The 110,422-nt window shown below is 41.4% G+C and overlaps 2 protein-coding genes and 1 long non-coding RNA gene across 12 annotated transcripts; 1 reads left to right on the top strand and 2 right to left on the bottom strand.

Annotated features, from left to right (window-relative positions):
* Positions 1 to 1,633: 1,633 nt before the first annotated feature.
* On the bottom strand, positions 1,634 to 11,492 carry LOC134481698 (uncharacterized). The gene is made up of 2 exons (XR_015636842.1): positions 11,368 to 11,492; positions 1,634 to 2,719 (listed from the first exon to the last, which is right to left on the bottom strand). It is a non-coding gene; the product is annotated as an uncharacterized LOC134481698 (long non-coding RNA).
* Positions 11,493 to 13,456: 1,964 nt separating this feature from the next.
* Zfp658l1 (zinc finger protein 658-like 1) lies at positions 13,457 to 84,394 on the top strand. 6 transcript variants are annotated; one of them, XM_087582105.1, is made up of 5 exons: positions 13,457 to 13,586; positions 21,349 to 21,475; positions 21,715 to 21,775; positions 22,331 to 22,378; positions 62,547 to 62,788. In XM_087582105.1, exons 1-4 carry the CDS (start codon positions 13,557 to 13,559, stop codon positions 22,341 to 22,343), a joined length of 231 nt encoding a protein of 76 aa, XP_087438231.1. In that variant the 5' UTR covers positions 13,457 to 13,556; the 3' UTR covers positions 22,344 to 22,378; positions 62,547 to 62,788.
* On the bottom strand, positions 53,673 to 107,841 carry Abcg3l3 (ATP-binding cassette, subfamily G (WHITE), member 3-like 3). Of its 5 annotated transcripts, XM_087582819.1 has the most exons (17): positions 107,791 to 107,841; positions 94,168 to 94,389; positions 90,071 to 90,130; positions 88,956 to 89,070; positions 88,315 to 88,467; positions 87,528 to 87,664; positions 82,535 to 82,686; positions 81,187 to 81,279; positions 80,013 to 80,260; positions 77,490 to 77,572; positions 74,489 to 74,578; positions 72,434 to 72,558; positions 69,498 to 69,652; positions 64,529 to 64,618; positions 63,621 to 63,706; positions 56,377 to 56,461; positions 53,673 to 54,602 (listed from the first exon to the last, which is right to left on the bottom strand). In XM_087582819.1, the coding sequence occupies exons 2-16, from the start codon at positions 94,368 to 94,370 to the stop codon at positions 56,377 to 56,379; spliced, it is 1,875 nt and encodes a 624-aa protein (XP_087438945.1). In that variant the 5' UTR covers positions 94,371 to 94,389; positions 107,791 to 107,841; the 3' UTR covers positions 53,673 to 54,602.
* Between the last annotated feature and the right edge of the window lie 2,581 nt (positions 107,842 to 110,422).

Below are 110,422 nucleotides of genomic sequence, written 5' to 3'. Positions count from 1 at the left end.
GAATCGACAAATGGGACCTCATAAAACTGCAAAGCTTCTCTAAGGCAAAGGACACTGTTGTTAGGACAAAACGGCAACCAACATATTGGGAAAAGATCTTTACCAATCCCACAACTGATAGAGGGCTTATATCCAAAATATACAAAGAACTCATGAAGTTAGACTGCAGGGAGACAAATAACCCTATTAAAAATGGGGTTCAGAGCTAAACAAAGAATTCACAGCTGAGCAATGCAGAATGGCTGAGAAGCAGCTAAAGAAATGTTCAACATCTTTAGTCATAAGGGAAATGCAAATCAAAACAACCTTGAGATTTCACCTCACACCAGTGAGAATGGCTAAGATCAAAAACTCTGGCGACAGCATATGCTGGTGGGGATGTGGAGAAAGAGGAACATTCCTCCATTGCTGGTGGGATTGCAGAGTGGTACAGCCATTCTGGAAATCAGTCTGGAGGTTCCTCAGAAAATTGGACATTGCACTACCTGAGGACCCAGCTATACCTCTGTTGGGCATATACCCACAAGATGCCCCAACATATAACAAAACACATGCTCCACTATGTTCATAGCAGCCTTATTTATAATAGCCAGAAGCTGGAAAGAACTCAAATGTCCTTCAACAGAGGAATGGATACAGAAAATGTGGTACATCTACACAATGGAATATTACTCCACTATCATAAACAATGACTTCATAAAATTCACAGGCAAATGGATGGAACTGGAAAATATCGTCCTGAGTGAGGTAACCCAATCACAGATAAACACACATGGTATGCACTCATTGATAAGTGGGTATTAGCCCAAATGGTGAAATTAACCAAGATGCACAGAACACATGAAACTCAAGAAGGATGATCAAAATGCGAATGCTTCACTCCTTCTTTAAAAGGGGAACAAGAATACCCTTAGGAGGAGATAGGGAGGCAAAGTTAAGAACAGAGACTGAAGGAACAGCTATTCAGGGTCTGCCCCACATGTGGCCCATACATATACAGCCACCAAACGAGATAAGATGAAGCAAAGAAGTGCAGACTGACAGGAACCGAATGTAGATCTCTCCTGAGAGACACAGCCAGAATACAGCAAATACAGAGGCGAATGCCAGCAGCAAACCACTGAACTGAGAACAGGACCCCTGTTGAAGCAATCAGAGAAAGGACTGAAAGAGCTGAAGGGGCTTGAGACCCCATATGAACAACAAGCCAACCAACCAGAGCTTCCAGGGACTAAGCCACTACCCAAAGACTATACATGGACTAACCCTGGACTCTGACCTCATAGGTAGCAATGAATATCCTAGTAAGAGCACCAGTGGAAGGGGAAGCCCTTGGCCCTGCCAAGGCTGGACCCCCAGTGAACGGGATTGTGGTGGGGAGGGTGGTAATGGGGGATGGGAACAAACATATAGAAGGGGAGGGGGAGGGTTAAGGGGATGTTGGCCTGGAAATCAGGAAAGGGAATAACATTTGAAATGTAAATAAGAAATACCCAAGTTAATAAAGATGGAAAAAAAAAGAGACTGCTGTGTAAAAATCTTAAATGATTATACACATTCTCTGCAAAGGAAAGGAAAGTGTTACCGTCTACCTCTGGTTATTTGCTAAAAAGAAAAGAGATGAGTCACTGTGTAAAGCTATTACAATTCTGCTCAACGATCATTTATTGTCATTTAAATTCAAAGAAAAAAATTCACTCTGTTCCTTATCTTCATTTTTAATTTTTCATGCACTGTGCCTCATGGACAGAAAGTTCTTTTTCCTTGGGTATGTTCTTTTCATTGTGTCCTGGATTTCCTTGATGTTTTGGGTTAGGAGCTTTTTGCATATTACATTTATCTTTGATGGTTGTGTTGATGTTTTCTATGGTTTCTTCTGCCCTTGAGATTCTTTCTTCTATCTCTTGTATTCTGTTGGTGTTGCTTGATTCTACGATTCCTGATCTCTTTCCTACATTTTCTATCTCCAGGGTTTCTATCTCCCTTTGTGTTTTCTTTATTGCTTCTATTTCCATTTTTAAATCCTGGATGGTTTTGTTCAATTTCTTCACCTATTTGATTTTGTTTTCTTGAAATTCTTTAAGGGCTTTCACTTGTTTATCCATGTTGTCTTGTGCTTCTTCTTCTTCTTCTTTTTTTTTTTTTAAAGATTTATTTATTTATTTTATGTACAGCATTCTGCCTCACATGTGACTGCAGGCCAGAAGAGGGCACCATATCTCATTACGGATGACTGTGAGCCACTATGTGGTTGCTGGGAATTGAACTCATGACCTCTGGAAGAGCAGTCAGTGCTCTTAACCGCTGAGCCCTCTCCAGCCCCCATGTCTTGTGCTTCTTTAAGGGAGTTATTTATGTCCTTCTTAAAGTTCTCCACCATCATCATGAGATGTGATTTGAAATCCAAATCTTGCTTCTCCGGTGTGTTTGAATAGCCAGTATTTGCTTTGGTGAGAGAACTGGGCTCTGATGATGCCAAGTAGTCTTGATTTTTCTTGCTTGGGTTCTTATGCTTGCCCCTGCCCATCTGGTTACCTCTGGTGTTAGTTGGTCTTGCTGTCTCTGACAGTGGCTTAACCTCCTGTAAGCCTGTGTGTCAGCACTTCTGTAAACCTGTTGTTGTCTTTCAGCCAGATCTGGGTAGGGAGAGCTATGGAAAAGGTTCATCTGTGGGCACAACAGAAACCTGATGTCACGTCCATAAATTTTTTTCTTAACACTGCAAAAGAAAAAATAAAATAAATATATATATCTCAGAAATCCACCTGCCTTTGTTAGGAATATGAAAGAATACAAAAATGCAGCTAAGAAGTCAGAAGTTTAAAAAGCCCTAAATACCTCAAATTCCAGACCCTGCCCTCTACCTGTACTAGCTGACCATAAAGTTAGATTAAAATCTTAGAGAATAATCTTGAGAAGCAGGAAGCTTCTCCCAGGAACTGGTGGACCATAAAGTAAACAATCTTGAGAAACAGGAAGCTCCTCCTTGTGATTCACTGGTATTCTCGACATTTTCCAATGACGCCCTCCCTACCCGCTTGGGTTGAGGTTTCTTCCTTTAAATTCCCCTTGTCTTAGCTGCCCCTGCGTGGGATATGAGTCTCAACCCCAGTGCACTGATTCCTATCAATAAACCTCATGTTTATTACAGCAAGGACGGTCTCACGTGAGTTCTTGGGGGGTCGCATCATCCCGAGACTTGAGCGAGGTCTTTCAAATACATGATAGGCTAGTTGGATGGGACCCTGTCCTGCAATTACAATTTTTACAACTCAAGGACTTGGACTTGCTGCGTCCCAGGCTGACCTTGAACTCAGGAATGTGCCTGCCTTTTTATCTCCCTGCCTTTGTATCTTTCTGAAAATTTGGCCCCTTACCTTTTTTCATTTGGATTGGGGAAGAAGCCCCTCATTTAATTTATATTGCCTCATTATTTTTTACACAGTTAGGAAATTATATATTTTCAATCTCGTGCCTTTAGAACTCTTTCCCATAACCTTAGGTGTGTCTTGAAGACCCTAGCATTTACCACATTGCCGGGATATAGCCACACCCTCAACTCCTGGAAACCGGCTGTTTCTCACCACCACAGAGTCAATGACAGTCACAGAGAGGACATTTCTCTGAAGAAAAGAGTCTGTCTCTGCTGGTGGTCCAGAAAATTTGTACACTGTTACACAAACAAGCCTTACTTATTCCCCACAGTGGACAACACTCCAGGAGGCTCATACCAGAGGTTCTTCCAGGGGGAGGAACCATGGCAACTTGCTCCCACCAGGGTGACACTTGGCTTGGCAAAGGGGTGCTTGTTAAACTGTAGTTATCCAAGGAAAACACTACAAATAGATTTACATTCTTCACCCTGTATAAAATGCATGTTCAAATGCATTAAAGACTTAAACTAAAAACAGATACAGTGAGCTTGTCATTACTGTAAGGGGTGAAGATCCCTCAGTGCACTGTCAGAAGACAGCCTTATGAACAGAACACTAATCATTCAGGAACTAAGATCAACAATTCATGAACTGGACCTCATGAAAGAGTGATGATTCTGGGGGTTGGGGATTTGGCTCAGTGGTAGAGCGCTTGCCTAGCAAGCGCAAGGCCCTGGGTTCGGTCCCCAGCTCCGAAAAAAAGAAAAAAAAAAAAAGAGTGATGATTCTGTAAGGGAAAAGTGCAGTCAACTGGACAAAGAGGCAGCCTGAGGAATGAGAAAAGTAGTTTTGCCATATCCACATCTGGAAAAGTCATAATATACAAAAATATAGGCAGACCTCATGAAACTAGCTGTTCTAAAATCAAAAATTCCAGTTGAAAAATAGCATACAGATTTAAACAGAGAATTCTCAACAGACAATGCAAATAGCTGAGAAACACTTAAGAAAGGTTCACCACCCTTAGCCATTATGGAAATGTAAATGAAAACTATTTTGTGATTCCATGTGACACAGGTCAGAATGCTTATGGTCAATAACACGAGTGACTTTTTACATTACTGAGAATAGAGAGCGGGGTTGGGGATTTGGCTCAGTGGTAGAGCGCTTACCTAGGAAGCGCAAGGCCCTGGGTTCGGTCCCCAGGAAAGAAAAAAAAAAGAAAAAAAAAAAAGAAAAAAGAGAATAGAGAGCAAGTGTGCCACCCTTTACTGCTTGTAAGAGTGCAAACTAATATGGCCCTATGGACATCAATATCACGACACCTAGGAAACTGGGAATCTGTCTACCTTAAGACCCAGCTATGTTAGCCTTGAGCATATATGCAAAATGTACATCATCAAGCAAACGAGAAAGACACATCCTCAACCATGTTCATTGCAGCTTTCTTTACACTAGCCAGAAGATTAAAAAAAAAAAAGAAAGAAAGAAAAAAGAAAAAAAAAAGGGCTGGAGAGATGGCTCAGTGGTTAAGAGCACTGACTGCTCTTCCAGAGGTCATGAGTTCAAATCCCAGCAACCACATGGTGGCTCACAACCATCTATAATGATATCTGATGCCCTCTTCTGGTGAATCTGAAGATAGCTTCATTGTATTCATATATAATAAATAAATCTTTTTTTTTTTTGGTTCTTTTTTTTTTTTTGGAGCTGGGGACCGAACCCAGGGCCTTGCGCTTCCTAGGCAAGCGCTCTACCACTGAGCTAAATCCCCAACCCCAATAAATAAATCTTAAAAAAAAAAAGATTCATTTATAAGAAAAAAAAAAAACACCTGAAGAGTGGATAAAAAAAAATTGTGATACATTTATACAATGGAGTATCACTCAGCTGCTAAAAATGACAACATGAAATTAATGGATGACAACAGGCTGATGATGGCAACTAGGGATAAGCCATCATAAATGAGGTAACCCAGACCTAGAATGAAAGAAATGTTATACATTCCCTAATAAGTGAATATTAGCTCTTCGGTAAGTTTAATCAAGCTATCCTGCACAGACCCAGGCAGGTTATGAAAGAGAAAGCATAGAGAAGAGACAAATGTGTCTTTCTGGAAAGGGCAAATAGCATAAACTCGCCAGGTAGAAAGAGGTAAATGAAATTGAAAAAGTGGTAGGGATCATTTGGAGGGATGATGTAGAGAAAGAGTACAGTGCAGGGAGAAAGAGCTGGAGTTAGGGAGTATTGGGAGGTTAATATAAGAATTTATTGCACTTTCAACATTCAGGGAATTTGGAGGGTGACCCTAGTCAACACTCCTACTAATGGTCAACAGACTCTGAACTGGTCATTCCTCATAGCCAGAAACCATTCAATACTGGGAACAGGTAACGTTTCCTTGAGGTGTTTGCTAAGGCAGTCCCTAAACAACCCATTTCAGTTCCAGGAAAAACCACATTGCTCTCTGCAATCTGACCTCAAGGCCACCTTGTTTTGGATAACTTCCACACAGCATGCTAAATGTGAAAATCAAGTTCCTGCAGGCTTGGAGCCTTTACCCTATGTTCTAGATTCTATATGGAGAAAAGGGACTTCGCAGGCCACAGAGTGACAATCCTGGGCACACTCGAAGCTATGCCATCCTCCACCTACTCCCTCCTGCCTGTAGAACTTGCTGAGCTAAGGTGATAATGAAATTTTGAGTGGGGCCAACCAATACTTGGTTCAACTTGAGGAGCTGAACACCAGAGGGAGCTCAATCCTTACACTGCCTGGGTTTTCAGGAACCTCCCAGAGACTTAAATGGGGAAAAGGGGGGCTTGAACGGTTCTTGCCCAGACCCTTTGCTTATGTGCTATGGAGAGTAGCTTGGTGATTTCTGGTAACTCGAACACTGGGAGGAAGTATGGCTTTGATTGCATTGCTTGATCTTGACGCTCTTTTTTTTCCCCTATTGGCTTGCCATGCTATTCTCAAAATGAGGACTTCCAACATGCCTTTGCTATTTCCTTTGTTCTGTTGGCTCTCCTCTCAATGAAACATGCTCTCTTCTAAAGAGAAAACAGAGCGTAGAGGATCTTGGGGAGAGGAAGATAGGAGACATGGAAGAGAAACTGGAAGGACTAGAGGGAGGAGAAACAGTGGTCCTGATACACTGCATGAGAGAAGAATCTAGTTTCAATGAAAAAATTAATTCAAGATTTCTTGAAAAAATGCAAAGAAGGGAAGCAATAATGAAAAAGAAAAGAAAAGCAAAATTGGGAAGACAAGGAAAGTGTGGTTTTGACAGATACAGTTCTTCTGTTTCTGAAGAGGATGACCATCCCAAGTCCATTCCTAGGCCCTGTCTGCATCTGTAAAATCAGAAGTGTTACTCTTAGCAATGTAGAATATGTGTATATGATACAGGAAACAAACTCAGGTCATTTTCTTGTATTATTTTTCACTGATTTGGATTAGGAATTAGAGAAGTAACTGCACATTTGATTCTAAAAAAACAAAACAAACAAAAACTCTTAGTTTTCATTAAGAAAAACAAATGTTTGAATAACTATTCAAATAATATAAATACAATTATAATGTTATAGTCTATAGATACTGTTTGCATAAAACATTAAGCATAAAGAAACTTCTGTGTAATTTATATACCTTCTCTACAACAAAAAGGAAGGTGTTACCGTCTACCTCTGGTTATTTGCTAAGAAGAAAAGAAAGAGATGAGTCAATGTGTAAAGTTTTTATATTTTTGCTCAATGATCATTTATTGCCATTATTTAAATTAAAACGGAAACAATCCATTCTGTTTCTTAACCTCATTTTTAATTTCTCACACACTGCAACTCATGGATAGAATATTCTCTTTCCATCTAAACAAAACAGCTTTCTGAATTATTACAGTATACTATACTAGCTATTTGCCTCTCACTGATCGAACAACTTTGGCTGTAAGATGCTTAATATTTACTTTTTATCCTCCACATATGAAGTACAAAAATACTATAAAAAACCCTTTGATAGTGAATTCAATCATCTAGATTTTGTGCTGTCTTTCCTCTCATTTTCTATTTCAACCTTTCATGTACATGAGTTGACGAAGCTCTCACATCTACGTAAGAATGACATTGTTGCTACAGATTTAAGTCATATGGGAGAAAGAGTCAGCATGACACTGCTTAAGCTGTCATAGTGTGCTGTTTCATGATGAATAGGGCATTGACTGTAGGGATCTTTTATAAGCGTGATCCCTTTAAACATGAACTTGACAAATGTTACCTATGAGTACATGTGCACAGGAAAAAAAAAAGAAGAACAAGAAGGGGAGGAGAAGGAGGAGGAGGAGGAAGAGGAGGAGGAGAAGAAGAAGAAAACACTCCCGGGTATAAACAAATGGCTCAGTGGTTAAGAGCACTGACTGCTCTTCCAGGGGTCCTGAGTTCAATTCCCAGCAACCACATGGTGGCTCACAACCGTCTGTAATGGGATCTTATGCCCTCTTCTGGTGTGTCTGAAGACAGCTACAGTGTACCCATATAAACAAAAACAAAACAAAACAAAAAAACAAACAAAAAAAAAACAAAAAACCAAACCCTCCCATAAAATAAAACAAAATGACTTTTAAGTGTTAAACTGTTGTATTTCTCACTGTCGATCGAATACTGGTCTTCCTTTCAAATAGAGAGGCCCCCATCTCTAAAGATCTCTGTGAATGCCTTGAGGTGATCAGAATGGTGGCTATGGCTCTGCAGTACCTCAGGCCTCTTTGAGATTTCAGGAAGACCCTCTGAAGCTCACACACAAAACAATGTTGAAGAACATTGAAGGAAATGTGATGTTTGCTTCCTGCCCAGCACCATGAACACCTGAAAAACCTCTGAACCTAAAAACACCTTTTGAACCCTGAAATTTAGTGTGCATATGGCTGGCAATTTTGGAAATGTAAAGGAATTCTAATCAACTATTGCCTATTGCTTAAGGGCCATCCCCATCACATTGTTTTCTAACGCATTCCAAATGTTTAGTAAATTTTATCATAAAAAACTGAACATGGAATGTGATATTAGGAACTACTAGAAACCAGATGTTCAATTTTCAAAACTTTCTTCCCACTGCACACCAAAAGTAATGCCTGTTCCGCACAATGCACAGTGACATTATAAGCAGCACAGCGTCCTGTGCCCAGAGTTGTAGAGTCTCTTCTTCCCCATAGAATCCAAATTGAGTGAGGCTCAAAGGCAAAGGGCCTCTGCCCAGGCTATCATAAGTATCAACACTTCCACAGTCTGCGTCAGTCCACCCGCGTCCCAGCAGCTTGGATTCTAACAGCTTAGCCATCCAGGTTTATCTGTTGCCCCACCCTCAACACGGCACAGCTTAAGGCATCCCTCACGGCTCCGTACGACTGCATCAAAGATACTGAAAAAACCATGCAAGTTTCCTCCCACTGGAGCTCCTCTTTTCTAAAGCTGCCCCACCCTCATCAGCTTGTACAAAAGACAGTATCAACTCCCTAGTGGAGAACTGGAGCTCCCATGAGTCAGACGGAACAGGCCTTCCTAGATCTGCCCTTTCACATGAGAAGGAAATACAGTCCCTACTCTCATAATTTTTGTTTTCATAAAATCATCTACTTTGCATGGGCAACTGCTCATCACTCAAGGCACAGGGTCCTGTGTACCTACATCCCTTACATATTCCATGCCCAGCTCAGCATCTTTACCTCAGACCTTCAGCCAAATTAAAAAAGTAGGAACAATTGTAGCAAGAAGTGACCGGGAATGTAAAAGCAATGAGTAGGTGTTAATGGGAGGCGAGTGGAAAAGGAAATAAAAAGGAAGGACCGTGGCTACTCCTAAATGTGGTGTAAAGTTTATGGTGGCAAAAAGGGAGAGTAGATTTACAGCCAGGGACATCTGAAGGTCCGGAGTGAAGAGAGGATAGAAAAGACTGTAAAACAGAATAAGAAATGATGTGGATAAATGACAGAAGGAAAAGACCAGGTAACAAATTTGGGTGGGTGCATAAGGTAGAGCACTGTAGGTCAACCCCTGGGCTCAAGGATGGTTTTTACAGTCTTAGACTGTACAGACTGAGGGATTCTGGGAGAAGCTGAAAACCTGGCTTCCTATGATTTGTTAAGTATGGACACCAGCCGCTTGGGCCAGGGTTTGATACATAACAATAGGGAGAAAGCAAAAGTTCAAATGACTTAATTATAATCTCAAAAATTACTTTAAGAAGTTGACATAGGCCTTATGGTGGAACATTATCCAATATTAGACATAGGTACCAAGGCAGACCAGGTATCATTCAGGTATTAGTTTCTAAAAATCAATTCATTTCCTTATGTAGATTGATTGCCTTGTTTTGTGAACACCAATGTGTCCCAGTTTGAACACTGATTGATCATCTGGCATTGCTAACATCAGAACCGACTGATAAAGGTAACTATTGTCAAAGCAAGAAAGCTCCCCCACCCCACCCCGGTCCTTTCTTTGCTGTGACTACACCAGCGTCAAAGTTAGTCAGTGAACTCAATTCTTACTGAAGTCCCTCTTTATTTATATTCCCACCTTCACCCCCACCCCTGGAAAGTCAGGGAGGTGGGAGGACATTCATTCAATTGTCTGTTTTGTTTGTCACTGACTAGTCAGGGCTCAGAATGGAAGGATTTGCAAGACTCTCTTCAGGGACTGCACAGGAAAGGCAGGATTAGGTATTCAAATAAATCGAACAGTAAGAGGCAAACCTGAGCTAAAGAAGCAATTCCTCTGAAGAGAAACAAATAATCGAGAACTTGAGAAAAAGGAATAACACTCCTAATTTTCCAGAGACATTGGAGAATAGAAACAAACAGGTGATCTCTGCAGTAACACCCTAAGAAAATGAAACTTGAAACCTGATACCAACAATTGACTTATTAAAAACATAGATAAAATTGGAGCAATGCATAACTCTAGTGACTTTCAAGAAGAGCAGGCCATGACCCTGCTGGAGCAATGGCATCAATGAGATAAAATATGATCTTGTCATGTGCAATATTAGCTGCTGAGATCTGTAACCTGACACATACAGCTATCCCAACAGTCCCTGATACAAATATCTGAGCTGACTTTACTGGGTCAACAAACTTTTCTTCGGAGCTGGGGACCGAACCCAGGGCCTTGCGCTTGCTAGGCAAGCGCTCTACCACTGAGCTAAATCCCCAACCCCTCTCCGTAAGTTTTATATCCACCAATCTGGGCAATTTCTATTCACATGCATGAATGAATAAAAGCTGGAGAATTACATCACTCACTTTGCAGAATCAGGTCCTTCTTCCTAATGGACCCCTGCCAATGAGTTCCTTAAAGTTCAGTTTCTGAGCTAGCTCTTGTCTACATAGTTTCACCCTGCAGGGTACACAGTAAACTGTTCCTCCTGTTCGGGTCTGAGGGCAGAAGCCATGCTCCCCATGCAAGCACTTTTCCTTTCACTGCCAAGGACACTTCGTTAGATGACTGAGAGGAGTAATTTTAAAATACCCACTTTTAATTGTCGAATTTAGGAAGGTTAATAAAAAGCAAAGCAGAGTCATTGCCCTTGGGAGCATGAGACTGGAATCCAGGTAAAAACATAGCTTGCCTCAAACAATTTTTTAAAGGCTAAATGCAGCTGTTCAAAAGTTGTTGTACAGGTTTTCTGTTTCTTTCTTCCTTTCTTTAAAAACAAAGAGAAATATTGAAAGAAAGTGGTTTCAGTCACCCAACACATGAGATAACTTTTACAATCTAGACAAAATTACCTCCAAATGAATCACAACCAAAATGTTAAACGGAAAAGAAGAGCTTGCAGACTGTCCTAGAGAAATTAAACCTGTCTGCCATTGGCAAACTCCCAATGGTGTTGCTGTACACAAGCTCTTGCTCCAAGTGCTTTGGGCAGGTTCAGCACAGAGAATGAAGTCACTCAGGGACCGCCGCTTGCCGCAAGGATTGTTAATACCAAGACGGACCTCACATAGGCTGCAGGGAGAATATTCTGGCCATGTTGCAACTTCAGAGTTTGCTCAAGTTCTCTCAGTAAACAGCAGTGAGGTTAAAGCGCAACACAGCAGATCACTTAAAAAGCCGCGAGTGCGCAGACACTGCAAGGGGATTCCCGGAAGCACCCTCCTCCTCTTCTGACTGAAGGGCTTCTTGGAGGTCCTGATTGGCCAGTGAATCTGTCAGTTTGTGTCTGCCCTTCCCCTGGGCACAGCTTCTTGGGACAGTGAAACCGGGAATTTCTCTGTGTTTTAGCAATGCTTCGCCTGGCTGGTACTGGGCTTCAGGGGACTGCCAAGACAGAGCTCTGGGATGGGAAAAGCAGTCTGGGATGAGAGGTGAAGCCAGAGCTGGTTCAGGGATTCCTTGGCTTGGTATTGGGTCGGGCCTCATGGGGATCTCTGACACTTGTACACCAGGAGGTGGAGTGGAAGAGGCTTGAACTCAGTAGGAGGCTCCTCCCCCAGGTCTGGGGGAGGAACAGGGAGCTATGGCTTAGATCTAAGTCTATGTAGGAAGTGTGTTCATTCACTGCCTCAGGATCCTTGTCGCTCTCTTCGTAGTCAGAGCAAAGCTTCACATGCTGACTCGTGTGGAGCAGCCCTCTCAGTTCTTCTCGTCTCTCATGAGCTGGATACCTGCACCAACTTTTCTCAGACATCTTCTGTTTTTGTTTTCTAACCACCATTTAAATTTTCAATAACAGAACACAGTGTCTGTGCTCAGTCTACTGCTCTAGCCTTGGATCTGAAAACATCATTTCTCATGATGTTGGCGTGCTTTCTGCATGAAAACAAAAGAGAACAAAACAAAAGAACAAACAGAATTTGCTGGTCTGGGAGTGAGGCTCAATGATACAGGCAAGGTGTAATGTCCACCACTCATTCCTTGTGATGTACTTATGTATAACACAAAGTTTACCATCTTCCCCATTTTATCTTTTGCATGTTCATGTGTGTGTAGTCTGATGTGTGTGTGCAGTCTGATGTGTGTGTGCTGTACATACCGTTCATATGCACGTGTGCCTGTGTGCGTACAGGTGTGTATACATACGGTAGTCAGGTGTCAACATTGGGTTATTTTCCCCTGTAGAGAAACCATAGTTCTATGGCATACTCAATTGTGGTTGTGGACAGGTGTGTCCTGGTTCTGCTAAAATGGATTAATTTGGGAATCTATAAGAAAGGAAAGACTAGTGAACGAACGGACGATACAATGTGGTGTCGATGAACAATGGATATATTTCACCATAAAAGGACAAGGAATATCTTACATATGTGTTATGATAAGAACTTAGACATCATACCAGTGAATGAGGATGATATGAAGGGACAGATAGTGTGACTTTACCGACACATTCAGAGACACGATTCCTGGATAAAGTGGAGTCGAGTACCAGAGGTTCCTGGAGGCCCTGAGGGCTTAGTCCATAAACTTCCCTTCCCAGACATTCTTCCCTGCAAAAAGTATTTAATCTCAGGTCAGACCCCGAGAAAAGATATGTATCTCTTTTCTGCCACAGTCAATAAACAGATTAGAACCAAGGACGGTCTCTCATTTACCACCACCATGGGTAACGCACAGAACATCTTCCCCCCTCCAATAGAAGGCCCATCTGTGCTTCCAGCCTGCCTCTGCCAAGCTAAGGCCCATCCCTGCTGAACTAAGCCATAGCTCCCGTTTTCCCAAGGCCTGGGGGAGGGTCCTCCAACTGAGTTCTTGGCTCTTCCACTGCACCTCCTGGTGCCTAGGTGTACAAGTGTCAGAGATTCCCTGAGGCCCGACCTAATATCAAGCCAAGGTATCCCCGAACCAGCTCTGGCTTCTCCTCTCATCCCAGACTGCTTTTCCCATCCCAGAGCGCTGTCTTGGCAGTCCCCTGAAGCCCAGTACCAGCCAGGCGAAGCACTGCTAAAACACAGAGAATTTCCCAGCTTCAGAGTCCCAAGAGGCTGTGCCTAGTGGAGACAGGGACTGACAGATTCACTGGCCAATCAGGACCTCCATGAAACCCTCCAGTCAGAGGAGGAGGAGGGTGCTTCCGGGAATCCCCTTTTCAGTGTCCGTGTACTTTAGCCCCTTTTAGAGGTCTGGTGTGTTGTGCTTTGACTTAGCTGCTGCGTACTGAGGGAACGTAGGCAAGCTCGGAAGTTGCAACATGGCCAGGATATTCTCCCTGCTCACAAAGGTGAGGAGCGGAATCTGTTGTGGTGGGCCCTACACAAAGGTGGGAGGAAACAAACAGCTTGATGCAGCCATGTGTGGGGTCCCTCTTGTTATTAGTCATTCCTGGAGTTAGCAGTGGCATCTGAATGACTTCATTGGCTGGGCCGAAGCTGCACAAAGCGTTTGGCGCAGGGGCTTGTGTATAGAGACACCATGGGGAGGGTGCCAATGTCAGACAACCTTAATTTCTCCAGTACAGTCGGCAAGTTCTTCTATTTAACATTTGGTTGGCATTCATTTGGAGTTAATTTTGCTAGGTTGTAAAATAAAGCTCATGTGTTGGGTGTCTGAAAGCATATTGTTTCAATATTTTAGGTTTTTTAAAAAACAAACAAACAAACAAACAACCTTTGAACAGCTGCCTGTTTAGCCGTTTAGAAAATTGTTTCTGAGACAACCTATATTGTCACCTGGATTCAAGTCTCATGCTCCCCCAGGGCAATGACCCTACTTTCCTTTTTATGAAACTTCCTAAATTCTTTAGACAAAGGGCCTTATCACAAGAGCATTTTAAAATTATTCATCTCAGTCATGTAAGGAATGGTCCTCTGAAGTAAAATACTTGCAAGGGAGCATGGCTTCTGCCTTCAGACCAGAAAGAGGAAACAGTTTACTGTGTACACTGCAGTGTTAAACAATGCAGACAAGAGCCAGCGCACAGACATAAGTTTAAGAGAGCCATCTGCAGGGGCCACCTTTAGGAAGGAGGTACTGTATGGGGCGGAGTGAGTGATTATTTTTAAATTCCCCAGCATTTATTAATTCATGCGTGGGAAAATAGTCTACATTGGTGGACATAAAGGTTGGGAAGTTTATGTTGAACCAAACTTTGTTGATCCAATTATGTCAGCTCAGAAATTTGTATCAGGGGCTATGGGGATAGCGGTGTGTGTCAGGTTACAGATCTCAGCAGCTAATGTTGCACATAGCAACAAGATCGTACGTCATCTCACTGATGCCATTTCCTTTAGCAGGGAACGGCCTGCTCTTCTTGAAAGTCACTAAAGCTGTGGATTTTTCCAATTTTACCTTTCTTTTCTAAGAAGTGGGTTGTTAGTAACACTTGTAAAATTTCATTTTCTCAGAGCGTCATGGCTCGGATCGACTATTTGTTCTTATTTGTCTCTTGGAACTTAAGAGTGTTATTCCTTTTTCTCAAGTCTTTACTTACTTGATTCACTATAGTGTAATTTTTTTTCTTGGATTTTTTTCTTTTACTTACATTTCTTTTTTTTTATTTACATTTCGGATGTTATCTCCATTCCCAGTTTCCCATCCATAAAACCTCTACCCCATCCCCCTCCCCCTTCTTCTATGAGGGTGCCCCCCACCTATTCACCCACCCTTTCCTGCCTCCCTGCCCTAACATTCCCTTACACTGGGGGGTTCCAGCCTTGGAAGGACGAAGGGTTTTTCCTCCTATTTGTGCCCAACAAGGCCATCCTCTGCTACATATGCAGCTGGAGCCATGGGTCTGTTCATTTATAGTCTTTGGGTGGTGGTTTAGTCCCTGGGAGCTCTGGTTGATTAGTATTGTTGTTCTTATGGGGTTGCAAACCCCTTCAGCTCCTTCAATCCTTACTCTAATTCCTGCAATGGGGACGCCATTCTCAGTTCAATGTTTTACTTCTAGCATTCGCCTCTGTATTTGTCACTCTGTGGCTGAGCCTGTCAGGAGACAGCTATATCAGGCTCCTGTCAGCATGCACTTCTTGGCTTTATCAATATTGTCTAGGTTTGGTGGCTGTGTATATATGGGTGGAGCAGGGTCTGAATAACCGTGCCTTCAGTGTCTGTTCCAAACCTTGTCTCCATATCCCCTCCTATGGATATTTTTGTTCCCCTTTTAGAAGGACTGAAGCATCCCCACTTTGTTTATCCTTCTTGAGCTTCATGTGGTCTGTGGATTGTATCTTGGGTAATTCGAGCTTTTGGGCTAATATCCACTTATCAGTGAGTGCATACCATGTGTGTTCTTTTGTGATTGATTACCTCACTCAGGATGATATTTTCTAGTTCCATTCCATTTGCCTATGAATTTCATGAAGTCTTTTTTTTTTAAATACCTGAATAGTACTCCATTTTCTGTTTCTGTTCCTCTATCGAGGGACATCTGGGTTCTTTCCAGCTTCTAGCTATTATAAATAAGGCTACTATGAACATAGTGGAGCACATGTCCTTGTTATATGTTGGAGCATCTTTTGGGTATATGCCCAGGAGTGATATAACTGGGTCTTTAGGTAGTACTATGTCCAATTTTCTGAGGAATCACCAGACTGATTTCCAGAGCGGTTGTACCAGCTTGCAGTCCCACCAATGGAGAAGTATTCCTCTTTCTTCACATCCTCAGAAGCATCTGTTGTCACCTGAGTTTTTGATCTTAGCCATTCTGACTGATGTGAGGTGGAATCTCAGGATTGTTTTGATTTGCATTTCCCTGATGACTAAGGATGTTGAACATTTCTTTAAGTGATTCTTGGCCATTCAATATTTTTCAGTAGAGAATAATTTGTTTAACTCTGTCCCTCATTTTTCAATTTAATTTTAATTTAATTCAATTTAATTTAACTTGATTTGATTCTCTGGAGCCTAACTTCTAGAGTTCTTTGTATATATTGTGTACATCTATCAGATGTGTGATTGGTAAAGATCTTTTTTTAATCTGTTGGTTGCCATTTTGTTCTAATGACAGTGTCCTTTGCCTTACAGAAGGTTTGAAATTTTATGAAGTCCTATTTGTTGATCCTTGATCTTACAGCATAAGCCATTGACATTCTGTTCAGGAACTTTTCCCCAGTGCCCACATGTTTGAGGCTCTTCCCACTATTTCTTCTATTAGTTTGAGTATATCTGGTTTAATGTGGAAGTCCTTGATCCACTTGGACTTAAGCTTTGTACAGGGTGATAAGAATGGATCAATTTGCATTCTTCTACATGCTGACCTCTAGTTGAACCAGCACCATTTGTTGAAAATGCTATCTTTTTTCCACTGGATGGTTTTAGCTCCTTTGTCAAAGATCAAGTGACCATAGGTGTGTAGGTTCATTTCTGGATCTTCAATTCTGTTCCACTGGTCTATCTGCCTGTCTGTGTACCAACACCATACAGTTTTTATCACTATTGCTCTGTAATACTGCTTGAGGTCAGGGATGATGATTCCCCCAAAATTTCTTTTATTTTTAAGAATACTTTTTGCTATCTGGGGTTTTTTGTTATTCCAAATGAATTTGCAAATTGCTCTTTCTAACTCTTATGAAGAATTGAGTTGGAATTTTGATGGGGATGGCATTGAATCTATAGATCGCTTTTGGCAAGGTGGCCATTTTTACTATATTAATCCTGCCAATCCATGAGCATGGGAGATCTTACCATCTTCTGAGATCCTCAGTTTCTTTCTTCAGAGACTTGAAGTTCTTGTCATACAGATTTTTCACTTGTTTGGTTAAAGTCACACCAAGATATTTTATATTATTTGGGACTATTGTGAAGGGTGTCATTTCCTTAATTTCTTTCTTAGCCTGTGCATCCTTTGAGTAGAGGAAGGCTACTGATTTGTTTGAGTTAATCTAATATCTGGCCAGTTTGCTGAAGTTGTTTATCAGGTTGAGTAGTTCTCTGGTGGAATTTTTAGGGTCACTTAAGTATAATATGATATCATCTGCAAATAGTGATATTTTCACCTATTTCTTTCCCATTTTCAGTTTCCCATCCCTAAAACCCCTATCCCGCCCCTCCCCCGCTTCTTCTATGTGAGTGTTCCCCCACCTATCCACCCACCCTTTCCTGTCTCCCTGCCCTAACATTCCCTTACATTGGGGGGTCCAGCCTTGGCAGGGCAAAGGGAATGAACCCTTTCCTCTCCAACTTACTTCTTGGTCATGATGTTTGTGCAGGAATAGAGGACCTGACAGAGACAGCTGATAAGCAGTCTCCATTCTCAGTGTCATTTACTTTATTTTCAGATAACATACTAAGCCACAAGATGAAAATTCCATGGTCATTTTTGCCCATCATTTTTATGATTTAAGTATGTTTCTTTATGACTTTGAGCTAAAATGCCCATAAATATGTCTGCTTCTACACTGTGACCATGTTCAGACAAGGACCAGTAGCAAGCAACCCTTTATGTGAACACAACCAGAATCCGTATTCAAAATCTCAGGGCTTCCTTTATTTAATAAAATCATTGTTTGGAAATGAGTCCCAAGCTCTCCTTGCCTGCCAACATAAAAAAGAGATCTTCCTCAGCTCTCCTTTCTTGCCTGTTGTGATTGTTTTTCTTGAGAGTCAAGTTGTCTGCGTATGGCATTAACTGTGTACTGTGGGGGTTTCGGTTTCAGTATAGCTTATGAAGTGGGAAACCCTTCTATATTCTGAAGCTTTTGAGGGTTTAAAATCCACCTCAGTGAGATACTTTTCCTTGTCTACATGGTGCTGGGATCAAGTCCATGGCCAATCTAACCAACTCACTCTTCCTTTTTTTTTTTTTTTTTTTTAATTTACCTTTACTTGAAAAAAAAAATTGTTCACTTTTCATTCTGCTTACGCCCTCTACCCGTCACCCTCTCCCACAATCTTTCCCCTATTCCCTCCTATCCCCTTCTCCTCTGAGTGGGTAGCCCACTCAGGTATTTTCCCAACCGTGGCACATCAGTTCTATTTTAGGGTAGGCACTTCCTCTGGCACTGAGGCCAGATAAGGCCGTGGAGCTGGGGAAAAACAATAACAGCAAACCCATATCCCATGTATAGACAAGAGCTTTTGGCGTAGCCCCTGTTGCAGTTGTTTGGGATCCGAGGAAGGCCCAGCTGCACATCTACTCCATGTGAGCAGGGAGGCATGGGTCTGTAGGTTGATGTCTATATGCAGGTGAGGGCTAGCACAAGTGAGGTCAAGGCCAGAATGAGACAGTAAAAAAAATAAGGCGGGGACAAAGTTTTTGTAAGGCAGGAGAGAAGGAGAAGGGAGGAGAATCAAGATGGAGACAGCAACGATGACCCCAGGTGGTCTTGAATTGCCAAGGTAGCTGGGATGGATTTCTGTAGGCAAATTTATCTTATCTAGGTGGGTGGTTTATATCCTTATTAATTGGTTGTAAGTTTATTGTGTGGATGTATTGTGAATTGAGAATTTAACATATAAATCTGATTGTTGGGTTACAGTTTGTTGAGTGTTGATTTTAAAGGGTTTTTGGGAGTTTCTGCCATAACTTATTAGGTGCTGGATGTTAGAAATGTAAACAGAGCAGAGGCAGAGAGTTACGAGAGGGTAGCTGCTGCTGGGACAGCGAGGGGGTGGATGCTGGAAATGTGAGCAGAGTCCGCAGTAAGAGAGCCTCGAGGTAGGCGGTCTCTGTATGAAACTGGCATGGCAGAGACCCACCTGGATCACAGACTACTGTGGGGGACATCGGGGAGCTGCTAAGATAAATTAGTACTAGTTCCAGTTGCCTGCTGGAGCCGGAACTAGTGAGAGCACAACCGCCAGCGTACATGAGGGAACCGGTCGCACACTTTTTATTTTTTACTGCAACATATGTTCAGCCCACGTATATTCCTTGGTTGTTGGTTAAAACTATGAGAACCCCAAAGGCCTAGGTTGGTTGATTCTTTTGGTTTTCTGGTGGAGTTCCTCTCTCCTGAGAGGTTCACAATGCTTCTTCTTATTCTTTAACTGTTTGGCTAGGGGTATCTATAACTGTCTGATTCTAGTGCGGAGTGAAACTTCTTGGAGGACAACATGCTCCTGTCTGCAAGTATAACATTAACAGTGTTAGGGGTTGGTGCTTGCCCATGGAATGGGTCTCACATCGGGCTGGTTATTGGTTGGCCATTCCCTCAGTCCTCCATTCCCTATGCGTGCATTTGTTGTAGACAGGATACATTTTGGGTTGACATTATTGGGAGTGGGTTGGTCTCTCTATTGCACTACTGGGATCCCTGCTTGGTGACAAAAGGTATCCTCTTCAGGCTTGATATCCCCAGTGTAGTGAATTACAGCTAAGGTCACCCACATTGGTTCTTGATTGCTTCAGTTATCCTAGGTTTCTGTCTCTCCCTGGTGATGTTCCCCACTTCCTCACCTCTGTCCGGTGCAATTATAGTCATTTTCTGGCCATCTTGCCATTTCTCCTGTCCTTTTCCACACCTGATCCTTCCTGAACCCCCATTCTCCTTCCCATTCCCTCTCCATTCCAGGTCCTCACCTCCACATTCCTCTCATGACCGTTTTATTCCTTCCTCTGTGTGGGATTTAGGCATCCTTGCTTGGACCTACTTTCTTGTTTAGCTTCCTTGTGTCTGAGGAGTGTAGCATGGTCCCTGTATGATCCAGCGAGTGTTTACTGATAAGTGAGTACCATCCATGTCCTATGGGGACTGTGTTACCACACTCAGGATTATATCATCAAGTTCCTTCCATTTGCATGCAAATTTATGATGTCTTTGTTTTTTTTTTTTTTTAAAGATTTATTCATTTATTATATATAAGTACACTGTAGCTGTCTTCAGATACACCAGAAGAGGGCATCAGATCTCTTTACAGATGGTTGTGAGCCACCATGTGGTTGCTGGGAATTGAACTCAGGACCTCTGGAAGAGCAGTCGGTGCTCTTAACCACTGAGCCATCTCCCCAGCCCGATGTCTTTGTTTTTAATAGGTGAATAGTAATCCATTGTGTAGACGTACCACATTTTCTTTATTCATTCTTCACTCAAGGAACAGCTAGGTTGTTTCCAGTTTCCAGCATCTAGGATAAAGCTCTAGGAATATAGCACAGCAAACATTTGATAAAATCCAAGATCCCTTCATGTTCTAGAGAATTCTGAGGTAAACATATTCAAAACTATTTAAAGCAAGCCAGTAGCCAACATCAATATAAATGGAGAGAACCTTAAAGCAATTCCAATGTAATCAAGGCAAAACAAGGTGGCCTTCTCTGTTCCTATCTATTCAATATAGTACTTGAATTTCTAGATTTAGAAATCAAAAAAACTAAATGAGATGAAGGAGATACAAACTGGAAAGGAAGAAGTCAAAGTAGAGCTGTTTACTGATGATCTGATAGTATAAGTGAGTGACTCCAAAATTCTATCAGCGTTTCTGCAGCTGATACCCAGCAATGTGACTGAACACAAAATTAACTAAAACAGAACCGTACCCCTCCTTTATACAAACGATAACTGGGCAGAGGACGTAACAAGAGAAACAATACCTTTTATAATAGCCACCAATGATATAAAGTATCTTTTTGTAACTCTAACAGGCAAGTGAGAGAGCTGTATGACAAGAACTTCAAATCTCTGAAGGAAGAAATTGAAGAAGATTTCAAAAGATGGAAAGATCTTCCATGATCATGAATAGACAGAATTCATAGTAAAAATGGCCATCTTACCAAAGGCTCGGTGCTTTTGTAGTTAGTAATTATTTATACAGCATCTATGATGTGTGCTTAGCATTGTTATTCTATTTACTGCTCTCTTTATGTCTCTTGATTGGCATTTCCCTTGCAAGGGTCTATCTTATTCAAAAAGTGAAGAAGTGAGAGTTTTGAACCTCATTATTCAGTTTCCTTCTACAATGAATTAGTGATAACGTTATAACTTTTCTATCATTAAATAAGTGGGGAAAACACCAGAATAATGTGAATATATTGTCAATGAACTATCCATGTTCAATATGTGAACAACATGCTTTTTTTTGTGCACATGAATATGATATTGCAGAAGGCAGTTACCTATGAGGATGTGCATATCAACTTTACTCGGGAAGAATGGGCTTTGCTGGATCCTTCCCAGAAGAGTCTCTACAAAGATGTGATGCTGGAGACCTACGGGAACCTCACTGCTGTAGGTAAGGCTGTTATTGTTCTTTCCTTTTTTAAGATAGGGGGACAACTTTTTTGTTTGCTTGCTTTTTTCATTGCTTTTGTTGTTGTTATTGATCCTCTTCTATAATTTCAATTGAGAAGGAGCGAGAGTAAGATGAATGAATCAGGCATGGTTCTAATGTTCCCTTAAGATAGATAGTACCATAAAATTTCCCTAAATTCTAATAATGTGTCATACATTTTTTCTGTTACTATCTTTCAGGCTATTACCGGGAAGACCACGGTATTGAAGAATATTGTCAAAATTTTAGAAGAAATGGAAGGTAATTTTTACATACGTTCTGATCCAAATATGCCCCTCAAGAAATCTTAATGTTTTCTTGAAGTTTTAGTTAAGAGCATCACTCTAAATCAGCAAAGCTTTAAGGATATTGGTTATTAAATTCTTACAAATGCATGTGCTTCTGTGTCGATTTGTGTTTGCAAGGCATTCCTTTAAGATAGAATACATGGAAACAATGCCTTAACAAGTAGTAGCATTTCAATTACAGCTCCCTTAGAGCTACTCTGTCGAAATGCCAGTTTGCTTAGTTTTATAACACTAGGACATAGTAGTAGTGTACACGTTGAACATGTGATGCTTATATATCTGAAAGCTATGAGTAAGCAAATAGTGCATAGTAAAGCAGATGTTACTTATTTGTAGATTGTTGTTACTTGTAATAAGCTGCTTAACTTTAGTGAGAGGGGCATTTCAAGAAGGTTAAAGAAGATGTAGAGAAAACTTAATCAAAATACCACATGACTATGAAGAGCAAAAAGTCTCAAAGTGTGTGAATGCAATGTGAATACATTTTGTTTGTTATTCTTCCTTTCAGAGGCAGATTATAGGGGACAGATATATAATTATATCTATCTTTATCAAGGTAAATCTATCTCTATCTCTCATCTATCCATCTATCTGTATATCTCTCTAGCTATTTGTATACATATCTTCTCATCTCTCTTACTGGCTGCCTGCCTGGCTGCCTGGCTGCCTGCCTATCTGTCTGTCAGTCTTTCTGTCTGTCTATCTATCTATCATTCTATTCTATTCTATTCTATTCTATTCTGTTCTGGTCTGGTCTGGTCTGGTCTGGTCTGGTCTGGTCTGGTCTGTTCTGTTCTGTTCTATTCTATGTAAAGGATCAACAACTCTATGCCTAAAGGACATTGACAGACAAAAACATTTTTCCTATCTCTGTCACAGTACAATTAGAAGATAATGTTCCCCACTTAGTGTAGATTTGTTGAACATGATACCATTTAACAGTTAATTGATTTTTCCAAATTCATTTTGCATACATCAAAAGACTCACACTGCAGAAATTACCTATGAGTATTAGTAACAGAGAAATTTTCTGTGCATCCTGGTTGAAGTTGCAAATGTTGAATGGCCCACACTGAAAGACCCTCAGAGAGAATCTTCCCTCAGGAGGGAGATCTTCGAGCCCAATGACCAGTCCGAGTCCACAGGCTGCAATCAGCAAGAGGATTTTTATTGATCAAGATACACAGATATCTGTGGGTGTCTCAGTCAATTTGGAAGACTGGCGCGCCTAGCAGAACCAGGGATGGGCTTTTTATAGGGTTCTGGGAAGCAGAAGCAAGCATACATAAGCAGATGCATGGTTACAGGGGTCAGCCCGGGGGCAAGTTCTCTATAGTGTCTTCTTGGAACATAATGGCTGACTTGGCCTCCCACCAGGGTGTGGGACCTCTCCCGGGGCTTTCCACATTTCTTTTTCATTGTCAGGCGCTCAACCGCAATCATCCTGTCGCCAGGCTCTCCACACATATCCTGCGCTGTATACTCAGTGTTCTGACCTTTCCCTGAACCAGTCTTCCTAAATACAGCCTTGTAAAATGGCATTATTACTGCTAGGCTGGGGTCTTTCTGTTACTGCTATTAGGCTGGGATCTTTCAACACTATAGGAAAGTTTATGAATGCCATCTTGAGGTAAAGCTGTAGGTTCCTGTAGTTTTGTCAAATATGTGTGTGGCGGCTTTTCCTGGTTGTCAACTTTACTATATCTTGAATGAACTACAATCCAGAATTGGAAGGCTCACCTTTGATTCTGATCTTGAGGCTAGGAGATACAAGTTTCTGACCTGGATCTTGGAGATCTTGAGGCAAAGTGGCTATGAATCCAAGGAGACTAAGGCCAGGAATTCAAGGTCATCTGTGACAAAGCAAGTCCCAGACCCAGGCGTGGTGTTGCACAGCTTTAATCTGGGACACACCTTCTCCTGGAAACCTACATAAGGACATTGGAAGAAGGAAGAGTCTCCCTTTTTCCCCCAACTACCTTGTGGGACTGAGCCTCTGCTAGATTCTTGGGCTTCCATTCACAGCTACTGCTGACCATTGTTGGGGAGTTGGACTACAGACTATATGTAAGTCATCAGCCAATTCTTTTACTATATAGAAACTACCCATAAGTTCTGTGACTGTACAGAACCCTGACTAAGCCAAGTTGGTACCAGGAGTGGTTCTAGAGGAGCAGAAGTATAAGGATGAATCTTTTAATACTTTGGAGTTGGCTTAATAATTCACCAGTACCTTCAACTACTGAAACCAGATACTCTCATTCCTGGGAGCTTGGAAAATATTGAAGATTTGTGGTTGAAACTATGTTTCAAACTTAAAGAAACTAGTGCCTTTGATTATCTTCATGAATTAGGTGATACGGTGAACAAAACTTTCCACAAGTTTCCCCAACTTGTAGAAAATTGGAAAATGATTTTGCTGGCTTGTTGCTCTTAATATCTCCAGAAAAATTGATGAAAAAAAAGAATGAGCTACATGATAAAATCGAATGGCTCCAGATGCAAGTAAACAATCAAGGTTTCTAAGTGTATCCTTGAAGACAATCTTCTCTCCAGCGGCCATAGAGGATAGGCCTATAGTTGCAGAAAATCAAACTGAAGACCTCATTGTAAGGTTGGCTGAATTACAGCAAAAATTCAAGTCTTAGCCTCAGAGGGTGTCAGCAGTTTAAGAGCATTAATTGGTAAAGAATGGGATCTTCTTACAACTTGGGATGGGGATGTGAGGGAGGAACCTATTTAAGCTGAGAATTTTGAATCTTCAGATTCTCATTGGTTCACCCCACCTGAGGAAGTAGTGCCCTCAGCCCCACCCCTTGAAATAATGCCTCTTCCACATGAGGAAATTAATCCCTCAGAGTCTGATAAACCAGCAGTGACTTTTGATGAAGAAAATGCCAGACAAGACAATGTTCATGTTTCTCAAGGCCCACCAATAGTTTTCTTCTAGACCCATAACCAGACTCAAGGCAAAACAGGCCCCTAGAGGGGAGATAGGAAGTGTAGTCCATGAGGAAATGCGCTACACTACTAAGGAGCTTAATGAGTTTGCTAATGCATTCAAGCAGAAGTCTGGGGAATATGTGTGGGAATGGATTTTAAGGGTCTGGGGTAATGGTAGAAGGAACATAAAACTAGATCAGGCTGAGTTTATTGACATGGGCCCTCTGAGTGGAGATTCTGGGTTTAATATGGAAGCTTGCACAGTTAAAAGAAAGGGTGTCAGAAGTTTGTTTGAATGTTTCGTTGAAGCCTTTATCAACCAATGGCCTACTGAAAAGGAGTTGGAGATGCCTGCTGTCCCTTCGCTTAGTGTTGATGAATGGATTTTAAGGTTCAGGGAAAATGCTAGAGTAGAAATGTTTAAAACCTAATCCTCCACAATGGGAAGGCCCAGAAATATGCCCTTCACAAATCCTATAAGACTCAAAACTAGTGAGAGGCACCAGCATATTTGAAGGGTTTTGTTCTTGCCCTTTTCCTTGTGTGTGACCTTAGGGTTGGAGATGCTGCTGCTCAATTAGATGAATTAAATGCAATGGGTTTAATTGGGCCCTGAGGTAACAAGGGCCAGGTGGCAGCATTGAATCGCCAGGGACAAGGTGATCGTAGTTATTATAATGGACAGCATAGCCAAAATGTTTATAATGACATAGCCCATAATGGCCAGCACAGGAGAGGTGAAATTTATAATGGTCTCATTCAGACCATTGGTACTGGCTAATTAGGCATGGTGTTTCCAGGCATGAAATGGATAGGAAGCCCAATGCGATCTGTGTAAGCAAAAAAGAATTTCAAAGCAATTGACAGAAAGGCTACATTGGATTGTGGGAAAAGGCAATCTTGGCCAGTGAATCAGTTTCCAGACTTGAACCAGTTTGCAGATGTAGAACCCCTTGAATGACGGGGTGGCCAGGTTTCCCTAAGGAAGGATCTTGATAAGACACCTAAAAGTTTTGCTGTTAGCCTTTCTCCAGTTCTAACCCAGAGGGACCTACAGCTTTTTACAAGGGTAACTGTACACTGGGGGAAAGGAAATAATCAGTCTGTCTGTGGTCTATTGGATACTAGTTCTGAATTGACACTGATTCCAGGAGACCCCAAGATACATTGTGACCCTCCAGTTAAAGTAGGAGCTTATGAAGGACAGGTGATGAATGGAGTTTTGACTGATGTCCGACTCACAGTAGGTCCAGTAAGTCCCTGAACACATCCTGTGGTCATTTCCCCAGTTCCAGAATGTATAATTGGGATAGATTTACTTAGAAATTGGCAGAATTCTCACATTGGTTCCCTGACCTGTGGAGTGGGGGCTATTTTGGTTGGAAAGGCTAAATGGAAGTCTTTAGAGTTGCCTTTGCCAAAGAAAATAGTGAATCAAAAACAGTATCGTATTCCTGGAGGAATTGCAGAAATTACCGCCACTATCAAGGACTTAAAAGATTCAGGGGTGGTGGTTCCCACCACATCTCCCTTTAACTCTCCTATCTGGTCAGTGCAGAAGACAGATGAGTCATGGAGAATGACAGTTGACTATTGACTGCAGCTGCTGTACCAGATGTAGTTTCATTACTTGAGCAAATTAACACATCTCCAGGAACCTGGTGTGCAGCTATTGATCCAGCAAATGCTTTCTTCTTAGTACCTGTCCATAAGGACCACCAGAAGGATATATTAACTCTCCTGCCCTGTGTCATAACTTATTTAGAAGGGATCTTGATTGTTTTTCTCTTCCACAAAATATCACATTGGTGCACTATATTGATGACATTATGCTGATTGGACCAAGTACGCAGGAAGTAGCAACCGCTTTGGATTCATTGGTAACACATATGCAGATCAGAGGATGGGAAATACAACCAAAATTCAAGGACCATCTACATTAGTGAAATTCTTATCAGTCCAGTGGTATGGGGCATGCATATATGTTCCTTCTAAGGTGAAAGATAAGTTATTATACCTGGCCCCTCCCACCACCAAGAAAGAAGCACAACATTTAGTGGTTTTATTTGGATTCTGGAGACAGCACGTTCCTCACGTGTGTGTGTTACTCAGGCCCATTTACCAAGTGACTTGGAGAGCTGCTGGCTTTGTGTGGGGCCTGGAACAGGAGAAGGCTCTTCACCAAGTCCAGGCTGCTATTCAGGCTGCTCTGCCACTTGGACCACATGATCCAGCTGACCCAATCATACTTGAGGTGTCAGTGGGAGATAGAGATGCTGTTTGGAACCTCTGGCAGACCTCTAGTTGAATCACAGAAGAGACCTTTGTGGTTTTGGAGCAAAGCTCTACCATCATTTGCAGACAATTATTCTCCCTTGGAAAAACAGTTCTTGTCCTTCTATTGAGCCTTGGTGGAAACTGAATGTTTGACAATAAGATACCAAATTACCATGTGACCTGAAGTGCCCAATATGAGCTGGGTGTTATCAGACCCTCCAAGTCATAAAGTAGGAGGTGCACAGTAGCAGTCTATTATCAAATGAATGTGGTATATATGTGGTCTGGCCTGGGTAGGCCTTGAAGGCACAAGCAAGTTACAGGAAGAAGTTGTTCAAATGCCTATGACTTCTACTCCTGTTACAATGCCATCTGCTGGCAAGCATGCATCTATAGCCTCATGGGGTGTTCCCTATGATCAGCTGACTGAAGAAGAGAAGACCAGGACCTGGTTTACTGATGGCTCTGTATGTTATGCCGGCACCACCCAGAAGTGGACAGCTGCAGCATTATAACCCCTTTCTGGGACAACCCTCAAAGATACAGGTGAAGGAAAATCTTCATAATGGGCAAAACTTCGGGCAGTACACATGGTATTACAGTTTATTTGGACGAAGAAATGGCCAGATGTATGATTGTTCACTGACTCATATAGCTGCTGCTGAATGCCAGATCTGCCAACAGCAGAGACCAACACTGAGTCCCAGATATGGCACCATTACTCGAGCTGACCAGCCAACAACCTGAGGGCAGGTTGACTACATTGGACCACTTCCTCTGTAGGATGTTTTGTTCTTACTGGAGTAGATCCTTATTCTGATGATGGGTTTGCCCTTCCTGCACGTAATGCTTCTGCCAAAACCACCATCCATGGACTTATAGAATGCCTTATCCATCATCATGGTATTCCACACAGTATTGCTTCTTATCCAGTAACTCATTTCACAGCCAGAGAAGTGCAACAGCGGGCCCATGATCATGGAATCCACTAGTCTTACCATGTTCCTCATGATCCTAAAGCAGCTGGTCTGATAGAAAGATGGAATGGCCCTTTGAAGAGGCAATTACAGCGCCAGTTAGGTGGCAGCAGCCTGGAGGGCTGGGGCAAAGATCTTCAGAAGACAGTATATGCTTTAAATCAGCATCTGATATATGGTACAGTTTCTCCCATAGCCAGAATCCATGGGTCCAGGAATCAAGGGCTTTTGGATAGTTCCTCTTACTATCACTCATAGTGACCCTCTAGGAAAATTTTTGCTTCCTGTCCCCACAACTCTAGGTTCTGCTGGCCTAGAAGTTTTGGTTCCAGAGTGGGGAGTGTTCCTACCAGGAGTCACAGCAAACAATCCACTGAACTGGAAGCTCAGACTCCCCCCTGGTCATTTTGGGCTTCTAATGCCTTTAATCCAACAGGCTAAGAAAGGAATAGCAGTGATAGGAGAGGTGATAGGTCCAGGTTACCATGGATCTACAATGGAGGTAAGAAGGATTATGTCTGGAGTGCAGGAGATCCCTTAAGATCGTGTGATTAAAGTCAATGGGAAACTACAATAGCCTAATCCAAGCAGGTAGCAAAGGACGTAGACCCATCAGGAATGAAGGTATGGGTGACTCCTCGAGGAAAAGAGGTAAGACCTGCTGAGGTACTTGCAGAGGGTGGAGGAAATACAGAATGGGTAGTAGAGGAAAGTAGGTATAAATACTAGCTAAGGCCATGTAACCAGTTTCAGAAACGAGGTTTATAAAGAAGTATGAAGCTTCTTCTGTTTTATTTTGTTAAGAACTTATTTTTCTTTCTTCCAATTACTTTAACATCAATTGGTATTCAAGTTTCAATACTAAAAGAATGTTCCCAAGGGACATTGTGCAATTGTAAATTTACAAGTTCATTTGTGATTGTATAAGGAATAGTTATATCATGTTAGGCGTATTCATGACCTTGTTATTGTTTCATGTGGACATGAGATATTTGTGTCAAGTTGACAAAGGGTGAATTGTAGTGGCTATTCCTGGTTGTTAACTTCCAGAGGAAGGCTCCCCTTTGATCCTGATCTTGAAGCTGGGAGATACAAGTTTCTGACCTGGATCTTGGTATAGAGATCATGAGGAAAAGTGGCTATGAGTCCCAGGAGCCTAAGGCAAGGAGATCTCTGAGTTCAAGGTCATTTGGGACAAAGCAAGTCCCAGATCCAGGCGTGGTGGTACACACCTTTAATCTGGAACACACCTGCTGTGGATCTACATAAGGACATTGGAAGAAGGAAGAGTCTCTCTTTTTCCCCCACCTACCTTGTGGGACTGAGCCACTGCTAGATCCTTGGACTTTGATTCACAGCTGCTGCTGACCATTGTTGGGGAGTTGAACTACAGAGTGTAAGTCATCAACCAATTCTCTTACTATATAGAGACTACCCATAAGTTCTGTGAATGTAGAGAACCCTAAAACAATGTGAAAATCCTACAAAGGAAAAGAATGCTATAAGTGTGAAATCAATGCTCTTACTATCACAGGTAAGATATAAAACAAACCTTGATGAGAGAAAACACCATGGATATAATGAAAATGAGAAACATTTATCTGATTCCTCTTAACATTTAGTAAATAGTGTAAAATCAATTCATACAGATAAAAAAAATATTGACTAGTATACTAAATGGAATAAACTGTCCATATGTGCCTGTTATATACACAAGCATGAAGGAATTCATATTGTAGAGAAACTCTGAATATATGCAAAGTGATGAAGATTTTGTATATTACAGGCATCTTCACTGGAATGAAAGAATTCAGACTGGAGAGAAATCCTATGAAGGTGTACAATACAAAAAAGTGTTTGCAAGTCACAATGATCTTCATACACATAAAAGAACACTTACTGAAGACTTTGTATACTACAGTAGTGTTCAAATAAATAGAGGAACAGAAATAGGAGGGAAACCTAATGTTTTTAATCCGTGTGGTAATGCCTCTGTATGCCACAGTCATCTGCAATGCCATAAAAGAAGACATAGTGAAGAGAAACCCTATGAGTGTAACCAATGTTGTAAAGTCTTTGCATGTTACAGCACTCTGCGAAGCCATAAAAGAACTCATACTGGAGAGAAGCCCTATGAATGTAACCAGTGTGGTAAAGCTTTTTCTAGACACAGCTATCTTCAAAACCATAGAAGAAAGCATACTGGAGAGAAACCCTATGCATGTAACCAATGTAATAAAGTCTTTGCATGGTACAGCGCTCTGAAAAGACATAAAAGAGCACATACTGGAGAGAAGCCCTATGAATGTAACCAGTGTGGCAAAGCTTTTTCTAGACATAGCTATCTTCAAAACCATAGAAGAAAGCATACTGGAGAGAAGCCCTATGCATGTAACCAATGTAATAAAGAGTTTGCATGGTACAGCGCTCTGAAAAGACATAAAAGAATACATACTGGAGAGAAGCCCTATGAATGTAACCAATGTAATAAAGTCTTTGCATGTTACAGCACTCTGTGAAGCCATAAAAGAACACATACTGGAGAGAAGCCCTATGAATGTAACCAATGTGGTAAAGCTTTCTCTAATCACAGCCATCTTCAAAGCCATAGAAGAAGGCATACTGGAGAGAAACCCTATGAATGTAACCAATGTGGTAAAGCCTTTGCATGTTACAGCACTCTGCAAATCCATAATAGAACACATATGGGAGAGAAGCCCTATGTATGTAACCATTGTGGTAAAGTCTTTGCATACCACAGAACTCTGCAGATCCATAAAAGAACACATACTGGAGAGAAGCCCTATGCGTGTAACCATTGTGGTAAAGTCTTTTCATTTCACTCTAACCTGCGACGCCATCAAAGAACACACACTGGAGAGAAGCCATACTCATGTAACTTGTGTGGTAAAGTCTATGCCCATCACGGTGCTCTTCAAAGGCATAAAAGATTACATACTTAAGAGAAGCCCTATTCATGTAACCAATGTGGCAAAGCCTTTGCTAATCATGGCTATCTTCAAAGCCATAATAGAACACATACTGGAGAGAAGCACTATAAATGTAACCAATGTGGTAAAGCCTTTGCTCATAACCAACATCTTCAAAGCCATGAAAGGACACATACTGGGGAGAATCCTTATGAATGTAACCAATGTGGTAAAGCCTTTGCTCAATGCAGCCATCTTCAAAGACATAAAAGAACACATACTAGAGAGAAGCCCTAGGAATGTAACAATTGTGGTATTTCATGTGGCTTTTCATGGCATACCAATCTGCAAGTCTATAAAAGAGCATATACTGGAGTGAAGCCCTATGCATGTAAGCAATGTGGTAAAACCTTTGCCCATCACAATGATCTTCAAAGTCATAAAAACATACTGGAGAGAAGACCTATGAATGTAACCACTACTGTAAACCCTATGCATGTCATAGCAGTCTGCAAAGCCATAAAAGAGCTCTAATACTAGAGGTGATAAGCCCTATACATGTGACTAACATACTAAAACCTTTTCATTTCATAGCAGTCTGCAATCAAAAGAACTCATACTGGAGAGAAGCCCTGTGTATGTAACCAATGTGGTAAAACCTTTGTTCATCACAGTCTTCAAAGTCATAGAAAAATGCATACTCGAGAGAAGCCCTATGCACCTCCAATGTGGCAAATTCTATGCAAAAATTGAAATGTTCAAAGTCCTAAAACAAACATGTACTGCTGAGAATTCCTGGGAATGTAAGCAATGTGATAAAGCCTTTACATTTCATAGCTGTCTGCAAAGCCATAAAAGAACTCATACTGGTAAGAAGCCCTATGCATGCAACCAATGTGGGAAAGCCTTTGCACAAAACCCAGATTTTCAAAGGAATAAAAATCACATACTACTGAAAATTCCTGTCAATGTAACCAATGTGATAAAGCCTTTGCAAGTTACAGTGATCTTCCAAAGCATAAAAGAATACATACTAAAGAAAGGCTCAATTAATTGTAACAATATTCTAACTATCCTTTCCCTGTCATGATCAAAGACATAAATGAACACATACAAGAGAAAAACCCTGTGAATGTAACCAATATCCTAAATCTTTTGGACAGATTAGTAATCTTTAGAGTCATTAAAAAACAAACAAACAGGGCTGGAGAGATGGCTCAGCGGTTAAGAGCACCCGACTGCTCTTCCAGAGGTCATGAGTTCAATTCCCAGCAACCACATGGTGGCTCACAACCATCTGTAAAGAGATCCGATGCCCTCTTCTGGTGTGTCTGAAGACAGCTACAGTGTACTTATATATAATAAATAAATAAATCTAAAAAAACAAACAAACAAACAAACAAACAAACAAACAAAAAAGACATTCTAGAGGGACTTGGGAAGCCCTGCCCAGGCAGCCACATGGGTCCCTTCCGGTCTGATCTTGTGCCCTGGGCAGACCTTGGGTGCTGGTTCCACACCCATTCACACAACACCCAGAGGAAGCCCGTCACCCAGGGGCTCTAACTCGCCCAGGATCAAAGGAACACAGGATCATATGTGCACTAACAGGCCAAGGATCACAAACACAGCCTTATAGAGGAAGCTTGACTCCCAGGAGATCAGACACACCCAGAAGCACTGGAGTTCTGACACACTCAAAGACACAGTTGAGGCCACAGCATCTGCCCCAACACCAAGCATAACTGGGAACTACATAGGAACCAGGGAAATACAAACACACACACCCAGAGATATGGGTTCCTTCCAGGTTGTATCTGCCCAGAACAAACTCAAGGATCTGGCCTCCCCCCACCCACTCCTGAAACACCCAATGAAAGATTGGCTCCCAGGAGTGCTGACACAACAGGACCTCAGGAGCTTGGTCATACCAGGACATCAGTATCCCAGAGGCAGCTTGTCTCCCAGGAGCTCTGACGCACTCAGGATCACAGGATCCCAGAATCACAGGATCATAAAGATACCTGGAATCTGAGGAGTTCTGACACAAGGATCACAAGAAGGGCAGGCTCCAATCAGAAACAGCTAGTGCAGGCACTAGATATAACCAGGTGCTGAGAGGTAAGCAAAAGAACATAAGCAACAGAAACCAAGTCTACATGGCATCATCAAAACCCAGTTCTCCCACTACAGCAAGTTGTGGATACCCCATAAAACCTGTAAAGTAAGATTCGGAGTTAAAATCATATCTCATGGTGATGATAGAGGACTTTAAGAAGGACATGAATAACTCCCTTAAAGAAATACAAGAGAACACAACCAAATAGGTAGAGGAATTGAGGAAAAACTATCTAGAATCTAAAAATGGAAATAGAAACAATAAAAAAATCACAAAGGGAGACTACTCTGGAGATAGAAAACCTAGGAAAGAGATCAGGAATCATAGATGTGAGCATCACCAACAGAATACAAGAGATAGAAGCAAGAACCCCAGGTGCAGAAGATACCATAGAAAACACTGACACAACAGTAAAAGGAAATGCAAAATGCGAAAAGGCTCCTAACCCAAAACATCCAAGAAATCCAGAATGCAGTGAGAAGATCGACCTAAGGATAATAGGTATAGAAGAGAGTGAAGAGGTAGTAAATATCTTCAATAAAATTATAGAAGAAAACTTCCATAATATAAAGAAAGAGATGCCCACAAACACATAAGCCTACAGAACTCCAAATAGACTGGACCAGAAAAGAAATTACTCCTGTCACTTAATAGTTAAAACACCAAATGCGCAAAACAAACAAAGAATATTAAAAGCAGTTAGGAGGAAACATCAAGTAACACATAAAGGCAGACCTATCAGAATTGAACCACACTTTTCAACAGAGATCATGAAATGGACAGATGTCATTCAGATCCTAAAGAAACCAAAATATTCCATGACAAAACCAAATTTATACAATATCTTTCCACAAATCCAGCCCTACAAAGGGTGATATATGGAAATCTCCAGCACAAGGAGGGAAACAACACCCTATGAAAAGCAAGAAAGTAATCTACTTGCAACAAACCCAAAAGAAGATAGCCACACAAACATAATTCCACATCTAACCACAATTACTACTCCTTAATATCTTTTAACATCAATTGACTCAATTCCCCAATAAAAGGACATAGACTAACAGACTGGATACATAAACAAGACCCAGCATTTTGTTGCTTACAGGAAACACACTTCAGTGACAAAGACAGACACTACCTCAGAGTAAAAGGCTTGAAAACAAATTTTCCAAGCAAATGGTCCCAAGAAACAGCTAGAGCAGCCATTCTAATATCCAATAAAATTGACTTTCAATGAAAAGTTATCAAAAAGAATAAGGAAGGGTGTAATTCATACTCATCAAAGGAAAACTCCACCAAGATGAACTCTCAATTTTGAATATCTGAGTTCCAAATGCAAGGGCACCTACATTCATAAAAGAAACCTTACTAAAGTTCAAATCACACATTGCACCTCACACAATAATAGTAAGAGATTTCAACAACCCACTCTTATCAATGGACAGATCATGGAAACAGAAACTAAATAGAGACATAGAGAAACTAACAGAAGAACCAAATGGATTTAACAGATATTTATAGAACATTTCATCCTAAAACAAAAGAATATACCTTCTCAGTACCTCATGGTACCTTCACCAAAATTGACCATATAATCGGTCACAAAACCAGCCTCAACAGAAATAAGATCGAAATAATTCCATGCATCCTATCAGATCACCACAAAGGCTGGACTTCAATAACAGAAATGACAGAGAACCCACATACACATGGAACCTGAACAATGTTCTACTCAGTGATAACTTGGTCAAGAAAGAAATAAAGAAATAAAAGACATTTTAGAATTTAAAGAAAATAAAGGCACAACATACCCAAACTTATGGGACACGATGAAAGCAATGCTAAGAGGAAAACTCATAGCTCTGAGTGCCTCCAAATGGAAACTGGAGAAATCGTACATCAGCAGCTTGATTGTACACCTGAAAGCTCTAGAGCAAAAAGAAGCAAAAACATTGAAGAGGAGTAAAAGGCAGAAAATGATCTCAGCCGAAATCAACCAAGTAGAAACAAAAAGAGCTATACAAATAATCAACAAAACCAGGAGCTGGTTTTTTGAAGAAACAAAACAAAACAAAACAAAAACAATAAGGTAGATAAACCCTTAGCCAGACTAGCCAGAGGACACAGAGACAGTATCTAACTTTCAAAATCAGAAATGAAAAGGGAGACATAACAACAGAAGCTGAGGAAATTAAAAAAATCATCAAATCCTACTACAAAAGCCTATACTCAACAAAACTAGAAAATGTGGAGGAAATGTATAATTTTCTAGACAGATACCAGGTACGAAAGTTAAATCAGGATCAGTAAACCATCTTAACAGTCCCTTAATCCTTAAAGAAATAGAAGCAGTCATTAAAAGTCTCCCTACCAAAAAAGCCCAGGACCAGATAAATTTAGTGCAGAATTCTTTCAGACCTTCGAAGAAGAGCTAATATCAATACTCTTCAAACTATTCCGAAAAATAGAAACCGATGGAACATTACCCAATTCAGTCTATGAAGCCACAATTACGCTTATATCTAAATCACACGAAGAACCAACATATGTAGCAGAGGATGGCCCTTTTGTGTACCAATAGGAGGAGAAGCCCTTGGTCCTGCCAACTGTGGTACCCCTAGTGTAGGGGAATGTCAGGGCTGGGAGGCCTGAAGGGGTGGGTGGTTGGGTAGAAGAATACACTCATAGCAGAAGGAGGGAGAATGAGATAGGGGTTTGTTAGATGGGAAACTGGATAACATTTGAAATGTAAATAATATATCCAAATAAAAAATGTAAAAAAAATTGCAAAGGCATTTGTGTAACAACAGCAACAAAAAAGAATGGATCAATTTACATTCTTCTACATGCTGACCTCCAGTTGAACCAGCACCATTTGTTGAAAATGCTATCTTTTTTCCACTGGATAGTTTTACCTCCTTTGTCAAAGATAAAGTGACCATAGGTGTGTGGGTTCATTTCTGGATCTTCAATTCTATATTTATATTTTTATATTTTATTTACCATTTATTCATTTATTTTTATGCTCCAGATTTTATTCTCCTGGTCCAGCCCTTCCCAAAAGTTCCATATCCTCTACTTCCTCCCCACCCCCACCTGCACTCTCCCTACCCTTTCACCCTGTCTCCACAAGGATGCCCCTGCCCTACCAACCCCACCAGACCTCTAAAGTTCCTGGGGCCTCCAGTCTCTTGAGGTGCATCTTCCCTGACTGAACCCAAACCCAGGAGTACTCTGTTGTATATGCGTTGAAGGCCTCATCTCAGCTGGTGTATGTTGCCTGGGTGGTGATCCAGTGTCAGAGATCTCAGGGGTCCAGGTTAATTGATCTACAGTGTTGCCCTCCTTACCTTCCTCCTGCTTCTCCCTAATTTAACTCAAGGGGTCAGTAGCTTCTGTTCCTTTGTTAGGTACACATATCTGCATCTGACTCTTTCAGCTGCTTGTTGGGTCTTTGGAGAGCAGTCATAGTAGGTTCTTTTTTGTGAATGCCCCATAACTTCAGTAATGGTGTCAGGTCTTGGGGCCTCCTCTTGAGCTGGATCCCATTTCGGGCCTGTCACTGGACCTTCTTTTCTTTAGGCTCTTCTCCCTTTCCATCCCTGCATTTCTTTCAGTCAGGAAGAATGATGGGTCAGATCTTTAGCTGTGGGATAGCAACCCCACCCCTCACTTGATGCCCTGTCTTTCTGCTGGAGGTAGAGTCAATAAGTTCCCCCTCCCCACTGTAGGACCTTTCATATAGGATCCCCACTTTGAGTCCTCAGAGTCTTTCATTTCCCAGGTCTCTGGTACATTCTAAAGGGTCCTCCCAACCTCCTTCCTCCTGAGGTTACTTGTTTCCATTATTTCTGTTGGGCTTCAGTCCTTTTCCCCCACCCAGTACTAGATCATGTTCCCCTCTCCCCCTACCCATATCCCCTTTCCCTCCTCTGACCCTCCCTCCCACCCTAGTGGTTGTTTTCTTCTCCCTCCCAGGTGGAACTGAAGCGACCTCACTTGGGCCCTCCAGCTGTTGACCTTTTTGTGTTCTGTGGACTGTATCTTGGGTATTCTGTACTTTTTCCCCTGAATAATATCCACTTTTAGTGAGAACATACCATGCATGTCCTTTTGAGTGTGAGTTACCTCACTCAGGATGACATTTTCTAGTTCCATCCATTTGCCTGTAAAACAGGATATCCTAGTTCTTAATAGCTGAGTAGCATTCCACTATGTAAATGAGCCACATTTTCTGTATCCATTCTTCTGTCTGGGTTGTTTTCAGCTTCTGCCTTTCACAAACAAGGCCCCAATAAACATAGTGGAACACGTGCTCCCGTGGTCTGGACGGGCATACTTTGGGTATATTCCTAAGAGTGGTATTGTGGGATCTTTAGGTAGGTCTATTTCCAATTTTCTGAGGAACCTCCAAATTGATTTCCAGAATGGTTGTAACCAGTTTGCAATCCCACCAGCAATGGAGGAGTACCAACATGTTGTTGACTGAGGTTTTGATCTTAACCATTCTGACTGGTGTATGGCGGAATCTCAGGGTTGTTTTGATTTGTATTTATCTGATCACTAAGAACTTTGAATATTTCTTTAGGTGCTTCTCAGAGATTCCTCTATTGTGAATTCACAGTTCAGTTCTATACCCCATTTTTTGATTGGATTGTTTGGTTTCATGGTGACAAGCTTCTCGGGTTCTTTGTATATTTTGGATATTAGCCCTCTATCAGATATGGGTTAGTGAAGTTTTTTTCCCAATCTGTAGGATGCCGATTCATCTTATTGACTATGTTCTTTGCCTTACAGAAGCTTTCCAGTTTCATGAGGTCCCATTTATCAATTCTTGATCTTAGAGCATGGAATTCTGTTTAGGGTAGTTCTGCCTGTGCCAATGAGTTCAAGGCTCTTTCCCTTCTATTAGATTCAGTGTATCTGGTTTTATGTTGAGGTCCTTGATCCGCTTGGACTTCAGCTTTGTGCTTGTACATGGTGACAAATAGGAGTCCACTTTCATTTTTCTATATATAGAAAATCTATAACAGACATCCTGTTAGACCAGCACCATTTATTGAAGATGCTTTCTTTTTTCCATTGTATATTTTTTATTTCTTTGTCAAAGATCAATTGTATGTAAGTGTGTGGTTTTATTTCTGGGTCTTCAATTCTATTCCATTGATCTACCTGCCTGTCTCTGTACCAATACCACACAGTTTTTATCATTATTGCTCTGTAATACAGATTTAGGTCAGGGATGATGACTTGCCCAGAATCTATTTTATTGTTGAGGATAGTTTTGCTATCCTGGGGTTTGGTTAATCCAAATGAATATGCAAATTGCTCTTTCTAGTTCTATGAAAGATTGATTTGGAATTTTGATGTGGATTACATTGAATCTGTAGATTGCTTAAAGCAAGTTGGGCATTTTTTTACTATATTAAATCTGCCAATTACTGACAATGGGAGATTTTTCCATCTTCTGAGATCTTCAATTTCTTTCTTCAGACACTTGAAGGTCTTGTCATACAGATTTTTCACTTGCTTGGTTAGAGTCACACCAAGGTATTTTATTTTATTTGTGACAATTGTGAAGGGTACCATTTTTCTCATTTCTATCTCAGCCTCTTTATCCTGTGAGGATAGAGAAAGGTTATTGATTTGAGTTAATTTTATATCCAGCCACTTTGCTGAAGTTGTTCATCAGGTTTAGGAGTCCTCTGATGGAATTTTGGGGGTCCCTACGTATACTATCATATCATCTGTAAATAGTGATATTTTGACTTCTTTCCAATTTGTATCCCTTTGACCTCCTTTTGTTGTCTAATTGTTCTGGCTAGGACTTCAACTACTATATTGAATAAGTAGGGAGAGAATGGGCAGCCTTGTCTAGTCCCTGATTTTACTTGAATTGCTTCAAGTTTATCTCATTTAGTTTGATGTTGGCTACTGGTTTGCTGTATATTGCTTTTACTATGTTTAGGTATGACCTTGAATACCTGATTTTCCCAGGATTTTTACCATGAAGGCATGTTAAATTTTATCAAATGCTTTCTCAGCATCTAATGAGAAGATCATGTGGTTCTTTCTTTGAGTTTGTTTCTATGGTGGATTACATTGATGGATTTCCATATATTGAACCATCCCTGCATCCCTGTGATGAAGCCTACTTGATCATGATGGATGATCATCTTGATGTGTTCTTGGATTTGGTTTGTGAGAATTTTATTGAGTATTTTTGCATCTATAGTGGAAATTGGTCTGAAGTACTTCTTTGTTGGGTCTTCGTGTGGTTTAGGTATGAGCATAATTGTGACTTTGTAGAACAAATTAGATAGTGTTCCTTCTGTTTCTATTTTATGGAATGGTTTGAAGAGTGTTGCGGTAAAAAATAAAAAAAATTTTGGCAGCTACCGGCACGTGAGCCACACATTCAGGCTTTTTCTCTGCCAGACGCTTTCTCACACTGTCCCCTTGGCAGGTTGTTACCATGCCTGACACACACACATCAGTTGCAATGGCCATTCTAGCATGGCACCATGCCATGCTAGCTCCAGGTATTCTATAGCTGCCCTCTCTAGGCTGTCTCTCTGCCTACTGGGAACTTTGTTCACATCCCCTGTAGCCTGGTAAAATCAAAGTTCTAGAATCTTGTAATTTATCAGTCTTATTTAAATGTTACATTTTCTTTTTTTTTTTTTTTTTTTTTTTGGTTTTTTTTTTTTTTTTTTTCGGAGCTGGGGACCGAACCCAGGGCCTTGCGCTTCCTAGGTAAGCGCTCTACCACTGAGCTAAATCCCCAGCCCCTAAATGTTACATTTTCAATCCACAATACATGCACACAATAGTTTCACTGCTAATTCATAAAGATGTAAACCACCCATGTAGACAAGATAAAAATTGACTTAGTCCACCTGGATCTGAATCATCCTGCTCCATGCATCTCTGGGATGAAGCGTACTTGATCGTGATGGACGATGGTTTTAATGTGTCCCTGGATTCAGTTTGCAAGAATTTTATTGAGTATTTTTGCATCAATATTCGTAAAGGAAATTGGTCTGAAGTTCTCTTTCTTTGTTGGATCTTTGCGTGGTTTAGATATAAGCATAATTATGGCTTCATGGAAGGAATTTGGTAGTGCTCTGTCTGTTTCTATTTGTGAAATAGTTTGGGCAGTATTGCTATGAGGTCTTCTATGAAGGTCTGATAGAATTCTGCACTGAACCCATCTGGTCCTGGGCTTTTTTTTGGTTGGGAGATTTTTAATAACTGCTTCTATTTCTTTAAGAGTTATAGGGTTGTTTAGATGGTTTATCTGTTCCTGATTTAACTTTGGTACCTGGTATTTGTCTAGAAAATCGTCCATTTCCTCCAGATTTTCCAGTTTGGTTGAATATAGGCTTTCGTAGTAGTATTTGGATCTCGGCCCACAGCTCCCTGCTCCCAAACCCCATGGGAGAGAGAGCTCACTGCCCGGACAGGTGGGCACTCCTGAGATTGCAGAGCGGGAGAGACCGCCAATACTGCCCACCCCTGCCCAGAGGAAACTGTATAGGGCCTCTGGGAACCGGAAGATAGGGGCACTTGAACGACAGATCCCCCGCAGTCCAGACACCGCCCAGACCTGAAGGGAAAGGGTTAACAGTTCTCTGCACCCAAATCCCATGGGAGGGAGAGCTAAACCTTCAGAGGGGCAGACACACCTAGGAAGCCAGAAGAGACTACACTCTGCCCACAATTCTGACTCCAGAAGAAAACACCTAACGCCATCTGGGACCCTGGTGCACGGGGGCCCCTGGAAAAGGCAGCGCAGGCCCTCCTGGTTGCCTCCCTCACAGAGAGCTCAAAAGCAGACTCCCAGGACCAAGTTTAGCAGCGGGACCACAGGTAACACCAATAAAATCATAGAAGAAAACTCTGTTTAGTATACTAATGAACAGTTTTATGGATATCTATTTATTTTACAGTATTTTCCACATGTAAAGGGGAATCAGATATAATAACAGTTTATTACTTTCTTTGTATCCATAGTGTTCTCCCTCCTTATGGTTCACTTTACATCTTATCTGGGATGGCAACAGCATTGATTACATGGCTCAGACTTATAGCATTCTTTTCCTATGTGGGGTTTTTCATGTGTTTCACAAGACTAAAAGAACTCAGAGCTTTACCACAGGATTGCAGTACCTTTTCCCATAGTTTCGACAGTTCAACATTTGTAACATGAACCAGTCGCACAGAAAATTTCTGCATCACTAATACTCACAGTTATTTTCTGCAGTGTGAGTCTGTGAATTGGAAAATCAATTAACTGAAAAATGGTATTATGTTCAACAAATCTACATGATGTAGGGAAAGCATATCTTCTAATTGTACAGGGACAGAGAGAGGTGCAGTGTTTCTGTCAATATTCCTTAGGCATAGAATTTTGTATCCTTCATATAGAATAGATAGATAGAGTAGATAAATACATAGATAGATACATAGATAGATACATAGATATGTATATCGATGATAAATGATATATAGATGGATATATACACATAAATAGTAGATAGATACATAGATTGTTGACAGATGAGTTAACGAGATCGATTTACCTTGACAAAAATAGATATAGAGATATCAATCCCTTATAATACACCTGTGAAAGGAAGAACAAAAAGTAAAATATATCCACATTGCATTCCCATAGTTTGACATTTTGTTCATCATAGACATGTGGTATATTGATTAACTTTTATCTACAACTTTCTTTCTTAACTCTCTTGAACTAAGGTTAACCAACTTATTACAAGTCTATGAGTGCTTTACTATGCACTGTTTGCTTATTAGATGGTTTTGGATATATACACTTCACATGTTCCAAATATACGTGTGTGTGTGTGTGTGTTATAAGAAAAAAGACTGGCAGTTCTACCAAGTGGTGCTACTTTGGCTTTAGTACTTCAGTACTCTGAAATAGTACTACCTGTTAAGGCATTGTTTCCATCTGAAAGGAATGCCTTGCAAACACTAATCAAATACCTGGCACAGAAGCACATGCGTTTGTAAGAATTTAATACCCAATATCCTTATAGCTCTTCTGATTCATGCTGATGCTTTTAACTAAACTTCAAGAAAACATTAAGATTTCTAGAGAGGGATATTTAGATCAACATGCACATAAAAATTACCTTCCATGTCTTTTAGAATTTTGACAATTTTCTGCAATACTTCGTCTTCCAGGTAATAGCCTAAAACATAGTACTAGAAAAATGAATGGTATTACTGGAATTTATGAAAATTTTAAGGTACTGTCTTAAGTGAACCTGAGAAACATGCCTGATTAATTCACCTCATTCTCCCTCCTTCTCAATTGAAATTATAAAAGAGCATCCATATCAACAACAACAACAAAAAAGCAATGAAGCAAGCAACCAACAAAATCAGTTGCCCCGTATTTAAAAATGGAAACAACAGTAACAGCCTTACCTATAGCAGTGAGGTTCCAGCATCACATCTTTGTAGAGACTCTTCTGGGAAGGATCCAGCAAAGCCCATTCATCCCGAGTGAAGTTCAAATGTACATCATCATATGTAACTGCCTTCTCCAATATCACATTCATGTGTACAAAGGAAATCATGGTGCTCATATATTAAACATGTATTTGACAATACATACACATTATTCTGGTGTTTCCCACACTTATTTACTGACACAGAAGTTGTAATCACAAAGTCATTGTAAAAGAAAACTGAATAATACTGTTCAAATCTCTCATTTCTTCACCTTTTGAATTATATATACCCTTGCAAGAAAAATGTCAATCAACAGACATAAAGAGACAAGGAAATAGATCAACAATACAAAGGGTACATCATAGATGTTGTATAAATAATTGGTAGCTACAAAAGCAATGAGCTTTTGTAATATGGCCAATTTTAGTATGAAATCTATCTATTCATGATCATGGAAGACCTTTCCATCTTTTGAAATCTTATTTAATTTCTGTCTTCAGGGATATAATGTACTTGTCCTACAGGTCTTTCAGTTGAGTGGTTAGTTACAGCAAGATATTTTATATTATTAGTGGCTATTGTAAAGGCTATTGTTGTTTCCATTGTTACTTCCTCAGCCCAGTTATCATTTCTATAAAGAGGGCAACTGTTTTGTTATTTTTTGTATTTAATTTTGCATTCAGCCACATTGCTGACACTGTGTATCAGCTGCAGGAATTCTCTGATAGAATTTTTGGTGTCACTCTCATATACTATCACACCCTTGGCAAACAGTTATACTTCGACTTCTTCCTGTTTAATTTGTCACCCCTTGATCTCCTTTAGCTTTTTTATTGCTCTGGCTAGAAATTTGAGTCCTATACTGAATAGATAGAGAAAGAGAAAGCCACCTGGTTTTGTCCAGGTTACAGTGAACATGTGTTACAGTTCTCTCCATTTAGCTTGATCTTGTCTATTGGATTGCTTCATCCTTCTTTGGTTATGTTTAGGAATATGCCCTTTATCTCAAAATTGTCAAATACCTTGAACATGACGGGGTGTTGGATTTTATCACAGATTTGCTGAACTATGTTCCTAGCAGCTTTATTCCTAAAACCTAGCAACTGGGAAAAACCTAGATGTCCCTTGACTAGAGAATAGATAAAGAAAATGTGGTCCATCTACACAATGGAATACTATTCAGCTATTAAAAACAAAGACATCATGAATATTCCAGGCCAATGATGGAACTTGAGAATATAATCCTAAGTGAGGTAACCCAATCCCCATAGGACATGCATGGTATGTACTCGCTTATCAGGAAATACTAGCTATGTAATTCAGGTAGCATGTTATACTCCAGAAACCCAAAGAAGCTAACCAAGCCAGGATGCCTGGATCTCACTGAAAGGAGGGAATAGAACAGTCATAACAGGCGGGTGGAGGTGAGGACTTAGAATGGAGAGGAGACGGGAAGGAGAATGGGTGATTCAGGAAGGATCAAGTGTGGAGAAGAACAGGAGAAATGGCTAGATGGCCAGAAAATGACTAGAAATCTACAACAGAGAGGGGTGAGGAGATGGGGAACATCTCCAGAAAGAGACAGAAGCCTAGGGCAATCGAGGTTATCAAGAACCAATATGGGTGAACTTAGCTGTGACTCACTACACTGGGGATATTGAACCCGAATAAGATATCTTCTGTAGCCAGGCGGGAACCCTAGTGGTGCAATAGAGAGACCAACCCACCACCAATAATGTCAACCCCAGATATATCCTGTCTACAACAAATGCATGCATGGGGCATGGAGGTGAGACTCAGGGAATGGCCAACCAATAACCAGCCCAATTTGAGAAGCATCCCATGGGCAAGCACCAATCCCTAATATTATTAATGATCATCTGTTATGCTTGCAGACAGGACCATGTCGTGCTCTGAGAGGTTCCATGCAACACCTGATTCAGATCCAGACACACACAGCCAAACAGTTGATAGAGCTTGAGGACTTTTATGAAAGAATAGAAGGAAGCATCGTGGGCCTCTCAGGGGAAGACCAAGAGAATCAACCAACCTGGACACTTGGGGTTCTCAGAGTTTTAAACAAAACCAAGGAATATCCATGGGCTGGACCTATGACTCCCTGCTCATATGTAGTAGATATGCAGCTGGGCCTTCGTTGGGTCCCAAATAACTGAAACAGGGGCTATGCCAAAAGCTGTTGCCTATATATAGCTTGTCTGCCTTGTCTGGCCTTAGTGCCAGAGGAATTGCTTACCCTAGCATAGAATTGATGTGCCAGGATTGGGGTAATACCCAGGAAGTGGCTTCCTACTCAGAGGAGAAGGGGACAGGAGGGAATGGGGGAAAGATTGTGGGAGAGGGTGGTGGGTGGGGGTGTAAGCGGAATGAAAAGTGAATAATTTTTTTTTTAAAAGTAAAGGTAAATTAAAAAAAAAAAGCAAGAGCGAGCTGGTTAGATTGACCATGGACTTGATCCCAGCACTACATAGACAGAGGAAAAGTATCTAACTGAGGTGGATCTTAAACTGTCAAAAGCTTCAGAATATAGAAGGGTTTCCCACTTCATAAGCTATACTGAAACTAAAACCCCCTCAGTACTCAACTCTCTGGCTTTTGTTAATGCCATAGGTAGTCAACTTGGCTCTCAAGAATAACAATTACAACAGGCAAGAAAGAAGAGCTGAGGAAGATTTCTTTTTTATGTTGGCAGGCAAGACTGCTTCAGACTCATTTCCAAACAATGATTTTATTAAATTAAGGAAGCCCTGAGATTTTGAATACGGATTCTGGTTGTGTTCACATAAAGGGTTGCTTGCTACTGGTCCTTGTCTGAACATGGTCACAGTGTAGAAGCAGACATATTTAAGGGCATTTTAACTCAATATCATACAGAAACATGCTTAAATGATAAGAATGGTGGGCAAAAATGACTATGTTATTTTCATCCTGTAGCATAGTATGTTAACTGAAAATGAAGTAAACGACACCAAGAATGCAGACTGCTTTCCACTTGTCTCAGTCAGGGTCTCTACTCCTGCACAGACATCATGACCAAGAAGCAAGTTGAGGAGGAAAGAGTTTATTCAGCTTACACTTCCACATGGTTGTTCATCACCAAAAGAAGTCAGGACTGGAACTTGGAGGCAGGAGCTGATGCAGAGGCCATGGAGGGGTGTTACTTACTGGCTTGTTTTGCCTGGCTTGCTCAGCATGCTTTCTTATAGAACCAGAGTCTACCAGCCCAGGGACGGCATATTCTAGCCTCAGAATATGGAGGCTTTTGCCTCTGAGCAGGCTGGCTAGGTTCACTGCATCTTTCTTTGTACTAGCGAGAAGCTAAGAAAAACTTAAATGTCCCATACCTGCAAAAAAATGAATAAACAAAATGTGGTTCATTTACCCAATGGAGTATCAGTTAGCTGCTAAAAATATGACAACATGAAATGAATACATGACAACAGTCTGATGATTGTGACTAGAGTAAAATTATTCTAAATGAAGTAACTCAGACAGAAAATGATGGAAATGTTATATATTCCCTAATAAGTGGATATTAGCTCTTAAGTAAACTTTAATCAAGCTATCATTCACAGACCCAGAGAGGTTATGTAAGGAGAAGGCATATAGTGAGGACACATCCATCTTTATGAAAAGAGCAAATAGAATAGAGTCTAAGGGTAGACTGAGCTAAATGGAAAGTGTTAGGGATCATTTGGAGAGGGTGATTTAAGATGAGAAGAAGATACAGGGATTAGGGATGGAATTAGAAGGCATTTGCAGATTAGTAAAAAAAAAAACTTAAGGCACTGGCAACTCTCATGGAATTCTGAGTGTGACTCTAGGGAGCACTGATATTAATGGAGGATAGAGTCTGAAATGGCCATCCTTATAAATAGCAAGTTTTCAGTGTTGGGAACAGGTGTATAGTTCACTGTGGTGTGAGCCAAGGAGGTCTCTAAACTACCCATCCTGATTCTAGGAAAATAGTTTGCTCTCTGAAACCTGACCACAGGATGACATTGTTTTGAAGAACTTCCACACAGCTCACTAAATGTGAAAATCAAGGGGGTGCAGGCTTGGAGCCTTCACCCCTATGTTCTAGTCTCTATGTGGAGAGAAGGTAGTTCATGGGCCACAGAAAGATTATCATGGACACACTACAACTATAACGTCCTCCACCTACTCTCTGCCTATAAAATGTGCTGAGCCAAGGCGATAAGGAAATTTTTGAATGGCCAGCTAATATTTGGTGTAACCTGAGGAGCTAGACATTTGTGGGAAACCAATCCTTACACTGCCTTGGTCTTTCAGGAACCTCCCAGAGACTTAGATGGCAAAAAGGGGTTTGCATGGGTCTCAGCCATGATTTCAACTTATGTGCTATGGTGATTAGCTTGGTGTTTTGTGGTAACCCTAACACTGGGAGGAAGTATGGCTCTGATTCCTTTGCTTGATCAGATCTTGATGCTCTTTTCTTCCTATTGGCTTGCCCTGTACAGCTTCATATTGGGGACTTTCAACATGTCTTTTCTATTTGCTTTGCTCTACTTGGCTATCGTCTCTGAAATCTGCTGTCTTCTAAAGATAAAACAGATGGGGTGGGGACCTTTGGGAAAGGAAGATATGAGAGGAGGAGAGTTAACAAGAAGGAATGGAAGGAGGAGTGGTCCTGATATATTATATAAGACAAGAATCTAGTTTCAATGGAAATTTAACTTAATATGTCTTGAATGAAAGTGCAAAGAAAGGGGGAAAATAATGAAGAAAGAAAAGCAAAATGGTGAAGACAAGCAAAGCATGATTTTGACAGAGACAGTTCTCATGCTGTTTCTGAAGAGGATGACCATCACAGGAGAGTTCATGCCAAGTCTGTTCCTAAGCTCTGTGTAGATCTCTGAAATCAGATGTTTTACTCTCAGCAAGGTGTATAGAAACATATATAAATATGAAAGTGTTGCAATTTGGGTATGATTTTTTTACTAGAAGAAGAGAAAGAAATGAATCCCTTGTGTAAAGCTATCACATTTTTGCTCAATGATCATTCACTGTAATTATTTAAATCCAAACAAAAACAATTCAGTATGTTTCTTAACCCCATTTCAATTTTTCATGCACTCTGAATCATGGGCAGAAAGTTCTATTTGCATCCTAATAAAACAACCTTCTGAAATTTGCAGCATACTGTAATGGCTATTTGATCCTCATCAACCTGACAACTCTGGGTCGAAAAAGTTTTATATTTATGTTGTCTTCTCCATACACCAACAAATGACCATTATAACAACCCTTTGAAAGTTAATGCTTTAGTTACACTTTGTACCCTTCTCCGCTCATTTTCTATGTCAACCTGTAATGGAGACAAATGGCTGAAACTCTTACATCCCTGCGACAAGTGGCAGTGCTGTTAGAGATTTAAATCAGATGGGAGGGTCAGCCTAACATGTTTAGCTCTTATTGTATGCTGCTTCATGAACAATAGGGCACTGATTGTAGGGATCCTTTAGAAGGGTATAGTCCTTTAAACATTAACTTGAACAATGTTACCTATGAGCCCATGTATATAGAAACTAATAATACCTAATCTTCAGAACTTCTGCGAATAACTCAAAGTGACTTTTAAATGTTATATTTCTCCATGTCAATCTATTCCTGATATTTCTTCCAAATTGAGAGGCCCCAGGCTCTACAGATGTCTCTGCATGGAGGTGATCAGAATGGTGGTTATGGCTCTACACCCCCTCATGCCTCTTTGAGATTTTAGGAAGTCACAACCCGTCAGAAGCCCGAACGCAAAACAGTGTTGAAGAACATTTTAATGTCTGCTTCCTGCCGAGCACCACGAACACTCGAAAAAAGCCTCTGAAACTCAAAACACCCTTTGAGCCCTGAAATTTAATTCCACATGTGATTGTGGCTGGTATCAGTGGAAATGGAAAAGGATTCTAATCAAATGTTGCTGAAGGATGGTCCCCATCACCTTTTTTTTTTTGTCTAACAGTTTCCAAATTCCTAGTAAAATTTATCACACAACCCTGAACATGGAATGCAATATTAGGAGCTACTAGAAACCAGATCTTCAATTTTCAAATCTGTCTTCCCACTGCTCATCAGAAGTAATGCCTGTTCCGCACAATGCACAGGGATATTATAAGCAGCACAGCTTCCTGTGCCCAGAGCTATAGAGTGTCCCCCTCCACACAGTTTCAAAGTGAGTGAGGCTCAAAGACCAAGGGCCTCTGCCCAGGTTATCATATGTACCAACAGAACCCCAGGCTGTTTGTTGAACAGTACACCCCAATTCCAGCAGATTGGACTCTGACGCCTTAGCCATCCTGTCCTTCCTGTTTCTTCACACATCCCTCCACCCACACGCACGGCTTAAGGCCTCCCTCACACCATCCTAGAATTGCATCAGAGGAAAAATCCAAGAGGGAGCCTGCAAGCTACGTCCCACGGGTGCTCCTAACTTCTGGAGGAATACATCTCAAGTGAGGCAGACAGGCCTTCCCTGATCTGCCCTTCCAGACTAGAGGCAAACACAGCCCTTGTCTGGTGAAGTTTTATTTTCACCATCTTCCACTTTCCAACAACTGTCCATCATGCAAGGCACGGGGATTTTTGCATCCACATTTCATTCCGCACTCAATGTGCAGTGCAGCATCTCTACCTCATATCTTGGGATGTCCTATACCCAAACTTCAGTCAAATTCAAAAATTAGCAACAGTTCAAGCAAGAAGTGGCCATAAATGTGAAAGCAAAGAGTGGTTAATGGGAGATGAATGTAAAAAGAAATAAAAAAGGCGGGACATGGGCACTCCTTAAAAAAGGTGGAGTAGAAAGTTTATTGTGGATAAAGGGGACAGGAGTTAGAACCAGGGACATCTGAGAGAGTCCAGAGTACATATGAACTCGAGCCATGTGAAGATGGATTGAAAAGAGTGGAAACCAGAACAAGAAATGATGTGGGTAAATGATAGAGAGAAAAACAAACAAACAAACAGGTGACAAATTTGGGTGGATTACATAAGGAAAAGCAGCCGGAAGAAGTGAAGCCCGACACGTGGAATCCGGGATGGCTTTGCCAGTCATAGACTGTAACAGGTAGGGATTGTGGGAGAACCTGAGAGCCAGGCCTGCTGCGGTCTGTTACATGGGCACTTTAACCATTTATCCCAGGGTTTGAGATTTAGCAAAAGGAAGGAAGCTTAAATGGTTTAATTATAATTTCAAGAATTATTTTAAAATGGTGAAATAGGCTTTATAGACAAAACTCTACACATTTGACATATGTACTAAAGCAAAACAGGTGTTACTCACGCCTTCTCTCCCTGGCGGTGCTCTCTAAAATTGGAATAACAGCATTCCTATTAGACACAGCCATGCCAACTTGTCAAGACCTCTGTTGGTTGAGCTTGTGTAAATATAGAAATTTGGTTTCTAAAAATTAATTCCTCTCCTTAACTAGATACTTGATTGCTTTGTTCTCTGAACCCCTAAGTTTTCTAGTTTGGACATTTATTGATCATTTAACATTGACAACATTTGTTCCTACTGATAATGGAAACTACAGTCAAAGCAAGACAGCTTTCTACTTGTTTCCTCTCCTCCCCTTCTTTGTTGTGACTACGCCAACCTCAGTGTTGATCAGTCAACTCAATTCTCCTCTCTCTCTCTCTCTCTCTGTCCCTGTCTGCCTTCATTTGTCCTTGACTAGTCAGTGCTCACTCTGAAAGGATTTGCAAGATTCTCTTTAGGCAGTGGACAGCAGAAGCAGGAATAGGTGTTCTAAGAAATTACATAGTAAGTGGTGAGACTAAGCTAGAGAAGAAATCCCTCTAAAGAGAAAAAAAATAATCAAAACACTCGAGAAAAAGGAATAAAATTATTAATTCTTCAGAGACACTGCAGAATAGGAACAAATAGTTGATCAGAACTGTGATGCTCTGAGAAAGTGAAATTTAAAAACTGTTGCTAACAACTCACTTCTTTAAAAGGTAGATAAAATTGGAACAAATCATAGCTATAGTGACTTTCAGGAAGAGCAGGACATTCCCTGCTGGGGAAATGGCATCAAGGAGATAAAACATGATCTTGTCATTATGTGCAACACTAGCTGCTGAGATCTGTAATTTTTATAGATCTGCATATTTCTGTAACAATTGTTCATGTACTCCAAGAATTTACACATTGTCTTCTCAGCCAGCCCTTGGGAAGACCTACCACTCCAGCTCAGCTCTGATTACCTTCCTGCTGCACTCCTTTGTGGGCAGTGACCCAGTGCTCACCAAATCATGACTTCCCTTCTTGTTTGTGCTCCCGTCACAGCACTCAGTAGGCATCCCTCTCATTCCCATCGGGACCCAGGTGGATAAATTTCACGGCATAGTACTAAACCTGAAATGGAGTATAAAATCTATCCCACATGTGGAAGGGTCCCCAGAATATTACCAATTAAATAAAGCCTTTAGGGAACAGGGTTTTTTGTTTGTTTGTTTGTTTGGTTGGTTGGTTTTGTTTTGTTTTTGTGGCTTCATACTGGGATCAGGTAAATTGCAGACAATTTTCACCTGGCCCCTTACTGAGCTCACCCAACCACTCTGACTGGCCTACTGGTCAGATGAGTGTCCCTGTGTCTCCAAGGCTCTCTGGATGCTGGGACCTTGTGTTTTCCCCTGTAGCTCAACTTAGATTATACAGCCCTGCTGGGACAGCTGTGGTGGGAAGGGGCTGAAATGCTGGGACCCATGGGAGGATGGGGGGAGGGGCAGAAACAGGCCATATGCACTGTATTAGAGCAGGCACAGAACCACGGCCCTGTCTTACTGATCACTGGAGAGTCTACATGCCCAGAGCATGAGGCGGAGCCCTAGGACATCCTCAGCAGGATCAGAAAGCCAGCTCCTGTGATTGTCAAGAGTTAACCATCACATTCCTGTGTCAAGTTTCAGAGAAGATTTGTCAACCTAACTGGAAAAACAAGAAAACAGCACATTGGAGTATGTGGCACCATGTTATCTACTTCTAGGCTAGACTATGCCATACCCTGAGAGAGTTATACAGTGTGGGAAATATTAATTAGGGATTACTAGTTAATCTGGGCAATCAGTAATAAAAGTGTAACAATAACTATACAGCCACAAGCAGATTAGCTAAACGTAGGACTTTTTTTTTTTTAAAGATTTATTTATTTTAGGTACATGAGTACACTGTACTATCTTCAGACACACCAGAAGAGGGCATCAGATCTCATTACAGATGGTTGTGAGCCACCATGGGGTTGCTGGGATTTGAACTCAGGACCTTTGGAAGAGCGGTCAGTGCTCTTAACCACTGAGCCATCTCTCCAGCCCAATGTAGGACTTTTTAAAATTCCTTTATCATATACCTTATTGAGATGGAAACCTGCATAGCAGAAACCCAGAAAGCCTCAGTAGACACCTTGATGTGTAGGTGTAATAAGTGCATCCATGTTCTGCCACCCAGAGACTTGAAACTTACTAAATAGACTCTGTAGTGTCCCTCAGGCTCTACCCTACACATTTTCCTGGGCTGTGGGCAGTGATGTGGGAAGCCCTAAATCTCTTCAGTTCTGACACTGAGCCACAGGCCCAGGCTGGGAGGACTTTAACAACTGGATCTCATGAATCCTGCAGTTGATTCTACAGTTTTTCTTACCTGACTCCTGCAGGGCCATTAGGAATGGATGGCTTCTTTGCCAAGTTCTATAAGGCTTCTCAGTCTCCGAGTACTTTGGTTCTATTACATGTGGTACTCTAGAAACTCATCCCTTTGGTTTTACTATTCCCCTTCTTTCTGTGTTCACCTGACTATTTTCACCTTCTTAGTTTTGTTTGTGAAACAGGTAGGAAGTGTGTTCATTCACTGCCACAGAATCTTTGTCTTTCTCTTCATAGAGCAAAGCTTCACATGCTGAATCCTATGGAGCAGACCCCTCAGTTTTTGTCTCTTGTGAGCTGGATACCTGCACCAACTTTTCTCAGACATCTATTTTTGTGTTCTAATGGCCATGTAAAATGTCAATAATAATAGACAGTGCCTTTTCTCTACAGTCTGTTGCTGTAGCATTATCTGTGCGAGCAGCTCTCATCATGATATGGGCATGTTTTCTGCATAAAAAACAAAAAAAAAAAAAGAAAAAGAAAAAATAAAAAAAAATAAAAAAAACGCAGATATTCCTGGTCTGGCAATGGAGCTCAAAGATAAAGGCAAGGTGTAATTCCTACACCTCGTTCCTTGTGATATACTTATATATAACACAAAATTTACCACTTTCCCCATTTTATCTGTTGTATGTGCGCATAGGTATGCAGTGGTGTGTGAGTGTGTGTGTGTGTGTGTGTGTGTGTGTGTGTGTGTGTGCGCGCTATACATACCAGTTCATGTGCATGTGTGCCTGTGTGCATACAGGTCTGGGTTCACATATGGCAGCTAGATGTCAAATGTCAACATTGGGTGATTTTCCCCTGTTGAGAAACCCAAGAGTTCTGTGACACACTGAATTCTTATTGTGAACAGCTATGTCATGATTTTATTAAGATGGATAAATTTGGAAATCTATTAGAAAGGAAAGGATGAATGGACAATACAATGTGGTGTCAACATACAATGGGATATTATTTCACCGTAAAAAGACTTAGAGTATTGTACACGTATGTTATGACAAGACCTTTGACAACATTATACCAGTGAATGAGGTTGATATAAAGGGACAGAAAGTATTATTTTACTTATACATTTAGAGTCATCATTCATGGACGGAGTGGAGTCAAGAATACCAGAGTCTTGGGCAAGGAGAAGAGAGAGAAACTGATTAAGAAAATAAAATTTTCTGTAGGATGTTGTGAATTGATTCTAATCAGGAATCTGCAAGTACAAATGCTAAAGGTCCATGTCCCAAATTGGCTTTTGGAACTGATTTTTTTCCCCAGAGCTGAGGACCAAACCCAGGGCCTTGCGCTTGCTAGGCAAGCGCTCTACCACTGAGCTAAATCCCCAACCCCCCAAATTGGTTTTTGAATGGTCAATTGTAAGCGACGGGGTCCGGGTGTACCTGGAAGAGAATGGGGGACAAGGAATGTGAAGAAGGACACCAAGAGTCTGATCAAGGCGACAATTTTATTTTTCCCCAAGGCTGAATTTATACCATAACATGGGTAACAGAGGGAGGGGGGAAGTAAGAAACATTTATGCAGGCCAAGGACACAGTATACGTGTGGTCAGGGAATTGGCTGATGTTGAGAGGATGTTAGAAAGTTCACAGGTTTGTCATATCTATTAGTCAGCAGGATGTTGGTTTTTCAGAAAGGTTACAGATCATCACATTGGGTATCTTGACGTCAGATGTATTTCTTAGCAAGAGAACTTTATTATATTATTATTCATTTTGACCACCAAATTTGTATTAGTCTTCTGCAGCTGGCTGGGGATTTTCCATGAGCCTAGTCATACTTAATTCTAACCATAATAATAACATCAACGATGGAGGGCTTCAAGGGCATCGCTCCTAATAGTCAATAAAGAGTCAATGGCCAATAGCTGGGCAGGGTGATAGAGGAGGGTGTTGCTGTAAAATTATAAAAAAGGCTGTCTTTTATCCACTACTAGATCCGGCACCACAGTGTTCCAAGATATCTGGTAGTTATCTTGCCAGAAACACACATCCCAATTCCGTGGTGGCTTAGTGTCTCTAGTTGCCACACACTCTCTTAAACTTAAATCACCACATGAAAAAACACACAACACAATAACTTCTGATCCAGTTGATAAGATATAATTGCCCACCTAAACATACAAAGCCCTGTCCACATCCATCCTTTAAGGATATTCATAACAACCTGTAAATACACAGAGCAGAATCTTAACATCAGCCTCCATGTTCTCGCCGTGGCTTCTTCTGTCTCCCATTCCAGTTTCCTCCTCTTCCTTCAAACTTTTTTCCCCCGCCCATCCTTCCTTCTCGTCCAATGACAAGCCTTTTTCTATCTTGTACCTGATTCCATCTGTATGACATCATCCTACAGGAGGGTCTTTTAGTATTTCCAGGCAAGGGAGGAAGACAAGAAGAACAGGCATATTACCATGATGGGAGAATGAGAGATGAGACCTATGGTCCCAGCCAACATATGAGAATAAGAGTAAGTGTCCATAGAAGCCACACCCCTGTTTGTGTCTGGGGTAACAGGGATGAAGTGTGGATATAGAAGTTATTAAGCCAGGAGTACTAAGGGAAATGTATGCTACCCCCAGGGAGGATTAAGAATACCAGCCTTTGACCTAGTCAAGGCTGATCAAAATTAACTGTCGTGTGTGCGTGCGTGCGTGTGTGTGTGTGTGTGTGTGTGTGTGTGTGTGTGTTTCATTCGTGAATCTAGAGCTCCTGGATAGGTGCAACATGAGTGTACCGTGTTGGGAACCAAAGTAGTTTAAATATTCTCAGCCTCATTAGGATTCTGGAAAACTTTAGTTATGCACTAGAGTGATATTGCTGTACAGCTTGGGAACACATTTAATGTCATTGATCTGCACAGTTTAAAATACAAAAAACAGTAGCTGCAAAGACAGCTCAGTTGCCTAACAGCCTACTGCACAGCATGGGGGCTTGAGGCCAGATCCCCAGCATGCACATAAAAACCAGCATGCTGACACATGTCCAAAATGGGGGAGGACAACCAGAGTATTCATGGAGCTCACTGGGCATCCAATCTAGCTGATCAGAAAGCCCCAGGCTTAACGACAGATCCTAACTCAAATAATAAGGTAGAGTGCAACTGAGTTATAATAATACAATGTATGTAATATAGTATATAATTAAATGTTATGTATAATAATATATAATGTTTAGTATTTGTTTACTTGTCATAACCTAAGGTGATGACCTCATACTTTACAAAAATACATTAATAGACTAAAAAGTCAGTACAAAGATGTAACCAGCGATTTCACCATCTCTTCCAGAATTAAAAACTGTGCTGCCTATCTCAAATTCATTTGAAAAAAATTATGTATTTAAAATACAATGAAAATTGGAGGCCTAACTACATTCAAAGAGCTCTTGCTACCACTTGAGTGCTGGGACTACAGGCCTTTTCCCCAGGGATGGTGGTCCTGGGTGCTATAAGATCGCAGGCTGAGCAAGGCATGATAAATAACCCACAAAGAGTAAGCCAGTAAACGGAACTCCATGGCTTCCTTATCAAGTACTACGACCAGGATTCTGACTTGAATCCCTGCCCTGACTTCCCTGGATGACAGACGATAAGCTTGAGGATGAAACAAGTCCTCTCTTCCCCAACATATTTTTGGTCATGATATTTTATCAATATAAAAACCTGAACTAACGTACTTTGATATTCACAAAATACTCAGGACATAGAGTGAGTTGTAATGATAAGGGGAAATATCTCTTCCTTAAAGTTCACAGTTAAGACAGCAGTTTTTTGTTTTTTGTTTTTGTTTTTGTTTTTTGTTTGCTTTTGTTTTTGTTTTGTATTGTTTTGTTTTGTTTTTAATATGAGGACACTATAGTTGTCTTCAACCGTACCAGAAGGGGGCAACTGATCCCATTCATGGGCTGTAGAGATGGCTAGGCAGTTAGGAGCACTGATTGTTCTTCCAGAGGTCCTGAGTTCAATTCCCAGCAACCACATGGTGGCTCACAACCATCTGTAATGAGATCCGATGCCCTCTTCTGGTGTGTCTGAAGACAGTGACAGAGTACTCACATACATAAAATAAATAAATAAATGAATCTTTCTGAAAGAAAAACTGACTAAGAAGTGGATGGAAAACTGGAATACATGCCTATGAACAGTTCAAGACGAAACTTAGCCGTAGCATTGCTCTTCTGTTAGACAGGGAGGCATATACAGTATAATTTCTGTAATACCTGTGGAAACAGAGGAAGTCTTGATGAGAGAGGGGCATGAAGCCTTTCATGTGTTGGTCATAATCTACTCCCTGACCTAGAATGGTGTTTACAATGTATCTTCTTTTAAGGTAATTCACCACACTCTGTTTAAAATTTTGTTTTACTTAAACAAATTTCCATACAATATATTTTGGTCATATTTTTTCTTTTCTGCAAATTCTCCTCTATCCTTCCCACTTATGCACTTACATACCTAACTCAGAGGTATCTCCCCCTTCAAAAAATAAAGAAAAAAAAAAACGAAACAAAAACTGCACAAAAACCACATGACTGGTATGAATCCTGTGCACGGACCTGCCCTGGAATTTTGCTGATGTTCCCACTGACGCTTTACTGGCAAAAACTGATTTTACTTTTCCCAGCGATACAATTACAATTGGTAGGGAGGGATTTTCTGTCCACTCTCCCTGTTCAGTGCTGGGATTTTTCCTGGCTTGACCTGGGCAGGTCTTTTGTGCTACCCCAGCCTCTGTAAGGTCATATACATATTAGTCCTATTGTTCCTGATAGAAGCTGTTTCCTTGGTGTCTTCTACCAACTCTGGTTCTTACTTCCCCTCTGCTCCCTCTTCTACATGGAAACCTGAGCCTCAAGGGGAGGGATTTGATGACGATTTCCCTTGTCAGGCAGGCAGAGTGCTTCAAGCTTCCAATAGTCTCACTCTCTACACATTTTCCAAATTTAGATCCCATTGTAAATTCTCATGTACCACAAGAAGAAGCTTCTCTGACAAGGGTTGAACAATTTCTGGTCTACAGGGGTAACAATATGCCATTAGAAATCATTGTATTGTTGGTTCCTTACCAATTACTAGTAATATGTTTGCCACTAGGCCAAGGACCTACTAGTTTCAGGTTTAACCATATGAGATATATGCTTGATTTCAGGCAGAGAACCTTAAACCTATTCTTATTACAGCAGTTGGTTTTTCTTATAACATTTGTGCCTCTATTGCACCAGTATATCTTGCAGGAATATTTTAGCTGTGGGTCACAGAGTTTGTAGACAGGCAATACTGGTGAAGATTCTTCTGCTCCAGTAGCATGCAAAGTACCTTCCAGCAACCATCAGTGCTTGCAATAGCAGTGAAGCTCTCAGTTGGGTACCAGCTTAATGCATTTGTGTTCAATGACATAAGTCAATGAGGGCTTCAGCAACACGATCCTACTATCAAGTGATGGACAGTGACCGATAACCCTGGCAATAGTCTGTGATGCTTGTGGGAATCCGTAGAATCCCCTTTGACAAATGACTCTACATGATGTCATCCATTCCTAGCACTCAAGGTGACAGACATCTTACTTGGTAACTAACATAAGATGTTTTATTGCATCATTGCCTCCTCCATTACATGGTGCCTCTATTTGAACTCCTTTCACATATGTATAAAATGTAAGGTGATACTATGGTAGTGACTTTGACTATGTCTTTTCAAATGGACTTTTGTGGTTTTTGGTTTTGGATTTTATTTGTTTTTGTGGTTGATTGTTTTACTTTGTTTTTGTTTTTATGTTTTGGTGTGTGTGTGTGTGTGTGTGTGTGTGTGTGTATGTGTGTGTGTGTGTGTATGCATTTAATTATTGCTTCTGGTCTTAGTATTTTACTGCTGCGATCAGACAAAATGACCAAGGCAAGTACAACATTTAATTGGATCTGGATTATAGGTTCAGGGGTTGAGTCCACTGTCATCAGTGCAGGAGCATGGCAACATGGTGCAGGATGAGCTGAGAGTTTGCATTCTTGTTCCAAAGGCAAATAGAAGAAGAATGGCTTCCAGCCAGCTAGGACAAGGGTCTTAAAGTCCATCCCAGGATAACACACTTTCTTTAACATGGCCACACATCCTCCAACAATGCCATACTCCCTAAGAGTGCCACTTTCTGGGACAAGAATTTCCTACTGACCATACATCCTCTACCTTGACTTCTCACTTAATTCTATCTTAGATTTCTATTTATCTCTCTTTTAAAGATTTTATTTATTCATTATATAAAAGTATACAAGTAGTTGTCTTCAGACACACCAGAAGAGGGCATCAGATCTCATTACAGATGGTTGTGAGCCACCATGTGACTGCTGGGATTTGAACTCAGGACCTCTGGAAGAGCAGTCAGTGCTCTTAACCACTGAGCCATCTCTCCAGCTCCATTGAACCATCTCTCCAGCTCCCATTTATCCCTTTGTAAGAGTATGCTCTTTCTTTTCCTTCCTTGAAGATCCTATCATTCTACCTGCTCCTTTACTCGTTGCCTAACCTCTGTTGCTATTCAACTGAAGCACATATGACCAAATTGTTAAAACTAACATCCACATATAAGAGAAAATGTGCAGTCTTTGTCTTTGGGTGTCTAGGTTGACTCATTCACCGTGATTGCTTCTAGAGTATTGATTTATCTGAATATTTCGTGATTCATTTTGTCTTGATAGTTAAATAATGTTCCATTGTGTCAATGTACCACAATTTCAGTATCTCTCTATCAGTTGATGGACACTGAGACTGTTTCCAATTTCTGGGTATAAAGAGCAGTAGGGAACATGAATATGGAAGTGTAATTGTCTCTATATGTCGACTATTTGGATCTATACCCAAGGCTATTAAGATTGAATCTTCCAATAGATAATTTTTCATGTTTTTGATATGTTGCTGAATTCTGGAAGAGGCATATTGTCTCTACTGTTCATATTTTCTGTATTAGGGTCTAAGAATCTAACATTATGCTATTTAATGCATATCTTAATGTATAGTTCTGGTCTTCACTCTGTTATGTGGGGGTTCTTTTTTTGTGGTTTTGTTGTTGTTGTTGTTGCTGCTTGATTGATTGTTTATGTTGTTCGTACTGCCTACTCTCCTTTCGGCCAAGTGTGGCATCTGTTTGATCTTTAAGTTTCAACATAGTGTGAGGGCTGTGAGGACCCTGGTAGAGAGCTGTTCTCCTTAGCTCTACAGATACTCAAAGAGGACTCGATCTTGGCTAGAAGAAACTATTGTAGGTCGTGGGAGTGAGTTAGGAGATCTCTGTATCACTGTCAAAAGCCTGAGTCCCTAGTGGGTGTATGATAGGCTCGGGGTGGGGTGGCTCATACAAGCAGGCAGCAGCAGAGCTAAGGGTAAGCCTAGAGAGACCAGAGTGGAGGGGAGAAAGGAGGATGAAGGTCTCCTAGCTGAGTGCTAGGCTACTGTGGCAGCTGTGGTCCCTGCTAGAGAGAGATTCAGTGGTCAGCAAAGTCACAAAGGACTGGGAATGGGCTAGAAGCAACTACTGAAAGGGGCCAACAGGAAGAACTGGGAGGACACTGAGTCTGTACCAAGAGCCAAAGTGGATATTTTGTTACATTGTACATCAGTGTTTAAGATGTTTAAAAACACTAGTATTACTAATGAGTACTTTCCTTTTATGGAATAAGACTGAATGACAAAGTTATGAAAGTAAATTACAGAAAGAGGAAGGATGAGGAAGTGTGTCTGAAGTAGTTCGTGGCTCTGACTCTTTTACTTATAATTTAGGTTGTTATTATTTTGTGATTTTTTAAAAATATATTCAGTGCTGATTTAGGGTATAATAGAAAACAAATAGAAAATTCTTTATTACTCTATACGCTCTTTATTTTTGCAATTTTTATTGAAAAAATTTACAATTCTATATTTGTGCATCTGTCAAAGCAAATGTTCAATGCAAAACGTTCTTGACACAAAACATCCAGGAAATCTGGTGTTCTGTGAAAACGTGAAATCTAAGAGCAATATGAATAGAAGAGGAAGATTTCCAGCTCAAAGGTCTAAAAATACTTTCAACAATATCATAGAAGAAAATTTCTGTAACTTACACAAAGAAATGCCTATAAATATAAAAAGTCAGAACGTGAAATAAATTCAGCCAGAAAAGAAAATTCTCCCACCAAATAATAATTGAAACACTTAACTATGGTTAACAAAGGGAAAATATTAAATTAAAAGTATTAAAAGCTGCAAGGGGGAAAGGCTGAGTAACATATAAAGGCAGACCTATCCGAATTACACCCAACTTCTCAACAGAGACTCTAAAAGCCAGAAGGATTTGGGCAGATATCTTGCAGTCTCTAAGAGACTATAGATGCCAGCGCAGCTGCACAGAGCTTAATGCTAACACGCTCCTGGGCAATTTGGCTTTTATTTTTGATGATAGCCAGTAATCAAAAGGGGCTGGGCTGTGTACAGGTTGTGTGCTCTCACAGCATAGGCAGCAAAGAAAATATAAATTTAGGAGTTGGAAACTTCCAAGCTCCAACTAACCTCGTATAATATTTGGATAAAAGGAAAAATATAAACGAAGAGGGTGTAAGCCCACCATTGTCAGTGTGCACTTATGTTACGAATGTTACGTGATCAACAAATGCGCAAACTGGGAAACTTAGAAAATTCACTGGACAAGTCAATCAAGAATCTAGATAAGGAAATCAAGGACCCTAGTTTTTTGTTTTTTGTTTTTGTTTTTTAATTTATTTAATGTATGAGTACACTGTTGCTATTTCCAAATAGCACTGGAAGAGGGCATCAGATGTCACTACAGACAGTTGTGAGCCACCATGTGGTTGCTGGGAATTGAACTCAGGACCTCTGGAAGAGCAGTCAGTGCTCTTAACTGCTGAGCCATCTCTCCAGTCCAGGACCCTAGTTCTTACTGAAGTGTAAGATCTATTAAGAAGCTTGGCCACAATATTGCATTTCCATTCCCTCCTCTCATCTTTTGGCTCCTGCACTCTTTGTACTCTTAGTCCACAATGGTCTGAGATGGAGAGGGCATGCTATAGGTGTCCTGTTGGAGATAAGTACTCGAGTGTCCTTTAGCCCTGTACTGTAAGCAGCCATGAGTCTCTGCATTCACCACAGTTCACAGCAGAGAGATCCTCTGTGGGTCATGCTGGATGTAGCATTTGTCCATGAATACACTTACAAACATTCAGAAGGTAGTTTGAAATTACATCTCTTTAAACAACTGTAAAAAGTCCCCACAATAGGACCTAAAACCCTGTCAGCTGCGGGTTTGTTTGTTGGATTTACAGCACAAAGAAAAGTTTCTTTCCAATGTCAGGACACTTGAAAACAAATGGAAATTTAAATATAGAAAATTAAAAAAGGGTAGCTTAACAATGTATCCTTTTCTTAAGAGGTAGCAATCGTACATAAGAAATCATTAAGAGGATAATCATTATACAGGTTAAAGCCAGGTGATTCTCCCAGAAGCCCCAGGATGAGGAATCAATGTCTAGGTTTTGCAAGAATTCTTCACCAGTGCATCTGTAATTCAACACACATGAAAGTAATGTCAAAGTTTATTCTGTTATTCATTGTTTATTAACAGTTATTCACTGTACCTTCCCTGTAAAATTCATAGTTTTTAACACACCATTAATAATGGTCCTTTGTATTTAATGGATGGTAGGCATGATATGCTTGCAACTTTTTATATGGTTCACCAATCAATCGAAAGTACTTGAATCAGGTACTGTAGCTAACATTCATAGTGATGTAGCTGCCACAAATACTTGAAAGCATAGAGGAAGTAGGCCTAATAAGTTTAGGGGCTTTTCAGTCACACTGTGATCCAACTCTGTAGAGTTCATTCATTTGTAAATCTACAATACTGCTCTCTACAATGGGCAAATGCCTGGATCAAGTATTAATCCTCCTGAAGTAGAAAACCCAGCTTTCTAATGACACGGACATTCCAAGGACTTTGCTGACCCAGTAGACAGTCATGCACAAGAACAGAAGCATGGAATTCTAGACCTGGGACCAGAGGAGAACAGAAGTTGCAGGCAGGAGTCAGTGAATTTCTGTCTGTTCCTGTACTGAGACTGAAGTAACAACCACAGATGCTTAGCTATAGGACATCCCTAGCAGCACAGGTGACAGACTGAGCCTGTGGTAGCAGTGGGAGCACAGCAGCATGCAGTGGGCCTGACACAGATTAGCATAGGAGCTGCTGTGAAGAATTCTGCAAAAAGCTACAATTGCTGCCTGTGTCTCTCCATCCCTGTGACTCTGTTCCCTTGTATCTCTTAGGATTTAGAAGACCACAAATCTTCTGAAAGAGCAGATTTCTTCCTCCTGAGAGGATGAACCTATGAGGAGGAAGAATGGGGATGGCCTCCTCTGCTTTCACTTTCCCATCCATGTCCTCCTGACCAGGAACTGGAAAGGAAGTTGTATTAGAAGAGCCCAGGCCACACCAGGAGAGAGAATATGTGAGAAATAAGGTCTCTCTCCAAACAGGTTTTCTCATCAGTAAATCAAAATGCAAAATATTCTCTGCATTTCTTCTTTATTATTTTGAATATTCATGAGAGATTTAACGTATCACAATTTTTCTCTCTTTTATACTATCAAAATCGAATCATGAGAACAATCATACAAAGTGAAGGTATTGTAAGTTTAAAACAGATCAGTTTAACTGTAGTAAAATCTGTTTCTGTTTTAATAACATTAGACAAAAGAGATTTTTTTCAACGACCTAAAATGTGTCTTCCTTTCATTGAAGAACATATTCTCTGATAGGACATTTTACACACAGAGAAACATACACAGAGACACACAGACTCAGACACAGACACAGACACAGACACAGACACAGACACACACACACACACACACACACACACACACACACCCCAAAACAATCACCAGCCTTTGATTTCTTGAAGTCTTCCAGAATGTATCTTGAAGTCTTCTAAAATGTAAGGCAGAGGGAAGATCTGAAGGCAGGCAAAGCTCACTGCATTTCACCCTTGCTGTCCTTATGTTTATCATCAGGGTCAGCTCCTAGGTACCATACCCTATACATTTGGAAACTATGTGGCTTTCCTACCTATCAGAGCAGCCCATGTCAAACTTGAATGTTCCGAAACAAGCAACTCAAATCCATAATCAAAGCACCAAAACTCTTTTCTAAGAGGCCCTAAGAACCCTTTCTGCATATTATCTACACCATGGAGAAGTAGGGTCAAGATACATGTCCTCTGGTGTACAGGGAGTCAGCCAGGCAACAGGCAAAGGACAGAGTGTTAACCCTGGAAAGGCAGGTCCCCTTGAAGTCTACTAGCACTCTATGTCCCATTATGACACTGAACTCAAGCTTACATTACATAGTTCTGACATCTACTGACTTCTTCTGTGTTGTATTCTGGACAGAAGTTTTGTCCAAGGAATTCATTGTGCAGCAAAGCCTGTAACACAAGCAGGAGCAGGGAAAGGAAAACAGCCTTATATTTCCATAAGTTTCCAAAGAACAAACACAACTGTATCTTTAAGGTCAACACTTACTGATATTCAGAAAAAATGAATATTTTTAAACTGAAACCCCCACCAGTCTGCCCAGCTAAGCAGTGTCTCCCACCATCACCCTTACAATCAGGTGGTTTAGCATTGAAATGATGATGCTTCCATTCAACTAATGGGTGGGTTCTCCAACTTCATCACCCCAGGTAGCCTCCTTCCCAATCATATAACCCTGTCAACCCTACAATTAAAACAATAGGACTACCTTAATGAATGTTAATGATTTATAGTAACAATATTTTCTTGCTTGTTTTCATCAAAACTAGGTGTAATTATTGGAGGAAAAGTATAGTAAGACACACTCCTCTGCAGAGACCGTGTGGGAAGTCAGATGGCTGTGGGTATTACATGGTTTCTGTTTCTTTTAATTTCCTGATCTGAACTGTATATCTTAGTCTCTGAATCTGTCACCATTTCCTTAGTGGGTAGAAAACAGTAGTACGTTCTTAATCATACTGTCTACCTTTCTTCTTTGCTCTGAGCTTTCTCTCCCCCTTCAGTTCTCTCAAATAACACATGACAGGGGAAAGGCACAGGCAGCGTACTGGCCTTAGGTTAAGTAACAGAAAATTGTTCCTCTTTTGCTCCTGGAAGGACATTCCTGGGCAGGAGCTGGTTAGAGATTATTGCTGATGAAAGGACGTGGGTGGGACTCATTTCAGTTCCTACAAACGGAGACCCCAAGTAGAGTGACAGAGAGGACAGCTTACCCTAAATCCATAATGAGGGATGCTAAGGTACTGAATCCATGAGAGCTGAGGCAGGAAGTTTATGGAAAATAGTGATAAACCTGAAAAAAACTACAAAGAGCAGAACCACAAGTTAGAACCAGTCCGGTGATTAAGAACTCCAGAGAAGCTCCTCTTTCTTCAAGACCTATACATCCTTCTGACCATTTCTGTTCAGACCAGCTTATTAAAAAAAACGTATTTCAGTTAACTCTAAACAGAAGTTTTATTCTTTAGAAAGTCAAGGCTCTTTGTGGTTTTAAAATGAAGGACCTGTCAACACACTATGTAGAAGCCAAACCCTACAGATACTTACATTATATGTATAGTGTTATGTAAATTATACACATCCTTTAAACTTTAAGCAAACCCATCCTACACATTTAAAACCATCTTTAGATTCCTTATAATACCCAATATATTACCTGTGTAGTTTTTACTGAATAACTCAGAGGATGGAGATATTCGGAACAGTTTTATTTGTTTCATATACTTTCAATATTTGATTGGTTGAATCTTTGACAATATGACAGGCCAACTACAGTGAATATTGTAATAAAACTAGAGCCATCTAGGAATACATACTGGAAAAACACTGTGCCTGCCTTGTGTCATGTCAACTTGACACAAGCAAAATTCACCGAAAGGGAGGGAAAGTCATTTAAGAAAACATCTCTATAGGGTCAGCTGTAGGCAAGTCAGAGGGTCATTTACCTCTTTAGTGATTGATGTGAGAGGGCCCAGCCATTGTGTGTGAGACCACCCACTGGTCTTGTGGGTCCTAGGTTCTATAAGAAATCAGGCTGAGAGACCCATTAGTGCCAGCCAGTTCACTTCTCCATGGCCTCTACATCAGCCCCTGCTTCCAGGATCCTACCTGTTTTAGTTCCCATCCTGTCTCCTCCAGTAGTGAGCAGTTATGTGGAAGCATAAGCCAAGTAATCCTTTTTCTCCCCAACTTGATTTTGGTTATGGTGTTTCATCAAGGCAATAGAAAACTTAACTAGGATAAATTTTTTTACATGATTTACCCACTTCTACTTCCAAGAATCTCTATTTGTGACTTTAGGAGTAATATGAGATTCAATTAAAATACAACCTTAAGATAACTTCAAGCCTAAAACTGATCATCTATGTAATATGTAGATTATCTCCCATTTTAGAAAAGCTACCAATTCACCTGAAAGCATGCCCAACAGGGAAATCTGCACCCAATGCCCTGTGTTTCATTTCACATCCCACAATTCTGCAGGCTTTCCCAGAAACTTGTGACACCGGGAGCAACCAAGTAAGACCCTGCTTGGAGCCTTTGCCCACCATATTCACCTAAAACACACCCATCAGCCTTAAACTTCCTGCTATCCCCTGGACTCCATTTTCTGACCCACAACATTGCCTGCTTTTCTGTATCCCCAGAGGTACTAGGGACCACAGGCCATGACTGGTCCTAGGAACCCCAAAGACAAGATTAACACCCAAAACATTGATGGCTGTGAAGGCTATTCAGGCCACAAAACCCCCAAGACAGACACCCTACTGGACCTGAAGACTAGTTAGTTACCAGAACCCCAAGCAACTTAGACCAGGACACAGAGAGGAAACAGAAACCAAAAGAGTAGGGTGGGAACCATCCACAAACCACCCATCCAAGAAAGATAAACTCATGACTCAGTATCTAAACCTATAAATGCAAAACCCAGATTTCTAAAGGCCAGCATAAAAACACAATCAACAGCCAGGGCAATATGGCACCACCAGAGCCCAGCTATCCACTGCAGCAAGCCCTGGTTATCCTAACACAGCTGAGGCACAAGAAAAATGACCTAAAATCCAAACTTATGATGATAAGAGCCCTTTAAAGAGGAAATTAGTCTCTTCAAGAAATACAGAAAAATACAATCAAGTAGGTGAAGGAAATCTATAAAATGATTCAAGACATGAAAATAGAAATAGAAGCAGTAAAAGAAACAAAACAAAACAAACAAACAAACAAACAAACAACCCCCCCACAAACTGATAGCCAGGGACCTTCCTAGCAGGACCTTCCCCAGCACTGAGAGAAGGGAAGAGTTGGAGGGTCTTGCTAACAGGGCACCCCCTAGAGGAGATGAGGTGTTGTTGAGAGTAGGGGATGAGTTGGGCTGTGGTCAGGTGCTATCAGTCAGGCCCCTTCTGGGACTCTGAGTAGCATTTCTGCTGCTCTGACTGACTAGCAATCAATTGCTGCTTAGTTTCACAGACTAAAGACAGACTAAGGATCATCCAAGTGGTACAGGTGATGTGTTTGATGTTTCATTACATGTCCAGGGTTACGTTCAGTTTCCATTAGGGAATACAGACAGAACAGATTGGTCCTATTATTATGCCTTGTAACTCCAATGTAAAGAATCTAAAGACTGTCTCCTCCAAAGCAAACACATTTATTATGACAGTCCGAGTTCAGGGTGGTAATGTTTGCTGTTTGAAAGCATTCTAGACAACTGGAAAATATCCGAACCAACCTTTTTATGAATAGCAAATACCAAGAGCTAACTTCTTCTGCTTCATGTACTCTGAGAAATAGGAAACGTTGGTTTTAATCAATTTATCACACTTACTGAGTTACCTTTCACTAGTATTGTACCCTGTGTTTCCCCTGTCTTTAAACTACATTTTCAGAGAACTCTAAGTATATATATATATATATATATGTATATATATATACACACATATATATATACATATATATATACACACACACATAATATATATACTTGTGAACATCTGAGTGATTGGTAGCCTAATACTCCCTGAAAAATGCAAGCTTGAGATGATCAAGCTTGAGCAAGCCATGGTGCTGTGCGAGGCTGGACAGGCTCCCAGGTTAGGAGGGAGCTGGAGACAATGAGAGCACAGCCTGGGACTGTGGGCCACGGGCAGCAGTGAGTCTGATACAGCTGGTCCTGGAATGAACCTGTTTCAGCCGGCTGGAGCAGGAGCAAGCCAGAGAGGAAAACCAGTTTATTGCCATGGGGACCCGATGAAAAGCCTGCCTGAGACAACCACCAGCCCAGTGCTGCACTGGTCAGGGGAGGGGGCAGACCATGCCTGAGATGACTTCTGCCTGTTGCCATAGTGCATGAATGGGGCAAAGCACCCCTAAGACCAGTCCTGAGATCACCCCAGACAATCAGGGTCCCTGGGTGCTTACTTGCTCCTCTCAAGTAAGTGGTGGAGAAATGGAAGAGAAGAAAGAAAGGATGCGGGAACAATAAAGAGAGGCAGAATTGGATATTTGAGGGTGGTGAGAAACTCCCTGATGTGAGCAGCCACTGATGCACCCTGGGACCATGGAGGGGTCCTGGCTTCTGCTGCCACCAAGGGCCACATCTGAACCCATGTTCCTGCTGTAGGAGGGGGTCTATTACCAACAAAGCCAGGTGGACATTCCTGGTCTGGACAGTCACCTAGGGACTTGGAGACTCTATAGGACTGGGATCTATAGGCTCTATAGGCTCTATAGGATGCCACCCCTCACCCAGGCATCTTGAGAGAGCTGATCCTGAAGGTAGGAGCACAGGAGAGGTGACATCACCCATATCCAGCTACAGTATTCAGAAGATGCATGTTGTAAGAGTTAGGGGTGAGCTGTCCCCATGGGTATGATTGTGGGAGAGCTGGCTGTGCTATTCATCTCCTATCATGTGTCATAGGTGAGGGATAGACACCCTCCTCCCTAATCACCCCTCACCACCTGAAGCAGGTGGGAAACCTGGCCCTGGAGTCATTGAAGCAGGAAGGCTGACCCCATCCTTCACCTGCTGCAGCAGTCAGAGAAGGCCCTGCAGTTTGCCTGGGCAGCACAATAGAGCTGACCCTCTTGGCAGGGCCAGGGGATAGCCTGCTCCCATGGTGTGAGCACGGAAGACTTGGTTCCGCAGTTGCGTACTATGTGGTTGCACAGATGAGAGCAACATGCCCTCCTTCCCTTCCTGGTCCCTCACTATCTATGACAGGTAGGAGAGGTGGCCCAGGTCATGAGAGTGGGAGAACTCTCCCTGCCCCTCACCAGATGCAACACACAGGAGAGGGGACCCTGTACCTTACCTGGGCAGCAGGTTAGAGCTGACTCTGGTGGTCCTAAGGGCATGAGAGATGGTGTGCTAACCCCAGCTCTGATACCTCTCAGGCCCAGATCCAGGGCTTAGACTCGGTCCACACCAACATCTGCCCCATCAATGAACTACTGGAGTGGATCCAAAACTCCAGGATCTCCACGACACAGGCCAAGAGCAAGATACAAAAGAGGCATCCCAGTAAGATTCTAGTATTGATAGTGTAGTAGACGCCAGAGGCCTTGTACCAGACCTTGTAGCAATCATTGCAGTGATCATTTGCAAGCAAAAGAAATGTCGACAAAAGGGTATGCTATGAGACAGACTACAACACACTGCGCCTTCCACAATGAAAGTTTTTTTCTCTGTTGGGAGGCCCGTTCACAAAGAGGGAGGGAGAGATGAGTGGGGTTGGGGTGCACGATGTGAAATTTATAATGAACCAATAAAAAGTTTTTTGTAGGCTGGAGAAATGGGTCAGTGGTTAAGAGCACCAACTGCTCTTCCAGAGGTCCTGAGTTCAATTCCCAGCAACCACATGGTGGCTCACAACCATCTGTAATGGGATCTGATGCCCTCTTCTGATGTGTCTGAAGACAGCTATGGTGTACTTATATATAATAAATATTTTTGTTTTCGTTTTTTTATATTTTAAAAAGGGCATGTTAACTACATAATAGAACTGACATTAGAGCAAGTCACAAAGCCCAAGAGGAAGCCTACACCTTTTCTACTATAGACCACAGTAAGCTTTATCATGACTTCAATTCCCAAGTACTGATTTATCAAGGAGGTTCCATGTCCAAGAAGAAACACATGGAAAATGTTTCTCTTAGAAAAGCACAGTTGACACTCACCAGCATGAACATAAAGTAGATGGTTATGAGAGTCGTTGGTAGAGCAGCTGTGTTCTCTCCAGCTCCTAACGATAGGGACAGGGAACTGGCGGAAGACGCCAACATCATGACAGTAAATATCATAACGAAGAAACCCTTGACACCTGTTTTCATTCCTTAGAAAGAAAAAAGCAGGTCCGTTTAGCTGCATAAGTCCAGACAATTGTACATTTTGCATCAAACTGTACATTTGAATCCACAGAGAAACTAATCACTGTTTTGCAGCCACGTGGCGACTCTGGGTCTCCAATTTCATTGCTTCCTTCCATGTCCCTACATAAATTTGTTATAGAATTTTTTTATAAAGATTATTCTTTTTTTTTCTTTCTTTTTTTTTTTTCGGAGCTGGGGACCGAACTCAGGGCCTTGCCAGGGCCTTGCTCTTGCTAGGCAAGCGCTCTACCACTGAGCTAAATCCCCAACCCCTATAAAGATTATTCTATTTATGTGTATGTGTGTCTGTGTGTGCCTGTATGAATGTATACCGTGTGTATGCAGTCACTTGTGGAAGTCAGAAGAGAGGATCAGAGCTTCTACAGCTGTAGTTGTGGGCTGTTGAAAGCAAACGAATGATGTGTGCTGGGAACCGAATCTGGGGAGCCTGGAAGAGATACAACTGCTCTTAATCAATGAACCTTCTCTCTAGTGCCATCATTTGGCGTTAGTTTTATACTTGCCAAAAAAAGTATCTTTTCATGTAATAGTTGTCCATATTTATACATCATTAAGAACAATTTATGAGATCCTGACCTGGATGGCTACAGTCAGCACTGCTAGCCAAAATCCTGTTGCCTTTTCTCACAGGAGACTCACCAATAGAAAATGCTCCTGTCCACATGCCTGTGTCATTACAATTGCATTAATAAAGAAAGTGGGATCAGGATTGTGCTGGCTAATTTTTATTAATTTAATGCAAGCTTGGGCCATATGGGAAGAGGGAAACTCATTAATAAAATTCCTAGATTAGATTGGCCTGTGGGAGCATTTACTTGATGAATCACTAATGTGGGAGGTTTCAGACAACCGTGGATGATGACACCTGTGGGCAGGTGGTCATGGGTTCCATAAGAATGCACGCTGAGCAAGCCTTTAGGAGCAAGACAGGAAGCAGCACTCCCCTATGGCCCCTGCTTCAGCTCCTGCCTCCAGGTTCCTGGCTTGAGCTCCTGCCCTGACTTCTCTTTTTGCCATGCATTGAGCTATGAGATAAGATAAATCCTTTCCTCCCCAGTTGGTCCTGGTCATTGTGATCAGCCCAGAAATAGAAACCTTACGAAGGCATGGATTAAACAAGCCTGAAGTTATGTTGATACCTGGATAGTTGGAGGGTACCTCCAACTTTATTTTCTCTAGTAAATCATGCAACAACTATAGAGGAGGGCAATAAGTTTCCTAAGCTGATTCATAAGCTTGATGCAGCTGATGGATGAGTAGTACATAGTCACATGTTTTTATAATAGTCACAAGAAAACAAGTTGTGGTCTGGGATCGCTGAAGGTTATTATTAATATTATTATTGTATGTATAAACATGAGTACGGTTGTTCATGTGTCATGGTTTGCTTGTTTCAATGTGTGCATGTATCATGGTGTGCATGTACGATGGTATGCATGTATCACAGTGTGCATATGTGACAGTATGCATGTATCATGGTGTTCATGTGTGATTGTACGCATGTATCATGGTGTGCATGTGTGATTGTATGCATGTGTCATGGTGAAGGATGACTTTCTAGAGTGATTCTCTCTTCCACTTTGGACTCTGAGGATCAAATTAAGCTTGTCAGACTTTCAGGACAAGAACATTTTCCCATAACCCATCCCATGACCAAAATAACTGATTCTAGATGATAAATCTCTTACTCATAAAACTAAGCCTACGCTTTGTCAGAATCTGTTTTTAAAAGATATGTGTCTATGTTTGTGTCTGTGTATGAGTGTCAGTGTGTGTGTATGTGAGTGCATATGTAAATGTGTGTCACTGTGTGCATGTGGATATTTACCTGTGTGAGTGGATGTGGATGCGAGTGTATATGTATGTGTGTGTCACTGAGTGTATGTGAGTGCGTGTGTGTTTATCTGTGAGTTTGTGTTTGTGTGTGTGTGTGAAAAAAATTCTAAAGAGTATAGGATGAAGCCTAGCCATAATGCACAAATGAATATGGGCACAAATTCTAAAAATCTATTTATATTATGTACTTTCAATGAACCTCAAATTCAATGTTCTCTCTTTGTAAAGTGGGAGAGCGACACAATATATATTTAAAATTTTTATACAAACATATATTATTGTGAGATATTGCTTGCTTTTTTGATTCTTATTTATATTTAGAGACGAATACAGAGCATAGAAAAGTAAGCATCTGGGTTAGAGATGTCTTAGTGCTTCTGGCCATTCTCGCAGAAGCCTTGGATTCAGCTCCGCTCCCAACACCCCCATGACGGTAAACATTCTCCTGTATTTCCAGGTCCAGGGCATCGGACAGCTTGTGGTATTCCATGCACTGCCTTCAACTAGAGGACGCACACACACACACACACACACACACACACACACACACACACACACAAACAGGCAAAAAGTCAAACAAAGCAAGTACTTTACAGTAGATAGTGATAGATATTTAAATAATTTTGCTCTATGGGCAATGCTTCGAATGTGTATGTCATTTCTACATTCTTTATGATTTACAAAATCTCTCCGTAAGGACACAATTTCATATACAGTGTTTGGAGTTCTTTTGTTAAGGAGTCTTGGAAACTGTATTCACACCCACAACCTATTTTAGATAGCACACAGTGGAGACACACTTTTCTATTTTAAGGCTTGTCACAGTTGTATAAACCAAAACATGCTCATCAAAGTCTAAAGACGCATTCTCTGGTCTTGTTGCTCACCTGCTATGAAGTATGTTATAAGAGTAAATATCATACTTGGCAACAGCCTCCTGGGTATTAGCTCAGCCAGCAGTTTTCCAAAGAAATAGGATGACACTCTGTAGTATCCACTGGTGTGCTCATGTCTACAGAAACAAAAGTCTCCATTATACATCCATAGATTGGTCCAGCAAGCACAGGTGAGGTGCTGGCCAGCCTGACTTCTGATACTACAGGGAGACTAGGAAGACAGTGTCCCAGTGCTTCAGGCAACTCCCATATACCTCCCATCCTTTAAACCAGCATCTCAAGGCCCCCATCCTTGTGGCATTTTCACTGTGACTCTAATCAGAGAAATCCTGTTTGGTCCACTAGGCCACAGAACAGCCCCTGCAGGGAAACAGTCTGATGTTCGCACTCTCCTCAGAGACTCTGCTCCTCTGAGGCTGGCTCCCTGAGGTACTTCAGCTCTCAGTACCTCACTTCAGGCAGTAGTCATGGAGACTCCTCTTAGACCTTTTGCATGAAGAAGTTGACACAGTCCCTCTGAGGTCACCCTTCAGCCACTACATCCTTCTCTTCAGCTTCTCTCATTTTAGGATAGACTTTTTCCTTCACTAATCTGTTTACAAAGGTGAATCCTTGCAAGGTACCAAACTTAGTCCTTTCCCCTTCCTGGCACCTATCCCTAAGCCATTCCAAACTCCAGGCTCCTCCCCTGCCAATGTCTTCAATACATCTCTGACTTTATTTTATTCTTGAGAAAGGACCACTATTGTAGGCTGGACTCAAACTCCATATATAACAAAAATGACTGTCTTCCTGCCCCACACTCTGGGATAATAGGAATATCACCATGCTGAGGTTTATATGGTACTGTAAATCTACCCCATGGATTCATACATGCACTCTACCAATTGAGCTATGCCCTCAGCTCCTCTTGATGATTCTTTCCTTGGCACACACTTTTAGCCAAATTTTGCCCATCTTTGAAAGCAGTGAATCCCAAGCATAGAGCATAAGGGACGTCTTCTTCCATGTTTGAAAAGCACAGGAGAGCAGACAGCTGTTCACTTAGAGCATCTCTCTGGCCCTTTCCTGCCCTTCGTCCAAGGGGGCTGCACACCCTCATTCTTGTGAAGCTTTACCTCTCCAGCTCCAATTTCCTGTAAACTACTACACTTAAGCTCTATCAAAAAACTGATATCTTTTTGGGGGGAGGGGGTTATGAGTGAATTGTGATTTTTATCCTTCTATTGTTGCTTTGTCTACAGCACAGAGACCTGGTGATTACACTCCAACCTTACAACTATGAACTGCAGATATCTCTGTGTTGTTGAATATTTTAATCCCACTTTTGGAGTTTCTATTCCATGTATGATTATTTAGCTCCCAGGTAAAAGATGCACAACTTTTATTCTTTAAAATAAGACTTAAACTGCACAAGAACTGAAAGATACCTTCCCTTTATGCTGTTAGAATTTACTTGTCTATCAATAGCCCCATGTTATTATTTACAATGTTCTGTTGTGGCTGCTCTCAACTCCAATTGTCTAGCCTTCAAGGCCATGTTGCTATGACTCACCTAACCCATGGCTGCTCTCTCTTTTCCTTCACCTTCTTCTCCCCCTCACAGTTCTCAGTCATCCAAGCCAGGAACGCTAACTAAACCCCCTCTTATCTCTTGTGCTCAGCTACTGGCTGTGGGCATCTTTATTTACCAGTCAGAAGTAACTTGCAACAAGGTCTCATAGGGTCACTTGAGTCTATGTGAGGATTCTCTCTTCTCTGGAGCAACCATGTCTTAAGAGACCTGTACTTAGCATTACAATACACAGCGAAAGACCAAACCTCGACATCCTCTGCTCTTGGGAAATGATCAACACCATTTCTTCATTTAATGTTAGTCATCTCTACATGCTAAGTATAAGAATCCATTATTTGGATACTTTTCAACTAAACAAATGAAGAAAATAAAATCATATGGCAATTTATGAGATTAAGTTCTAGGCCCAACAACCATGTAATCAACTTTATCACCAGCTGCGGATGTCGGGTACAGCAGGGGCTACTCACAGAAAGTGATTCCTGTCAAGGAGGAAGAGCTCCCCTGCAGACACACTTAAGATACATTCAAAGCCTGTGAGAAAGAAGAGCAGCCCAGCTCTGTGAGGAGAGAATGGAGGCAAAAGAAAAGACAAATTCAACATTAGGAAGGGTTTACTTTCCCCCACAGAGCTCATTCAGAAGAACATGTAATTCCATTTTCACACAGTCTAACTTGTAAAACATCTAAAAGAGGGGAAGTAAAAAAATACAAATTAAGAATATTTCATAATTTCTAAAAGCCCATGAAGAGTCAACTAACACAGCTCTTCTTCATGTCTACATTTTCCAAGAACGTTTCCACTTCTGGTTTTTGGTCTTTATTTCTGAATGCAGTGGTGTTATGTCTCCTCACTACACACCTCCTATGGTAGTCACCACTGTCAGCAACACTGTCTGGGGGTGAATGACTTTACAATCCACAGGTAAGTGAATCACACATTTGTCTTTCTGGGCTTGAATCATATTTTACTTTGCATGCTGAATGTAGAGTCTTTTGTGACTCTATGCTATCACCTTCTCCATAGGCACAAAATAAGTCCCAGCAGGATTTGAAAGTGTTCCGACTGTGGACTTGAGAGAAGAAGAAAGGAGAACAATATGTAAACAGTTGTAACAACTGTCTCTGTTTAGAGTAAAGGCAAATCCTCACAGGAGGAAACTCACAGAAGAATTGGTTTATGCTTCTTTCTTTCAAAACTAATTTATTTCCACACATCAAACAGATTTGTGGGCCTGTTCAGCAGTGGCTGCCATGCAACCATGAGGACCTGAGTTCAGAGGTAGAACTCATGTAAAAGCCAGGCACATACTTCATACCTGTAGCATTGTCAGGCTAGCTCAACTAATCAATGAGCTCTAGGTTCAGTGAGAGACCTGTCTTGAAAGAGAGAGTGAACAGTCATCAAGGAAAACCTAGCCTCAACATCCAGCCTTAACATGCAGACACATGCATTTCGACACACCCACATAAACATAGATGAATCTCCATCCAATGTGTACATATAATGCACAACACTATACACTTACATACAAACACACTCTTCCTGACACACGTACAATCACTGACTCATATTGACACATACTCACATTCACACACACACACACACACACACACTCATACACACAGTCATAAAACCACTCAAACACACACACACACACTCAGACACACTCATATACACACTTACATTCACAAAACAGTCACAGTCAACAGAATAAAAAGGCAACACTCAGAAATGGATAAAATGTATATACATTGTGTATCTAGTGAGGGGTTCATATTTCAGAAACAAAAATAACTATAACTCAATAGTAAGGAAAAATCCAAGGCCAGTGTCATGGTTTGGCAGGTAAGATGACTATGCCAAGCTTGATGACCTGCAAGCAATCCCTGAAACCCATGTGGTGGAGGGAATCAGCTCTTGTAAATTGTCCTCTGTCTTCCACATGCAAGCTATAGGCTACAGATGCCCACCTACATTGTGATGGATTGAATATTCTTGGCCCATGGAGTAGCACTATGAGGAGGTGTGGTCTTATTGGAAGAAGTGTGTCACTGTATGTATGGGCTTTGAGATCCTCTTCCTAGCTGCCTGAAAGTCTTCTGTTTGCCTTCAGAACAAAATGTAGGCCTCTCAGCTCCTCCAGCCCTATGTCTGCCTAGATACTGTCATGCTTCCAGCCATGATGAGAATGGACTGGACCTTAGAACCTATAAGCCGGCCTGAATTAAATGTTGTCCTTTGTAAGAGTTGCTTTGGTCATAGTATCTCTTTAAAGCATTAGAAATACTAACTGAGACACACATACACTCTCTAAGTAAATAAATAATTTTGTAATGAAAAGAAAATATTCCAATTTAAAACGGGAAAATGGGTTCTACAAATAATTCATAAAACATCCAAAGGATTCTTATTTATTTCCTTCTTAGGTACCTTGTTCAAAACAAGAAAGAATATGTTTGGGTGAGAATATGAACAAACTTGAGCCTTTGTGTTCTGCTGGTAAGAATGCAAAACTGTACAGTGGAGGTGGAGACAGGATAGCAGCATCTTAAATAACACTGTGGCCTTGTGGTATGTCAACTCTAGCCCTCTATCTTAAGGACCAAATAACAGGGCTCAAACATATGAATTGCACACTCAGCAGCACTGGTCATAGTAGGCAAAGGTGAGAGCGAACTGCACTTCCAGACTCAAATGAATAAGAAAGACACGTGCACACAATGGACAATCATTCCGCTTTACAGAACCCGAGAAGTCCCCACACCCACCACGATTTGATGAGCCCTGAAGACATTACACTATCAAGTCAGCCAAAACAAAGAAGAAACTAATCCAACCAACAACAAGCTACAAATACTTTATGACTACAATTCAGGGTTCTACATTAGTCAGATTCAAAGGCAGAGAATAGAACGGTGGTCGCCAGGTATTGGGAGTGATTCACATGGGGATGCCTTGTGTTCCCCAGAGCTATAGGACTCCACATAGGAAGGTGAAAATTGCCCTACGTTTAGAATATGGCGATAGTCTCCATCAAATGAAGCAGCTTCACACACACAAACCCATTAAAATGTGAGCCGAGTGGTGTATACTTTCATTCTACCCTTACGCAACCGTGTGAAAGAGTGAGCCCTTCTGTTCAGCTTTCTGTACATCGCACTCCACCATGTTTACTTTGTTCTTGTCATGAGTTCCCATTCCTTCTCTCTCTCTTTTTTAAAAGATTTATTTATTCATTTATTATATATAAGTACAGTGTAGCTGGCTTCAGATACACCAGAAGAGGGCATCGGATCTCTTTACAGATGGTTGTGAACCACCATGTGGTTGCTGGGAATTGAACTCAGGACCTCTGGAAGAGCAGTCGGGTGCTCTTAACCGCTGAGCCATCTCTCCAGCCCGAGTTCCCGTTCCTAATGGACTGATATATGCTCCAACAAAATGACAGCATTTTCTCATTTGCTTACCTTGCCTTGACTTCGGTACAAACATTTTGTAGGAGACGGAAAATGGTACCCACAAACACCGCCAGTATGACTGCAATAATTGCCTTCCAAAAGAAACGAATGTGGAGAAAGTGAAAATTACCATTAGAATAGGCAGCATTTTCTACAGGCAGCATTTTCTACAGCATTTCATTATTTTAAGATAGGTGGTTTTCCAAACCATCTCTACTGTGAGACAAACACTATATTTTGGGGAGAGGCCATGGAAGAAGATAAAACACACATTTTAATATAGTGTTAGTATGTTAAATTGAAAATTGAGGGCCCTGCAATCTGAGGCCTTAACAGTACAAATCCTGGAAAAGCTAAGATTTCTTTCCCCTGTACCCCAGGAGGAATGGCCAGTGAAGGATAAATAATAAAATTAAGTCCACTAACAACACAGTTTCTAACAGTGGATTTGTGTGCTGAGAGCGGGTGAGCTTGTCCTCATGTCTGCATCCTCAGGGAAGTCAGAGACTGTGCAACAGAGAGCATTACAGCTGCCAGCCTGTATTCCCACAGCTAGCTCTGCAGCACCCAGTGCTTCTGCTGTCCATCATCTCTGTCAGTGCTGCTCCATCACGTCAGCAGAGGGAGCCTGTGCTCAACGAATCTCACCCAACTCCTCCAAACCCTCAGCTGTCCCATCTATTCTGTGAAGACTGCTCACAGAAGGCTGCACAGCTTCTGGTCTGAGGGTCAAATGATTTTAAAGCAGGCTTCACTTAGCTAAGGAGAAAGGTGATATGAGGCTGTGACTTATTTAAGATATTCTATGATTCATCTGGGTACTTTTAAAAACAGGAAATTATAATCCAAGGGAAAATATTCCTTCATGAAACAGGATAACTTAAATTGAAGACCCAAATCCAGGGCTTGGAGATCTGGCCCAGCACTTAAGGACATTTGTTGCTCTTGCAGAGGACTGGAGTTCAGTTCCCAGCACCCGAAAGACCTCTCACAACCACCTGAAACTCAAGTTCCAGAAGATCTGATGCCTACTTCCAACCTCTATTGGCATGCAGATGACACAGTTATACATGTAGACAAAACGCCACCATGCATTAAAAATGAGTAAATACAAATTTAAAAATTTATTCCTCAATTCCCACCATTGTGTACACACACACACACACACACACACACACACACACACACACACACACACACCTTTCCTCATTATACTGCCTGACAAAATAGTGAGGTAACACAATTGGAGTTGAAGAATGAGTAACACAATTTGATGAGTGTAATGTGTTCCCAAGTCAAACCAAATATTATTTTCCAAAGAAATCAGGAAAATGCTCCTTTTATGACATAAATATCCAAGTACAAAGATCGAAGTGTTTGGAGTAACTGACAGTATAACCCAAATGTGAAGAAGACTCACAGAGAAGGCAGTTATCTTTAAATATGAAAATGGTTGAACACATGTTAGGAAGTAAGGGTGGTTTCATTACATTCAAGATCATACTATCTTTCAGTATTGCACAGAAATTGAATTCACAATAATAAACTAACAACCCCATAATAGCTAAACTGACTATAAAAGTTGTGCATGAATGGAAATGTAAATCCACAGCAGAGTACTTAACCGGTAAGAGCTAAGACCTGCAATCAATAGATACACAGCAAAACCATCATCATCGTCAAATAAAAAATAAATGAGTAAGTTTTGGTCCAGTGAGCTCGAGGAACTACATTATCATGTGACATTCATGTTAAAATAACAGAAAACTTAAGGCAGGATGACCACTGTTACAGAGACTGTTTAATGAAAAGTAGAGAGTGCCCTCCACCCAGTTCCCAGTTAGGTGACAGGGCGGAGCCTGGTTAAGTCTGGGTGCACTGTGTATGAACTGCTCTCTTTGAGTAACTACTGCTCTCAAACACCAGCCCCTAAAGAAGAGAACAGCCCTCCACAACAGGCCCATCTCTGAGTTTCCTCACAACCTGATTTCAGCCACAGAACTTCCCTTCTTTCAGTCCATTTCTCCAGATATCTCCACCCCTTCCCCACTTACACTTTCTCCAAAGTTCATTCTTTCACCTGACATGCTACCAATTTTATCTGTTTGTGCAGTCACCATCCATTTCCGCACATGGAATGTTGCGCCTCGAAAAATCCTTTGTGCTCACTTTACTCACGCCTGTACTTGAACTTGAGGGTGCGCTGGTGAATTAAAGAATACAGCTGAGAGGAACTCCCAAGTGTGCCTCTCATTACTTTACCCAACTGTTGAATTAAATTTCCTACTTGGATAAGCCATTATAGTTTCTCTAATTGAAAAACAACCACCAAAAATGCTTCTGTAAGTATATGAAGTTAATCATGTTCTGCTTGCTGTCATGAACATTTCTACATGGCAAGTACAGAGGAACAACAGACACATGGACAGAAGGCAAGTGTGACTTGGAAGTGAGTGACTCAGACAGAACTTGTTCCCACTTGAGTTTTTCACAGTACATAGTAACTCATATTAAAATAATTCACCAGATTACCTGAATCACAGTGACCCATGGAAAACCCTTGAAATTTTTGAATGATCGAAGGGTAATCCACCCGAACTGATGCCAGAAAGGGGTGACAAATGTGGTCTCCATAGCTGATCTCCTGTCCTGCTTCTGTTCCCCCAAGAGTTGATCCAGTTTGGCTCTTGTGTCACTGTGTAAGGGTGACTGGGCATACATATTGGCCAATTTTTCTGTGACTTGATGTAGTCTCTCATAAAGGTCTTCATGTTCGTCAGCTTTGGGATAAAAATGGATAAAGACACAAAGCAGCTTACAATAATTTGACTGATTTTCTGAGACACCTTTCAGAAATAATGCAAAATTATATATTGGATTTTCTTTGATGTAGTCCCATGGAACCTACACTGGCCTCAAAAATTGCTCTGTAGACAAGGGTGACCACAAACTTTTCCTGGTCTTCCTGATTCTATATCTCAAGTGCTGTGGTTACTGGCGTGCACCATTATACCATACCCAGTTATGCAGGGCTGGGAACCAAACTCCGTGCTTAGTGCTTGCTAGGCGACCACCTTCCTGGCTGACCTATGACCTCAGCCCACAGAAATATAAGAATGAAACAATTGCTATGGTAATTCCTTTACATATTAGAAGAGCATCCCTAACTGACCTGTCTACTGTGATGTTTCCATAGATACATCAAACTGACGGCCTTTTCCCTTCTGAATTCTAATTCTTAACAAAGGCTTCTTTCCCATATGGTCTGTGCTCCAGAATATGACGACCTGATTCTTGCTTTCTGCCACATTAAAATATATGAACTGTCAAAGTTTTTATTTTTGAAATGTTATAAACAAAACCAGGCATAGTGACTTAGCCCTATAATTCTTGTACTTGGGAGGTGAGGCAGAAAGAGCACAGATGCAAGGCCGGCCTGGCCACCTAAGTAAACCTAATCTAAGGCAGTACAAGAATAATATGCAAAGCAATGAGTGTATTCACTTTCTAACAGATGTCATTACTACTGACGATGTCACAGAAATGTTCCTTCATAAATAATATCAAACGCACCCAGCACTGACCAACAGCAAAGTCTATCAGCTAATTTTCGGACACTTAATTAAAGCTATATTCCAGTGAACCCTTGTTGTGTTTAAATGAAATCAGTTAGGCAAAATTGTGTGACTCTAGGAGATTCACATACCTTCATGGCCATCTTCCTCTGTGTCACACAAACCTCCATTAATGACGTCCAGGAAGAAGTCTGCAGGGTTGTTGTGGGACTCGTATTGGTAACCTACAAAGAATGCAGTCAAAGAACACAGCCTGAGGACACTCTCTCAGAGAGTGGGAGAATGGAGGGAGGACACAGTCTAACGTCTTCCTCCTCTTCCTGTTCCTCTTCACTAATTTACCATTTCTTCTTATATCCACTCACAATATTTCGGCGATCTCTGTTTCCCAGCCCAATGTGTGTGATGTGTGTGTGTTGGTGTGTCAGTGTGTGTGTTGGTGTTTGTATATGTGTGTGCACGTGTGCTGTTACTATACAATAAATAGACATAGACTAGCTCTAGATAATAGAATAGAAGTAAACCAGACATGGACATGTGAACTCTTCTTGTGAAAAAAATTTGAACTCAACCTAAATTTTTATGGTATTCCATAGACTCACCAAGCTTGCACATTTCAAGTGACAATGCTTAATCACTAGCACATAAAAGGTGCTGAAAAGCAAAGAGTTAAGCCTATCTTTGCAGTTAGAGAATGTTCCATAACAGTGTCCATATTTCTAAAAGATGAAGTTGACTACATGAACCTTTAGTAATCTCCCACAATACAATCTGATGCTTAAAAGAAAACAGGCAGACCAAAAATATAAAGTTAAACGTAAGTCTCTATAGTCCATAAGCAAGGCCTGAACCTGAGATTCAAACACACTCATAAGTCAAGTAACATCTCCCCAACAGGTTAGAGTCAGATCCTAGGGGAAAACTGAACATCACCACTGGTATGTGGGCTTTTGCCAATGATCCATCCAAATGATGGATAAGTGGTTCTGAGGCCACCATGTTAACTAAGAGGGTCACCACAACTAGGAAGCAAAACAAAGGGATCGGAGCTGGAGATATGGCTCAGCAGTTAAGAACACTGACTGCTCTTCCAGAGGTCCTGAGTTCAATCCCCAGCAACCATATGGTGGCTCACAACCATCTGTAATGGGATCTGATGCTCTCTTCTGGTGTGTCTGAAGACAGTGACACTGTACTCATATACATGAAATAAATCTTTAAAAAAGAAAAAGAACAAGGGGTTCAGTAAAAATACTAGAACATAAGCATGCATGCAGGACAAGAGAAAGAAGAAAGCATGAATATCAAGCCAGTACTGTTTAACAAAAATCCTGTCACCAAATGAACCAATGGTATTTAAAGTGGAGAAACCCACACACAGTAAGTCTGAACAAGAGTCAAACAGAACACGTGATATCCTCTGTTCTCCTTTGCAGATCCAGTGAATGGAGGATCTCTCACAGCAACAAGCGACCATACCTGCAGATGTGAAGTACTCCAGAGCATCCTGTGCAGGTCCATGAAACATGAGTTTTCCTGAAGCCACTAAGGTGAGGCTATCAAAGAATCTGAAGATGGAGTACTGAGGCTGATTGATGGAGAAGATGACTGTCCTTCCCTTCTTCGACATCCTGAGTTCAGAGAGGAAACATGCTAAGTCTCTGGACACCAGAACCTTGAATTCTGGACAGAATATTTCATTCCTGAAGTTATACTCTTTGTTCCCACTTCAGGCTGAAATTTCTTTTAAACACCTTATCTCACTTCTGCTATACACCTGAGAAACCAAGCTCATTGCTTCTATTTAAAAGTCTACAACTTGCTTCCAGTTTTTATCTGCAGCCCTAAGTGAACCATGTGCTATATAGCTCTCCACCCCCCAATCCCACCCAGAAATAGCTTGACTGCAAGGAGGGCTGACACACCGAGGCTCACAGGTGAGACAACCACTACTTCCCCAAAACCTGACCTAACTGGGACCACCCAGGGCCCAATGGATGCAGGAACTGTCATGCAGTCAGGGACATGATCCTTCAGGTTTCCATCTGTGCCCAGGATCAGACCCTGTGCTACAGCCCTATAGAGCCCAATCCCACCCAGAGAAAACTTGACCCCCAGAAGTGTTGACACACCCAAATGCACAGTCTCACAAAGACAGCTTGACCTATAGGAGTTTAGACACTCCCAGGATCACAGGCTCATAGGAGGGATAGGCTCCAATCAAACACAGCAAGGTCAGCTAACACCAGAGATAACCAAATGGTAAGAGGCAATCACAAGAACACAAGCAACAGGAACCAAAGCTGCTTGGCATCATCAGAACCAACTTTTCCCACTACAGTAAGCCCTGGATATCCCAAACCTGAAAAGCAAGATTCAGGTCTAAAATCCCATCTCATGATGATGATAGAAAACGTTAAGAAGGACATAAATAATACTCTTAAATAAATACAGGAAAACACAACCAAATAGGTGAAGGAATTGGACAAAATCACCCAGGATCTTAAAAATAGAAACAATAAAGAAATCACAAAGGAAACAACCCTGGAGATGGAAAACCTAGAAAAGAGAATCAACAGAATACAAGAGATAGAAGAGAGAATCTTAGGTGTAGAAGATAACATAAAAACATTGACACAACATTCAAAGAAAATGCAAAGTGCAAAAAGCTCCTAACCCAAAGAAATCCAGGACACAACGAAAAGACCAAATCTAAGAATAATATGTATAGAAGAGATAAAAGACTCCCAACCCTAAGGGCCAGTAAACAACTTCAAAAAAATTATTAAAGAAAACTTCCCTAACCTAAAGAAATAGATGCCCATAATCATAAAAAAAAAAAAGCCTACCGAATTCTAAATAGATTGGACCCGAATCAAACCACCAAATGGACAGAACAAAGACACAATATTAAAAGTGGTAAGGGATAAAGGTCAAATAACTTATAAAGGCAGACCTATCAGAATTGTACCAGACATCTCAACAGAGATTCTAAAAGCCAGAAGATCTTGAAAAGATGTCACACAGATGCTAAGAAAAAAACAATGCCAGCCCGGGCTGCTATACCCAGCAAAACTCTCAATTGCCATAGATGGAGAAACCAAGATGTTCCATGACAAACCAAATTTACACAATATCTTTCCACCAATCCAGCCCTACAAAGGATAATGGAAAACTCCAGCACAAGGAGGGAAACTACACCCAAGAAAAAGGAAGAAATTAATCTTCCCACAACAAACCAAAAAGAAGAGAACCACACATAATTCTACCTCTAACAACAAAAATAACAGGAAACAACAATCACGGGTTCTTAATATCTCTTAAAATAAATGGACTCAATTCTCCAATAAAAAACATGACTAACAGACGGGATATGTAAACAGGACCCAGCATTTTGCTGCATAGCAGAAATACACCTCAGTGACAAAGACAGACACTACCTCAGAGGAAAAGCCTGGAAAAAGTTTGCAAGCAAATGGTCCCAGGAAACAAGCTGGAATAGCCATTCTAATAGTGAATAAAATGGACTTTCAACCAAAAGTTATCAAAAAAGACAAGGAAGGACAGTTCACACTCATCAAAGGAAAATCCACCAAGATGAACTCTCAATTCTGAACATCTATGCTCCAAATGCAAAGGTACCCACAATTGAAAAAAAGTTACTCCAAATATACACTGAACCTCAAACAATAATATTGAGAGACTTTACCACCCTCTCTCACCAATGGACAGATCATGGAAACAGAAAATAAACAGAGACACAGTTAAACTAACAGAAGTTATGAACCAAGTGGATTTAAGAGATAGAGCATTTAACAGATAGAACATTTCACCCTAAAACAGAAGAATATACCTTCTTCTCAGCACCTCATGATACCTTCTCCAAAGTTGACCACATACTTGGACCCAAAACAAGCCTTGTATCAATGGGAGAGGGAGGCCCTTGATCCGGTGGAGTTTCTATGCTCGAGCATAGGTGGATGTTAAGACAGTGAGGGGGGAGTAGGTGGGTGGGTGAGGGAGCACCCTTATAGAATCAGGGGGAGGGGTTTGGGATAGGGGATTTGGAGGGGAAACCGGGAAGAGGGACAATATTTAAATTATAAATAATAACCAATTAAAATGAAAAAGAAAAAAAAACAAAATATAATTTAAAAGAAGTCTAGAACTTGTTAACATGTGGAACATCAGTTGTCCACAGTACACCAGAGTTTTATCAACAATGTAGATCCCTAGGCAGTGTAGACCTCAGAGTGAACTGATCACTAACAGGCATGCTGGCTAATCTTGAGGTTCACACAAGATTGAGAACCAATGACAGAGCAGGTATTAAGAGTATGATTGTATCGCACAATTCCTTTTGACAGTTTCTGCCTCTTCAGGAATTGGTTTTGTTTGTTCTGATAATGTGATTCCCATTACTAACCACTTGATATCACTGTTAAATGCTTCAGCGATGACCTCATTTCAATTTTAATAATATTGACATAAGGAAGTCGTAATATAATCTCCCCTTTTCTGAAGATGATCATTAAAAGGTCAATCAACAGGTGAAGGGGTCAAGTTAGTAAGGGGCGAAGCCAAGACTGTGGGTTTAATTGCATGACTACCATTTTAGAGAGTCAGCTGGAAACCAGTAGCCAAAAACAGTGTTTCAAACTGCCACCAAAGGTGGGTGGTGGTGACCCACAGTTTTAATCCCATCACCCAGGAGGTACAGGCAGGCAGACCTCTGTGAGCTTGAGGCCGGCTTGGTCTATAGAACTAATTCCAGGATAGCCAGGGCTGTTAAACCAACAAACCCTGTTTTGAAAAACAAACACACAAATGAAAAACTGCCATTAAAATATTTTTATAAAAGCTGGGTCTGGTGTCATGTCTGTATAATGTAACACTTTAAAGGATTAGGAGATCTAAGATGACCTAGATTGCATAAGACTGTGTTTTAAAAAGACAAAAACAGAACAAGATATAAGGAAGGAAGGAAGGAAGGAAGGGAAGGAAGGAAGAAAAGAAAGAAAGAAAGAAAGAAAGGAAGGAAGGAAGGAAGGAAGGAAGGAAGAAAGGCAGGCTAGTAGAGAAGAAGGGAAGGTTGGAGGGAGGGAAAGAAAAGACGAGAGGGAGAGAGCTGGGCATTTTAGTGTCCACCTTGAATTCCAGCAGGAAAACTGGACAGTAGAGACAAGACAAAGAGTAGACTGATGCCATAAGTGACTTTATCCCTGATAGACTATTAATCACAGAAGAAACAAAACCCTGTAATTCCATAGAACCCAGCAACTAAAAGCATGATTAGATGATCAAGATTCTTATAAGCAAGAGAGATGGCTCAATGGATAAAGGTGCTCACTGATGAGAATAAAGACCCTGGATCAGTTTCTGGAAGCCACTTGGTAAAAGCACAAAACCAACCTCTTCAGTTGTCCTTTCTACATTCATGTTGCACAAAGACATACATACATACATACATACATACATACATACATACATACATACGCATGCACACACACAAATTAAATAACTAAATAAATATAAAAAAATTCTACCAGTAGGATGCAGTTCTAGGAGTGTTGGAAACCAGGAAGGACACAGCATGTCAGGGCCTGAGTCTGCTCCCAGAACACTGGGATAAACCACACTTAGGATGGCCCCAGACAATGAACTAAGACTACAAACGGCATGAGAAATGCACAGAGGGAAATGTTCCATACTGGAAACAAGATCTTGATCTGGAAGCAAGAACCTGATCTTAGAGAGTATCCTGAAGCAGACAGTAAAGGGGACACACAGGCAGGGGGACACCCAAGGAGTCCACAGACCAGGAAGTGGTGAGGCCCTGCTTGTTGACCCCCTCACACGGACAGCACAATGGGGAGTGCTCTCGGTTCATGGAGTTACACGCTGGGGTGTTAGGATGATGGAGGATGATGACAGAACAGGGGGAAGAAAGGAAAGACAGAGAGTAGTAAGGGGCAACAGGGAGTAGCCTGGTCAGCAGAGTGGATGGTCCTTATATGGATCGTGGAGGTATTCAGTCAATTTGAAGCTCTTCATGATTTTTACCATGGACAAAACCTAACTCTTAGACTTTTTCCTACAAATTCTTCAGCCACAGACCTCTTTCCTGAGAGCAGGAAATGTCATTTCTTTTACTTCTTTCTTCTCTGGGTTCAGAAACCAGACCTTAGAATCCTGTTTTCTCCGCAGCTGTCACTCTGTTCAGATCTCTCTATGACCCCGGCTCACTTGTCACACGCTTGAGGGTTTAGGGACATGCTATTTAAAGCAGTGCTCCAGCTTCTCCACAGCCACCCGCCATATGCTCTAGACTGTGTTCTTGATGCCTCTTTCTGTTCTTTGAAGTTTCCCTCTAATAAACAAGAGTTCTGTTGCCTACTTCTGAATCTCCTGCACTGAAAATGCCCACAAGCAACCAGGCATTATAAAACCTTAATGCCCCTTTAGCACGTACCTTCTCAGGACTGCAATGATATCAGTTGTAGTTCTCAAGTCTAAGCCAGTGGTGGGATCATCCAAGAACAAAATGGGATGCTCAGTGACCAGCTCCACTGCTATACTGGTCCTTTTCCTGAGTTCCTTGGATCTAGGCTAAAGCACCAATGACATCATTATCATCAAGATCATAGTCTCTTCTCATTTGGTAAACTAACTTATTCCAACAATGAAAGATTATGTTATATTATTATCCAAAGAGCCAAAATATGGGCACCTGGGAGAAAAAGGAGGCTTCTCTCTGAACAGGAGAATAGAATGAGGCTCAGGTCAGACTTTATATGAAAGCATGTTAATGACTGTTCATTATCAAGTCCCGTATTCTAGGGGATGGATTAACACACTTACAGACTAGCACAGTGAAAACACTCTCTAAAGAAACGAGGAAGAAGGGAAAGGAGAAAACTAAATGGCCATGTGAAGAACACTTTTCCCTGCTGGATCACTCTCCATTCCCAGGGTTAATCATTGTTTAATAGCTTTACAGCTTAATTCCACCTTAACATCATAGAGCTAATCACTGACTCATTAACACAGAATGTAGCCACTTTTTGACCACACAAACTGCAGAAAATAGGAGGGTCACATCATCTTCTCTCTCTGTCTCTGCCTGTCTCTGTCTCTGTCTCTGTCTCTCTGTCTCTCTGTCTCTCTGTCTCTCTGTCTCTCTGTCTCTCTGTCTCTCTCTCTCTCTCTCTCTCTGTCTCCCTCTCTCTCTGAATCTTTCAAAATTTTCCTCACGTTACCTTGGTATTTTGTTCTTTTTCCAGATGCAGAAGTTCAAGCACCTCATTAATCCTCCTTCTTTTTTCATTTCTTGTTATAGTCATTGGAAGACGGAGAGCTGCTGAGAACTCTAAATTGTCTCTCACGGTCACCGTGTGCATGATCACATCATTCTTAAGAGCAAATGGAATTCTAATTAGATATAGTTACCACTAAGACTCTAACAAATGTAACCTAGGCCACACAAACAACACACCCAGTGTAATGCTGCACTTAAACTTTCAATTTCACTAATCCCAAGCTCAGAGCCTGGTCCAAATGTTTTCTTCCCCCTCCCATTTGCCTCCCAAGAAGAGGACAGGAATTTTGGTGTCTCCTGCCTGCAGTTATTTGCAGAAGACATCTTCTAGGAGTGTAGAAAGCTGGAGGAAGAACACAGGTAGACAACAGTGGTCCTCTAGACTAAGTCACAGCTGTTCTTACTAACACTGAGCCACAGATGTCAGACTCAGGGTAATGACTCCCTACAAAGTGCTAGCATGGAAAAAGTGGGGCCTATGAGTATGTCATACACTTAACTGGAAAGACACAAGTCTATAAGCTGAGCACCTGCCTATGGCCAAGCAGAAGAGGTCTAAAATTGCAACCCACCAACACTTACTTGTGGTACATAACCAGATGTACATTTGAAATTAGCAGGTTGAGGTTTACCGTTTACCAAAATATCTCCTGATAATCCACACGGGTCTCTCCTTGCAGCTAAGACATCTAATAACCTACAAAGGGTTATTTATATTATGTTGTTTATTTTCTCCCTTCAATGAAAACTATCATCCTTTATCTTCTCAAAAAAATCTGCATATTAAATAAAAATAGAAATGTAATGTAATGAACAAGTCAACAGTTTAACTAAAATCACACACACTCATATATATATATATATATATATATATACAAAAGAACACACATGACAGTACACACATGCACACACACAAATACACCCACAACTGCACACACACACACACACAGAGAGAGAGAGAGAGAGAGAGAGAGAGAGAGAGAGAGAGAGAGAGAGAGAGAGAGAAACACACACATACACACAGAGAGACACATTTTTTTATGGTTGTTATGTGCTATAAGACAGCCCAGAATTTTGAATATAAGACATGATCCACATGATTACCTTTCCCTTCTATCTAACCATGGGGACCCAATCCAGTTAATGTACTTGCTGTATTTTGAGAATTAGGCCTGCTGATCGTCCTCAGAAAGCAACTTCTCCTCCTCCTCCTCCTCCTCCTCTTCCTCCTCCTCTTCCTCTTCCTTCTCCTCCTCCTCTTCTCCCTCTCCCTCTCCCTCCCCCTACTCCTCCCCTTACCCCTACCCCTCCCTTCCCTTCTCCTTCTCTTTCTTCCTCCTTCTCCTTCTTCTTTCTCCTCCTCCTCCTTCTTTCCTTCTCTTTCTCCTACCCCTTCCCCTTCCCTTCCCCCTCCTTTTCCTATTCGTCTTATTACAATATTATCTCTCTACTTCATTAAATAATAATAACAGGTATTAACACCATGATCCAATCACTGTATAATTTCCTATCCAAAAAGTGAACCTAGAAAGACTTTCTGTTCATTGTGGAAAATTAGACACATCCCTCCTGAACATCACAGCACATAGGACCAGACTAGCTGCAATGACAACACTTAAATAACACCCATGACGGTGACTGGTTTAGAGCATGTGAACTGCATACAGAGGGCTTGCTATGCTTTCAGTTATACTCACAGAGATCTGCTCCCATCCTGAGGTCCCATAATGGCATTGAGGCCAGGTCCCATGATCCCACTGTAAACACAAAGTCATACTGGTTTATTTTTCTGTTTTAAAGAAGTTAATTTAGCTTAGGGTTTACATTGAAAGTGGTCCTTGAAGTTGGATGCCATAGTAGATAGAAAATAAGGACAAAGACACAGGAAAAATATTAATAGAGATCTACTATTTATGAAAGTTGTCAACTGCTAGTAAGGACTCATCAGAAAATGCCTCAGATTTTGCAGAATCCCTTTTGCTTATTATTTAAAACATTCGTTCTTTTCGAAAAGTGATGCTTCTAAGTTTAGTGTTCCTTGGAGTAACCAGTTCTCATGAAGACTTCGTTGCACACACACCGTTTATATGTCACATCTGTGACAGCTTCTTGCTAATGTGTGATGATCGGGGTCTTCATAACCCTGCTTGCAACTTAGTGAACCTCTATACAAGAAACCAACTATTCATAGGGTATCAGAAGCTCTGTCATTGCTATTAAAATGGAGAACCAAAATCGATACGCCTTCAGTAGAAATCCAAAGACTAAACAGAAGCACTGCAGAGGATAGGAAAGCTTTGCCAGGATCAACACTCAAGAAAACACCTGAATCAAAATAGAATATCAAAATACACATCCCACAGACATAATGGTTTTCTTCCCTGACATTTAGATCAGAATATGGTCACTTTAGGGTTAAAATACACCCCTTAATGAGAGGACATTCTTTATTGATGTATGGATACTATGCACATGTGAAGCCGTCTCAGAACACTGATTGATTGCTTCAGCGTAGTGAAGACTCAGACTGAGAAGGGCACATTCTTACAGAAGCCCAGTTCCCTACCCACTCGTCCTTTCACATTCAGATAATGTGTCAACCCTTTGCTCTGTCCATGTCCTTCTCAGTAAGAAATGGTGGTAGTTGTAGGCAGAGGAGCAGGAATGACCAGAGCCCAAGTACAGAGCGTAGGGTTGGGTGTGGGAGAGACAGGGTGTGCAGACTGAGCTGGGGGACCTTGGTACGCATGCTCTCCTTAGGAATTGTTACGGGCTGCTCTCTCTACTTTGTGGAACACTGTGTTTCCACATTGCTTGTCTTCTTTCTAGCTCTCCATGAACTTTGAGCAGATACATCAGGCCCTGACTGTCTGCTGTTGGACTTTCCTCATTGCTCCCATCTCATCACCTGTGATTGACCCAGTCAGCCTACTGGAAACTCTTCATTCAGTTTTGGGAGGGCTGTGTGCATAGAAATGTACACAATTCTTTCAAACTTTCAAATTTTTTAATTTAAGTTTTAAACATTCCTTTATCATCTCTTGATCAGTGTATCTCTGATATTATTTTTCATCTCTAATTTTATTCAATAAAAATGTTTCCCTTTGATCTCCTTTTGTAGCCTAATTGCTCTGGCTAGGACTTAGAGTACTATATTGAATAGATAGGGGGAGTGTGGGCATCCTTGTCTTGTCCTTGGTTTTACTGTGATTGCTTAAAGTTTCTCTCCATTTAGTTTAATGTTGACTACTGGTTTGTTGTATATCGCTTTTACTATGCTTTGGTATGGTCCTTGAGATCCAATTCTCATCAAGACTTTTGGCATGAAGGGGTATTGTATTTTGTCAAAGCCTTTTTCAACATCTAATGAGATGATCACGTGTTTTTCCTTTGAGTTTGTTTATATAGTGGATTACATTGATGGATTTCCAAATATTGAACCATCACTGCATCCCTGGGATGAACCCTACTTGATCATGTTGAATAATCATTTTGATGTGCTCTTTGATTCAATTTGTGAGAATTTTATTGAGAATTTTTGCATCAATATTCATGAGGGAATCTGTTCTGAAGTTTTCTTTCTTTGTCATGACTTTGTGTGGTTTAGGTATTAGTGTAACTGTGGCTTCATAGAAAGTATTGGGTAGTTTTCCTTCTGTTTCTATTTTATGAAAGAGTTTGAGAAGTATTGGTATTAGGTCTTTGAAGGTCTGATAGAATTCTGCACTAAATCCATTTGGTCCCGGGCTTTTTGTGGAGGGGGGGATTGGGAGACTTTAAATGACTGCTTCTATTTCTTTAGGAGTTATGGGACTGTTTCGATGGTTTATGTGATCCTGATGTAATTTTGGTAGCGGGTACCTGTCTAGAAAATTGTCCATTTCACTCAGATTTTTCAGTTTTGTTGAGTATAGGCTTTTGTAGTAGAATCGGATAATTTCTTCACTTTCTGTTTTTATGTCTCCATTTTCATTTCTGATTTGTTAATTTGGATACTGTCTGTGTGTCCTCGGTTTAGTCTGTCTAAGGGTTTATCTAATCCATCTGTAGACACCAAACCCAGACACTATTGCTGATGCCAAGAAGCACTTACTGAAAGGAGCCTGGCACAGCTGCTCCCTGAGAGGCTCTGCTAGAGCCTAACCAATACAGATCCAGACGATCGCAGCCAACCATTGACTGAGTGAGGGGACCCCAATGGACAAGTTAGGATAAGGACTGAAGGAGTCGAAGGGAATTTCAATCTAATATAAAGGAACAATATCAACCAGACCCCCCAAAACTCCCAGGGACTAAACCACCAACCAAAGGGCACACATGCGGGGACCCATGGCTCCACCTGAATATGTACCAGAGGAGTGTATTATCAAACATTACTGGGAGGGGAGCCTCTTGGTCCTGTGGAGGCTCAGTGACCCAGGGTAGGGGAATGCCAAGTGCTGAGGTAGGACTGGGTGGGCAGATGGGGGAATCACCATCATGGAGGCAGGGGGCAGGGGGAGAGGGGATAGGGGGTTTTCAGAAGGGAACCTGGGGAGTGGGACAACATTTGAAATGTAAATAAATAAAATAACCCCCCCAAAAAAAATCAAACACGAGACTACACTGATTAGGGTGTTAGGACATTCTTCTTAGTTCTAAGGCCAGAGGCAGAGTCCACTAACCTCCCTGGCTCAACCTGTCATGGAGTCACTGGATATGGTATGTCTATGAAGGTAAATTGCTGCTATTAGAAGATAAATTCACTATCAGAGCCTCATCCCCATTCTCATAATCTAGACAATCAACTTCTGAAGTAGAGGATGGGGCAAGATATAAAGAAGCTTGTCCAACTGGGCAGCAATCAAGCTCGGTTTGGGATAAACATGATTAGGAGTCAGGGTTACTCTCTGCAAAGCTGGGAACTTAGAAATTGGTCTTCAGCTGCCATTCCTTCATCCCGCAGCTGAACGATGCCCCTGTGTGTTAGGTTTTTCCACAGTGGTGCCTGAAATGTCAAGTTTCCACTTCATCACATTTCATTGTGTCTTTTGCCCAAGCTTTCCTGGTTCCTGTGTTTTATTCTCGACTGTTGGTGATGATAAAATATTTAAATGTATGTCCATGTTTACTCCTCTACAGCTAATAAAACTTAGGAAAGTTTTATTAATTTATTGATTTATGTTTAAAATTTTTTATCAGTTTTTTTTTGGGACTATAAATAAGAGTTTGCTAGGCTTCTTTGTATTTCCAAAGAGCAAATGTTTTGTGTTTTTAATTCAGTATGTTGTTCATTCAGTCTCCACTACATTAATTTCACTGTCATCATGAATGTCTTTATGTAGAACAAGGTACAACTTATTCAGTGTGGGAAGCAGTTGGTGTGCAAGGGAGAAGACCTAAGTTAAACCCCCAGAACCAACAAAGTTGGGTGCAGTGGTGGGCATCTCTAAATACAGTGCTCTGTGGAGAGAGGAGACAGAGACAGGAGAATCCCCAGAAGCTTACTGGATGCTAATCTGCCATACACAGCAGTGAACGACCAGAGACTCTGTCTCCGACAAAGTAGAGGTGAAGGCCAATGCTCAAGGTTGTCCTCTCAGAGACTTATGTCAAGTGTGTGTGACAGCATCTACACATTTGCACATGTGTGCATGTACACATATACACTTAAAGCATACATATGCATACATACACATACATACACACACCTTTATACACATAAATACACACACACAGCTTATTTATAGAGAGATAGTCTGTGTTTCTTAAGAACATTATTCAATACAGTCTTGTCTTTAGCTCATGGACATACCTGATGCTCGACAGTCTTTCCATCACATGTGTCTGCTGACGAAGTGGAAATCCGCTCTGCACTGTTTCTCTGTAGCTGATGTTGTGAAAACTCAACACAGCCTCTTCAGTCAGTGTCTCCGGGTCACTGGTGTTTGTTTCGGGAAGGTCACCATAACGTCTTTCTGCCATTGGTATTACAGTGGGGTCATTACTGGAAGACATCTTGAGAGGTTCTTCCTTCCTGTGGAAGGAAAAACAATAGCAAGTTGAAGGTCCAGACAAACACAGTCATAACACAGATCCTCACACTCATTGATGGTTTTCAATTGTGCTGCCATAGGTAGACTCTTTCCTCATGAACAGTACATAGCTCTGTGATTACCTGAGGACCCAGACGAGAAGCAGACATGACAGAGTACATAGACCCCCCCCCTTAGACACCGTGTTCCTAAGAAATAAATTAGCAAATTGAGCTAAAGATAAAAGTTATCTGTAATTAATACAGAAAGGGACAGATGAGGGGGCAGATTTGTGTTATGTCAAGAGCATGTTATGTTTAAAGGAAGAATAAGTTTAGAGAAGACTAATGACCATGATTACCACATTTCCTGTTTCTGTCTGTCTGTCTGTCTGTCTGTCTGTCTGTCTATGTGTGCATGAGTATTTGTGCACATGCATGTGAGTGTGACGGTGTGTGTGTGCGTGTGTGTGTATGTTTGTGCATATGTGTTTAATTTGGGGACATGGCATAGTCAGTTGAACTGAACAGTTACCAGAAAAAGTCTTGCACGATTCAGCTTCCATAATTCTGATCATTAGGCTTCTCCAGCCAGCCATGGGGATAAACTTCAAAGCTGCAGACAGTGACTAGTGAAGGTATGAAACAGTTGAAAACTCCATCTTTATTAAAGCTAGATTTTGTTCTAAAAGCTGACACTGTGGGTGCTGAACTGTCTGTCCAGGATGGACCAGCCTCTCAGGTAAGCCTCCTCCGAGAGCAGCCTCAGAGCAGACAGGGTGGGAAGCAGCGGCATGAAGAGCTCTGACTGCAATAACCAAAGCAGCCAGGGCGTGAGGAGCAGCAGAGAGGCCAACCACGCCCCCTCCGCCTTCCTCTCCTGCTACAGTCACACAGAACCACCTAGGCCCAGGGCAAACTCCAGAAACGGCAAGAAAACAGAACCAGCTAAGCACATCTGTCAGAAACTTGGTTATTTCCCAGAAAAACTATGAGCAGTCTGTCACCAGGCAAAAGTGGAGCCTCATAGCTGTAGCTCTGAAAACCCCGAGCCATCCACAGTTTCGATTATAAATGTCTAGCATGTCAGGAAACATGGTTAAATATTCCAATATTGAGACCATGGAAGTTCATGAGTAATAAAGACTGCGGCTAGCAATCATTAATGATAGGATAGTTGATGGCTTTATGCACAGAAAGAAAATATGGATTTCTTATCACAATAAAAATTTGCTTTGAAAATAATCATGATTAAGATTTCAATAAACGCGGCGTCTGAGACACCGCCGGAACCTGAAGGGACCGACCAGATAAACAGTTGTTTGCACCCAAATCCTGTGGGAGGGAGAGCTAAACCTTTAGAGAGGCAGACACGCCTGGGAAACCAGAAGAGACTGCACTCTGCACACATCTCTGACGCCAGAGGAAAACACCAAACTCCATCTGGAACCCTGGTGCACGGAAGCTCCCGGAAAGGGCGGCGCAGAATTTCCTGGTTGCTACCCCCACGGAGAGCTCGCAGGCAGCACCCCACCAGCAAACTTGAGCCTTGGGACCACAGGTAAGACAAACCTTCCTGCTCCAAGCGACCTGCTTAGTGAACTCAGGACACAGACCCACAGGAACAGCTGAAGACCTGTAGATAGGAAAAACTACACACCCAAAAGCAGAACACTCTGTTCCCATAACTGGCTGAAAGAAAACAGGAAAACAGGTCTACAGCACCCCTGACACACAGGCTTATAGGACAGTCTAGCCACTGTCAGAAATAGAAGAACAAAGTAACACTAGAGATAATCTGATGGCGAGAGGCAAGCGCAGGGATCCAAGGAACAGAAACCAAGACTACATGGCATCATTGGAGCCCAATTCTCCCACCAAACCAAACACTGAATATCCAAACACACCAGAAAAGTTCGATCTAGTTTCAAAATCATATTTGATCATAATGCTGGATGACTTCAAGAAAGACGTGAAGAACTCCCTTAGAGAAACACAGGAAAACATAAATAAAGAAGTAGAAGCCTACAGAGAGGAATCACAAAAATCCCTGAAAGAATTTCAGGAAAACACAATCAAACAGTTGAAGGAATTAAAAATGGAAAGAGAAGCAATCAAAAAAGAACACATGGAAACAACCCTGGACATAGAAAACCAAAAGAAGAGAGAAGGAGCCGTAGATACAAGCATCACCAACAGAATACAAGAGATAGAAGAGAGAATCTCAGGAGCAGAAGATTCCATAGAAATCATCGACTCAACTGTCAAAGATAATGTAAAGCGGATAAAGCTACTGGTCCAAAACATACAGGAAATCCAGGACTCAATGAGGAGATCAAACCTAAGGATAATAGGTATAGAAGAGAGTGAAGACTCCCAGCTCAAAGGACCAGTAAATATCTTCAACAAAATCATAGACGAAAACTTCCCTAACCTAAAGAAAGAGATACCCATAAGCATACAAGAAGCCTACAGAACTCCAAATAGATTGGACTAGAAAAGAAACTCCTCCCATCACATAATAGTCAAAACACCAAACGCACAAAATAAAGAAAGAAAAGCAGTAAGAGAAAAAGGTCAAGTAACATATAAAGGGAGACCTATCAGAATCACACCAGACTTCTCGCCAAAGACTATGAAAGCCAGAAGATCCTGGAGAGATGTCATACAGACCCTAAGAGAACACAAATGCCAGCCCAGGTTACTGTATCCTGCAAAACTCCCAATTAACATAGATGGAGAAACCAAGATATTCCATGGCAAAACCAAATTTACACAATATCTTTCTACAAATCCAGCACTACAAAGGATAATAAATGGTAAAGCCCAACATAAGGAGGCAAGCTACACCCTAGAAGAAACAAGAAACTAATCGTCTTGGCAACAAAACAAAGAGAAGAAAAAGCACACAAACATAACCTCATATCCAAATATGAATATAACAGGAAGCAATAATCACTATTCCTTAATATCTCTCAACATCAATGGCCTCAACTCCCCAATAAAAAGACATAGATTAAGAAACTGGATACACAACGAGGACCCTACATTCTGCTGCCTACAGGAAACACACCTCAGAGACAAAGACAGACACTACCTCAGAGTGAAAGGCTGGAAAACAACTTTCCAAGCAAATGGTCTGAAGAAGCAAGCTGGAGTAGCCATTCTAATATCAAATAAAATCAATTTTCAACTAAAAGTCATCAAAAAAGATAAGGAAGGACACTTCATATTCATCAAAGGGAAAATCCACCAAGATGAACTCTCAGTCCTAAATATTTATGCCCCAAATACAAGGGCACCTACATACGTAAAGGAAACCTTACTAAAGCTCAAAGCACACATTGCACCTCACACAATAATAGTGGGAGATTTCAACACCTCACTCTCATCAATGGACAGATCATGGAATCAGAAATTAAACAGAGACATAGACAGACTAAGAGAAGTCATGCGCCAAATGGACTTAACAGATATTTATAGAACATTCTATCCTAAAGCAAAAGGATATACCTTCTTCTCAGCTCCTCATGGTACTTTCTCCAAAATTGACGATATAATTGGTCAAAAAACGGGCCTCAACAGGTACAGAAAGATAGAAATAATCCCATGCGTGCTGTCAGACCACCACGGCCTAAAGCTGGTCCTCAATAACAATAAGGGGAGAACGCCCACATATACGTGGAAGTTGAACAATGCTCTACTCAACGATAACCTGGTCAAGGAAGAAATAAAGAAAGAAATTAACGACTTCTTAGAATTTAATGAAAATGAAGGTACAACATACCCAAACTTATGGGACACAATGAAAGCTGTGCTAAGAAGAAAACTCATAGCTGAGTGTCCGCAGAAACAGGAAAGAGCATATGTCACCAGCTTGACAGCACACCTAAAAGCTGTAGAACAAAAAGAAGCAAATACACCCAGGAGGAGTATAAGGCAGGAAATAATCAAACTCAGAGCTGAAATCAACAATGTAGAAACAAAAAGGACCATAGAGAGAATCAACAGAACCAAAAGTTGGTTCTTTGAGAAAATCAACATGATAGATAAACCCTTAGCCAGACTAACAAGAGGATACAGAGAGTGTGTCCAAATTAACAAAATCAGAAATGAAAAGGGAGACATAACTACAGATTCAGAGGAAATTCAAAAAATCATCAGATCTTACTATAAAAGCCTATATTCAGCAAAACTTGAAAATCTGCAGGAAATGGACAATTTCCTAGACAGATACCAGGTACCGAAGTTAAATCAGGAACAGATAAACCAGATAAACAACCCCATAACTCCTAAGGAAATAGAAGCAGTCATTAAAGGTCTCCCAACCAAAAAGAGCCCAGGTCCAGATGGGTTTAGTGCAGAATTCTATCAGACCTTCATAGAATACCTCATGCCAATATTATCCAAACTATTCCACAAAATTGAAACAGATGGAGCACTACCGAATTCCTTCTATGAAGCCACAATTACTCTTATACCTAAACCACACAAAGACCCAACAAAGAAAGAGAACTTCAGACCAATTTCCCTTATGAACATCAATGCAAAAATACTCAATAAAATCTGGCTAACCGAATCCAAGAGCACATCAAAACAATCATCCACCATGATCAAGTTGGCTTCATCCCAGGCATGCAGGGATGGTTTAATGTACGGAAAACCATCAACGTGATCCATTATATAAACAAACTGAAAGAACAAAACCACATGATCATTTCATTAGATGCTGAGAAAGCATTTGACAAAATTCAACACCCTTTCATGATAAAAGTTCTGGAAAGAATAGGAATTCAAGGCCCATACCTAAACATAGTAAAAGCCATATACAGCAAACCAGTTGCTAACATTAAACTAAATGGAGAGAAACTTGAAGCAATCCCACTAAAATCAGGGACTAGACAAGGCTGCCCACTCTCTCCCTACTTATTCAATATAGTTCTTGAAGTTCTAGCCAGAACAATCAGACAACAAAATGAGGTCAAGGGGATACAGATCGGAAAAGAAGAAGTCAAAATAACACTATTTGCAGATGATATGATATTATATTTAAGTGATCCCAAAAGTTCCACCAGAGAACTACTAAAGCTGATAGACAACTTCAGCAAAGTGGCTGGGTATAAAATTAATTCAAATAAATCAGTAGCCTTTCTCTACACAAAAGAGAAACAAGCCGAGATAGAAATTAGGGAAACGACACCCTTCATAATAGACCGAAATAATATAAAGTACCTTGGTGTGACTTTAACCAAGCAAGTAAAAGATCTGTACAATAAGAACTTCAAGCCTCTGAAGAAAGAAATTGAAGAAGACCTCAGAAGATGGGAAGGTCTCCCATGCTCATGGATTGGCAGGATTAATATAGTAAAAATGGCCATTTTACCAAAAGCGATCTACAGATTCAATGCAATCCCCATCAAAATACCAATCCATTTCTTCAAAGAGTTAGACAGAACAATTTGCAAATTCATCTGGAATAACAAAAAACCCAGGATAGCTAAAACTATCCTCAACAATAAAAGGACTTCAGGGGGAATCACTATCCCTGAACTCAAGCAGTATTACAGAGCAATAGTGATAAAAACTGCATGGTATTGGTAGAGAGACAGACAGATAGACCAATGGAACAGAATTGAAGACCCAGAAGTGAACCCACACACCTATGGGCACTTGATTTTTGACAAAGGAGCCAAAATTATTGAATGGAAAAAAGATAGCATTTTCAGCAAATGGTGCTGGTTCAACTGGAGGTCAACATGTAGAAGAATGTAGATCGATTCATGCTTATCACCCTGTACAAAGCTTAAGTCCAAGTGGATCAAGGACCTACACATCAAACCAGACACACTCAAACTAATAGAAGAAAAACTAGGGAAGCATCTGGAACACATGGGCACTGGAAAAAATTTCCTGAACAAAACACCAATGGCTTATGCTCTAAGATCAAGAATCGACAAATGGGATCTCATAAAACTGCAAAGCTTCTGTAAGGCAAAGGACACTGTGGTTAGGACAAAACGGCAACCAACAGATTGGGAAAAGATCTTTACCAATCCTACAACAGATAGAGGCCTTATATCCAAAATATACAAAGAACTCAAGAAGTTAGACCACAGGGAGACAAATAACCCTATTAAAAAATGGGGTTCAGAGCTAAACAAAGAATTCACAGCTGAGGAATGCCGAATGGCTGAGAAACACCTAAAGAAATGTTCAACATCTTTAGTCATAAGGGAAATGCAAATCAAAACAACCCTGAGATTTCACCTCACACCAGTGAGATTGGCTAAGATCAAAAACTCAGGTGACAGCAGATGCTGGCGAGGATGTGGAGAAAGAGGAACACTCCTCCATTGTTGGTGGGATTGCAGACTGGTAAAACCATTCTGGAAATCAGTCTGGAGGTTCCTCAGAAAATTGGACATTGAACTGCCTGAGGATCCAGCTATACCTCTCTTGGGCATATACCCAAAAGATGCCCCAACATATAAAAAAGACACGTGCTCCACTATGTTCATAGCAGGCTTATTTATAATAGCCAGAAACTGGAAAGAACCCAGATGCCCTTCAACAGAGGAATGGGTACAGAAAATGTGGTACATCTACACAATGGAATATTACTCAGCTATCAAAAACAATGACTTTATGAAATTCGTAGGCAAATGGTTGGAACTGGAAAATATCATCCTGAGTGAGGTAACCCAATCACAGAAAAACACACATGGTATGCACTCATTGATAAGTGGCTATTAGCCCAAATGCTTGAATTACCCTAGATGCCTAGAACAAATGAAACTCAAGACGGATGATCAAAATGTGAATGCTTCACTCCTTCTTTAAAAGGGGGAACAAGAATACCCTTGGCAGGGAATAGAGAGGTAAAGATTAAAACAGAGACAGAAGGAACACCCATTCAGAGCCTGTCCCACATATGGCCCATACATATACAGCCACCCAATTAGACAAGATGGATGAAGCAAAGAAGTGCAGGCAGACAGGAGCCGGATGTAGATCTCTCCAGAGAGACACAGCCAGAATACAGCAAATACAGAGGCGAATGCCAGCAGCAAACCACTGAACTGAAAACAGGACCCCCGTTGAAGGAATCAGAGAAAGAACTGGAAAGCTTGAAGGGGCTCGAGACACCATATGAACAACAATGTCAAGCAACCAGAGCTTCCAGGGACTAAGCCACTACCTAAAGACTATACATGGACTGACCCTGGACTCTGACCTCATAGGTAGCATTGTATACCCTAGTAAGATCATAAGTGTACTGGGAAGCCCTGGGTCCTGCTAAGACTGAACCCCCAGTGAACGTGATTGTTTGGGGGAGGGCGGCACTGGGGGGAGGATGGGGAGGGGAACACCCATAAAGAAGGGGAGGGGGAGGGATTAGGGGGATGTTGGCCGGTAAACCGGGAAAGGGAGTAACACTCGAAATGTAAATAAATACTCAAATTAAAAAAAAATACAAATGATACAGTAAAATTAAATTTTAAAATAGCAAAAAAAAAAAAAGATTTCAAGAAACGCATTTAGCATTAACCATTTAAACACTGACACATTAACAGGAAGACCTGGAGGAGCACAGGACTGATACCAAAATGAAACCCATTCTGGGTGGGAATTATTGTATGAAAAGGAAGCTCAGGGTTGGAAAGACAGAGTCTTGCGTGGGAGCCTAAGAAGTGTGCAGGGCTTGAGGAAAGACTCTGAAGTCCCTGAACGCCTGTGGACGGGAAATCGCAGAACACAGATTACTCATGAAGAATCTCAGGCCTGGGCCTGAGAGCGCAAGTCAGTGCAGAGGGCACCTTCAGCATCTGTGAGGCCTGGGCTGCAACTCCAGGGTAAAACAGGTTGCCCTGCTGACGTCAGGCTGTCAGGAGACACCGTTAGTCTCGTGAGCCTTCAGTGCAGCCTGGATGTTCAACCTCCCACTGTCCCCTTCTGCAGTCAGAGCAGTACCGAAAATAACTCATTGAATCAATCACTGTCTGTACTCAGATACACGTACTTCAGTCCACAGGTCGGAACTATTGGACAGAAGGACATTCAGATGATGCATCCACTTCTTTAATTTCCCAGCAATTTTCCTTTTCTCTGAGGCCTGTGGCTTTTGACAAGTACAGCAATGTAAAATTTTTATTCCAACCCTAAGTACCAACGTTGTCTCTCAGACCACAGACTGCACTTAACACAGTGGCAAACAGGATCACCAAGAAAGCGTGACAGTGGTGCAAAGTTCAGAGCAGACTGTGGGAGGCAGAGGCAGAGCTGATACACATGCAGAGATCTGATCTGGAGCAAGGGAGCCAATAAATCCACAGGGGTCCAAGCACAGTGTCCGTTCACGGTACAGAGATGGTTCAAGGTGCAGATTGCTTCAAAGCTGACACCCGGCCTAAGGGGTCTGAACGTAAGAGAGCTCTTTTCTAGTGGGGCTGATCACGGTCAGCAGAAGTCCCGAGGATGGACTTGTCTGTTGCCTGTGTATGTGGTGATGCACACGTCAGGGGACCTTGTGGTGACTCAGTGGGGACTCAAGAGAAGGCATTGCAGTGCTCATGGCTCTGGTGTTTTGGACAAGCATTCAAGCTTGGTTTCTCTGACAGGGTCTTCAAACATCCACATGTCTAGGTGTCCTGGGCTCAATGTGTTCATAGGTAGGAATCATATGTCTGTAAATTATTTGACAATCTGTTTTTCTGTGCTAGGTACTTGCACACATATGGTACAAAGTTGTTTTACCTTAACATTTGCTTCTGAAACAAAGCAAACAACTGCTTTATAAAATGGAGTCACTCATGGTAAGGTTTACTCTGATAATTACTAACCTACATAATACAAAGAAACACAGAGATGGGCACAGCCCAAGTTCTACACTATTTCTCAGATGGCCAGTATCAGGAGCTTCTAAGTTCTGAGTGTGACTGTGGTGGGGAACGAAAATCATCCAGCAGAAATCGAGGTGCCCTGGTCAGGTCGGTAGATAGCCATGAGGGACAGTAGCAGAAGTGGGGTGACTGACAGACACCTTCTTGACTCAGGCTGTGGAGGAATGAGGACAGGCAGCCCTGCCTCCTACAACCAGGAACAACATGGCTCCTGTGGATGAGTGCTGGGCCTGAGAGGTCTGAGCAGGCGGCTGGCAGATCCTTGGTTTCTGAAACAGCCTCATCGCAGCAGAAGGGGGCTGAGAGCTCTGACCCCTAGTTGCAAGGATTACTCAATTCCCACAGCTTCCTCCTCACTGCATGGAGTTGGCTGCTGGGTAGGATGTGAAAATCTTAGGCAGTCAGAGAGCTCCGGCCCCAGGACTCCTGCTCCTTATTGCAGAACGCCAAGCTCTGTTTGCCGTCTCCACTTCCCCCAAAGCATCTGTGAGACACAGCTTTGCCTAGACAAACCCCGCAAACAGAAGTGTCCACGTAGACATTGGCCACAGAGACCTCTGGGTAGAAGGAAGAGGTTCATAAATAAAGGAAGTCAGCAATGTGAATGATACTCTGTTATTACACTACCTGAGTACCGAGTGCAGCACCTGAGTACCGAGTGCAGCACCTGGGTACTGTGTGCAGCATTAATGTGTAAGAGGGCAACAGAAAGCACATAAACACACCAGCTAGGATCTTGAAGCCCCCAGTCATGGAAAATTCTTGGAAAGCAACAAGAGAGAGGATCTTCCAGGTCTTTCCCTTCCAGATATTATTTAAATACTTTGCATCATTTTTAATTTTTTAATTAAAATATATTTAATATTTAAAATTCTTGGACGTGTCTCCCTGTAGGGCTCAGACTTCTCTAAAATTTGTGATCCTTCTCCCTCAACTTCTACGTGTCAGGATTACAGGCCTGTGATTTATCTATTTTATTTACACAGTTTAAACTTTTGTAACTATAATGTTCTTAATCTCTTGTTCTCTTCTCTTCCTCTCCTATTCTTTTTTCTAATCTTGCTTTTTATGCATTAAATAGTTCTATTACTGTTGTCTTTACCCTAATCAATTTCTGACTTAATGTTTTATTTTAGATTAGATTTGCCCATTGCTTTGTTGTTAGAATTGTTGTTTGGTAGGTTTCTCTGTGTTGCCCTGGTTGTCTTAGAACTCAGTCTGTAGAGCAGGCTAGCCTGTATCGCAGAGATCCACCTTCCTCTGCCTCAGGAAGGCTGGGATTAAAGTCATGTCCACCATTGCCTGTCCATAAAATTCCTTATGCCCATCATGCCCGTTGTTGGGAAGTAGGCTCCAGTATTGTTGCTGTGGTCTATTTTCTCTACCCTGAGCAGTGCTGGGAATTCAGCCCACAGTAGGACGCTTGCTTTACAAATCCATATATCAGTATGTAAAACATATTCACTCCCACAATTGCGTACAAAACATCACAAAGAAACAAACAACAGGTGGAAACAAAGTAACACAACTTCCTGGAAAGATCCTGACTTTTATTTCAGCAATTAAATATAAATGTATTTAATTAGGTAAATATTTAACAAATCATTAAAGAGGTTAACTGAGAGTGGATCACAACTTCCAAAAGATAAACTGAAGGAAATAAGCCAAAGATAACAGCATATAGTGGATGAGTAATAGATACTGAATTTAACGAGATATAAATTTTAGAAAAGTTTGCACACAAATCTTTAAAAATTCAGGAGAAAGCATCTACAACTGACTAAATGAACTGAAACGTAAACTACCAGGGTTTCAAAGTCAATGTGATGTAAGTTATTGCTCTCAGGAAAGAATCAAAAAGAATTGTGATGACCTCACTTGCATGACCTCCAGGATGTGACTGAGAGATCAAATAAGAATGTTTTTTATTAGAATGGAATGCTGGAATATGGAATAAAGACATAGAAAACCTATTCAGTGAGAAATTATTATTAAAAGTCTCCTCTATCTATTGAAATACTAGGACATCCAAGTACAGAAATAATTTAGACCACCTGATAGATGACCTAAAACAGTCTTGTCTTATGCTGAGCTTGCAGAACAGGAGAACAATGCTGCAGGGTACTGCAGAGGGGAGCCAAGGGACTTACAAAGTACCCAACTGATTGGGAAAATACCTTTATCTACATGTGATAGAGGGCTAATATCCAATATATACAAACAACTCAAGAAGTTAAACTCCAGAGAGTCAAATAACCCTATTTAAAAATAGGGTAAAGAGCTAAAGAAAGAATTCTCAGCTGAGGAATATGAAATGACTGAGAAGTGGCTTAAAGAAATGTTCAACATTCTAAGTCATCCGGGAAATGCAAATCAAATCAATCCTGAGATTCCACCTCACATCAGTCAGAATGGCTAAGATAAAAAACTCTGGTGACAACAGATGCTGGCGAGGATGTGGAGAAAGAGGAACACTTCTCCATTGTTGGTGGAATTGCAAGCTGGTACAACCGCTCTGAAAATCACTCTGGAGGTTCCTCAGAAAATTGGATAAACTACTACCTAAAGACCGAGCTATACCATTCCTGGGCATATACCCACAAAGATGCTCCAACATATAGCAAGGACATGCTCCACCATGTTCATAGCAGCCTTATTTATAATAGCCAGAAGTTGCAAAGAACCCAGATGCCTTTCAATAGAGGAATGGATACAGAAAATGTGGTACATCTACACAGTGGAATATTACTCAGCTATCAAAAACAATGACTTCATGAAATTCACAGGATGGAACTAGAAAAGATCATCTTGAGTGAGGTAACTCAATCACAAACACACACACATGTTATACACTCACTGAGAAGGGGATATTAGCCCCAAAACTCAAATTACCTAAGATACAATCCATAGACCTCATGAAGAAGGATGACCAAAGTGTGGATGCTTGAGTTCTTCTTAAAATAGGGAACAAATATATTCATAGGAGGAGATATGGAGATGAAGTTTGGAGCAGAGACTGAAGGAATGACCATTAAGAGCTTGCCCCACCTGGGGATTCAGCCCATACACATAAAGCCACCAAACCCAGACAATATTGATGAAGCCAAGCAGTGCATGCTGACAGGAGACTGATATAACTGTCTCCTGAGAAGCTCTGCCAGAATGTGACAAATACAGAGGTTAATGCTACCAACAAGCCATTGAACTGAGAATGGGGTCCCCATTGGAGGAGTTAGAGAAAGAATTACGGGAGCTGAAGGGGTTTGCAACCCCATAAGAACAATAATACCAACCATCCAGAGCTCCCAGGGACTAAAACCACCATCCAAGACTATACATAGACAGACCCATGGCTCCAGCTGCATATGTAGCAGAGGATGGCCTTGTTGGGCACCAATAGAGGGAGAAGCCCTTGGTCATGCCAAGGCTGGTACCCCCAGTGTAGGGGAATGTCAGGTCGGGAAGAGGGAAAGGGTGGGTTGTTGGGGAGGGGGAACACCCTCACAGAAGAAGGGGGAGTAGGGATGGGATAGGGAGCTTATGGACAGAAAACTGGGAAAGGTAATAACATTTGAAATGTAAATTTAAAAATATCCAATAAAAAAGAATGACATTATAAATCTCAATAGATGGAAACTTTAAAAACCCAAACTCATTCTTGATTAAAGCCATGAGCAAACCAGGAAGAGAAAGCTCACACCTCCAGGTAATCAGGGCTACTGTGAGAATCCTATCAGCAGCACTATACTCCACGGGGAATGACTGAAATTACTTCCTCTAACATCAACATGGAGCCAAGGGTGACCTTTCCATGAACTATTATTTAAAATAAGTTTGAGTCATCAGAGCAGTAAGTCAGGAGAAAAATACAAAAGAGATACAAACCAGAAAGGAAGAAGTCAAATTACCCTATAAGTAGATGAGATGCTTCGATATTAAAATCCCTCGGGACTGGCAGAGCGCTTGCCTGGCGTATGCAAGGCTCTGAATTTGATCCTCTAAACCGTACAGGATGAAAAAGTGTCTGAACAGCATCCAGGGTTCAACCTGATGGCTCTGCACAAGGCTGATGATCCGAGTTGTAGCCCCAGAACTCCATAGAACTCCATAGAAAGGAGATTAAGGAGCCATGCCTTGGTAATCCCACCACAGAATTCACCTGGAAGCCGAAGGGCCATCTGACCTGGAACACTGTGCTGAATGAAACATGGGAGGGACTTTACCTCAAAAGTTGGAAGAACTGACTTTACAAGTACCCTAGGATCTCCCTCCACAGTGTTCCGCCCCGCCCGCCCCGTCCCGCCCCGCCCCGCCCCCAGACCCTGAAAAGTCCCAGAAACCCTGCTGAAAAGCATCTCCGGATTTAAATAAGCAGCGTAGGTGCTGAAAACATGCTTGAGCACCTGTGAATGTACCCGGAGGTACAGACGGTGCACTGTAAATTGGAGAGGTGTCTAATGTTAACTCACTGCAGGCAGATGCAGGGGGGAAAAGAGCGACTCACCGCGCTGCCCAAGGAGCCTGTAGCCTCTGCCAGAGTCCCTTGCTTCTTCCCAGAGGCTGCCAGGGAAGGAAGGTGAAGATCTGGCTGTGATCTGGGCGGAGCAGGAAGAGAGGCTTGGAAGTTGCACGTCATGGGGTGGGGAGTCAGGGTTCTTATGCGCTAAGTGGTTGGGCGCGCTAAGTGGTTCGGGCGCCAAGGGGTCAGCAAGACTGAGAGAGCTGGGCAGTCTGCACTATGCCCTAGATCAGGGTCGAATCAGTGCTGGATGTTGAGGATCTGACATCTGGATGAAGAGGGGGAAAGAAAAGTAAAAGTGCCTTTTTTTTCCTCTTATTAACTGGATTGGCGGCGGGATAGCAATCAGAAAGTGAACATGAGCATAAAGCAGAAAGGGACAAACAAGGGGTCACGACTGCAGGGGATTTGTTTCCTTGGGCGGGAAGGTTGTTAATATAACTTCGTTTGTAGTTTCTTTTTATAATTCAAGAGAACAATTGTTCACAGTTGTAATCTTTGTAACTGAGAGGCTAAGGCAGGAGGATTCGGTTTGTGTGCCTTGGCTAAACATTGAACTTTTATCTCCAAAAGAACAAAAAGACGGGGAGATTGCACTTGGACTGTTAACCTGGGTCAGAAGGTGCTCTGTGTACAGCAACGGACGCATCATAGACCCGTTAAAGTTAAAGGTTGAAGAGTGAATTTCACTACCCAACCAGTTTTAACATTCTAGCCTGGATTAGGGAAGAACCCGCAAATCGTCCCGCCCCGCCCCCGCTGCCCCTCCCCAGCAACACACACCTCTAGCTGAGGAACTGTAGACAGTTGGTGACTGCCAGGGGAGAAAAAGTCAGTCAGTTTTCTTTGGGGAGAGCAGTCCTTGGTGGGTTGACTGACCAGGGCAGCTCTGACTGGACTCCATGGGTTATTGAAGGAGAGGAAAGGGGGAGGGGGAGGAAGGAGAGAGGAGGGAGGGAGAGAGAAAAGGAGGAGGAAGTTCCAGTTGGGAGAGAACTTTGAGGGGAATTCTGTGGGAAGGCAGCAGTGGAGATTAAGTGAGGCTGACTGTGGTTAATCTGTCCTATGTATTAAATTCTCGAAATTCTCAAAGAATAAACATTTTAAATAGCTTTCGTTAGGGTTACCTTTTACTGGAGTCCAAATACACACAAAGTGAGAAGAGGCCGGGGCAGTGGACTGACTTCTAAGCATAAGGTCCTGAGTTCAGATCCCAGCACCCAGGGAAAAGCCTGCTAATGGGCAGGGGAGGCATGAGGGTGCCTGGGGCTGGCTGACCAGCATTCTGTCTGTCAGAAATCCTCCAGTTCATTCCTCAGGTTCAATGAGGGAGGGAGGGAAACACCAATGTCACAGAATGCAAGATACATTTACCATGTGACACATTTGTAATTGTGAGACTCAGAGGGTTTTTTTTTTTTTTTTTAACAGAACATTGAGATCACTTCTGGGATGGAGGGTAGGAACAGACACCTATAATCTCAGGACTCATAGCCTGAGGCCCAAGGTTTCCAAGTTGAAGGACAGCCTGTGCTACATAGGAAGTTGTAGCCTGGGCTACAAAGACTGCTTCTGCCCTCTACTTGGAATCTAGAACATAAGTTTTTCAGGTATATCCTTATGAATTTCTGAACTTTGTTGGCATCTGATGTAATATGTCTACTATCGGTGTGCATTTTTCTTTGTGAGTTTGCTAACAGTTCACCGATCTGGCTTCTCTCTTCATTTATTGTTCGATGACATTATTGTATTTTTTTCGGTCTCACTGTCGTTCAGTTCTACCCTGCTCTCCTTTCTTCACGTCTGCTGCTGTCTGGTTTGCCATGTTCTTGTGTTCCCAAGGCAATGGGGTGGATCACTGAACATTGCTTTAAAAATGAAGAGAGAAGAAAAGGACAGGAAGACAAGAGACTCAGAGCTTCTCTACTGACGCCAGTGAGGACTGGAAGAGAACAATAGCAGGCAGGGAACGCTTGACACACAAGCACTCGTTGGTAGACTTTCTGGATTGTGTCTTCCACTTCCTGCACAGGCTCTAGTGATAAAAGCTGGCAAGGTGATTACTCCATTTCTCTACTCTGTGGTAGTGGACTCTGGAAGTGATTAACAAGGTCAGGACAGCAGAAGGCCACAGAATCAGGACCTGATACACGGTGATCACTTCTGGTCCTTCTGAGTTCGTGTTGAGGCCCTTGGGTCTGTTTCAGAGTTGCTCTCCTGGGTTTGGCTCTCACACCTGGTCTCTAATGAATACTCCAGAAAAACAGATCCAGGACAGGTGAGGAGAGACAGAATTCAGTAAGTGGAGTGTTTGGTGCACATGCATGTGCACCTACTCCGCGCCAGCACACAGGTGGGTCAGCAGCCACACTCTAACTGTAATGCTGGGACAGTGGAGGTGGGCAGACTTCTGGAAATCACTGGCCCATCAGCCTGGATAACCACTGTGCACAAGCCAAAAGAGAAAATTGGTCTCATAAATAAATACATTGTCTCAGTTTGGGTTTTATTGCTCTGAAGAGGCACTGTGACCAAGAACTCTTACAAAGGACAACATTTAATTGGGGTGTCCTACAGGTTCGCGGGTTCAGTCCGTTATCAATTAGCAGGAGCAGGG

Source organism: Rattus norvegicus, chromosome 14 (genome assembly GCF_021556685.1).
Source record: "Rattus norvegicus strain SHRSP/BbbUtx chromosome 14, alternate assembly SHRSP_T2T, whole genome shotgun sequence".
NCBI classification, from domain to species: Eukaryota; Metazoa; Chordata; class Mammalia; order Rodentia; family Muridae; genus Rattus; species Rattus norvegicus.
This window is presented reverse-complemented; position numbering and strand designations above follow the sequence as displayed.

Excerpts from the sequence above, each read along its gene's own strand:
- Abcg3l3 (XM_087582819.1), bottom strand. The coding sequence starts at position 94,370 with ATGTCTTCCAGTAATGACCCCACTGTAATACCAATGGCAGAAAGACGT. Across the intron at positions 89,071-90,070 it reads CAGGATGGGAGCAGATCTCT|GTTATTAGATGTCTTAGCTG; the intron begins GTGAGTATAACT and ends AACCCTTTGTAG. Across the intron at positions 87,665-88,314 it reads AAAAAGAACAAAATACCAAG|CCTAGATCCAAGGAACTCAG; the intron begins GTAACGTGAGGA and ends TTGGTGCTTTAG.
- Zfp658l1 (XM_087582103.1), top strand. The coding sequence starts at position 13,557 with ATGGCCAGGATATTCTCCCTGCTCACAAAG. Across the intron at positions 13,587-21,348 it reads TATTCTCCCTGCTCACAAAG|AAGGCAGTTACCTATGAGGA; the intron begins GTGAGGAGCGGA and ends ATGATATTGCAG. Across the intron at positions 21,476-21,714 it reads CGGGAACCTCACTGCTGTAG|GCTATTACCGGGAAGACCAC; the intron begins GTAAGGCTGTTA and ends ACTATCTTTCAG.